General features: G+C 39.7%; 5 protein-coding genes, 1 long non-coding RNA gene and 1 pseudogene across 8 annotated transcripts; 6 read left to right on the top strand and 1 right to left on the bottom strand.

Moving 5' to 3' along the window:
• The first annotated feature begins 20,245 nt into the window (after nucleotides 1-20,245).
• LOC111166280 (ribonuclease P protein subunit p30 pseudogene) lies at nucleotides 20,246-21,111 on the top strand (annotated as a pseudogene).
• A 5,791-nt stretch (nucleotides 21,112-26,902) lies between these two features.
• Nucleotides 26,903-34,089, top strand: LOC111166492 (keratin, type I cytoskeletal 12-like). Its single transcript, XM_022558241.3, has 8 exons — nucleotides 26,903-27,478; nucleotides 27,860-27,942; nucleotides 28,902-29,058; nucleotides 30,008-30,169; nucleotides 30,271-30,396; nucleotides 30,537-30,757; nucleotides 31,414-31,484; nucleotides 31,960-34,089. Exons 1-8 carry the CDS (start codon nucleotides 26,942-26,944, stop codon nucleotides 32,055-32,057), a joined length of 1,455 nt encoding a protein of 484 aa, XP_022413949.1. The 5' UTR covers nucleotides 26,903-26,941; the 3' UTR covers nucleotides 32,058-34,089.
• Nucleotides 34,090-60,820: 26,731 nt separating this feature from the next.
• LOC149746758 (keratin, type I cytoskeletal 26-like) lies at nucleotides 60,821-63,355 on the top strand. Its single transcript, XM_089901245.1, has one exon. It carries the CDS (start codon nucleotides 61,859-61,861, stop codon nucleotides 62,420-62,422), a length of 564 nt encoding a protein of 187 aa, XP_089757371.1. The 5' UTR covers nucleotides 60,821-61,858; the 3' UTR covers nucleotides 62,423-63,355.
• Nucleotides 63,356-65,996: 2,641 nt separating this feature from the next.
• On the bottom strand, nucleotides 65,997-116,662 carry LOC149746757 (uncharacterized). The gene is made up of 3 exons (XR_016389004.1): nucleotides 115,762-116,662; nucleotides 99,004-103,150; nucleotides 65,997-67,818 (listed from the first exon to the last, which is right to left on the bottom strand). It is a non-coding gene; the product is annotated as an uncharacterized LOC149746757 (long non-coding RNA).
• LOC111166495 (keratin, type I cytoskeletal 24) lies at nucleotides 79,687-87,179 on the top strand. The gene is given in 12 exon segments (XM_089901258.1): nucleotides 79,687-83,098; nucleotides 83,100-83,236; nucleotides 83,239-83,369; nucleotides 84,175-84,257; nucleotides 84,633-84,789; nucleotides 85,053-85,208; nucleotides 85,404-85,535; nucleotides 86,073-86,290; nucleotides 86,497-86,545; nucleotides 86,548-86,626; nucleotides 86,825-86,847; nucleotides 86,849-87,179. Coding segments are annotated over 12 exon segments (1,530 nt in total). The 5' UTR covers nucleotides 79,687-82,814; the 3' UTR covers nucleotides 86,930-87,179.
• On the top strand, nucleotides 101,851-111,326 carry KRT222 (keratin 222). The gene is made up of 6 exons (XM_022558249.3): nucleotides 101,851-102,038; nucleotides 105,455-105,583; nucleotides 106,309-106,529; nucleotides 108,121-108,197; nucleotides 108,373-108,508; nucleotides 108,914-111,326. Exons 1-6 carry the CDS (start codon nucleotides 101,943-101,945, stop codon nucleotides 109,140-109,142), a joined length of 888 nt encoding a protein of 295 aa, XP_022413957.1. The 5' UTR covers nucleotides 101,851-101,942; the 3' UTR covers nucleotides 109,143-111,326.
• Nucleotides 115,522-137,612, top strand: SMARCE1 (SWI/SNF related BAF chromatin remodeling complex subunit E1). 3 transcript variants are annotated; one of them, XM_022558248.3, is made up of 11 exons: nucleotides 115,525-115,997; nucleotides 117,998-118,049; nucleotides 118,227-118,270; nucleotides 121,185-121,289; nucleotides 126,384-126,464; nucleotides 128,082-128,213; nucleotides 128,473-128,644; nucleotides 131,856-132,028; nucleotides 132,544-132,645; nucleotides 133,360-133,513; nucleotides 135,706-135,978. In XM_022558248.3, the coding sequence occupies exons 2-11, from the start codon at nucleotides 118,043-118,045 to the stop codon at nucleotides 135,912-135,914; spliced, it is 1,179 nt and encodes a 392-aa protein (XP_022413956.1). In that variant the 5' UTR covers nucleotides 115,525-115,997; nucleotides 117,998-118,042; the 3' UTR covers nucleotides 135,915-135,978. The 3 variants fall into 3 exon arrangements, with proteins under 3 accessions (XP_089757369.1, XP_022413956.1, XP_022413955.1); XM_022558247.3 differs by having other exon boundaries at nucleotides 115,527-115,997; nucleotides 133,303-133,513; XM_089901243.1 differs by lacking the exon at nucleotides 133,360-133,513 and having other exon boundaries at nucleotides 115,522-115,997; nucleotides 135,706-137,612.
• Nucleotides 137,613-144,179: the final 6,567 nt, after the last annotated feature.

Raw genomic sequence — 144,179 nt, 5'->3', positions numbered from 1 at the left:
GCAGAATCTAACACACCATTGTAAAGCAATTATACACCAATAAAGATGTTAAAAAATTATAATACAATATTCTTAAAGTATTAATTTTCTCTGTACCAATTAAGGTGATCAACTCATCCCAGCTTGCACAGGAAACCCCTCAGTCCCAGGCAAACTGGAGTGGTTGGTCACCCTATTGATAAAGAATTGCTCTTGTCTTAGTCCGTTCAGGCTGCTATAATAGAATACCACAGACTGAGTGGTTTATAAAAACAACAGAAATTTATTCCTCACAGTTCTGAAGGCTGAGATGTCCAAGACCAAGGCACCAGTACAGTTGCATTCTGGTGAAGACCTGCTTCCTGGTTCATAGCCTGTATCCTTGCATGATGGAAGGGGCTTGGGAACTCTGTGGGGTCTCTTTTGTAAGAGCATTAATCCCATTCATAAAGGCTCCACCCTCGTGACCTAAGCCCGTCCCAAAGACCTCACCTCCTACAACCATCACCTTTAAGGGTTAAGATTTCAACATATAAATTTTTCAGACAAGTAGAGAGAAATTAAACCATTTTCCTGAATAAAGAGACAACTGCATGAGTTTAGGCTCTAGGCTATATAGAATAACCTCTCTCCCACATCTAAATAAGTCCAAAAATATTTCAAAATACCCATTACAACCTGATTAGTGCCTGTAGGTTCAGGCGAGTTGCCAACTAAAGAAGTTTTCATTTGTATTTCGTTTTGACCCCCACACACCCAATCCACATAAAGGAGTTGGTAACAAATTCTATTGTTTCCATCACAGAAACACTTTAAGTAAATATTCCATTACCCAAAATCCAATTAAAGAAATACTTCGCTAATGCAGAGAGGTATCAAGTATTATTTTGGAATATTTATGTCAACATATTTTCCAATAGTACCATAATAACATGGTTGAATGGATAGATCCATTTAATATTTTTCAATCCAGTCAAATGCATGCCTTTACTAAAAGTTCATTTTTCCATTAATGCTCTTATACACCTACGCTATTAATGATGTGTGAAGTTGGAAACTAAACTTCATAAAAATTCATTATTAAGGAATGTAGCAGTTGTATATAGGTGGAAAGGTCATAAAGCTGAGAGGAGAGCAAGGACTTGAATTACAAGTTACAGTGGGAAAAGGTAGGTAAGCGAAAGGGATCCGAGAAAGTTACTTTAGCACAGGGGTTCTCAAACTTGGCCGCACCTCAGGATCATCTGGGGAGATTAAAAAATTCTGATCCCTAGGCTACATTATAGATCAATTAAATCAAGGTTTTTGAAGGTTAGAACCTAGGGATCCATATGTTTTAAAGATTCCCAAGTAATTACAACGTACAACTAACGTTGAGAACTTACTGCTTTAGCAGCTTCAGTTGAGCGCTTTTATATTTGTTTGCATGTTCCCCATATTATTAATTTTTTAATACTTCCATAAGAATTAATTCTTATTAATCCCATAAGAATTAACTAATGGAAAAATAAGACCTCTTTCATGTCACTCCCAAATGCTTGTGAACAGAGTTTCATTTTACAGAATTGTAGAGAGCTGCGTCCAGGAAGGACAGCTGAATAAAAACTTAAAAGAAAGATAGAGGCTTCCCTGGTGGTGCAGTGGTTGAGAGTCCGCCTGCCGATGCAGGGGACACGGGTTCGTGTCCCGGTCCGGGAAGATCCCACGTGCCGCGGAGCGGCTGGGCCCGTGAGCCATGGCCGCTGAGCCTGCGCGTCCGGAGCCTGTGCTCCGCAACGGGAGAGGCCAGAACAGTGAGAGGCCCGTGTACCACAAAAAAAAAAAAAAAAGATAAATACTAAAAAACATTTCACGAAATTTTGCAAACTTACTTCCACCTAAGTTTAGTGAGATATCTTTCAGGTGCCTAGTCAAATATTTTCCCAAAGCGTTAAGCTCCTATAATGAGTTTCTATGACAAAAAAATTGTCATGTTACTTTAGCCTCATTTCTTTTACCTCTTAGAATTTTTTCACAGCAAAGTAAAATATTAACATATGCAAATAAGAGGCTCCTTAGAGAAAACATCTCTAAGCCAAGTGACTAAAATATCAGAAACACCTAAGTAAATTTTTCCTTAATGACATATCAGATTGTTTTAGTATTTCCCAAATGCACATTTTATATTTCTCTAATAGTTAATTAGGCATCACGCATAAGTTCAAATCAAACAATAGTAGCATTAGAAGAAAACATAGCACGCAACTGATTGAATCCACTTGTTTAAGAGATGAGGGAGGTAAAGTCTAGAAAGGTTAGCCAAGCTCTCCTAGGACTCAGATCTCATTCCTGCCTACATACAGCACCTCTGACATGTGGAAACATCAGAACTGAAGAAAGCATCACATAATTTTTAAAATTCATAGCAAATGCATGCATTATTGAAAAGCCAAAATAATTTAAGGTATTAGCTCTTATGCTGGAAACTATTTGTCAAAATGCCAATAACTGCAAGAAAAAAGTAAGCCCAAGATAGGTATTAGAGGTTGCATTTTTTTGATTTCTTTACAGATAGTCTTAAATAAATTATTTAACAGAGACTACTTGTAGCATGGAGTTTTTTTAAGCTTATATTGTGTTATATGATATACCATACCATTTCTCTGGGAAAAAAATAACATAATTCCAAAATTACCTTTTATGGACAATAAGCAATCTTGTACTATAGTTACATATACACCTATCTAGTCTTTCACCCTAGAAAATGGATACTAAATAATGGTATTATTTTCTGAGTATGCAGTAGATATTGGTGGCCCCAATGAAACCATACCCTCTAGGACTCATGCCTTTCTGTAGTTTCTCCCATATTTACTTTGTCCTGGGCCATGTGACTTGATTTGGTCAATGGAACGTCAGCAAGCATGACAAAGCAGAGGTTTGCTAATGACTACACATCAAGCTTACCCTACTGGACTGCTCCCTCCAGGAAGCCAGCTACCACGGAAGAAGTCCATTTACCCTGAGACTACCAGGCTGTGAATAAGTCTAAGCTAGCCTCCTGAGAGGACAAATGAAGGAAAACTGAGGAACCAAACGAACAGCCATAACTGAAGCTCCAGATGTATAACTCACATCAAGCCTTTCCAGCTAGTTCCCAGCCATTCAAGCCAACCCAGCTGAGGGCCCAGATATCATGGAGCAGAGATAAGCCATTCCATTATTCTAAGTCTGAAATTCTGACCCACGGAATTATGAACAGATAAAATGGCTGTTGCCACTTACCCCAGTAAGTGTTGGGATAGCTTGTCGCGCAGCGGTGGATAAGCAAAGCAAAGTATTGATATTTAAAATAGAAGAGTCTATTATTTGCTCAGTGACGATAGCTGATTTAAAGCTAGTCCATTAGCATTCCACTCAACGTTCCACCAAGATTTTTAGTCATTTTAACATTGAAATGGATCTCTGCAAAAGTGCTGGTCCAATAACCATAGGTGAAGCACCAAAGCTTCCAAGAAAAAAAGCCAAGGTCTTCCCTCCTCAGAGATGGCAGAGAGTAAAGCCATTGCTCATGTATGTTCACAGCTCTCCTCTGTGTCTCTTCACAAATGGGGACCAAGTATAAGTCCAGCCCAGAGAAGAGGGTATCCCCTGCTCTTCACTAGAGCATGTTGGGATGCCCAAGTAAATTCTTCTCCTTCTTACCTTTAGGGTTTCTATTCTTTTTGACTCTCTGTTTACATTCCTCATTCCAGGGGCATTAACAACTTCTCTATAAATACTTATGCTTACAATAAGTATCGAACAGATCAAGAGTTTCACTGAAAGGTGATCTGTTTTCAGCGTAGGTAAGCAAAGTCCTCCTTCACCAAGAAACTATAAGGCCTGTACAGATCGAGATGATCATGATTATCGGGCAGTTATAATGTTTAAGTCTTTAAGTCATCAAGACCCTTGAATACTGTCCATTCATTCTAGGCATGTTTTTTCACAACACTGTACATTGAATACTATACTCTCATACGGCCTTTAATCAATAAATACTTGTAAGATTTTTGGTAGATAGATTGATAGATAGATAGATAGACAGATAGATAGATATAGACAGACACATATATACCTTGAAGTGTTTTGTCGGTTATTTGTGTACCATAACAACATTGGTTCTCTGACTTACTAGATGCCTGAGATCATTCCCGTGTGTGACTCATTCCCCATCTCATTTATTCTATTACAACAGCTACATGTCACCATATTTCTGGAGAGGATTAGAGGGTTTCTAAAATATATTTGCAGTGAGGTCAGGCATAAAGGAAAAGAAGAAAATGCCTCTGACATACTTCATGATCTGATGACCTAACCATACTTAGGAGTTTTCCTAAAGAATTTTGTGTATTTGTATTTGTGTGTGGTGTGTGTATGTATGTGTTAGTCATACCAGTACACGGATTGTCCTACTCACCAAAACTTGTCTTTGAAATTTAAATTAGGAGCCATCTAAAAAATTGAGTCATCTAATAAAAACTACTAATTGGTAAAGTATGCATACACAACACTCACGTATGTAACATACATACACACATATACTCAAAGAAATTTTAACAATAACAACTCTTCTTGACTGAGCTCTGCACCCATAATCTCATTTTACACTTATCACAACCCAGCAAGGTATTATTATCTTTATTTTAGAGTTGAGGAAACTGGGGCTCAAATGGAGTGAATTAATTGGTCATATAGCTAAAAAGGATGGAACCATCATTCATACCCAGTGTTCTTTCTACGGTGTCACACAAAGTCAAAAATGCTTGCTAAAGAGTTATGTAAAACAGAAACACAGGCAACATGTTTTGATGAACTCTTGCTGATGGTTTTTGTCTAAGGTGAGAGTCCAGGGATGAGAAATCTGAATGGGCATGGTACTAAAGTAATATACAGGAGTCAGAAATATACACCCAGGACTAGGGAGGGACAAAGTTTTATGACCATTACCCACACCTTGAAGCATCCAATCCTCTGTGCACAGAGGTGATCTCTTAACTCGCCTAAAACTCTACCACTCAACACCAGAGAGGAGCTTAGCAAGTTCCAAAACCAGAGGACCTCACCCCTTAGTCTGACCTTATACTCACCTCCTACTTTCGATCAAAAGTATCTCTCCCCGTACTTTCCGAAAACAAGAAAAGAAAGATGAAGAGAAGATGGGCCATAGTTACACAGAATATGTTCAAGAGTCATCGGTTGGAAATATTTTATCCAGAGTCTCATTGCAAGAACATATTGTGAAGATTTCCATTTATCATTTCCAACACTTTAGGAAGCAGTAGTTTGGGGGTCAACATCTAATCCAAAGTTATGTATATACACACACACACATATAACATATATATATATAAAACATACATATATAACAATGATGTATATAATATATATATAGCAGTGCTTCTCAAACCTTAATGTTCATACATATAACATGGGGATCTTGTTACAAATGCAGATTCTGGGTTTCCAGTGGGCCTGGGTTGAAAGCCCAAGATTCTGCATTTTTAACAAGCTCCCAGATGATGCTGAGTTTGCTGATTTATGGACCACACCTTAAGATGCAAGATTATAGACGTATACAATCCATTCGATATAGCCCCTAGACTGAAAGTCTTACCTATAAGCCATCTCAATAGATTTAACTTAGATTGAACTGGGTGAAAAATACAGCAGGAAAAATGACACCATTTAGAACCCCATTAGCACTGTCTTTCACAAAGCGGGTGAAGCTTGCGGGAGCACTGACTAAGTGAGGCCCTGAAAGAAGGTGTTTCTTGGTTCTGGTTAAGAGCGGAAAACAGAATAAAGTCTGGAAACTAAGGAGATCAATCATTTTGTCCCGAATTATTCCTGGCCTCATTGCATTAGCACAAGACCTGAAAAGTTCACCACTAACCAGACTCATTGGAGAGGATGCAAAATGCCTCGTCCAACATTGACTACTGCATTAGCGAACACAGCACGAAAAGTATGCCACTACTTACGTATGAATATCCACTTAAACAATTCTTCCTAAATTATCTTCAAGGACCATTTCTTTATTCAGACAACTAAACAATGTCTGAAGTTTTAAGGAAAACAACAATAACTGTGAAATTATGCCCTATTCCACACTAAGCTAACCCAGCTTGGCCTGGTTGCTTTTATTGTTACTGATATTATCTCTGTTTTCAAGAAATTCACATATGAGTTGGAATTAAGGACCAATCAAGAAGTATTGATGATGCTCCTAGTATATGTCTACTATGGAGTCAGTCACTATGAGGAAGACAAAACAAGGAAGTTCATGAAGTCAGAACTTCAGAGAAGGAAATTAAAATATACAAAACAGGGCTTCCCTGGTGGCGCAGTGGTTGAGAGTCCACCTGCCGATGCAGGGGACACGGGTTCGTGCCCCGGTCCGGGAAGATCCCACATGCCGCGGAGCGGCTGGGGCCGTGAGCCATGGCCACTGAGCCTGTGCGTCCGGAGCCTGTGCTCCGCAACGGGAGAGGCCACAACAGTGAGAGGCCCGCGTACTGCAAACAAACAAACAAAATACAAAACAGTCTCTGCCCCACTGCAATTCCTGCCACCCATAATCATGGTAGGTAGTCATGATAATTATTACCTTTGCTGGTGTCATGATAAGGAAATTAATTTGAGCTGAGAGACAAAAAAGAAGGCATGTCTCTTCAGTAAAGGTCTTTCCACCCTCTTGAAATTTTCTCCTACACTCAACAAAAACTTCATAAAGCCATCCCTGACCCTTCTGCCCAGTTCCACCAAGTCAAGTGCTAGAGCTGGCCTCACACCCTTCCCAAGCATCCAGGCATTACCACATGGACTTCCCCCATGAAGCCCCAGCCTGTTTTTCCAGAGGGTGGCAGTCATTACCTGAATGGCAGGTTTGCGATGCAAGCTGCCTTAATGTGGGGCTTTGTAGACATCACGCCTGGGTTGTCATTAGTGTCCTCCGAAAATTATAATCAGCTGGCAAACCAAATAAGGGCTTTCCAAGAAAACATTAACCCAAGTGTTTGGGGAAGCCATGGAAAATCTAAATTTATTTAACTTTTGGTTCTCAAAGGAAGGTCTAACATACACACAAAGACAAGAGTCACTTAAAAGTTTATGAACAACATTTGCTACAGTGCTAAGAGTTGGGAGAGGTAACGCACCTATGGATGGGCAGCTCTGGGGAAGGAGACAGCATCTTTAATCTTTCCTGCATGTACAAGGGGCTGGACCACTGGTAAGAGACCTTTTTGAAGGGACATGAGTGATTCCATTTCTCACCCTGTCCTTTCTTCTTACCTCGACAATGCTAGGTGGTTGGAAGGTTCTGGAAGAGGCCTCTCTACAGGAGACAAGGCATCACCTATCTTCCTCCTCTGCCCCCACCTCCCGTGTGGATGCCCCTGAGGCCATATGGCCCAAGGGAGGATGTGATAGCACTCAAGTCTCCTCTCTTCCACTCCAGCCACACTGTCCCTGGGCCAACCAGAGGTCAGAGTGACCAGGACCAGGTTCTGTGTCAGACCACACTAGTGCTGCCTTCAAATAGCAGGTGTCCAGAGTCGGTTCCCTCCCCCATCACGGGAAGCAGAAGGAAGAAAAAAGCCCAGGTCCACTAACTATTTGCACAGCAGGCACAGGGTTAAAACCACAGCCTGAGCCCCCTCTAGGGGCCCAGACGCTGGGAAGCTGGTGAGAGGGACACACAGACACCTGAAGTGGGGGAACAGTGGAGTCTGGGGCTGGGAGTTCAAGGCTTTGATACAGAAATACACTCTTCCAGGATCTTCCTGGTAGTGCTTGGAATCAGATCTGCCTCACTTCCCCCCCACCAGGAATGTGTAAGGGGGAGAATTCAGAGCCTTCTCCCATAACCCTTTAGAAATAAAACTTTCTATGCGGTCTCTGCTACGCTTAAAGGATCCAAATGATGTCTGGAAGGCACCCCTGTGCTTGTTTGAGTCCCAGAGCAGGGGAGGCTTGGGGCTCGAAGATATTTGCTTCCTGCTCTCCCCAGCACCAGCTTTGTTTCGGTGCCTCCAAGTAACCTCTGACATTTACATATTTACATAAAGTCATCTCAATATAAAAGCACCTCCAGAGGTTCTCCTTCTCTTGGTCACTTCTCATTTCCTGTCCTCTGTGGTCAGCTCCAGCTAAATGTTCCTTTGAGGGCAGGGACAGGAGCATGTAACCTTCTGTTTATCAGAAGCGGAGTGGGGGAGGGGAAGTTAGGAGGAACCAGAGAGGAATTAAAGCTGCAGGCAGCAACTGTGTTACCTCGATCTCCCCTAAACCCACTCAGGCTTGTAAGAGACAAAATCCATTTACAGAACAAGTACAAAAATGGGTTTGAGGCCAGGCAGCAGAAAAAAAAGTTCCAGTTCCCGCCTCTACAATTATCCATGCTCTAAGTGCTGGTTCCCTTTGCAAGACAACTTGTCAGAAAGTATTTCCATACTGGCATCTATGTCTTCAAGGCATCCAAGTAGCTTGTGTATCTTTTAACAGATCAAAAGGCAGAAAGAAAAATGTTCTTGGATCAACACCCAGAAAAATCTTAAACCAGATTTTCCTGGGATATTTCAGGCCAGTCAGTGCCTGTTGCTTCATACTGTGGCATCTTTCTTTTAACATATAGATTAAATGAGATGAATGAAAAGATTAAAAGGTCACAATTCCAGCAGCACTGGTTTCTAAACTGCTGTGTTATCTACTTAAAAACTTCCATGGACTTCTATCGTCCTCTCAGCTCTTTGGGGCCACTGCTTTGCTTACAGGGAAAACAGAAAGCCTGAGCTTTGCAAGCAGAGGGCAATGACGCTTGTCAGGAATGTCATAAGGGGGACCAGGCTTCGATTCCAAATAGGAATGGAACAAGATAGACATTCCGATTTGACTATTTTCTTGTTAACTATAAAAGAGTTTGAGTTTATAAGACACATAAAATAACAGATATGTAAGTAAGATATTAACTGGCTTTTTAATATATTAGATGTCTACAGGTCGGTCAAATTATAAATAAAGTTTCATTAGAACACAACCACGCCCACTCGCTTACATGCTGTCTGCAGCTTTGGGCAACAGCTACAAGAGAACTGAGTAGCTACAGCAGAGTCTCTCTGGCCCACAAATCCTAAAATAATTACCATTTAGCCTGTGCAAAAAAAAAAAAAGTGCCAACCCCATCTATAGGTATTACAGCAGGGGAAAATGAGTTGAAATTACAGCAGGAAAGGTCTGGCCCATCTATGCCAACCTCTCTGCCAGGAAAAGGGACAGACTATTAAAACTTTCCTACAGCTGAGAGGGCCTTTGACTCTTTGGCACACAACCAAACACAAAAGCGGCTAATTTAAAGAACACCTGGATAGTTTAGGCTGGTGTAATAATCTAAAAGACGGAAAAGAATCTGCTTTTCCTGTGGGTCATTCACGCTTATGGCAAAAAAATAAAAATAAGATAAAGGATATATTTTGCTTTTTACTTTTAAAGTTGTCTAGTTTGCCAAATGCTTTTCGAGATGACTGGCCAACTGTTGCTCACCGAGAAGTAATGCTGCTCTTTGCAAAGTGCCAATTGAACAGAGTAGGAAGGGTGGTAATGGTGACTCACAAACGGGTTTCCCTAGATGCACTGGAGTGCTTGCTTTAGCCGTGATGAGATATGAAGGGCAAGTGCTCCCCCTGCTGCCCAGAGAGGCAATTTAGGCCTGAACTCAATATTCTTTTTCCTGATCAGGGCTCTCCGGTTGAACTGAAATCAATATTCACACAGCCTCTTGAGGGAGTAAAAGAATACCAAACCTTCACAGTTCACGCCCAAGGCGCGGTAGCAACTTGAAATCTCAGTAATTTGTATGACTGGTACGGTAGCAAAGAAGGACCACCAAAATGGAATCACCAGGTTTTCACTTCTCTCCCGTAAGACTCTCTTCCCACTAAAAATAAAAATTAAACTGCAGCCTTCTACAACAGCTCATTGACACAAATTACCTTAACAATGAGCAAAAGAACTTATTTCCTCATTTGAAATAGAATACTGACCAAGGGTTTTGTTCAAAATAGGTCGAACCAAGGACTTCCCTGGTGGTCCAGTGGTTAAGACTCCGTGCTCCCAATGCAGGGGGCCCGGGTTCCATCCTTGGTCAGGGAACTAGATCCCACGTGTGGCAATTAAAAGATACCACATGCCCGCAACTAAACATCCCGCATGCTGCAAAGACCGGTCGCAGCCTAATTAATTAATTAAACAACAAGCAAAATAGGTCGAACCCTATGAAATTGCCGATATTACAGCCTGAATATAATGACTTCATTGACGATTGACAAAGATACACAGGACAGCCTAACGGCGTGGAGCTGGCAGGCTTCCCTTCTTGACGGGAGGCTGGGGATGCAGGACATAAACCTTCTGGCCTCACAATTTTCCCCAGGGCAGCCTCTGAATTCCTCTGACCAATGAAAGTAGAGGCTAGAATTTTAAAGTATTTTTGCTCATTTAGGCAACTCTGCTCCACGTGATACATAAACATTTTTTAATTAGGTTTTTTTTTTCTTTTTAATGCAAACATCCTAATAAAGGAGCTTCAAGGAAAAGGAGAGTTTTGACATCATGATCTCACATTGCCTCATTCTTTGTTTGCTAAGAGGTGAAGTAAAACCCCTATCGACTGTCACTGACTGCAGGGGGGCCATGCTATGGAAACCAGGGGTGGTTGAGGTTTGCAGAGATGCAGACAAGTGCCACAGACCAAGTATTACGAGGGCAGGGACTTCTAATTTGAAGTGGGAGAATCTGGGAAGCTAAAACATTTTAAAAGTCTGAATACTAAGCAAATTAACACGTAGACTTGTTAAGCCATCTGAGTTTTGCAATAAAATCAATGTGAATATGGATTTCATGACCACAATGTCCTAGATAATAAGTATTCCTGTGGGCTCCTTTTTCAGGAGTGTCAGTTACAAGAGTCACAAAAACCACAAGAGTTATAGGAAGACTTTGGAGTAAACTAACAATGAACGTAGAAAGGTAGGACAGCAACTCTGTCACGCAACAGTCTTAGAACTTAGCAGGACCTTGAAGGCAAATTCCAAGTAGACTTATTTGAACGATCAAGTCAGGAGAAAGTAGGGGTGCCCATATCCTGAGCCGGTCCAATGCTTTGATACATTCCTTAAAGTGTCCATGATGGCTTAAGGCAATGGTCCCCAGGTTAAAAACACAAAGAACCATGGCTTCTGAGTACTTGGATTTGAAGAAACTGTGGCCAAATGCCATCCTCCAGGACAGGAACACTGAACACAGTAAAAGCCTGAATATATCCTTAGCCTATAACATCAAGCCCCCAGGGGATTCCAAGGTGCATCTGAAGGAAGGGAACCACTGGGTCAAAGGGTTTCTCTTGAGTCTAATTATAATTCAATATAAGCTTGGGGATTTTTAACTACAAAAAGAGAAAAAAATCATTGTAAGAGCAAAGCAGAAAGCCAATCATCCAGCAGAGTGAGCGAGAGGTAAATAAATATGGTACTTCTTTCAAAGCCATAAAATGGGATCTTAAGACTTAAGAGCCCAAATGATTCATTTTATCTGCAATGATATTATATCCTGAAAGATAAAGAAACTTGGTCACAGTAACACGGAGAATAAAACCCTTCAAATCTTGACTCCTCGTCCTGTGTTCTTTCCCAGGACGAAGCTGACGTGAAATGATTCTTTCACGCTCATTTACCTACAGAAACATGCCATCAAATTCCTTGTGTAGTGAAAGGAACATAGTAAAATACATTTTAGTTGTCGGTAGACACCATAAAAACAGGAAGGATTTTTAAGAAAAATACAAAGAAATTTCTTCCTCTTTAAAACAGATAAATTGGACCCCTCATACTCATTCATGCACTTATTAACCATCAACCGTGTACTTGCTGTGTTAGACACTGTATCCAGACCTCACCTAAGATCCCTCCATAGCCCTGTACTGAAGTTTGGAATATTTTAGCCCCTTCTTAAGATAGCCCATTTCGTGGGACCCAATACTGGGTATTATTGTGCTGTGTTTCCTTATGTGGCTGTCAGTGTTCCACACTTGTGGTTGTAGGTGTACCCTTGTATTTACAGCAGATATGAAGGAGATAATATTTCCAGATGGGTTTTCCAGAGTCACTGCACTTTATAGGCTTACTCATTCAACACATTTGTTGGCAAAGTCCTCAAACTTCAAGGTTCAGAAATTTGACTTTATCAGTCTGGTTGATAGGAGTTAAGGGAATGGAGTCATATAAACCGCATTAACACGAGATCCTGTAACCAAGCAGGACCCTACGGGGCCTTCCTGGGACAGATTCCCCCATGTCTTCCACCTACCTCTTGTTTGTAGAAAAACGTTAGCCTCCTAGGCCTTTCCCAAGTTCCAGAGAATAAACTTAACCAGAGAGTGAGAAAAAACAGAAACAAAGGAAAGCAAGCAAGACAAAATAATACATTAGCCATTAAAGTCAAGGACCTTTAGTTCCTCCTCAGGGGCTATAGATAATATTCTGAGCCATATCCTTGATCTGTTTTGCAGACACCGAAACCCTCACCGGGTGGAAGAAGTTAACTCCATGTTGACCACAAAAAACAGATCCCAGACCGGTTGGAACCAGAAGGTTGATGATGTTGATTCCTGTGTACCTCACCACCAACCAGTCAGAAGAATGGCCATGGGCTGATCACTCACCCCACAACCCTCTCCCTCACCCTGTCTTTAAAAAGCTTTCCCTGAAAGCCATCAGGGAATTCGGGTCTTTTGAGCACTAGCTGCCTAGACTCCTTGCTTGGCGCCTGCACTTTCCTTCACCACAACCCAGTGTCAAAAGATTGGCTTTACTGCCCATGGGCAAACGGGCCCAAGTTTAGTTCAGTAACAATTCCTATGCATTTTCTATTTTTTCTTTTTTTTTAAAGAATTTTATTTATTTATTTTATACAGCAGGTTCTTTTTACTTATCCATTTATACTATCAGTGTATATATAGCAATCTCAATCTCCCAATTCATCACACACACACCCCACCCAGCCATGCTCCCCCCTTGGTGTCCATATGTTTGCACTCTACATCTGTGTCTCTATTTCTGCCCTGCAAACCGGTTCATCTGTACCATTTTTCTAGGTTCCACATATATGTGTTAATATATGATATTTGTTCTTCTCTTTCTGACTTACTTCACTCTGTATGACAGTCTCTAGATCCATCCACGTCTCTACACATGACCAATTTTGTTCTTTGTAATATTCCATTGTATATATGTACCACATCTTCTTTATCCATTCGTCTGTCAATGGGCATTTAGGTTGCTTCCATGACCTGGCTATTGTAAATAGTGCTGCAATGAACATTGTGGTACATGTCTCTTTTTGAATTATGGTTTTCTCAGGGTATATGCCCAGTAGTGGGATTGCTGGGTCATATGGTAATTCTATTTTTGGTTTTTTAAGGAACCTCCATACTGTTCTCCATAGTGGCTGTATCCATTTACATTTCCACCAACAGTGCAAGAGGGTTCCCTTTTCTCCACAGCCTCTCCAGCATTTATTGTTTGTACATTTCCTGATGATGCCCATTCTAACTGGTGTGAGGTGATACTTCATTGTAGTTTTGATTTGCATTTCTCTAATAATTAGTGATGTAGAGCAGCTTTTCATGTGCTTCTTGGCCACCTGTATGTCTTCTTTGGAGAAATGTCTATTTAGGTCTTCTGCCCATTTTTAGATTGGGTTGTTTGGATTTTTAATATGGAGCTGCATGAGGCTGATTATATATTTTGGAGATTAATCCTTTGTCCATTGATTCATTTGCAAATATTTTCTCCCATTCTGAGGGTTGTCTTTTCATCTTGTTTATGGTTTCCTTTGAGGTGCAAAAGCTTTTAAGTTTCATTAGGTCCCATTTGTTTATTTTTGTTTTTATTTCCATTACTCTAGGAGGTGGGTCAAAAAAGATCTTGCTGTGATATATGTCAAAGAGTGTTCTTCCTATGTTTTCCTCTAAGGGTTTTATAGTGTCCAGTCTTAAATCCATTTTGAGTTTATCTTTGTGTATGGTGTTAGGGAGTGTTCTAATTTCATTCTTTTACATATAGCTGTCCAGTTTTCCCAGCACCACTTATTGAAGCGGCTGTCTTTTCTCCATTGTATACCCTTTCCTCCTTTGTCATAGATTAGTTAACCACAGGTACATGGGTTTATCTCTGGGCTTTCTATCCTGTTCCATTAATATATATTTCTGTTTTTCTGCCAGTACCATATTGTCTTGATTGCTGTAGCTTTGTAGTATAGTCTGAATTCAGAGAGTCTGATTCCTCCAGCTCCATTTTATTCCCTCAAGACCACTTTGGCTATTCGGGTTCTTTTGTGTCTCCATAAAAATTTTAAGATTTTCTCTTCTAGTTCTGTAAAAAATGCCATTGGTAATTTGATGGGGATTGCATTGAATTTGTAGATTGCTTTGGGTAGTATAGTCATTTTCACAATGTTGATTCTTCCAATCCAAGAACATGGTATATCTCTCCATCTGTTTGTATCATCTTTAATTTCTTTCATCAGTGTCTTATAGTTTCTGCATACAGGTCTTCTGCCTCCTTAGGTAGGTTTATTTCTAGGTATTTTATTCTTTTTGTTGCAGTGGTAAATGAGAGTGTTACCTTAATTTCTCTTTCTGATTTTTCACCATTAGTGTATAGGAATACAAGAGATTTCTGTGCATTAATTTTGTATCCTGCAACTTTACCAGATTCATTGATTAGTTCTAGTAGTTTCCTGGTGGATATTTAGGATTCTCTATGTATAGTATCATGTCATCTGCAAACAGTGACAGTTTTACTTCTTCTTTCCCAATTTGTATTCCTTTTATTTCTTTTTCTTCTCTGATTGCCGTGGCTAGGACTTCCAAAACTATGTTGAATAATAGTGGCGAGAGTGGACATCCTTGTCTTTTTCCTGATCTTAGAGGAAATGCTTTCAGTTTTTCATCATTGAGAATGATGTTTGCTGTGGGTTTGTCATATATGGCCTTTATTACGTTGACGTAGGTTCCCTCTATGCCCACTTTCTGGAGACTTTTTATCATAAATAGGTGTTGAATTTTGTCAAAAGCTTTTTCTGCATCTATTGAGACGATCATATTGTTTTTATTCTTCAATTTGTTAATATGGTGTATCACATTGATTGATTTGCATATATTGAAGAATCCTTTCATTCCTGGGATAAATCCCACTTGATCATGATGCATGATCCTTTCAATGTGTTGTTAGATTCTGTTGCTAATATTTTGTTGAGGATTTTTGCATCTATATTCATCAGTGATATTGGTCTGTAATTTTCATTTTTTATAGTACATTTGTCTGATTTTGGTATCAGGGTGATGGTGGCCTCATAGAATGAGCTTGGGAGTGGTCCTTCCTCTGCAGTTTTTGGGAAGAGTTTGAGAAGGATCGGTGTTAGCTCTTCTCTAAATGTTTGATAGAATTCACCTGTGAAGCCATCTGGTCCTGGACTTTTGAGTTTTGGAAGATTTTAAATCACAGTTTCAATTTCATTACTTGTGATTGGTCTGTTCATATTTTCTATTTCTTCCTGGTTCAGGAAGTTGGAAAGTTATACCTTTCTAAGAATTTGTCCATGTCTTCCCGGTTGTCCACTTTATTGTCATAGAGTTGCTTGTAGTAGTCTCTTAGGATGCTTTGTATTTCTGAGGTGTCTGTTGTAACTTCTCCTTTTTCACTTCTAATTTTATTGATTTGAGTCCTCTCCCTCTTTTTCTCGATGAGTCTGGCTAATGGTTTATCAATTTTGTTTATCTTCTCAAAGAACCAGCTTTTAGTTTTATTGATCTTTGCTATTGTTTTCTTTGCTTCTATTTCATTTATTTCTGCTCTGATCTTCATGATTTCTTTCCTTCTACTAACTTTGGGTTTTGTTTGTTCTTCTTTCTCTAGTTCCTTTAGGTGTAAGGTTAGACTATTTATTTGAGATTTTTCTTGTTTCTTGAGGTAGGCTTGTATTGCTATAAACATCCCTCCTAAAACTGCTTTTGCTGCATCCCATAGGTTTTGGATCATCGTGTTTTTGTTGTCATTTGTCTCTGGGTATTTTTTGATTTCCTCTTTGATTTCTTCAGTGATCTCTTTGTTATTTAGTAACATATTCTTTAGCCTCCATGTGTTTGTGTTTTTTACATTTTTTCCCCTGTAATTGATACCTAGTCTCATAACATTGTGGTCAGAAAAGATGCTTGATACGATTTCAATTTTCTTAAATTTACTGAGGCTTGATTTGTGACCCAAGATGTGATTTATCCTGGACAATGTTCTGTGCACACTTGAGAAGAAGGTGTAATCTGCTGTTTTTGGATGGAATGTCCTATAAATATCAATTAAATCTATCTGCTCTGTTGTGTCATTTAAAGCTTGTGTTTCCTTATTAATTTTCTGTTTGGATGATCTGTCCATTGGTGTAAGTGAGGTGTTATAAAGTCCCCCACTATTATTGTGTTACTGTCTATTTCCTCTTTTATAGCTGTTAGCTGTTGCCTTATATATTGAGGTGCTTCTATGTTGGGTGCATATATATTTATAATTGTTATATCTTCTTCTTGGATTGATCCCTTGACCATTATGTAGTGTCCTTCCTTGTCTCTTGTAACATTCTTTATTTTAAAGTTTATTTTATCTGATATGAGTATTGCTACTCCAGCTTTCTTTTGATTTCCATTTGCATGGAAAATCTTTTTCCATTCCCTCACTTTCAGTCTGTATGTGTCCCTAGGTCTGAAGTGGGTCTCTTTTAGACAGCATATACATGGGTCTTGTTTTTGTATCCACTCAGCGAGGCTGTGTCTTTTGGTTGGAGCATTTAATCCATTCACGTTTAAGGTAATTATTGATATGTATGTTCCTATTACCATTTTCTTAATTGTTATGGGTTTGTTTTTGTACATCCTTTTCTTCTCTTGTGTTTCCCACTGAGAGAAGTTCTTTTAGCATTTGTTGTAGAGCTGGTTTGGTGGTGCTGAATTCTCTTAGCTTTTGCTTGTCTACAAAGCTTTTGATTTCTCCATCGAATCTGAACTTATTCATTTTCAGTGGAAGTGGTGTTGGTGTTGGTGCTTTCCCATTATCTGTTGCACCTTTGTCTCATGATCAATGTGCCAACAAAGTAAACTAGATATCAGAAAATTGTTTGGTGATCATGGAATAAAGGCAAAGGCTGTGAATAGCCTCGAAAGGCATTTTTCAAGGGAGTGTGAAAGTTGCTCCAGTACCAAGTACCACTCTGTTGTGATGAGAATACCATCTCTGCCAGATGGCATCTGTTGCACAATATACTGTCGTGCGTTCCATGCCCCACCTATTTTCCACTTTCGCCAGGTGCTTCCACGTACATCCACCTGCAAGCCCTAAGCTATCCTCTCTGCCTAGGCTGTGAATCCCCGAGGGGAGAAGAGGCTTACTCATATTTGTACCTGGATGACACTAAGTCTCGTAATTTCTAGTGACCAGAGGGGCAGATGGAAGGATAGATGGACTGGGTGGATGCATAAATGAAAAGAAATTCCAGTTGCTCAGGCTCTGCCTGGGTTTCCAGAGTCTAAGCTCCTGACCCCATTTGGGAGATGTTAAGGGTCTCACTCTGAATCATTACTAATTTGTTCTTTAGCTTTTATTTAATTTCTTTGCATTCAAAACTGGGTGTGTCTGTTACCACTGATACTACTTTCCTCCTCTCAAATAATGATTATAAAGAAAAATATACATTTGAAAAGGTAGTATATTATCTATTCTGTTAATTTAAAGTCAGTATTTATCAAGGGGGAGATGGTTGGGGGAGGGATGGAGTGGGAGGTTGGGGTTAGCAGATATAAGCTATTATATACAGAATGGATAAACAACAAGGTCCTACTGTATAGCACAGGGAACTATATTCAATATCCTATGATAAACCATAATGGAAAAGAATATTTAAAAAAATAATGTATAACTGAATCACTTTGCTGTACAGCAGAAATTAACACAACATTGTAAATCAAATATAATTCAATAAAAAAAAGAATTGGGAAAAAATAAAATCAGTATTTATAATGTGTAGTCTATAAATCTCTTTTTAACTCTATAGGGGATCACTCTACAAAGTTCAATGGCTTCCCATATTACACAAAGTAAAAGCCAGAGTCTTTGCAAGACAAAGCCGTCTGCACTGCATTGCCATTTACCTCTGACCTCCTTTCCTACCACTCTCCCTTCCATCCTTCAGCACCAGCTCTGGGTCACCCGCTGCTCCACCCACTCTCACACCTCTGGACCTTTGCCCTTGGAAGGTCCCTCACCCCATTCAACTATCACTTCCAGTGAAGCCAGTCCTAATTACTCTATACACAAATGCACCGTCCCCAACACCAACCCTAAATCCAGGCCCCTTCATTTGTCTCCATAGCATGGACCATCCTCTGACATGCTCTCTTCACCTCTGGCCCCCTCCTCTGAATTTAATTTCCATGAGGGTAGAAACTTAGGGGTTTTTTTTTCTGTTTTTTTGGGGGGGTGCTTACTGCTGTATCCCCAGTGCCTACAACAAGGTCTGGCACACACTTAAAGTATTTATAAATATTGTGAATAAATGAATGAATGAATGAGTGAGTGAATGAATGTGTAGAACATCAAATATCCTACAAGACTCATACTAAACAATAGCAGTCCCTGGTCTCCCCACTCCTGAATCTTCCTCTCCAAAATCATTTAACTATTTCTGGTATTAACCTGTACATTTCTAAAGAACATGCTTGTACTGCTACTTCTTGATTATGCAACTTAAGATATTAGAGACCCAGATTCCTATTGTGGAAGATGATACAGGATTCTTATACAACCCGAGACCCCCAGTCCCCACTTCTTCACCTTCCTAGTAGAAGTATATCACATTGTCTTATAATTTACTTATATGGCTCTTGTCTATATCCCTCTAGATGCAATGATACAATTGGATGTATCAATACAATTGATTGATACAATACAATCCCTCTAGATACAATTCTAGCTAGAATGAGGCTCCATAAACAGAAGTTTGTGTCTGTTTTGCTCGCTGAAGTATCCTTATGACCTAGAACAATGTCACACTCGTAGCAGGCACTGAATAAATATTTGTGGAATAAATGAATTAATTCTCAGCTTTACAGTATGTGACTTGCCCGCAAGTCACTCATTACTGCATTCTCAGGATGCACTGGCTGTCCCCCACGTCCCTTCAGGTTGCCTGGCTGGTTGGACACTGCACTGGCATGTGGCCACCACCAGATAACATCTAATAACTCCCTTTCATCCAGTTGTACTTGGGAATCTCTCCTCTATATCCTGAACTTTTCATTAACACTTACACCGACCGGTTTATAATTACTGACATTAATCAGCTTCTCCAACTAGGCTACAGCCTCCTTGGCATCACGGAGTGTCTTGGTCATCTCTGAGCCCCATTGTCTTTCACAGCATCAGACCTATTGTAATAGATTCTCAAGAAGTTCTGAATGAAGGACACACAGCCCTGCTTGCCACTTTGAAGCAAGAGAGAAACAACTTCCTGTCCCAGGGGAACCCTTATGACAAGACACTCTCACTATTTACAGAAATAAAGTGAGGATCAACTGATTTTCCTCTCACTGTACACTTCCCAGGGCTACCTAATGCCAGGTCATTTCATTCACTTCATTTTTCAACCATTTCGCTTCTTTCTATTCCTTTTTCCTGCTCAAGTCTCCATCAAAAATAAAAATAAAATTTGGGCTTCCCTGGTGGTGCAGTGGTTAAGAATCCACCTGCCAATGCAGGGGACACAGGTTCAAGCCCTGGTCCGGGAAGATCCCACGTGCCGCGGAGCAACTAAGTCCGTGTGCCGCAGCTACTGAGCCTGCGCTCTAGAACCCACGAGCCACAACTACTGAAGCCCGCATGTCTAGAGCCCATGCTCCACAACAAGAGAAACCACCACAATGAAAAGCTGGCACACTGCAACAAAGGGTAGCCCCCGCTCGCCACAACTAGAGAAAGCCCACACGCGGCAACAAGGACCCAATGCAGCCATAAATAAATAAATAAATAAAAGTTAAAAAATAAAAATAAATTTCAACTAAGAGTTAAATCAGTCAGAGTACCATGGCTTCTTTCAAAGTTAGAAATGTTGTCTTTATGAAATGTCTGATTCAACATTAAGCTCTGTAGGCATGGCGGCATTTGTGGATTTGGACCTGTGGGAGGGTTCCGACCTGAAGGCGCTGCACCGGCTCGTGGAGAATGCCGCTCGCCTGGGCTATTCAGTTGTTGCCATCAATCGTGTTGTTGAATTTAAGGAAAAGAAACAGGAAATTGAAAAACCAGTAGCTGTTTCTGAACTCTTTACAACTTTGCCAATTGTACAGGGAAGATCAAAACCAATTAAGATTTTAACTAGACTGACAATTATTGTTTCAGATCCATCTCACTGCAATGTTTTGAGAGCAACTTCTTCAAGAGTCCGGCTGTATGATATCGTTGCAGTTTTTTGAAGACAGAAAAACCTTTTCATACTGCTTGTACACATTTAGATGTGGATTTAGTCTGCATAACTGTAACAGAGAAGCTACCATTTTATTTCAAAAGACCCCCTATTAAAGTGGCAATTGAGTGAGGTGTGGGCTTTGAACTTGTCTATAGCCCCCCTGTCAAAGACTCCACAATGAGAAGATACACAGTTTCCAACGCCCTCAATTTGATGCAGGTCTGCAAAGGAAAGAATGTAATTATATCTAGTGCTGCTGAAAGGCCTTTAGAAATAAGAGGCCCATACGATGTGGCAAACTTACAGTTGCTGTTTGGGCTGTTGGAAAGTGACACCAAGGCTGCAGTGTCCACCAACTGCCAAGCGGTGCTTCTGCATGGAGGGAGAAACTAGAAAAACTGCTTTTGGAATTATTTTCACGGTGAAGAAATCTCGGACATCAGAAGTAGATGATGAAAAAAATAATAATAAATAAATAAAAGAAGTAGAGGATGATTCTCTTCCAGCCTGCAAGAAAGCCAAGTGTGAGGACTGAAACGAGTCCCCCTTCTCTGTCAACACTCCCTTCTGCCATCTGAGAATCCATCAGCCACAACAGAATTGGAACCTCCTTATGATTCACTATTTTCACTTGGAGCTAGATATCAGTAGTCTGTAAAAGCAGTCTTATATTTAAGCCATTAAAATAATAAAACCTGAGAGATTAAGATGGCGAAGTAGAAGGACGTGCTCTCACTCCCTCTTGCGAGAGCACCGGAATCACAACTAACTGCCGAGTAGTCATCGACAGGAAGACACTGGAACTCACCAAGGAGGATACCCCACATCCAGAGACAGAGGAGAAGCCACAGTGAGATGGCAGGAGGGGCACAATCACAATAGAATCAAATCTCATAACTGCCGGGTGGGTGACTCACAAACTGGAGAACGCTTATACCACAGAAGTCCACCCACTGGAGTGAAGGCTCTGAGCCCCACGTCAGGCTTCCCAACCCAGGGGTACAGCAATGGGAGGAGGAATTCCTAGAGAATCAAACTTTGAAGGCTAGTGGGATTTGACTGCAGGACTTCGACAGGACTGGGGGAAACAGAGACTCCACTCTTGGAGGGCACACACAAAGTAGTGTGTGCGTCGGGACCCAGCGGAAGGAGCAGTGACCCCATAGGACTGAACCAGGCCTACCTGCTGGTGTTGGAGGGTCTCCCGCAGAGGCGGGGGGTGGCTGTGTCTCACCAAGAGGACAAGGACACTGGCAGCAGAAATTCTGGGAAGTACTCCTTGGCGTGAGCCCTCCCAGAGTCTGCCATTAGCCCCACCAAAGAGCCCGGGTAGGCTCCAGTGTTGAGTCGCCTCAGGTCAAACAACCAACAGGGAGGGAACCCAGCCCCAACCATCAGCAGACAAGGGGGTTAAAGCTTTACTGAGCTCTGCTAACCAGAGCAAAAGCCAGCTCTACCCACCACCAGTCCCTCCCATCAGGAAACTTGCACAAGCCTCTTAGATAGCCTCATCCACCAGAGGGCAGACAGCAGAAGCAAGAAGAACTACAATCCTGCAGCCTGTGGAACAAAAAACCACATTGACAGAAAGATAGAAAAGACGAAAAGGCAGAGAGCTATGTACCAGATGAAGGAACAAGATAAAACCCCAGAAAAACAACTAAAGTGGAGATAGGCAACCTTCCAGAAAAAGAATTCAGAATAATGATAGTGAAGATGATCCAGGACCTTGGGAAAAGAATGGAGGCAAAGATAGAGAAGATGCAAATGTTTAACGAAGACCTAGAAGAATTAAATAACAAACAAACAGAGATGAACAATACAATAACTGAAATGAAAACTACACTAGAAGGAATCAATAGCAGAATAACTGAGGCAGAAGAACGGATAAGTGACCTGGAAGACAGAACGGTGGAATTCACTGCTGTGGAACAGAATAAAGAAAAAAGAATGAAAAGAAATGAAGACAGCCTAAGAGACCTCTGGGACAACATTAAACACAACAACATTTGCATTATAGGGGTCCCAGAAGGAGAAGAGAGAGAGAAAGGACCCGATAAAATGTTTGAAGAGATTATAGTCGAAAACTTCCCTAACATGGGAAAGTCCAGGAAGCACAGAGAGTCCCATACAGGATAAACCCAAGGAGAAACACGCCGAGAGACATAGTAATCAAATTGGCAAAAATTAAAGACAAAAATTCTTGAAAGCAACGAGGGGAAAATGACAAATAATATACAAGGGAACTCCCATAAGGTTAACAGCTGATTTCTCAGCAGAAACTCTATGAGCCAGAAAGGGGTGGCACAATATACTTAAAGAGATGAAAGGGAAGAACCTACAGCCAAGATTACTCTACCCGGGAAGGATCTCATTCAGTTTCGACGGAGAAATCAAAAGCTTTGCAGACAAGCAAAAGCTAAGAGAATTCAACACCAACAAAACCAGCTCTACAACAAATGCTAAAGGAACTTCTCTAAGTGGGAAACACAAGAGAAGAAAAGGATGTACAAAAAAAAACCCCATAACAATTAGAAAAATGGTAATAGGAACATACGTATCAATAATTACCTTAAATGGGAATGGATTAAATGCTCCAACCAAAAGACACAGGCTCACTGAATGGATACAAAAACAAGACTCATATATATGCTGTCTAAAAGAGACCCACTTCAGGGCTTCTCTGGTGGTGCAGTGGTTGAGAGTCCGCCTGCTGATGCAGGGGACACGGGTTCGTGCCCCGTTCCAGGAAGATCCCACATGCCACGGAGTGGCTGGGCCCGTGAGCCATGGCCGCTGAGCCTGCGTGTCCGGAGCCTGTGATCCGCAACGGGAGAGGCCACAACAGTGAGATGCCCGCATACAGCAAAAAAAAAAAAAAAGCACAGCATAAAAGTCAGTAACTCAATATTCTTTCATTCAGTCACAGGATCTTAAAATGTTATTCAAAGCAAAAAAGAAAGATATCATCTACCAAGCAATCAGTAAATTGCACAGAGTGGAAGGCTTTTTTGCCGCACCTGGCAGCTTGCAGGATCTTAGTTCCCCACCAGGGATTGAACCCGGCCCCAGCAGTGAAAGCACCTAGTCCTAATCACTGGACCGCCAGGGAATTCCAGTGAAAGGTCTGTCTTTAAGAGACAGAACTCAGGAGGAAAATCCTGCAAACAAAGACCAGGAAACTAACCAATCTGACATGAGAAGATGAGCACATGTTTTACTTAATAAAAATCTAGAGATTTACAAATGTCATATAAATAATAATCCGCATTTTGAATATGCTCTAAACTCTACAGAATTGGAAGATGTAATTCTTTTGAACAGTCACCCAAGTTGTAGTCGTATTCCTCTGTGCCTCAACTTACGTAACCATTTTGCCAACAAGCCCATTTTATACATTCCCACCTTCCTGTATTTTTACAGCTGTCAAAGGAATTTACTTTCACTTCTAAAAACTCTAAAATAGAGGCTTAATTATTTAGCTTAGCCTTCCCTCCCCCCACAAAAAGAAGCCACTGAAGAAGGAATATTTCTCTTTTCAACTTCTGAAGTTGCTCCCCATTCATAATTGGATTCAGAATAAATCTTGGTCAAAGCATACCAGTAAATTAGAGCAAAGTCATTTTCAAATGAAATGAATTTTAAATGACACATTCAAATGCATTAAGGATTAAGTCCTTTCAAGTGAAATAACCCTAAGTGTGCAAGAATGAAGTTTAGCCAAATACTAGGCTAAGACTCAGGATAAAAAATGAAGTAGACATAGCCCTTGCCTGAGAAGCTTACAGTCTAGGATAATATATACGTATAGAAATGCAAAGGTATAATGTGGAAACATAATGTATAGATATTGAACAAGATTATTTAAAATCTACATATAAGCATTAGAGTTGGCAAGTATACATTTCAGCACTAAATTGATTCCAAGTTCAAAAATTCAAGTTAATCATATTCCCGTATTATGTGATATCACGAAGTTACAATTCTGAATTTGGCACATTCCTTCTGACTCTGTAAGCAAGTAATAGTCTGTTTTCATTTCTAGGGCAATAAAATGGATTCACCCTGTCTCAGGGGGTTGCTACTTGTGAGTGACTAATAATTTACACCCATAATGTCAAGTTGCTGGGTGGGAAGCGCAAGTTTAACTAGTACTTCATAAGATCTCTGGAGATGTGGTTACATGTCAAAAAGTATAACTAAAAACACATTTGCCTGCAGGTTCCCAAGATTTCATTTGTGATGCCATTTCTGATAAACCATGAAGAGTAGATCACTGGGTCTCAGGCTGTACACTGAGAAATGAAATTCAAAGAGAAAGCTTTTTTGAAAAGGAAAGAGCTAAAATTCCTGGTTGATGTGCAGGGCAGAAACCCAGTCTGATGATTTGGGGGTCAGAGCGACCCTCTGTCCTTTTTGTTTTCACTGTGTTGTGTATAGAAGGCACTGCAGACCCAGATCCTGTCTTGGCCATCTCCTGGCTGTGTGGCCTTGAATAAGTCACTTAACATCCTCACCCTCCTCTGATTGCTCTTCTGTAAAATGGGATAAACTTTAAGAAGTTGCCACAAAGTTTAAAAATAATGTCTGTAGTTCAACTGCCCAATGTCTAGAACATATTAAGTACACAATAACTACTAATGACTCAAACAAGGACAAGATCAGAAAAAAACGCTTGTAACGCCGGTGACAGTTTAAAGGAATCCTTGGTAAAAATCTCCGTATAATGCTGGGGCCCCTGGCATTTCCACTTAACAAGTTTCCATTCTCTCAAGAAATGGAACAAATGGATGGATCATGGCCCCTCTCTTCAAGCTGAGTCTGCATTGGATTGCTGTTTCCTCTCTATATCTATTGTGAATGAGAATATGTAAATTCTGCAAATTTCTTGCTTAAAAACCCCTTTATTTAGACATCCCGCTTGCTTGCTCTTTGTGAAGTGTATAAGTTAGGAGAAAATATGTCCCTTGGCCTATCTCCCTTCTATGAAAAGGTAAAAGGAAGTTGTAGTTGGATTTCACTCTGAGTTCATTATTCCTGTTCCTAGGAAAGTGATAAAAAAAAAAAAAAAAAGGGTCACAAGATCCTCCCATTTGCCAGAACTGATACTCTAGAGGTCTGACATGGGCTTCAAGTGCAAACTCTCTGCCTTTGCCCCCAAATCACCAGTGGGCACAGCTGGCTCCAGCTGTTCACAGGACTATTCACAGAATTGAAGAACCTCACCTTCAGGGAGGCTGGAGTCAGAGCAGATAATATCTGGATATTTGGGGGTTAAGGGGTTGAGGATACGAGCACTGATACAATTTCCATAAACAAAAAGATCAATTGTTTTTTGATACACTAGCAAAGTTGGCGGTAGAGTAATGAACTACCAGACAAGGCTCCTGATTTCATGCAGTTTACCAGGAAGGTCAAACTTCATGTAAAGGAAGACCTGCTGGAAATACTATCATATTCTACTCAAAAATAGCATTTTTCAATATTTAAGAGGTCTTTTTCCGAATCAGAAAAAGAGAAACCGGGCTTCCCTGGTGGCGCAGTGGTTGGGAGTCCGCCTGCCGATGCAGGGGACACGGGTTCGTGCCCCGGTCCGGAAGGATCCCGCGTGCCGCGGAGCGGCTGGGCCCGTGAGCCATGGCCGCTGAGCCTGCGTGTCCGGAGCCTGCGCTCCGCAACGGGAGAGGCCACAACAGTGAGAGGCCCGCGTACCGCAAAAAAAAAAAGAAAGAAAGAAAAAAAAAGAAAAAGAGAAACCATGCAACAACCTAATGACAAGACTTCCAAATCTTTGAAAATTTAAATTCCAGTATCAATCTGGAAAATGTGTTTGTTCCCCACCTTCCACCAGTGTGTTTCACAACAGTTTCTGAAACGATATTCTGCCAGAAGATACACTACATCATGATCAGATGGTTTATATTGAGTTTTATAAAGGAAACAGGTAGGAAGTATGAGTGAACTTTAAGAAGCTTAAGACTTAGGAAGAAATATTCATTACTTCATCCATTCAGCAGTCACTCTTTGCTTTCCTACTGTGCATAAGACACTGGGCAGGGCTGAGAATACAAGCAATGGAATAATTTGGAGACGAAAAATTCCTTATGACAACCTATCTGTACTCCACCCAGATTTCTTCTTTCTATCACAAATATGTAATGGGAACAATTATTCAATTAGTTCTATACCAATGAATTGTCAGTGTGCATAAACCATTTTCTTGTTGAGCTGGCCAAAAAAGGTTGGGGGGAGGGGAGACATATTTTGAATGGAGAGAGTGAACTTTTCAACGGGAACACCCATTCGGTGACCTATAAAAGGTTAGCCTTCCTGTCTTGCTGACACTGTACCATCCCTGGCTGTGGGTCTCTCGAGAAGCACCATGTCACTCTCCGTGCACACCTCTGGGATGCCCCAGTGGCTGTCCTCCCAAAGTGGGACACTGGGCAGAGCCAGGGGCATTTCTGCCTCAAGCATTGGAAGCAGCTACGGGGGAAGTGCCTTTGGCTTTGGAGGCAGCTATGGGGGAGGCTTTTCAGCTGCTTCCATGTTTGCTTCTAGTTCCGGCTTTGGTGGTGGCTCTGGAAGTTCCTTTGCGGGAGGACTGGGCGCTGGTTATGGAGGAGCCAGGGGAGGTGGCTTTGGGAGCCTGGGGATTGGATTTGGGGGAAGCCCAGGAGGGGGCTCTCTAGGGATTCTCTCTGGCAACGATGGAGGCCTTCTTTCTGGATCAGAAAAGGAAACTATGCAAAATCTTAATGACAGATTGGCTTCCTACCTGGATAAGGTTCGAGCTCTAGAAGAGGCTAACGCTGACCTAGAAAACAAAATTCGAGAATGGTACGAAATACGAGGATCTGGAGACCCACCGAATGATTATAGTAAATATTATCTGTTGATTGAAGACCTCAGGAATAAGGTAACAAAATGGCTTTTTAGAGGGCCTTTGGGAATTATTTTTTACTTTTCTTTTTTGCTATTTCAATATTTTACAGTCATAAATCACCTAAAACTTAGATATCTTTCCATTCAACTGTATTTGGAATAATTTCTCATCTTAAGATATTTCGTTTCATTTTATCATTTACCATAAAGTGATTGTTTTTTACACTACCATTTCTGGGGGAAATGTATGTTTCTTAATTTTTAAATAATATTCTCTACACATACTTTCTTTTAAAAGTTAACTGCCTTAATAAAATAGCATTATAACATCACCTAAAATTTTCCTGTCAAAGATATATTTGCAAAACACTATCTTGTACGACCTCACTTTGTGTGTCTTCCCCTGTTTGGCCAGATCATTTCTGACAGCACCGCAAACGCCCAGCTGCTCTTGCAGATCGACAATGCGAGACTGGCTGCCGAAGACTTCAGAATGAAGTGAGTAGAATAAAAGAAAGACTAATGATGATTGACATGCCCCAGGATCTCTTCTTTTTCTCTATTTTCCTGCCTTCATTGATGGCAAATATTTCCAACCTTCTGCAGTTCACATGCTCCATACATTTAATGTTTTGGTAAATTCACATTGGGCATTCTATTAGAAAGTAACGAGATTCAAACACAATTCACATTACATGTCCTTAGTTATAAAGTACTTAAACCCAAGGCTATGGATTTTCATATTCGACATTTGTTATTGACTCATGTTGCGACATGATAATTCCACCAGTGTCCTAAACTCCAGTCTTCCGTGCATCAAAATGAATTAATAATGTTTTTGCCTGGGCGTTAAATGAAGTGACCTCTTTCCCGATGACACATACAACTAAAATATTAACCAGGCATTTATTTTTATATTGCCTCCTCCTTTCCCATACACCACCCTCAGACATAAGGAGAGAATACTAATGTCCTTTTGGCTCTGCAAAATTTCCTCACAGGATGTTGCAGTGGTGATGATCCTGAACCTTAGTACGAGTCACTAAAGAAGTATCACTGTTTTAAATTAAACCATGAATAAAGGTTAAGCAAGATGACTAATTATTATCTAATTTTCAACCGCTTTTAGGATTCCATCAGAAACTCCACCTAGAGAGGGGCTGCTACTTACTGTTCATAGCCAAGGCAGCCAGCCAGAGGGGAAGAGGTAGCCTGGGATGCGGTGCTACTGCGGTTCATCGCTGGTAGAAAAGTATCACTTCCTAATTTTTTCACTTCTCTCCCACTGAGTAGCAACCTGTCATTTAAAAAAAGGAAAAGAAAAAGTTAGAAAAGCAAAAACAGTCTCATGCATTACAATGCTGCTAAATTTATATGCAAAACAGCCCTGAAGATCGCAGGGGGCTTATTCAAATGGGTGTGTTGATTCCCTGGACTGTTTTGCACTTGGTTTTCAGATACGAAAATGAGCTGGCCCTGTGCCAGAACGTGGAGGCCGACATCAACGGCTTGCGCAAGGTGCTGGACGAGATGACCCTGGCCAGAGCCGACCTGGAGATGCAGATCGAGACCCTGAATGAGGAGCTGGCCTACCGGAAGAAGAATCACGAAGAGGTGAGCCAGAAAACACAGTTCTCTAAGCTGCTTTTTTCTACCAGACTCAAAAATTACAATTTCAAATTTATAAACCTGGAGTTAGAAGAGATATGCATGATACACTATCTCCCTGTTAAGATGACCATTTGTTTTGAAGTTGTGATGGTGGTTTCTGTTAAAGTTTAATACGTGAGAGGCACTTTTTGTCATTTTCATCATTTGGTAAGGACAATCAGAATTTTAATTGTCCTGATTTAGTGATTTCTTAAAATATAGTATTTTTATTCATTAGCTAGGGAAAAAATGTTAAAAGGCTGACTTTGCGCTATCTAGTGAAAAACATTCTGGAAGGGTTGAAGAATCAATCTTTTTGTCATAGAAAATAAAAGGAGATACTTATCAAGAAAAAGATATAGTATTTTTACAGTTCAAAAATAAAAGTCTACCAATAATACAGACTGTTATATATGTTAGAGAAACGAATTATACCCAGTGTAATACACACATGGAACTCTGATATACCACAATGTATATAAGTAATCATGCATGACCCTGGCACTAGACTCCCAAAGAGCTTTCCACTGTAAAGCAATGACTATGGTACACACAGTGGGCAAGCCCAGGGACCGTCTGCAGCCCTCCGTTTGGCAGCTGTAGTTGAAAACCCCGGGTACCTTTCCACCAGGCCTTCCCTTCTTGTAAAGGTTGTGGAGCCCCAAGAAGCGGGGCCAATTCATCCATCAGGCATGGTAGGCACAGCACCCGGGACCCGTGGTGAGTTTAGGGGCCCGTGAAAGTGTCTTAAGTTCTTTCAAAATCAGAATAAAAATACGAATTTTAGGTTAAAAATGTTTGAATATATTATATTGACAGGTTTGTCTTTATACCAACTATGTTTTGTGGAGGAAGAGGCCCACGAAAGTGACAATGGGCCCCTGCGCCCCTCTCTCTCACTCGCTGTCCCCAGGAGCTCCAAAGCTTCCGGGCCGGCGGCCCAGGTCAGGTCAGCGTAGAAATGGACGCTGCCCCCGGAGTGGACCTCACGAGCCTCCTTAACGACATGCGGGGGCAGTATGAAGCCATAGCCCAGCAGAATCGGGAGGATGCGGAAGCCTGGTTCATTGAAAAGGTACCACTAACAAAGACGAAAGGCGTTGATACACTTGCGTTAAAGGCCGGGGAGAGGCGCAGGGCTGGCTCACGTCCCCTCCCCCCTCTTTGCTGTGGCAGAGCGCCGAGCTCAGGAAGGAGATCAGCAGCAACACCGAGGAGCTTCAGTCCAGCAAGAGCGTGGTCACCGACCTGCGGCGCGTGCTTCAAACCCTGGAGATCGAGCTCCAGTCCCAGCTCGCCACGGTACGGCGCGCGCCAAAAGCCGCGGCTTCCTTTCGCCTTGCAAAGGAAACGTTGCATCCAAATTAGTAAGGCCATTGGCTGCCTTCCGCGTTTCGGTCCCCTCCATTGTTACGTCTGTGCCATTTCCCTCCCCCGTGCAGAAGAAATCCCTGGACGACTCGCTGGCCGAAACCGAGGGCGTCTACTGCAGCCAGCTGTCCCAGGTGCAGCAGCTCATCGGCAACGTGGAGGAGCAGCTGCGGCAAGTGCGCGGCGACGCCGAGCGCCAGAGCGCCGACTACCAGCTGTTGCTGAACATCAAGGCCCATCTGGAGCTGGAGATCGAGACCTACCGCCGCCTGCTGGACGGAGAAGCCCAAGGGTGAATAGATAACTGAGGCTGAAAATAACCTCAATGGCTGACGGCCCGTGGACACTGATGCAGTTTGGGGGCAATAGAAGTGGGAAGGGTTCTTTAGCTGACAGAAAATAGCACATCTAGTAAAGACATGCCTTAGATTTGTTAAATGCTCTACATTTTGCAAAGTGTTGTCACCCCTTATCTTCCCTGATAAACGTTAATAAAATGCTGGGATGAACAATGGCGTCGCAGACAGAGGCATCCTGCAAATGAGTATTAGAAAAATCCACCGTCCGAGTCCTGATGTTAATGCCCCGATGCTGAGAATGACATCAAATCACAGCCACGCAATCACCTCAGACCTACTGTAGCGAACTTTCCAAAAGTAGTAACAGCCTGGACTAGTGGGAAGAATTCAGGACTGTAAATCAGGAAACCCGATCTTCCATTAGTTGCCAGTTTGCTTCACTTTAAGAGCCCATTTTAGGCAGGGTTTGAAAGCAAAGGTACACTGCACCAGCCGATTACTCTCAGGGTGCATCATTCAATCATTCTTAATCAAGGAATGTATAATACTTTCTCCAGTTGGCCATTTTTTAAGCTCAAATAGCAAATTCCTTATTCCCTCTCATTCCAGAAAGCGTCATGTGATATCAGCTCCCTTGTTTTCTTTACAGTGACTGTTTGGATGAAAGTTCCTCTGTGACAGCCTCCAACTCTCAAGCGCCGTCAACTGATTCCTCCAAAGGTATGCAGATTCCCTAAGAAGCACTTGGAATAAGTCAGAATCACATCTGTTAATGACTAAAGCTGTAAGATCTCATTGAATATTGCAGTGTTATTACTAATTTAAACTTAAAGTATATTTGTATTCAGAGCAAAGAAAAAATATTTATGCATTCCTGCAGAAAAATGAGTAGTCTGTTCTGTGGTAAAACTTTTGGCAAGCTCAGGAAGGAAAAAAAAAATCTACAAAGTATTATGAGAATCATAAACACTTTTTAAATTTTAAGAAGAAAAATATTTTCATTTGTGCACAACACTGAATACATTTTATTAAATAAAATGCATTTCGTTTAGAATGCAAAAGTCACTTTTGAAAGTTTAAATTTGATGGACTGTATCAGTCAATACCTCATTTAGAAGCTTAAGTTAAACAACCAATTTTAGATGAGTATTTGAAACACTAACTTTTGCCCTCTTTGTTCCATTTTTATCTTTAGACCCTACCAGAGCCCGAAAAATCAAGACAATTGTGCAGGAAGTGGTGAATGGTGAGGTGGTCTCCTCCCAAGTTCAGGAAATTGAAGAAATAATATAAAATTTCACAAGATCTGCCCCATGATTGTTTCCTTAGGAACAAGACATTTACAAGTAGAAATTATTCCTTTTAGAGTAAGATGATACATTAGTTCAATTTCGATTTCTGTTTGTTTGATTTTCTTTGGATTCCCTATTCACTTTGAGCCCTTTTTGGCCTTCTGAAACAAAATTTAATTACAAATAATTGTGGAAATGTTGGTCTTTATAACAAATCAAAATTGCCTCACATCTTTCTGGACCTAGAGTAGTCTTAATAAACTTTCTTCTAGTGACCTGGAACATATTTTTAATCACCAGACTTTGATCAAGTAGCATGTTTTTAAAAAGTTAAACTTAATAAAAGATGAATGGTAATAATGTGAAGTGTGTACCTCCTTGACTCCAACAATGGTGTCAAGGGCGTAGAGAGAGGTTTGTGAAATACTAATTATTAGTATTAGATAAACACTGAGATAAAGATGTTGAAGTGGGAGATTAAGTTAAGAAGATTCTTTTAGAAGTTCTTTCCTTTTTACATCAGCCCATCAAGGTTACAAAAAAAAATTGTATTGTGCACTACACGGGATAACATTTGTCCTATTCTTTTTCTAGCACTTTCTTTCATTCAATCAAGAAACACTAATGAACTCCCATAGTGTGCCCAACTCAAGCCTCGAAGGTGAATAAAGATATGGTCCTTGCCTGGAGGAGTTCCCAATTGAGGGCAGAGATAGACATCTACTGGGAACAGTGATACAGTGAGATAGGGCGGATGGAAGTTCAAAGGACGCTTGGAGGAAGAAAAATTTGTGAGGAGGCAACCAAATGCTTCATACAGAAACCAACCAGGCAGAGAAGGGAGAAAGGGAACAGAGGAAGCACATAAGAAAGGACACAGGGGCGTAAACAAACACTGCTTTGATGGCCTTCCTCCTATTGGGCACCAGCAAGGCCCAGGGTGGGGTTTCTATTGGGGTGGGGTAGACCCACAAGTCAATAACAGATGTCATGTTCTGGGTTGGGGCAGAAGGTGGCCAAAGTCTAAGCCTGAGTAGACTGTGGTTCAATCTGGGTTGACAAATTCAAAACCCTAAAAGGAAAACGAAAGCAAGATTTAACAATTAAGAGCCTGATCTCTGAAGCCAGACTGGGTTCAAATTCTGACCCTAATACTTAAGAGCAAGTAACTCAACCTCTTGCCTGCTTCTGTTTCCTGATCTTTAAAGTGGGGTGAGTTTGTGAAGATTAAGTGAGGTAACATACATAAAACAGTAGGAACGGTCCCCGGCACTTAGAAGCACTCGATATTTGTGTCCTATTATTATTTACTGTGTGTAACCAAAATGTTATGGAGAAACCAGGGGAACTGATGAGCAAGGAGCGTCAAAGGAGCAGAAAGGAGAGGAGAGAGTCAGGCAAACCTGGAGGCATTCCAGCACTGGGTGCAAAAGCCAACAGAAGATTATTATGTCATTTTCAGCTGACCTGCTTCCGTATGCAGCTTTCTGAAGTCACACTTCTTTTTAAATTTGCTAGTGATCTCAGATGCTCCATTCATCTTACTTTATTACGCATGGCAATTCAGCTCTCTGTCTAGACCTCACCTTCCAGAACTGATGCTAGGAGAACCTTACCTTTCAGACCTAAAGAGATTATCAAGGTCTTTTCCTGCACAAGCTCCACAGCCCCCAGGTAATAAATGATGCCACTTCCTGGTACTCAAAAGTGGCTGCAAATAGTTACTGCTTTAAACTGCATCTGTTTTCCTTACAACTACATCTGAATTGTGTGAAACTCCAAGGAGAAAGGGATTTTGCACATGTATAAAGTCGGTGGTCATTTCTTAGCTATTATCCTAGTTTCTCAGCCTTCCCTTCTTTTGGGAATATTTTCTCTACTGGGCTCCCAAAGGCATCACCTCACTGGAAGCTTTTTCTCAGACTCTTCTTTGTGACTTCTAAATGTTGACTTAATCCTATTGTCTTCTCTCTCTACACTCGCTCCCTAGGCGGCCTCATCTAATCTCATGGCTTTAAAGTAACCATCTATGGATGGATGTTACCTAGACTCATTGTGGTGACCATTTCCCAATGTATACAAATATTAAATCATTACGTTGTATACCCAACACTATTAATATAATGGTATATGTCAATTATACCTCAATGAAATAAATAAAGTAACCACTCCTTGTGGTAACCTCCAAGATGGTCCAATGAGCCTCACCTCCTGGTACTCATGTCCCTGAGCATTGTTCCCTTCCACAAGGAGTAAAGCAGACCTACTGAAGGAGTGACAGTGTGTGAATTCCAAGGTTAGGTCACAAAAGCATTTCTGTCTGGCTTGGTCTCTTGGATTGCTCATTCTGGGGGAAATTGGCTGCCCTTAAGTTATACTGTGGGAGAAAAATGTATTTTAAAAAAATCAGTGATTTCACAAAACTTCCCACTGAAGAACCAATAGCTAGCATCTCCTGGAATAGCCAGCAAGTTAAAACTCACAATCCTATTCTAATAAAATCTTAGAATATTTTACAGTCTTCAGTTGGCAAAGGAAGCATTAGATTTCTTATTATTTAAGTTCTCTTTGCCCTACTCTCACTGCCAAGAAATGCAGTTAGCATAGAATCCTTATCATGAAAGTCTAGGCCTCATTCACTACACCACAAGCCCTAATTCAACACAGATGTAAAAGGTACTTTCAGACTCAGCAATTAATGAATTGCAGAAATGAGAGGTCTGTCTTAAAGGAAAATAACTCATAAGAAAAAACCCGGGTACAGGATCAGAAAACAAAGACAAGCATATCATCATGATTATTTTAAAATCTAAAATTTTATTAACTTAAATATGTTAACATTTATCTGCATTTACTGTGCGGGTAGGCTAGAGAAAGTTCTGGAAAATATTGTATATACTAAATTGTTAGAGTGGTTATCTCTTGGAAATTAATCAAGGTGTTTGAAGAATATTTTTTCTTTTGTACATTTTTTAAATGCTTAACAAACAGTATATGCAACTCTGACAATTAGAGGGAAAATGAATTTTAGTTATCCAGAACAAATGGGTTTGCAAGTAGGTCACAGTAAAAAGGGAACCATCTAGAGAACGATCACGCATTGCCAAAGCAGTCAAATCTTCAGGCTTTGTAAGAGTGCCACCTACTGGAATCTCAGGATATGAACCTTAAAAAAAATTAACCCTGCTTTTTAAGCCGCTTCGAGATACGCTGGATACTACAAAATGGGTTTGGGATTTGTTTGTTTGTTTGTTTGTTTTAAGAAAGAGAGAAAGAAAAGAGAAGAAAAAAGCAAACCTGTTTAAAAGTATCAACTTAATAAATTAACACTTTCTTATTTAAATAAGTGGTATTAGTTTCCAGAAAGTCCACCAGTAAAGAGGCAAGTCCTATAAGGCATAAAGTAAAAAAGAAAGCTAGTAGTTATTTACAGTGTAGAGAACCAGACAGCCAGTCTGAACTACCTAGCCTTTTAAAAATATACTCAAATATCAAATGAAAAAAATGTATTCATATACCTAAGTAAATGGCTTTTTAATGGGGTAGTAAATGTTTCTTAAATCTTGGTACTGGATCTAAGATTAAAATGTCATTGTTTAATATTAGTATCATAAACTCAATATCAAACTAAAAACCATTAGTTTCCTAATTAAATGCATCCTCTCCATCACTACAACTTTTTAATAAAAGCTATGGCTGCAACATTCAGCAACATATTTATAAAAGGATTTTTTTATGACCAGAATTCACAGTTGAAAAATAATCACCTGGTGAATGGATAAATTATGGTACATCCATACGATAGAATACAACCTACCCATAAATAAGGATGTACACAAAAACAACATGGATGAATTTCAAGGCCATTATGCTGAACAAAAGAAGCTAGACACAAAAGAATATATAGTGTATGATTCCATTTATAGGAAACTCTTGGGGGAAAAAAAATCTAATCCACAGTGACATAAAACAGATCAGTGGGGACTTCCCTGGTGGTCCAGTGGTTAAGAATCCGCCTTCTAATGAAGGGGACTGGGGTTCGATCCCTGGTGAGGAAGCTAAGATCCCACATGCCGGGAAGCAACTAAGCCTGCGAGCTCTGGAGCCCCTGTCCCATAACTAGAGAGAAGCCCGCCCACGCGCTCTGAAGCCAGTGCACCACAGCTAGAGAGAAGCCTGCAGGTCGCAATGAAAGATCTCGCATGCCACAACAAAGATCCACGTGCCACAACTAAGACCTGACCGGCCAAATTAAAAAATAAATTAAAAAAATAAAAAACAGATCAGTGGTGGTGGTCCAGTGGTAAAGGCCCCACACTTCCAATGCAGGGGGGAAGGTTTTGATCCCTGGTCCAGGAACTAAGATCTGCATGTCGCGTGGCCAAAAAAAAGAAAGAAAGAAAAAAAAAAACAGATCAGTGGTTGCCTGGTCTGAAATGGTTGGTGAAGTGGGGGTTAACCGGTTAACTAGGAAGTGTCACAAGAAAACATTTAAGATTAATGGAAATGTTCTGTATCTTGATTATGGTGATGGTATATCCATTAGTCAAAATTCTTCAAACTGTACAATTAAAACGAGTACCTTTTATTGCATGTAAATCATATTTCAAAGTTGATTTTTAAATAATAATAGTAATTTAATAGTCTGTCTTCATGACGATGCTGTGTTGAAAGCATGAAGAGGCCATGTAGGATAATCAATCGTGTGCTAGGGCAGGTTTGCACCTGCTCTTAAGTGCTGATTGATAAATATTCAGGAATTTGGGCTTCCCTGGTGGCGCAGTAGTTGAGAGTCCACCTGCCGATGCAGGGGACACGGGTTCGTGCCCCAGTCTGGGAGGATCCCACATGGCGCAGAGCGGCTGGGCCCGTGAGCCATGGCCGCTGAGCCTGTGCGTCCGGAGCCTGTGCTCCTCAACGGGAGAGGCCACAACAGTGACAGGCCCGCGTACCGCAAAAAAAAGAAAATTCAGGAATTTTCCAAGCTGGCTATTAAATCATTGGTAACTTGAAACTGGCCATGATGGGAATATCTACACTATGGGACTTGGGCTCTACTTATGTATTCCCCTAGAGAGCTGGTTTAAACCAGCACACGACGGAGCACAGTAGTTAAAAACACAGGTGCTGAGGCTGATGCCTGGGTTCGGGTTCCAGCTCTGCCATTTTCCACTGGTTTTATTTACCCCTCTGTTCTTCAGTTCTTTGGTCTGTAAAAACCAAGGCAATAATAGTACCATGATTTTTACGAGGATTCAGTGAGTTAATTCACATTTCACAGAATAAGCACTAACTAAATGGTAGCTGTTATTATTATAGAGAGACAAAACAAAGTTTCTCTACAACTAAAGAAATTAATTTGCAGATTTCCTCTCAGACCCCTAGACTTATTTATTCGTTTCCTTCTCTTCATGCAAACTCCCAAACAATTTCAATTTCAAAAAAGAAATGTGCAATTTTCTTTTTCCCCTGAAATATGTCTCCTTAGCTGACTGCTAAGAGGTCAAATTTTCTCACAGGACATATTGGTGTAATAATATTTATCCTCCCTACATCACAAGCTGTTGCGAGCTTCAAAAAGACCAATTTCTGTGAAAGAGCTTTGTAAGCTGAAATCATGTCAGAACTTTAAGATGCTAATGTTAACGCCACTGCTCAGACTGAAGGGGAGGGTTCTACAAGTAAACAGATGGCATCGAAAAGAGGTTGAGGAAAATCTTAGGGCTTCTGGGGATTATCATTCACAATTTTCAGGGGTTTTTTTTGCTTTAACATGCGTGGTATAACTGTTAGCAAAATCCTGAGTAAGTGCAATGCTTTACACACATGCATTAGGTTGCAAAATTCAGAGTAAATATTTAAACTCTATAGAATGCAAACGCAGGGCCACCAGGCCTTTTAGAAACCACTCTTGCACTCTGGTCTTCCTTCAAATTAAATTAACTGTGGATTTTTAGTTGCTAAAACATGCCATTGTTTATGTTTCACTATGCATATATTCTTAAAGAAATGCATTTTTTTTCAAAATCATGAAAGCAGACTTGTAAATAAAACAGTCCATGAAGAGGCAGTGGGGCCTAACAGATAGAAACCAGATGGTATTTCAGGCCTCATTCAGTGAGTTATTATTTTACTCAAAACAAGTTACCGAACTTGAGATGATTTACCTTCACAAAAAGACAATAACAATATCACATATAATCGCGTTAGCCCAGCATTTGGAAATTCTCATGAAAAATACCATAAACACAGGGCATTATGAACTTGGCTGGTCAGAATATATTCATTTTAGTTATCAGCTTGGAAGCCATTTCCTAAAACTATATATACATGAAGTTTCTGCTGAGGAAAGTGTATCCATTTTGAAATATTTCATTTATTTGAAAATATCCTGGGATTTTTAAAAATCACTTAAGCCTGCAGTTTCACACTTCAAATGAACATAGCTGCAAATACAACTTTTTTTAACCAGTTGAAGTGTAATTTTAATTTTTTTAAACAACGCCCAGTTTGTGTACTTATGGATACGTGTGGGGCATCCCATATTCACTTATTTGTGTATTCATTAATTCAACAAATATTTACTTAGCACCATTTATAGATAAGTCTTTACATAGTCCAGTGAAAATGACCACAGTTTTTATGAATTAAGGTAATGCATGATAAGGTTTCATACATTATTTTTCTTTGTTGCATTGGTGCAAATGGAATAAAGTCATCATCATTTTTAATTGGCAAAAGTGATATTGCTCCACACGTGGTATATGCTGATTATTTAACAGGTGTGAGAGGCTTAGTCAACTCCTTCTAGAAGATATGACACTTCCTCATTCATTTTCATGGGTTTGATAAGGTTTTTTTTTTTAAGATTTTTTGATGTGGACCATTTTTTAAATTGAATTTGTCACAGTACTGCTTCTGTTTTATGTTTTGTTCTTTTGGCCCCAAGGCATGTGGGATCTTAGCTCCCCAACCAGAGATCAAACCCGCACCCCCTGCATTGGAAGGCGAAGTCTTAACCACTGGACCTCCAGGGAAGTCCCTGGGTTTGATAAGTTTTAAAAGGAGCAATCCATACTCTTAAATATTTTGAGGGCATATTTTTAAAGTATGATCATCTTAAATATTTAGTTACATTTTATATTACATGTTTCATTAAGTAAAAGTAACTCCAAGGTGCTTTAAGATGTTTTCACTAAACACTCATTTTAAACAGCCTTATGTGCTGGTTCTGAATGACAGAGCAATTTTGATGTCAAACTTCCCTCTCTTACCTGATAAGTGACTGAATAGGTTGATAAAAAATAAGATAAATTTTCATCATTATTTTTTAAAAAAACAAACACATACAATCAGCATCTAATCAAAAGATAATCCTGGAGCAAAAACTGCAGAATTAGGTCCAGAATTTTATGTAATACAGAATTCACTGGACAGTGGTGTTAGAGATAAAGCAAAACAATGACATTTAGTTTTCCTGTCTCAGGAGGCAGAGGCTGAGGGTAAGGAAAAGTCCTCCAAGGGGTGATGTGAGGGTGGGAGAGTTTGATTCAATTCCCCACTGAAGCCTTCAGTGGAATCTCTCCCTCTCCTACATGACTTGGCAGATGTTTTTACAGCTTGTAGAGGTGGAAAGCGCAAGGAGACCCGCATGTTAACCAGCGGGAAGATGAGAATCGCTCTAGGGGAAGGTAGGTCTCAGCAGGGAGGAGAACCCAGTGAACATTTCGTCATTATTGGCATTATCTGTCATCTCCAGGATGCACAGCAAACAGAGGAGATGATTTCTGAGGAGTTAAAGGACAATATAATATTGTAATTCCCAGGATACCAAGCTAAAGCAGCAGGTTACACAATGATTTGTTGATTAGCTGCATTTTCCAACATATTGGCACCCTGAAAACTTAATCATATAAAACTACATCCCAAAAATGTGTAATGCACATTATAAAACACTTGCTGTATACACATATATCCAGACATCTTATATCATCATGATAACTTATCTCCGTTTAGGATGTTTTGGGTCATTTTAAGTTATCTTTGATTTGGTGAGAAAAATCACCAAATAAGAAAGCACTATTTCAACAGACTTATGCATCTCAAATTGAACTTTAGCTAAACAATCCAAGTAAAGTTATTCCACCATCAGTGCTCGTCTAAAAATCCTTCAAATGTAGCTTTTCAACTAGGTCAAGCTAGGTCTCCTAGATCCATCCATTTATTTATTCATTCATTCAACAAGTAAATATAGGGCATAGAAAACAGGTTGAGGAAAGCCTCGGGGCTCTTGGGGATTATCATTCATAATCTTAGGGGTTTTTTTCCTTTGACAAGCATAGTATAACTTATAGCAAAATCCTGAGTAAATGCAATGCTTTACACCCATGCAATAGATTGCAAAATTCAGAGTAAATATATAAAGCTTACAAAATGCAAACACACGGCCATCAATGCACAGAGGCTAAGCAGTTGCCATCACATGGGAGACATTAAGAGGATGCTCTGAATATATTTAATTTGAATCTATTAATTTTGGTTATTTTTTCAAATGTATGAGTCACATGGAAATGAATCTCACTGAACTCTCCTTAAATATTAATAAAGGAATTATGCTGTCAGGGACTAAAACACCATTAAGAAGTTGTTTGCATTTTACTGAGAAATTCATTGGATTCTATTAATATTTTCAGAAAACTTTTAAGATACTTGACCCTCAATGGAGACATGAATTTTTTATCTAAAATACATAACTCCTTTTTTAAAATAAAATAAACCAGCCCACACAACTCTGTGAATATACTAAAAACTACTGAATTGTACACTTTAAATGGGTGAGTTTTATGGTATGTGAATTATATCTCAATAAGGTTATTAAAGTTTAAAAAATATATATGCAACTCCTGACTTGGCAATTTCGCAAGACATACTGATACAAATCGTATTGCTCAGTACACTGTTGCTGATGACTCAGTAAAAAGTGATCTTCAGTTTCAATAAGCAGTCATTTAATACATGACTTTTTCTTAAGCAAATTAACCTGAGGACTTTTTCCCATCTACGTAAAGAGTACTAGGAGTTGTTTTCACAAAATAGAGTAACTTGATTTCTGTGAAGTCTTTATAAGGAAAAAAATGTGTCCGTTAATGTTTATTTGTAGAAGCAAATGTTTATTTGTAGAAGCAACCTCAGAATCCTCGTATTCATCATTAGAGTATGGTTTGTGCACAGGCAATCAACTAACTATGGATACAAAGCAGTTCTCTTGAACCAACTGATAGAAGACTGGCTCTCCATGAAAAAAAAAATTAAGTCTAAAATCTTAATACTCCTGGCAATCTAGACCAAAATAGAACTTGTTCCTCCTTATTTAACCAAGGTGTTCTATCTAAAATAGTCTTTTCTTTCAATCGAACTAATATTTATTGGGCATTACGGAAACAACAGTGAGCAAACATACACATATATGCAAATAAACTTACCTTGAGGTATAAAGAGACGTACCTATGAGAGAAAGTGCAGATGAGGGACCAGAGAAGGTTGGAAAAGGGAGAGAATACACAGGGCTGGGGCATGAGGACCAGGGCCACTCTTTTGGTGGAAGAAGCATTTGAGCAGAGCCTAGATGAGTGCATAAAATCTCCATGTGGGGTGTTAAGTGGAAGTGGGTAGGCAGAAACAGGAGCAAAGAGCAACTCCCCTGGGATGCTTCCCCACAAGACTAAGAGGCCTTCTTCTGAGAACCCTATGTTCTTTGACCATGGTGGTCCGAACTTTATTTTCAGATGAGTTGATGTGCCTCATTCCTCTGCAAAGGCTGGACCATGTATTTTTGGCCAACCAGAAATAAATTCCCAGCACTAATGCAGGGTCTGGCAGAATGTAGGTATGCCAAATACATGTTGGTTGAAGTGCTGCTTGGAAACATCACACTCGGTTTACACATTGTCAAAATGATTGAAAAACTCGTGGGAAAGTATTAGATAAAATCCAGTTAAAACTATTAATCAGGGCTTCCCTGGTGGCGCAGTGATTGAGAGTCCGCCTGCCGATGCAGGGGACACGGGTTCATGTCCCGGTCCGGGAAGATCCCACATGGCGCAGAGCGGCTGGGCCCGTGAGCCATGGCCGCTGAGCCTGCGCGTCCGGAGCCTGTGCTCCGCAACGGGAGAGGCCGCAACAGTGAGAGGCCCGCGTACCGCAAAAAAAACACACAACTATTAATCAAGCCCATCATTTGGCACAGTTTAAAATAAAAGCATATGTTGATTGAATATTTCATTGGCACCAGTTATGCTGTCATATCAGTATGGTCCTAGTTCATGAGTCTCTCGAAATTCTCTAAGCTGGAAATAATAACATAGTGTATTTTAATCACTATATAACAGCAAGTGAGGACACAGGAAAACAGAAAAAAGCAATACTGCAAAGTGCCCACTGATCGATCTTTATCAGGAAGAATGTCCTCCTCAGCACCCAACAATCCAGAAGAAAAAAGCATCTACTGTCAGGGGAAGTTGCTTAGAGGGAAATAAAGATCCAATGTGTATTATTCGATTTTGCAATAGTTCATGTTGTAATATACAAATGTAATTTTAATTGAAGGAGGAAGATAATTACAGCTTAGGAGCCAACTCGCTAATCAACACCACAATCAAAACTATCTGAGGGACAAGCCTTTGGTCCCACACCCAAGACAAGAGGGTGAACCCAAAAAGTGACTAAAACAAGTTTCTATTAAAATATGTTCAAGGCACCTGAGCCATTCTGAAAGCAAGCCCTGAAACCAAGAGAAGAGGAGAATTTTGTTACTAATGATTAGTTATTAAGTTTAAATAATTTCTATCGAATTAATAGGAAAACAAGAAATTCTGCACTGCATTATATCTCCAGAAGTAATATTATGCTGGAGGGTGATGCAGTGGAATAAAACACAGTTAGCATGCATTGCTTAAATGAGTAAATATATATATATATATATATATATATATATATATATATATTCCTTGAACTAATACTAGAGACAGAAAAAAAAGAGGCCAGATAAATCCTGCAAATTTGGAAGTGATCCAAGTTATGGCAACCTAGGTGATAACAGAAGTGTCATCTAAGGAACAACTGAATAAACTGGTGACCCTTTTGCTTAGAAAATAAAAGATTTAGAAGGACCAAGTATCCCTCTTCAAATATCTAAAAGACTCCAAAGCTAAGTTCCATGTGGCAAAATGCAAGCTATATTGTGTGGCAGATTTCAGTTCAATATAAAGACAAACTTTTTAGTAATTAGAGCAGCTCAAAAACTCAAAAGATGAACCATCCTTTAGGTCCTTTCCAGCTAACTTCTGTCATTTTGATGGCCAGAATCCCTAACAACCCATCTAAACTAGACAGGGCAGAGTTTTACCTCACAAGGATCCAGTCTAGGCCACCGGTTGTGACTTCCTGCATTAATGTCATTAAGAAAAGTCCTAGAGTCAGTCTAGGCTCAGCAGCACAGAGCGTCACTACCACGAATCCAGGACAGAAGAGGGGTAGCAAGCATGCTTTGTGCTTGTCATCTCTAATCTACACATTTCCTAAAACTATTTTATCATCAGTTGAGCCTATACGAGCTCTATATTCTTTACCAGCTAACTGTTGAAAGTAATGCTTACTGACAGTATTCCTAATGGAGGATATGGGAATACATGAGGCAGACAGAAGGCTGCCCACAAGACTGATTATCAAGAGGGTTTTTTAAAAATATAGATTAGAATGACTTTGAAAAACTTTCTACAGCCTAGAATCGGTCCCTCTCAGCCTTTCATGTCCAGACACTTGACTTTACCAGTATACCCAAAGGTGACCTGGCACTTGACGACAGACTGACAATGATTGTATTCATACAATACTAATGTATAGATTAGAATTCCAGTTTATTAGTTAACACTAAGGGACATTTCTTTCCAGATGTTCAAGATAAACATCAGAAAGGTGTTCTTTCCTGATCACTCACTTTCCTGCTAAAGGCTTACTTTGTAGGATGAATTAGGGATCATAAAGTTACTGCATACGCACAGATTCAAGCAGAGGTTTGAGGAACACTTCCCCCAGATCTTACTGAGGCTAGGTGAAACATCTTTGCCCCACACTAGGCAATTCCTCTCTAGTGGCTGCATTGTCCATGTGCCCAAATTTAGCATCTCTCTGCCTAAAATGAAGCCAAAGACACCTTCTCTGAATTCCCCTTTTGATATTCCCTGATGACCACACTCCTTACCCAGGTGTTGACTCCAGGAGATAGATTATATTTTGGTTTTATTAGTTCAGTTAGGAAGGCAACTATATTTTCCTTTTCTCCCAAGTTCATGGGGATACCTCAATGTCACATCCATTTATATTTATAGCTGTAGCCACCTCTTTCAAGTATCACAGGGCAGCCCCTGAGTTCATGGTACAAGGAAATGAAGTCTATTATTCTAAAAGTACAAGGGAGAATGACACACACCTTCCAACTCAATGCCCATTCACCACAATGACTCTTCTAAAAAATACAGAATTTTTTTCAGTCATTTTTTTAATGATACCACATATCTGTTCCTTATGAAAAGTTCCCTATGATAAAGGTTAAATTAGTCATCCAACAGGTGGTTTCCTACATCACTGAGGCTTCACTCTCTCTTGGATCACTATTATTTCTGATTACTCTTTCTTTCCAGGTATCTAACAGCTATCTCACTTCTTGGCTCCCTAAATTTTCTCCTTTTTTTTTTTGTTTGTTTGTTTCCCAGAAGCTCTAAGGAGCTCCAAAATTCTACTTGCTTCTGTTTCCAAGTGCATTCTACATCCAACAATCTTGTATTCACTCCACCCTTGCTTCCCTCTTCACCATCCTTTTGTCTTTCATGCCCATGCGGGATGCTGTAGCAAGACAAGACACAGATGGCGTCATTCCATCACCATCCTCTCCTTCCCTAGTGACAGATGGTTTGGCTTCTGGGCCTAAACTGTCCAGAAAATTCTTGCTTTCAGATCCTCAAGGATCTTGTGGCCAATATCATAGACATTTTTCTAGACCTCATTTTCCTTGATCTCTCTGCAGAAGTTGAAACTCAAGACCTGGAAGAACTTCTAGGAGGCTCTGTAGACTCCACCAGGTGAGTCACCCATGCTTCAATCCGTGCTGTGATTCCCTAAGGCTTTTCCAGCCTTCCAGATGACTCCTATTCACTCCCTTTACCAAGTACTTGCTTTTCCTCTGTGCTAAGCCTAATTCTGAGGGTTTCCTCAACTTCCAGTCTTAACCTTCTGCTCTTCTCTACATTAAAAATGCAGTTGTTCTCAAGACTTTGACTATCACCTCAATATTGATGATCCCTAAGCCTTAAGCTCTCTCCTAAATTCTTATATCAATTTCCTTTAAAGGAAATTAAAATTTTCCTTTAATCTGTGCAAATTCATGGCATGTTATATAATTCACAAACTATAAAGAATGAGAATCTGTATGTATTTTAGTTAGTAGCTTTGAGAGAACTCACTCCCCAGTACTTATACGGTCTTTCCAGAAGCCATAACAGCCATATTGAAAGCCCTCGTCCTACTTGACATCTCTGAACCATCGATATCTTTGATGTTGTTGACCACTCCATCTTCTTGAAATTCTCCTCTTCCTCTCCTTGGCTTTCTTGAAACTTCTGTCTCTTGGTTTTCTCTTCTTTTCTTTGTTACCTTTCAATCTCTTTTGTTTCTCCTTAAGTGTTACAGTTCCTCGAGGTTTTATTCTTGGTCCTCATCTCTACCCATTCTCCCTGGGAAATCTCATCCCATTCCACAGTTGCTCTTTGCCACTAAAACTTCCAAATCTACCCACAGTTTCTGAATCCCAGAACTCACATTGCAAATGCCTATGGAATATCTATACCTGGGTGTTGACAGGTGCTTCATCCCTAATCTTTGTTATCCTGGACTCATTATCTTTCCTACAAAACCTGCTCCTCCTTGGCTTTCCCGTATTAGTTAGTGGCACTCCCCACAGTCCAAAACTGGAAACCTCTTGTCATTTAAGGTTTCCTCCCTCTCCTTCATCAACCTGTAACTAGTCAATAGTCAAATGCCACCATTTCTATCTTCTAACTTCCCCTTCTTACCACCCCACTGCAACTTTCTTGAAGTTGTCATTGTTTCTTACACTCCCCACAGACCCTTGCAAATTCTCCTTTCTCATCTCCCTGCCTCCAGTTTCCCTCCAGTCCATACAGTACACTGCCAATAATGTTATCTTTCTAAAAATTAAGAGTATGTTCATCCGCTGGTTAGCAACCTTCAATGGTCCACCCCCTGACTATGGGACCAAGTCCAAATTCCTTAGAATGACATTAAAGATCCTTCCCCATCTGCCCCCAACCTATTTTTCCAGGCTTATCTCTTGGCACTCACTCATACAAATTTTATGCCCTAGCCAAACCAAACTTTTCACAGTTGTTCAAATATGTCATGCATGTTTACACCTCCTTTATATATGCTGGTCCCTCTGCCTAGAAAAATTTTTTCCCCACTCATTTTTTTAAGACACCATTCAAATGAATTTCCCTAAGTGCTCCAGAGGCTGGTTTCTCTTTTTGGGGTGCTTCATATGTTTTATATAAATCTGTATATATATTTATATAAATCTGTCATCCTATTTTGCAATTATTTTGGTATTATCCCCTACCCTCTGCCCCCAAGATATGGCTTCCTTTAGAGCAAAGACCACATCTTACCTATCTTTGCATCTTCAGGACCCATGTAAAATTTCTGGTATATAAAACATGGTCAATGCACAAAAGTGGGGAAATCGGAGCCAGGGCACTTCCCCTTCCTTCCAGGTGAGGAAAAAAGACCTACAGACAAAAACAAACAAAAAACCTTGTTACCCTCTTTCCTGATTCGGCTGATCTAATAGTCAAATTGTATTTATTGAAAGAATACAGAAAAGTCTTTTCTCCAAAATTTTCATCATCACACTGCCTGAAATTTCACTTAGATAAAAGGTACATTTTTAATGTAAATAGTTTTGGTGACTACTTCTCCACCCCTACCCACCTTTGTTGGTAAATAACACCTTAGACTGAATTAGACTAACCAGATAGTTATCTTCTTAACACCTGTTCCCACACAAGCTGAAAAGTTTCAGAAGGGAAGGAGAAGTTAGGGAAATGCAACCTATCAGGGGAGGACAAACTCAACTGGGATGCAGCTCTAGGGTACTGGGGAGCAACTTCAGAGCACAGGGTTACTAAGGGAGGTGGGAGAGGAAGAGGGCAGCAAAACAAAGGTCCAGATTCAATGATGGAAACTTCAGTAGGTTCTGCTTCTTCTATTCCTCCCCAGAGATGGGGAAACACCCTCTCTCACACTCAGCAAAAGCAGCCCCACTGCTGCACGCATGCTTGGCTCTTCAGGGGAAGAACTCACCTGCCATTGTTGCTTAACTCCTGCTGACTCTTGTAACCTAACTATTGCTCTCACCTACTGCCCTCATTACCCTGGCTTTCATTTAGTGAAAAGGCCAGGGACAGAGAGCTGAGCTGGTCTCTGTAGTCCCAAGACATAGGGTGTCATGGAGGACTAGATCTCCTCTTATTCTATTACCTGATCACACCTGAGATTTTCTTTCTTCCTACCTTAACTGCAGCAGTGAGCAGGCTTTCTGAGAGGAAGATTGGAAGAAAGAAGCCCAGAAAGCTTCCATAGAGTGAATACAACATGTATCCAGAAACCTGTGTCAATACCCCTTGAAGAAGCCAAAGCCAAGGGCTGTTCATGAGGATGCCTCACTCATATTAAATGTGTGACTTTTGTTGTGGTTTCGGAAAACTAGCCGTACAGAGCACCCAAGTTCTTCCAGACCTGTTCTCCTGGCCTCCTTTGATTCTAGAAGCCATTGATATTCTTCTAGTAAATTCCTTTGTTTAAGGCAGTCTGTTATGACTGCTCTGAGTAGCTACACTGTGAAGGCGACCTGGAGCATCCTGGAACAGTGGCTCGACTCCATCTCCACTCTCCCACCCGTTATACATACGTCCACTTTTACCTCCACACTGGTAAGTACCTGCTTACACCTAGCACGATGCTAAGTATCAAGAAAGAAACATGAATAATATGGGGTCTCTACCTTCAAAGAGCTTACACCTTGATAAGTATTTAGTAACCATGGCATTGCAATTATTCATTTTCCTATTAACTTCCTGGAGGACAAAAAGTTTATACAAGTCCTACCATACTGCAGAGTCTGAGCAGGGAACAGCTTACACACTGGAATTAGGGGAAATCTAAAAGGGTTTAATGAAAGGACTATTTGCAAAAGTGTGGGCATGAGGTAGGGAAACCACCGGGAGTAGCTTATGACCCCCACGTGCAGAGGGATGAAGGGAGGCGAGTTAGAAAGGGAAAGTTATATAAAGAGGGCCACCTTGAGAGGAGCTGTGCATTTTATGAAAGGCCACAGCCAACATGTAGGAGATGCCAGGAGAATAAACACCCCAAACTCATCCTCTTACCTCCCTCCAGTTTCCTGATTAGGTCCCCTCTGGGCAAAGATAATGAAGGACAGAGGGCAGCTACTCTCCTGGAGCAGAGAGCAGGATGGAGAAAGTTGGAAAGTGGATCTGGAGGTCAAATAGCTTTGTAGGGTCAGCACTCAATACTCACTTGCTGAGATTGGTTCAAGATGGTGGAGTAGAAGGACGTGCACTCACGCCCTCTTGCAAGAGCACCAGAATCACAACTAACTGCTGAACAACCCTTGACAGAAAGACACTGGAACTCACCAAAAAAGATATCCCACAACCAAAGGCAAAGGAGAATCCAAAATGAGACGGTAACTGCTGGTGAGTGACTCACAAACTGGAGAACACTTATACCACAGAAGTTCACCCAGTAGAGTGAAGATTCTGAGCCCCATGTCAGGTTTCCCAACCTGGGAATTGGGCAACGGGAGGAGGAATTCCTAGAGAATCAGACTTTGAAGGCTAGTGGGATTTGATTGCAGGACTTCGACAGGACTGGGGGAAACAGAGACTCCACTCTTGGAGGGCACACACAAGGCAGTGTGTGCACTGGGATCCAGGGGAAGGAGCAGTGAGCCCATAGGAGACTGAACCAGACCTACCTGCTGGTGTTGGAGGGTCTCCTGCAGAGGCGGGGAGCGGGGGTGGTGTGTGGCTCACTGTTGGGATGGGGACACTGGCAGTGGAAGTTCTGGGAAGTTCTTCTTGGAGTGAGCCCTCCTGGAGTCCGCCATTGACCCCACCAAACAGCCAGGTAGGCTGCAGTGCTGGGTCGCCTCAGGCCAAACAACCAATAGGGAGGGAACCCAGTCCCACCCATCAGCAGACAAGCAGATTAAAGTTTTACTGAGCTCTGCGCACCAGAGCAACAGTCAGCTCTACCCACCACCAGTCCCTCCCATCAGGAAGCTTGCACAAGCCTCTTAGATAGCCTCATCCACCAGAGGGCAGGCAGCAGAAGCAAAAAGAACTACAATCCTGCAGCCTGTGGAAGGAAAACCATATTCACAGAAAGATAGACAAAATGAAAAGGCAGAGGACTATGTACCAGATGAAGGAACAAGGTAAAATCCCAGAAAAACAACTAAATGAAGTGGAGATAGGCAACCTTTCAGAAAAAGAATTCAGAATAATGATAGTACAGATGATCCAGGACCTCAGAAAAAGAATGGAGGCAAAGATCAAGATGCAAGAAATGCTTAACAAAGACCTAGAAGAATTAAACAACAAACACCTAGAAGAATTAGAGAACAAACAAACAGAGATGAACAATACAATAACTGAAAAGAAAAATATGCTAGAAGAATCAATAGCAGAATGACTGAAGCAGAAGAACGGATAAGTGACCTGGAGGACAGAATGGTGGAATTCACTGCTGCGGGACAGAATAAGGAAAAAAGAATGAAAAGAAATGAAGACAGCCTAAGAGACCTCTGGGACAACATTAAATGCACCAACATTTGCATTAAAGGGGTTCCAGAGAGAAAGGACCCAAGAAAATATTTAAAGAGATTATAGTCGAAAACTTCCCTAACATGGGAAAGGAAATAGCCACCTAAGTCCAGGAAGCACAGAGAGTCCCAGGTAGGATAAACCCAAGGAGAAACATGCCAAAACACATAGTAATCAAACTGACAAAAATTAAAGACAAAGAAAAATTATTGAAAGCAAAAAGGGAAAAATGACAAATAACATACAAGGGAACTCCCATAAGGTTAACAGCTGATTTCTCAGCAGAAACTCTACAAGCCAGAAGGGAGTGGCATGACATATTTAAAGTGATGAAAGGGAAGAAATTACAACCAAGATTACTCTACCCAGCAAGGATCTCATTCAGATTTGATGGAGAAATCAAAAGCTTTACAGACAAGCAAAAGCTAAGAGAATTCAGCACCACCAAACCAGCTCTACAACAAATGCTAAAGGAACTTCTCTAAGTGGGAAACACAAGAGAAGAAAAGGATGTACAAAAAAACCCCATAACAATTAAGAAAATGGTAATAGGAACATACATATCGATAATTACCTTAAACATGAATGGATTAAATGCTCCAACCAAAAGACACAGGCTCACTGAATGGATACAAAAACAAGACCCATATATATGCTGTCTACAAGAGACCCACTTCAGACCTAGGGACACATACAGACTGAAAGTGAGGTAATGGAAAAAGGTATTCCATGCAAATGGAAATCAAAAGAAAGCTGGAGTAGCAATACTCATATCAGATAAAACAGACTTTAAAATAAAGAATGTTACAAGAGACAAGGAAGGACACTACATAATGATCAAGGGATCAATCCAAGAAGAAGATATAACAATTATAAATATATATGCACCCAACATAGGAACACCTCAATACATAAGGCAACTGCTAACAGCTATAAAAGAGGAAATCCACAGTAACACAATAATAGTGGGGGACTTTAACACCTCACTTACACCAATGGACAGATCATCCAGACAGAAAATTAATAAGGAAACACAAGCTTTATATGACACAATAGAGCAGATAGATTTAATCGATATTTATAGGACATTCCATTCAAAAACAGCAGATTACACTTTCTTCTCAAGTGCACACAGAACATTCTCCAGGATAGATCACATCTTGGGTCACAAACCAAGCCTTGGTAAATTTAAGAAAATTGAAATCATATTAAGCATGTTTTCCAACAACAACGCTATGAGATTAGAAATCAATTACAGGGAAAAAACACAAACACATGGAGGCTAAACAATACGTTACTAAATAACCAAGAGATCACTGAAGAAATCAAAGAGGAAATTAAAAAATACCTAGAGACAAATGACAACAAAAACACGATGATCCAAAACCTATGGGATGCAGCAAAAGCAGTTTTAAGAGGGATGTTTATAGCAATACAAGCCTACCTCAAGAAACAAGAAAAATCTCAAATAAACAATCTAACCTTACACCTATAGGAACTAGAGAAAGAAGAACAAACAAAACCCAAAGTTATCAGAAGGAAAGAAATCATAAAGATCAGAGCAGAAATAAATGAAACAGAAGCAAAGAAAACAATAGCAAAGATCAATAAAACTAAAAGGTGCTTCTTTGAGAAGATAAACAAAATTGATAAACCATTAGCCAGACTCATCAAGAAGAAGAGAGAGAGGACTCATATCAATAAATTAGAAATGAAAAAGGAGACGTTACAACAGACACCACAGAAATACAAAGCATCCTAAGAGACTACTACAAGCAACTCTATGCCAATAAAATGGACAACCTGGAAGAAATGGACAAATTCTTAGAAAAGCACAACCTTCCAAGACTGAACCAGGAAGAAATAGAAAATATGAACAGACCAATCACAAGTAATGAAATTGAAACTGTGATTAAAAATCTTCCAAGAAACAAAATTCCAGGGCCAGATGGCTTCACAGGTGAATTGTATCAAATATTTAGAGAAGAGCTAAAACCTGTCCTTCTCAAACTCTTCCAAAGAATTGCGGAGGAAGGAACACACCCCAACTCATTCTATGAGGCCACCATCACCCTGATACCAAAACCAGACAAAGATACTACAAAAAAAGAAAATTAAAGACCACTATCACTGATGAATATAGATGCAAAAATCCTCAACAAAATACTAGCAAACAGAATCCAACAACACATTAAAAGGATCATATAAAATGATCATGTAGGATTTATCCCAGGGATGCAAGGATTCTTCAATATATGCAAATCAATCAATGTGATACACCGTATTAACAAATTGAAGAGTAAAAACCATACAATCATCTCAATAGATGCAGAAAAAGCTTTTGACAAAATTCAACACCCATTTATGATAAAAGGTCTCTAGAAAGTGGGCATAGAGGGAACCTACCTCAAAATAATAAAAGCCATATATGACAAACCCACAGCAAACATCATTCTCAATGGTGAAAAACTGAAAGCATTTCCTCTAAGGTCAGGACAAGACAAGGATGTCCACTCTCGCCACTATTATTCAACATAATATTGGAAGCCCTAGCCACAGTAATCAGAGAAGAAAAAGAGATAAAAGGAATAAAAACTGGAAAAGAAGAAGTAAAACTGCCACTGTTTGCCGATGACATGATACTATACGTAGATAATCCTAAAGATGCCACCAAAAAACTACTAGAACTAATCAGTGAATTTGGTAAATGAGCAGGATACAAAATTAATGCACAGAAATCAGATGGCCGAGAAGCACATGAAAAGCTGCTCAACATCACTAATTATTGGAGGAATGCAAATCAAAACTACAATAAGGTATCACCTCACACCAGTTAGAATGGGCATCATCAGAACATCTACAAACAACAGATGCTGGAGAGGGTATGGAGAAAAGGGAACCTTCTTGCACTGTTGGTGGGAATATAAATTGATACAGCCACTATGGAGAACAGTATAGAGGTTCCTTAAAAAACTAAAAATAGAATAACCATGTGACCCAGCAATCCCACTTCTGGGCATATACCCTGAGAAAACCATAATTCAAAAAGACACATGCACCCCAATGTTCATTGCAGCACTATTTACAATAGCCAGGTCATGGAAGCAACCTAAATGCCCAGCGACAGACGAATGGATAAAGAAGATGTGGTACGTATATGCAATGGAATATTACTCAGCCATAAAAAGGAATGAAATTGGGTCATTTGTAGAGATGTGGACGGATCTAGAGACTGTCATACAGAGTCACGTAAGTCAGAAAGAGAAAAACAAATACCGTATATTAAGGCATACATGTGGAACCTAGAAAAATGTTACAGATGAACCTGTTTGCAGGGCAGAAATAGAGACAAAGATGTAGAGAACAAACGTATGGACACCAAGGGGGGAAAGTGGTGGAGGGGTGGTGGTGGTGGGATGAATTGGGAGATTGGGATTGACATATATACACTAATATGTATAAAATAGATAACTAATAAGAACCTGCTGTATAAAAAATAAATAGAATAAAATTCAAAAAAAATACCCATTTGCTGAATTAGATTATTATTACTATATGTCTGCAGACAATTTCTAGTTTCTCTTTTCTCATTTTATTGGTTCTCAAATTGCTATATTAGTGTTTTCATTGAGAGTTTTCGTGATACATGCAAGTTTAATTCTCTTCTTCCTCTCTGCTACAGAAACAGATATATGCTAAAGACAACTCTCCTGAATCTAAATTCCCAATAATCAGTGTCTACTCTTGAAACCCTGATGAAAGCTGAGACTATTCTGTCTTTCCATGCATTTTCACCCCCTCCATCCTGTGCACCTAAATGTAACAAAAGCATGGGCTCTCAGGGCCATGGAAAGCTGACATAGAAAAGGCAGAACAATCCCCATGATATGGGGATGGGGTGCAGTGGACTGAAGTGGAGATCCTAGCACAAGGAAACAGGGTAGTGTAGAGCTTCCACTTAGGTCATTTGGGAATCTTAAGTAGATTGGGAGATAAGACAGGAAAAAGAAGTGGCAGAGAGAGAGTCTGAAGAAGAGGAAACTTCCTGAAATTCAGAGCAGGCTCCAGGGACAGAAGTCTGAGAACTGGGCATGGAAGCAGGAAGAGATCTGTGTGTGGAATAAGCAATAAGAAAGTTCATGCCTTCTCTTCAGTCCACTCCCCCACATGCATTCAAAAAGAATGCTTAGCCTGAAAAGTTGCCCTTTTAAGTGGGCAACTGTGATTTCAACAGACTTCTGCCCAAAATAACCTCTCTTCTCCTCACCAATAACTGAAATTCCTATTACAAGGAACCATCTCTTTTTTCACAACTGAAGAAAAAGTTCAAAATGCAAATGCTAGGGTGCCTGGAACAACACACAGTGAATAAGGTTGTATTTCTGTTAATGTAAATGAACAATATCATATCTTTTCTTTAGACAGCAAAAAAAAAAAAAAGTTAAAACACAAGATAGCTCATGGCTTCAGATGAAAGGCAGAGAGAGATTTCGACGTAGAGAAGAAAAGAGCAATGAAAGAAGAGAGTAGAAATGTCAATGACAAACTTTAACAACTCCCCAATTTTGTCCAAGGGCAACTCTGGACAGTTTGGGATATGCATGAATATCTAGAATCAATGCATACTCAGATGTTGAGCTTAGAAGGAACTTTGATCAAGAAGCATACATGACAATTGTCAAAAATCAAGGGCCCATAATTGTCCCGTTAGAGTCCTTGGCACACACTTAGCATTCGATAAATATTTCTTGAGTGAATGTGTGGTATAATTAGGTATAATTGAGTTTCAGAGACCACTATGAGCTAAAGCAGGGGAGTAAGAGGGAAAACAAAGAGAGTGAACGAGCATTTATTGAGTGCCTACTATGTGCCAGGCACTATTACTTGTTTCTTATTCATTTTCCCAATATCTTTTGGAAGTTTCACAGATAAGGAAACTGAGACTCAGAGAAGATAACAAATACTTATCCAAGCTGGAAAACAGTAAGCCAGGACTCAAACACATCTGTTTAACTGAAAGTATATGCACTTCTCCACATGGACTCCCTGGAAAGGGAGTAGTAGTTGGCTTGAAAAGCTACATAGAAGAAGGCGGGGGTGGGGCAGGCGGAGTCAAGATGGGCGGCTAGGAGGATGCGGAATTCGCGTCTCTGCACAAGTAGGGCACCTACGAGGCACCAGTGGGGGACCACGAACACCTAAGGGGACACGGGGAACCCCCAGTGACCAGTAGGACATGGGGCGTGGGGGGGGCCGTAAGGGGGGAGGAGAAGTGGAGGCGGGATGGGACCGGTGCCCCTGAGGCCGGCTGGGGGAGGGGAAGGAATCCCACTCCCAAAGGGGGAAATTGGGGGACCATTGGGAGGGCAGTGGATCAAAAGGGAGCTTGACCAGGTTTCCCCCACCCACGTGGGCGCCCAGAAGCCTGCTGAGACCCCAGGCTTGATCCTGTGCTCACCTAGGCCTCCTCCAGCCGCGCAGGTCCTGAGGGAGTGGGAGGGAGGGAAGGGGGAGCAAAAGTAAAGGCCGGACCTACAGGACCGGCACTCCTGAGGGGTGGCTGGGGGAGGCGGGGAGTTCCTACACCCAGCGGGACCCACCCACGGTTAGGGGTCCTGCGGGGACAGGGGAGACCCTGGGGGAGACCCTTGGGGGGGCGGTGGGCACAGAGGAAAGGAAAGGAACACAGCCAGTGCTTTCCCTGTCCACTTAGGCACTGTTGGGCTCCCGGGCCTACTCCTCCGCCCTCAGAGCCTCCCTCCTACCGTGCAGAGCCCAAGCCCCGCCCCTACACCCCTACCCAGGGCCCCACCCCTACACTCGGGGACCCCCTCGGAGACCCCCTCCAACCGCACTGGGCCTAAACCCCACCCACACCCCCTCACCCAGAGCCTCACCTCCAAACTCCTGTAAGAAATACATTTGTGCTTTTCATTAAAGAAGGATTTTTGCATTGTTTGAGTTTTACTTTTCTACCTGACCTTAAGATAACTATATATACTGAAAGGACCCACACTGAATCTCAAGGCTCATTCTGGCCTGACTCACCAGTTTGATGCTGTGTATCCTTGAACAGTCCTTTTCTTCAGTTTCCTCATCTTTAAATAAGAGGAAGGAAACCTCTCTTCCTAATTCCCAGATTCATTGTAAGGTTCAAATAAGATCATATACAAGAAATCCCTTTGGAAGTTGTAAATCTTGATATAAATGTGAGGAAATTTTGTCTTTATATTCATTGTGCTCTGGACTTTGAAGAGATAAATGTTGAGGTTTCTTCTTTTTTTTTTTTTTTGCGGTACACGGGCCTCTCACCGCTGCGGCCTCTCCCATTGCGGAGCACAGGCTCCGGACGCGCAGGCTCCGCGGTCATGGCCCACCGGCCCAGCCGGTCCGCGGCATGTGGGAGGTTTCTTCTTAACAGGGGTGTAATAATTTCCAGCTGAGGGCCTGTGCGATGGAGACCGAAGTCACCCCCAAGAAACACCCATTTGCAGGTGAGCGCTGCCCCCTGGTGGAAATAGAAAGGTGGGGCAGGTGCGGTTAACCACGTGGGATCGCCCGGGGTGACGCCTCCTGGAAAGGAGAAACCACTTAAACTTACGCATTTAAAAAAAAAAATCTTCTTTCCTTTTTTGTCCTTTGGAAATATTTTCTTTACATATGCAGAATGTAGACCTGTTACACCAATTACCTGTCTAATTATTGTTATTTACGGTTAATGATCAAGAATTGAAGAGAGTCAGGTTTTTAAATGTATTTTAATATCCTAATTCTTTGATATTTCAATTTTAATAATTCAATAACTTGATTAAAAGATAATTTTACAATCCATACAGCATTTTAAAACTGTTGGGCTTCCCTGGTGGCACAGTGGTTGAGAGTCCGCCTGCCGATGCAGGGGACACGGGTTCGTGCCCCGGTCCGGGAAGATCCCCCATGCCGCGGAGCGGCTGGGCCCGTGAGCCATGGCCGCTGAGCCTGCGCGTCCGGAGCCTGTGCTCCGCAACGGGAGAGGCCACAACAGTGAGAGGCACGCGTACCACAAAAAAAAAAAAAGGCTATAGAGGACCAGGAAATCAGGTAAACAAAAGCTGTGTTGAGCGTTCAATGTTTATTTCTATATGTTTCAAGTGATGAGTTATTTCCTCTTTATGAATTTGATAAATTCTAACAATTCATATGTGTCATTTTACTTTTTTCTTTTTTTAATTGAAGTATAGTTGATTTCCAATGTTGTGTTAATTTCTGCTGTACAGCAGTGATTCCGTAATACACATATATACATTCTTTTTTTATATTCTTTTCCATTATGGGTTATCATAGGATATTGTATATAGTTCTCTGTGCTATACAATAGGACCTTGTTGTTTATCCATTCTGTATATAACAGCTGACATCTGCTAACCCCAACCTCCCAGTCCATCCCTCCCCCAACCCCCTCCCCCTTGGCGACCATGAGTCTGTTCTCCAAGTCCATGATTCTGTTTCTATTTCATAGGTAGATTCATTTGTGTCATCTTTTAGATTCCACATATAAGTGATATCATATAGTATTTGTCTTTCTCTTTCTGACTTACTTCACTTAGTATGATAAACTCTAGTTGCATCCATATTGCTGCAGTATACATGTCATTTTAGATTCATCTAAAGCCACCATGGTTAAAACAATTGTTGAAGAAATAGATCCTCGTGGCAAAGTTCTCTCATCTAGAGTTCATGCTATGGGAAAGAAGTCCACCAAAGTCAACAATGTGAAGAGTGAACAAAGGGTGGCTTCCTGAGCCCAAAAAGGATGCCCCTAAATCAAAATATCAAATTGAAACCAGGTTCCTAAATAAGAGCCTTCTTATTTTTCTGCTTTTCTTCCAATGAACTAAAACAAATTATTTTTAGAATAGTAACATCTCTTTGGCTTTCTCTATGGTGGTATTTCAATAAAAGTTCTTCCTGTTGCAGGTCATCCTCACTGGTTCTGGTCAATCTTTGCATTTTAAATATACCCCCCAACAGAAGCTGAATTTGTTTTTAATTTCTTCTCTTTAATGCAATGGTCTTCACAAATTAGGAGTAAGTTTAACAGGCAAAAACTAGTTGGTGTCTTTTTCACATCTTTGTCAAATTTTAAACCTTCCTTCCTTCCTTCCTTCAATAAATACTTGTTGAGCATACACTGCACACCAACAATAAAAGAGTTAATAAAATCCAATCACTGAGTGCAACATACTCATAGAAGTGGAAATAAGGAATTGAAGAATCAGAAATAAATGAAATAGAGACTAGAATGACAATAGAAAAGGTCAACAAAACTAAGAGTTGGTTTTTTGAAAAGATAAAATTGACAAATCTTTAACTAGACTAACCAAGAAAAAAGAGAGAGGACTCAAATAAATAAAGCTATAAATGAAAAAGGAGACATTACAATGGATGCCTGAAATACAAAGGATCATAAGAAAATACTAGAACATTTAATATGCCAACAAACTGGATAATCTACAAGAAACAAATAAATTCCTAGAAACATACAACTAACCTAGACTGAATCATGAAAAAATAGAAAATCTGAATAGACCAATAATGAATAAGGCGATTGAATTGGTAATTATAATCTCAGCAAAGAAAAGCCCAGGACCAGGTGGTTGGACCCCTATCGTACACTATACACAAAAATCAACTCAACCTGGATTAAAGACCTCAACATTAAGACCTGAAACTATAAAACTCAAAGAAAACAGGGGAAAGCTTCTTGACATTGGTCTTGGCAATGGTTTCTCAGATTTGGCACCAAAAGCAGCAGGCAAGGAAGCTAAACATATATCCAGGACTTTTTAACATAACTTCCAGGAAAAAAATCAAAATAATGAAAAATGAGCACTTACTACATGCTAGGCTCTGTTCTAAGCATCTTTTAATTCTCACAACAATGCTGTGAGGTAGGTACTATTATCTTCTTCTTTTTACAGATAAGAACACTGAGGCAGACAGTGGTTGAGTAATATGCCCAAGGTCACACAGCTACTAACTGGAGTTGCTGGAATCCGAATCCAGGCAGTCTGGCTCAGATTCTGTGTGCTTAACCACAACATAATACTATGCTGGTGAGAACCTCATGCTTCCACCTTCCAGCAAAAGAAAAAAGGAATTAAAAAAAAAACTATTAAATACATTCTAACTCCAATCAGTCTGAAATTAAGCAGTCATCAGAGTCTCCTTCCCAAACAAACCAGGGAAGCCAGTTTGTGAGAGGTATTAGCACACCAGAACCTGATTCTCAGAAAAAACTAAGAATCTAGTGACAAAACAAACCTCATTCATGTTCAAGAAATACACTTTTCTAAACTTGGCTAACAGAAATGTAGAATGTGAATTTTAAACAACAGCAAAAGACATCAAAGCTCATTGGAAACTAAACATTAATAAATTTATCAGGGGAAAAATTAGCATCCAATCATTAGAATAAGATAATGTAAGGAAAAACTTTATCCTAAGATAACCAGACATTAACACTGCATAACAAAGTTTGCAAGTCAGTTATTTCTGAGTACCTACAATGTGCATGTTATATAATGAATGTTCTAATACCCAACAGATTCTCAAGAGATGATAACGGTATGCAGCTGACTACATGTTTCTTATCATGAATAAAATAACCACTGTCGGGGAAGAAATATACAGACAGAAATGGCCTAGAGAATTTGTTAACTCTCTCCCCACTTCCAAAAAGGACCAAAGCACGCCAAATTTTTGTAGTAATTGTTTGGAGGAAATCTATGATGAAAAAAATTCAAGATATTTACCCTTATGAGTAAATAAATAACAATGTTTCATTGACATTAGCATCATACATTCCAGTCCTGCTTTGATATAGAAATGCTTTGTAATCCGTGTTGCCTCTTAACTTCACAGACAACTCATCTTCAGAATGGTTTTAATAATATATGCTTACCTTATTACACAAAAGATTATCAGTTAATTAGTATTTATAAAAGATCTAGAGATAAGTAGATTATGTCAATAACACTTTGCAGTCTCATGATACCTCTTATCCAAGAAACTCAAGACTTACCAACTATTACACTGACAACATACTCTGTTTTTCTTGTTTTATTAGTGGGAAACATGGGCAAAAAGATTAAAATTTTGACCAAGTCAAGTCACTACAAAACTCAGTAGCAATCTCTGAATAGAACCTGAATCGCTTATCACATATTGTTCTGAACAGGTACCAATGGTCCGAATTACAGTTTTACGTTAATTATCTTTAAATATTTTTGATCAAAAAATATGGATTTTTATGGGTTCCGGTACACCAAATATTCCGTATCATTTAGAGACAATAATGTTGGAGGTTTTTCAAAATATTTACTATCTACTACACTGAGAAATCTTATTCAGAAAAACTACTGTTTCGGGGATTCGCTGGTGGCGCAGTGGTTAAGAATCCACCTGCCAATGCAGGGGACACGGGTTCGAGCCCTGGTCCAGGAAGATCCCACATGCCACGGAGCAACTAAGCCCGCGTGCCACAACTACTGAAGCCTGCGGGCCTAGAGCCTGTGCTCTGCAACAGGAGAAGCCACTGCAATGAGAAGCCCACACGCCACAACAAAGAGTAGCCCCCCCCACTCGCTGCAACTAGAGAAAGACCGCCTACAGCAACGAAGACCCAACGCAGCCAAAAATCAATTAATTAATTAATTAAATTTAATAAAGAAAAACTACTGCTTCAAAATTATCTGAACCCATAATCTGTTAACCAATCAACTTGTACCATTGTAAGTGATGGAGAACTGACCGGGTCTGACATGTCCACTTTATTATAATAATTTAAATAGTTAACATTTACAAAATGTTTGTGCCCTTCAGACTGTGTTATAGTCATTAATTATTGGAACTGCTCAACATTTATTTGAGACTATTCAACATTATTTTCATTTGCCCAACAGGGAAAAAGAAGCACAACCAGACGGGATAACTTCCCATGGGCATCAAAGCAAAAGAAGGAAGAGTCTGCTTACCAATGACAACTAATCTTCATTCTAGAGTTTGATAATTATTGGTTTTCTAGGTAGTGATGAAAATACCCCTCTTTTTCATATATTTTACTCCCTCCTCACCAATATGAAGCTCACTTCTCAAAATAATTCATAATGTTTTAAATACATACATTTAAACTAAAAAACATTAAACAATATCTTTGAGGTAGAAAAATGAACAATTTAGAGACTCAGAAGTTAGTTGAATCGACATTCTGTTCCTGGACTAAACCAAGGAATCTCAATACAAATAATTTTCTGTCACTGCCACACACTCATTAATTTTAGTTAAATTGATTAGCAAAATTCTGCAGGACTTTTATTATTTGTTTTCTATTTTAAAAATCAATTAGAGAACTCCCACTACCAAAGGATCACTATATATTGAGAGTGTCCGATTTTAATAAGAAAGAAAACACTCAATAATGCATGAAGATGGAATAAAGATACTCCATAAGTATTTTCAGGACAAAAGCAGTAGAAATTGTCCATTTGAATTATGAATGCTTTGCTATATAAGAGGGAAAAAAAACCTAAAATCTATTCCAGAGGTCAAAAAGGTGTACATTTACTCATAAATAATTTTGACGTTTGAAACTATGATTTGGTATTACTCCACCAGGCACATTTTTCATACAGAAAGATATCCTTGGGGCAGCTTTCCACCTACAGACTGGACACTATTAAAAATCACCCAATTATGAAAAACAACAGTTAGCATGCGGGTAATATTTTATGACAGATTGGCGTAGTTAAGGCTGAAATAACCTATTGAATCCTATAAAAGGCCAATGGAGCTAACTTTCCATGGATGTTGTATTTTGGCTTTGCTCCTCTCTGAGAAAGGGTCGTTTGGCTGTGCTGTCACCATGTCTTTTCGACTTTCTAGTGGATCCAGGAGGCTCTGCTCGCAAGCTGGCACTGGTCAGCTGTCTGGTGGAAGAACAGGCTTCGGGGCTGGAAATGTGTGCAGTGGTCCAGGAGCAGGAAGCAGCCATTCTTGTCCTCTTGGGAGCATTTCTTCTGGAGGAGGTTTCTCTCATGGTGGTGGAGGGTTGGGAAGTGGCATCTGTGCTGGTTTTCTTGAAAATGAGCCTGGCCTCCTCTCTGGGAATGAAAAGGTGACCATGCAGAACCTCAGTGACCGCCTGGCATGCTACCTGGGCCATGTGTGTGCCCTGGAGGAGGCCAACGCCGACCTCGAGCAGAAGATCAAGGGCTGGTATGAGATACATGGGCCTGGTTCTGGCCAGGGACTTGCTCATGACTATAGTAGATATTTCTCAGTCATTGAAGATCTTAAAAGGTGGGTAAGAAAGATGGATACTTTTACTACAGACTTTGGGTGTGCATAACCTAAAAAAAGACATAATAGAAAATGTGCTTAGCAACTTCATGTGGCGTAGAATTTGCTCACTCTACATTCCCAGTGCTTAGCACACTGCCTGGCAATAAAAATTTGTAGAATTAATTAATGAAAAAGAAATTGTTTCCAAATAGATATAATTGCTTTGTTGATCTTATATTTAGCTCATACTTTTTGATCAAGAGTAATAAAAGTGTCTGTGATTGGAATCTTACACTTTGGCTCTTAAGCTCTGCAGAAAATCCAGATTTCTTTAATGTAGGAAAAAATGATACTAAAATAGATGCTTGATGGGTTAAGAAGGTAAGAATCACACTGAAATCTGGAGTCTCCCTTGACTTTGGGGACTTAACATTTCACACCATCTACCCTGTTTAGATTATTCCTGTGACCACCTGTAATGCCAGCATTGTTCTACAAAATGACAATGCCAAACTGACCACTGATGACTTCAGGCTGAGTAGGTAGACATAAAGTAATTAATTATAATAAATGTAAAAATACTATGGAGTAAAGAACACAACTTTTGCTTTAAAAACCAACGTGTTTTTATAAAGTCAGACTAGATCACTACATTAAATTAAATTAAATATGCCTTGAAAAAAAGGTATCATAAATTTTAAACAGTATTTTTCTTCAACGGTTAAGCACACTGGATGCCAAAACTCAGCTCTGAAGAAACAACTCCTCCAAAATAGTATTCATAAATCAGTAGGTATTCCAAAGTGTTTCATGACTTTGCTGTCACCCATAAGCTTCAGGAGTGTGTACTGAACATCGATATCTTCCAGTATATGAAATGTCTGAAAAAGTTGTGCTTTCGACCTGCCAACTATTGTAATTCTCAAGCACTTTAACAACCTCACAGGTATGAAAATGAGCTTACTCTGAGCCAGAGCATTGAGACTGACATCAACGGTCTTCACAGAGTTATGGGTGAGCTGACCCTTTGTACGAGCAACCTGCAGATGCAGGGCGAAGCGCTCAATGAGGAATTGACATACTTCCAAAAAAGTCACGAGGAGGTAAGGAACCCTGCAGCGTGCCTCCCTATGGTATCTGATTTCCTTCCTCAAGTCCATTGTGTGGATCTCAATCAAAAGTCTACCTTGAGGGCTTCCCTGGTGGCGCAGTGGTTGAGAATCTGCCTGCTAATGCAGGGGACAGGGGTTTGAGCCCTGGTCTGGGAGGATCCCACATGCCGCGGAGCAACTAGGCCCGTGAGCCACAACTACTGAGCCTGCGCGTCTGGAGCCTGTGCTCCGCAACAAGAGGGGCCGCGACAGTGAGAGGACGGCGCACCGCAATGAAGAGTGGCCCCCACTCTCTGCAACTAGAGAAAGCCCTCGCACAGAAACGAAGACCCAAGACAGCCCAAAATAAATAAATAAATAAATAAATAAAATTTCCTGACCGTCGCTCATAAGCATTTACTTACACTCTAATACTTAGGCTGAAGGGTTGAAAACCACAAAAGTGTTGTAGAAATGCAAGCATGAATAGCAGAAGAGATTAGACAAGAAAATGATTTCTTATTTAAAGAGGCAAAAAGTCTTGAATCTGATGAGTCATTAGAACAAACTTGAAAAATGACACGATGCCAATTAGGGATAGTGGTGCAGGCGTAAGTATAGGTTTCCATGGTGATAAACACTCCTACAGTTAAGGCAGTGTCATGATGTAATGACTGGGATCTACAACAGCAGGCTTTTCCCAGGTGAAAAACATACCATCTGGAACCTCAGTTAGCAGAATACAGGATAAACAAGCTGCTGATTCGAAAATCAAAATCCATAGAGATTTGGTCCAGCCAGAGATTACAGCGAACATTCAGTAATTGAAGAATTAATGAGTCAAGCAAGAAACCTATACTCCTCAACCTCTTTCCTATAGGTAATAGTTTTGTGGGATTTTTAAAATAAAACCTAATGCATCGCAACATATACATAATCTTGCCTTCTATTTTTTAGGTAACTGCTGCTAGTGATCAAAATTTGGGAGCTATTTTTAAATGGTCAGTGACATAGTGGTTATTGATTACCTCAACTTGTCATTAAAAACAAAAGCAGTCTTCTGTTCAAAAGGGGGTTGTATTCCAAGAGTTGTTTATAAACTTTTCTATGTAACAAACATATTTCACACTTACCATATGTCACGTATTATTCATGGTCCTTTACGAATATAATTTGTTTAATCCTTATGACAACTCTATGAAGTAGGAACTAATGTCTTCACTTTACAGATGAAGAAACACCAAGGCACACAGATGTTAAGTAATTTTCTCAACATCACACAGCTGATAAGTAGCGATAATAACTGGGGAGGTGGAAGTGCAAAAATGTGGCTCCAGGATTCTTTAGGCTCCATGACATGCTGACCTTTGGGAACTTGAATATACTTTCTTAGAAACAATGTTATAAATAGCTATAAAATTCCACACTAGCTTATTTTAACCACATGTAGCTGACCTGAAATTCTGCAGATCTGTTGATGTACTATCCCTGGTTCCCAGAACAGTATCAATCAGAGTAAGTGCTCGATAAATATTTGTTGAATTTAATATAGAAAGGACATACCACTAATGACATTGGCACTCTAGAATGACTTGGAGCGCCCAACAGCAGGAACATAGGTGCTCTCCTCTCCAGCATTGCCCACGTTGGCCCCGACAGCTTTATGGTGGAAAGGAATTTGGACTAATGGGCCTTATGGAGGTGGCCAAGTCTTTGGCAGCAGATGACAGATGGGGTCTTGGTTTTAGCAGCAGGGCAGCCGCTCAAAACTTCAGCAGCAACACTAGAGAGAGAATCTGGTTTCTACCGCTGGGTAGAAGGATATAATAGAAGTCTGTGACAGAAGGTGGTGTGAGGTACGTAGTGGGATGGCAAGGTGAGCTGAAAGGACCATGCTACACGGAAACTGGGTCTCTAACTAGGGCAGCTGTTTGTAAGCAAGGGAAGATGATAAATAAGCCATCAGCAACCAAGAGTCTACAACTAGGTCAACTATGGAGACAGTAAATAATCTCTATTGTTTCTTAGTAAAAAAAAGAAAAAAAAAGTGAATTATTTTTCTGACACTTTCTCAACATTGTGAAAGTTACATAAGAGAAGACTTGCTGTGATCATATAAAACACAACAAAAATTATTCACAAGTTCTTTGAGATTAGGGACTGTGACTTGTCAGTTTTATTCCCAAGATCTAGCAGAGTATTTTTTGCAAGATGTTTAATTAATAATTGATAAAAATTGACTTATTACTGGTATATAAAATATAAGCTAATAATAGAATGATAAATGATAAAATAAAATAATAAATAATAGAATGATAAATTATAGAATTATAAATAGAAATTAGGTAATAGAATAAACAAACAGAATAATTGATAAATAAATATAACAAATTGAATAATAAATAAGAGACTAATAAGCAAATACAATCATAAGTGAATAGAGTAATAGGTGAATGGTAAATGAATGAAGCAATAGCACCAACTATTATATTATATATATATAATATATTATAATATATATATTATATATTATGATATATATATTATATATATTCTGATTATATTAATCAGAAACAATGCAATGAATTTGAAATAATCATATTACCTTGTTATACAATATGTAATGTGAGCAATTAAGAAAGCAGTTATTAAACTTATCCTTTCCCCAAAATAACTTATTCTGAAGCTATCAAAATTCCCAAATCTAATTTTGAAAATCTTATGGCACAGCAGGAAGACAGGACTCCAGTTTATTCAGACAGACATTTTGCTCCCACTTCCTTTTGGAACACAACATCAAAATCTACAAAGCAATGTGATGGGGAATATTCTTTACCTTATGAATAAATAAGCAGATTAAAATGCAGGTGCCTTGGGGCTTTACTTAAGCAATACCACTAACTACTTTTAAATCTTCACTCATCATTCTGGGTCTTAATTTTTTAATTTTAAAAGAAATAAATTGGTCTAAATTATTATGCATTCTTCATCCCTTTCTAAGTGCTAGAGAATTATTCAAAACTTGCCTAAAGTCTTCGGACTAGAGAGCAGAAAGTGCGTATAATTTAATAGAAAACACTTTAGAAATATTCTTATTTGAACCAAATTTTAACCACTTTCCCAAAGCATTGGTATGAAAATAAGCTTTATCTACAGAACAGAATGGAGGTCAATTGCCCAGTTGATGTTTTCAAAACTTTGACGAGTGCTGATCTATAAATGAATATGAAAACCAAATTGAAGAAAAAGACATCACAAAAGAGCATCATGCCTCAATGCCTTTCTACCTCACTTTCAAAACAGTCATTTTCTTCTAGGTTCATTTTAACAAAAAGAATCAGAGAAAATAGAAGTACAGTTTTTTTCTCTGTTTTAACTTAGTTTAAAAGCCTTTTAAACCTTAATAGAATATGGTAAAAATCCATCCCAACGCAAAGGGGCATCCAAGCATCTAGCCAGTCAGGCAACTACAGATTTGGGCTGTGCAATTTAAATCCTCTGCCAGCTGCAGTTTGGCGCCACCTGCTGGCAGCTGTCTTCTATGTCTAAAACCAGGAGAGAATTCAGGGACCAGCTGACTCCCAAGAAAGCAGCAGTTCCAGGAATCCGCAGCCTGTTTAGCTGGCCTGACTCATCCTCAACTTCCCCATTCCTGAAACTCCCCTTCCCTAACCACCACCCCCTAGCCCTGCCTGTCCACCAGCCATATAGCCCTTCCTCACCCCAGAAAATTACAAGCTTTAGCCCACCTTCTTGGGGGCTGGATGCAGAATGAGCACCAACACCCAATCACTTTATGTCTAAATTTTTCAGCAATGCCACATGGTACCAGGGGTTTCCACGGTACTTATATATGGCTGTTCAAGGACTGATGTCCCCAGCATATAAATTCATGAACAGATCTATGGGTACATGATACACATAAGTACTTCATGAAGTATGAATGGCCAACAAACATTAAAAAGTGCCCAACGCCCAGCATCTCTAGTAATCAAAGAAAGGCATCAAAACAGGTCCAGTTTGTTTAATGATAATATTCATTTTAGCAAGGGTGTAGACAAAAGGCACTAATACATTGCTGGATGGAATGTATCAATAAATTAACAAAAACTTCATGAGAACAACTCAGCAACAGGTATCAAAAGCCTTTAAGAAAAGAATATACCAGCAACTCCATTTCTAGGAATTTATTCTTAAATAATCAGTTATTTATTATATGTCCATTCCTCCTAGCAGTGTTTATCATAGTGAAAAATTAAGCATAATAAAATATCCAACAATGAAGAATCAACAGACTGTTAGAAAACACCCATCAAAGCCCATCAGAGGAGTCTCATGCAGCCATTAGGAATGTTCAGCTTCATGTATTGACCTGAAAAGATGTCAGTCATCAATTGAGAAATGAAAAGTAGAGTTTCAAGACAATAAATACAGTGTCATCTACTTGTACAAGAAAAATAATTGTATGCAAATTATATACATGCTTATTAAAAATTTGAAACAATATACATATAAATGTTAACAGTGACTATTCATGGGTAGTGGAAATATGAGTGATGTTTATTCCAGCTACATGTTTATATACATTTTCTAATTTTTCTGAAATAAATATGTACTACTGGTAAAATTTTTATATCTTCAACGAAAAACCATATGTATATTTAAATGTTTTTTCAATGTTCCTTTTTTTCATTTTTAAGAAAAAAACTAAAAGAGTAGCCAAGCGGTAAGAAATGTGGTAGAAACTTTTAAGAACAATTAAGAAAGAAGAAGTGCATGGGTAAGAGAAGCTGGTAAATTAGGAATTTGTGAGTGGGGCAAGAAAAGCATTCTAGAAGAAGCAGGGTTTGAACTGTGGTAAAATGTGGATACATGGAAAGAAGAGAACAGGGCATGGTTTGGGTCCTTGGCTCCAGGACTAATCACGTCAAAGGGCTTCTAGAAATACCCAGTCACCTACCGTGAAGAGGTGACGGGTTAGTACATAAACATCATCCATTTGCCCTTTTTAGAAATACTTGTGTCCACTCTGCACCCAGAAGGGCAATGGTAGCCCCTGGACTTGCTGTTGACGCCACTGGGGAAGGATGCTAGGCTTACCAGGTACCCTTCAACCAAGGATTCCCAGACACCTGGTTTCTCTGTCTCCCTCCAGGGCACAGGCATCGAAGAAGAACAGCTGCTTGCTGGGAACTGTTTCTCACTCATCTAGTCATCAGAGCTGAATATTGTTCCTTTTCTCCCTTCCTGAAAAGCTCTGGCTTCTGAGCCAGCATTCCCATGGGTTCCCTCCACAAAACAGTAACCATACAGGCTGGCCCCCTGGGTCCTAAGCCCACAGCCAACCCTCCCAAGCCTGGCCCAGATCTACAGCCTCTCTATTCAGACTTGTCCTGTGAGCCCTTCCCATCCGAGGCCACAGATCTGCAACGGTTTCTCAACAGCTCTGTTCTCTGGGGGTCAGCCTTGTGCCCCGGGGCCAGTGCAGGTAGACTGTCTACCTGAGCCTTACCCAGTCTCTGTGCCTGGGATGAGCCTTGGTGGGATGGGTCTGATGAGCACGGAGATCACTCATGGGCAAATAACAGTTTGGCTAAGTACTAGAAAGATCTCCAAAGTGTGTTCCATTAACTTGTACATGGAATTCTTTTATAATTATTTTAACCTTTCCTGAACCCATGGTTATGTCTCCTTTCCCATTTCTAATCTTTCTAATTTTTTTTCTAATCTTATACATTTTGAATCTCTCTCTCTTTTCCTTAACCAGGGTCACAAAGAGGTCATCTATTTTAATGGTCTCTTTAAAGAACCGGTTTTTGAGCGTCTGTATGTATTCGTTACTTTCTATCTCAATGATGTCAGCTCTTATTTTTATTAATTTATTTTTCATCCATTTGATCTTGTTGTTCTTTAAAAAATTTGTAGTAAGTTTCTTCATTATTAGTCTCTCTTTAATAATGCAGCCATGTGAGGCTATACATTTTCCTCTATAATTTCAGCTATAACCCAAAAGTCCAGGTACAAAGTTTTCTTCTTTTCATTACTTTCAAGTTGGTTTGTAACATCAGCTTTGATTTCCTTTGGTCCAAGAGTTATTTAGGAGAATGTATCTGCATTTACAAATTAAGGTTGTTCGGGTTGTCTTTTTATTATTGAATTCTTATTGTGTCAAATAAAAACGATTAAGGAGGACTTTCGTTAGAAAGACTCTTGCAATGGGGAGATTGCTGTGATCTCAGAAATCTGCAAGTGTGTCAAAATCATACAGAAAAAGGGTTTTCTTTTTTTTTTTTTGTGGTACGCGGGCCTTTCACCGCTGTGGCCTCTCCCATTGCAGAGCACAGGCTCCGGATGCGCAGGCTCAGCGGCCATGGCTCACGGGCCCAGCTGCTCCGCGGCATGTGGGATTTTCCCGGACCGGGGCACGAACCCGTGTCCCCTGCATCGGCAGGCGGACTCTCAACCACTGTGCCACCAGGGAAGCCCAAGGGGTTTTCTTTTATAGAGTAAAAGAGGAGGCAGGCAGAGATAAGCAGAATCTTTGGAGAGGAAGCAGGGCAAGCTAGGAGGAATGACCACTGAGGTCTGACAGGAAGAGGGTCTCTCTGTGGTCAGATGATTCCCAGGAGAAGTTGATAAGGGGGCATGTCCCACCTTTTGTGTGTGTGTGTGTGCTCGCTGAAGCCTGAGGGCAAGCAGATCAAGGGCCTGCGCAAAAGAGAGAAGCCGGACCAAACAAGGTCAAGACAAAGCAGAGAGTAAGAAACAGGCTACTGTGAGTACTTAGTCAATTGTAACTCCGATTGGAAGGTTGCCTTGGAAGAATTCCTCGGCAAGCCCCCCTTCCTCAGTCAGCTATCTTTATCAGGTTTCCTCTCGGAATGGACATGTACAGGCCAGTTAAGGAGGACCTGTAACTGCTAACCTCTAATTTGGCACGATTTCTACCAAATATAAGCATCAGTCTACCCAGTTCTTAAGTACAAGTGCTGAACTTCTGCAGCTTACGGGCTAGTAAAGGAAATCCCTCCTGACTGTAATATAAAACACTTCGTAAATCTGACCAGAAAGTGATGCACTTAGTAACCGAATTGCTACATATTAGAGCTCGAAGGGAACCTGAGAATTATAGAGTCCGATATAATAGTTTTCCAGATCAGGAGACTGTGACCTCATCTAGAGACACCCAAGATGTTGGAATTTGAGAACAATATTTATAAAGTGTCATAGTCCTGATGGCTGAGGACAGAGGACATGAACAGGTGAAGGTTTCCCCTGAGCCTATGAGATAAAATACCATCCCATTCCTTCCTATAAAATTATTCTTTTACCACTGGGACTCCTTGACCAAAAGTTTGTAGCCTCTCTGTGATCAGAAGGTCAGATCTGAGGGGTCAACCTCAGAGAGACAGAGGGGAGAATGCCCAGAGGATTGACTTAGCAATGGCAGGAGCCACGGGAGGCTGGGTCTTGCCGCTCACATTACCATCTGGGTTATAGATGTCTGTGCGTTCTCTGAATAGAAGCTATTGTCTACCTGGTATGAAGAAAGGTCCAAAAGGACCTCTCAAGCAAAAAATAAGTCCCTGTGCTTACTTCAATCTGTCTTAACTCTCCAACCCTACAAAGTCACTTGCCCATTCTCTTAACTCTCCATAAACTGGCTAAATGATCTTCAGGAAAATTTAAAAACTGAGCTGCATAAAGGGATTCTAGAGCATTCGAGCACGACAAGCACAAAGCTAAGTCATTTTCTCTTAGAACAAAATTTGGCAAAATGGTGCCAAACAGATGCAGGTGGGGAAGAGGAAGGCTTCAAACAGACACGCTTAACGGAAGCTATTAAGGGAAGATTGGAAAAGGTGACAGGGAACAAATTCAGGAAGGGAGAGGAAGGCGTGAAGGAAGAGAAACAGTCACAGCATGGGTGGATTTCTGCTCTATTTTTGTAGGTGTTTGTAACTTCTTTGGTGTCTGACAAGAACACTGGGTTGAAATCGATTTAGGGATGGTGCCAGATCCAGCTGGAGTGTCCTTTCAGGATACTTATTGTTGCAATTTTTGTTTCTTCCAAGTAGTTGAGCCTAGGGGCGCTCACAGTGGCCACCACCAGGACACTGACCTAAACAACGATTCCCTACAGGGGAGGCCCCGGCTCATTCTGGCAGGTCCTTCCCTGCCCTTTCCCCAAACAACACCTCCCCCCACCAACACACACACACACGCACACACACACACACACACACACACCCTGAATTACAAACCCAGAAGGTGGAGAAATAAAGACTTAGGAGGCAGAACACATGGTAAAGGACAAAAGTGATCAAATTGCTCGTGAAGCAAGTCAAGCCGTGCTGTTTTTCATCCTTTCATTCAGTGAATATTTATTATCTCTCTACAATATGTGGCATATTACAAAGAGGCTGTGCACACATCAGCTGGGAGCTTTTCCCTTTTCCGTACTGTCTGCCACAAAAATTTCTGCCTACACTCCACAAATACACTGTGCCCGCCTCCTTCCCTTAGCTATTCTGATCTTGTGTTTTTATTTGAAAGACTCATAACAGAATATTTTCTGGAGTGAACAGAAGGCAGAAGCCCTGAGTTCATTCTATTCTTAACTTGAAAGACTCATCAGGGGCAACATGCCATACCTTTCGTTATTTGGTTTTCCTCCTAATCTAAAAACATGCAGTTTATTCCTCTGTAATCTTTTAAAATGCAAATCTATCTCACCAAAAACAATGCTGTTGGTTACTATTTGCAAATCATTCTGCACTTATAAAAATCATGTTCTACAGTGAAGTGTAGTTTATATGATTCTTTACAGGTAAAAATAAATGAATAAATAAACCGCTAATCACAAAGTATTCAAACCTACATGTAACTGAAGGCAGAGCATTGAACTGGGAGCCTGGACATCTGAGGTTCAGTCCACTGCTTCTAAACGATTATGTATTCAACAACCACTGGATGCCAGGCACTGAAGCCAGCATTTCTGAACATTCTGTTTCACTGGAGCCTCACCAGATTCTTGAAGCTTTCATTTTACAGATGAAAGAAATGCCGAGAACTCATTTGTGATCTTTGGCAAATCATTATTTCAAATAGAGTGCGTATTAAATTCGGGGATGTCTCGGAACAATGGAGACTAATGTTTATACAAGAATTGCTAACACTTCAGGCAAGAAGAAAACTTTATTTACGTATGTGATTAAGATTCTTTAATCCACAAAATGCCAACATTCTAGACAGTTTGCAAATCACTCAAGATTAGTCTGTTGGATTGATTCACCATTTAAAAGAAAAGGCACATAGATACAGAAAGCATAAAAATGCATTTAAGGAAATACAAATGGAAGGAACTCCTATGGATTTATGTCTACATTTATTTACACACTGCCTCATTAGGCAAAGAATTTGAGGCAGTAATGGCTATTTTATTCATTAAATACCCTTCCCAGCGGTCATCTCCAAAGTATAGACTAAAAGAATAATGTCAGAGAAGTATCTCAGAATAACTTAATTTTTAAGCTGAATTTTAAATACCAATAAGACATAGATACCAGCATTAAACATTGTATTAAGAAGAAAGCTAAAAAATAGGAAACAAGACAGAATATCTGACATCACAAGCTTCCTCAGTTGTGACCCAAATGTCCAAATATCCCAAAACATAAGGTATATAAAGCTTGCAAACTGAAACTGCCACAACTCAGAAGACAACTAAAGAAAAATTCCACAAACCTCAGACAAAATTCAGAGGCCAAAGATACTGCTAAATTTTGTCTTTTCTCATTCTTTCCACCTAAAGCTCTTTCCACCTAAAGCTCTTTCTACCCAGGATCTCAAATTTCTAAGTTTCATCAAATTTTTCACTTAGTTATTCCTTTCTTTAAACCTTTTAGCCAAATGCCAACCTTTTTGAAAGTGGAAAGATTACATTTCATGATTTTAAGAGGGAGGAGAAGAAAGATGTTTTTCCTCCCATCTCTAATATTTGCATATAATTTAGCCATTAGTGTTTAGACTTCTTTGGTTTCATAGCTTTGGGGAGGGGTGAGGCAAGATGACCAACATACTGTAATGGGTGGCGCATTTTTTAACCTACCTTAGTAGGATATGAGAATTACTCCCAGCTTAACGATTTCAAGCTTGGGAAACACCTTGTACCCCTCGAAGCAGTGGCACGCTAAATGTAAGAACAGTCACACACCACTACTGCAAAAACAATGTGGTAGAACCTAAAAGCTAAGAACTTAAAGTTACACAGTAAAAGGAATGATCACTATTTCATAAGGTGTCCCCATCAAAGGCAGTCTAAGGAAAATTAAAAGAAGGCAGAGCACTGGATAACAAATGATTGAATATAAAGATTCAAGCAAGCACATAGTTTAACAAGCTTGCCAAGATAAGCAAGAAAGTTGTAAATAAACAAAAGTCAGCGACTTGAGCCTAAAGCTCAGAAGGCCAAGAAATATTTTTGGAAGCATCTATACTTTAAAAACAAAACAAAACAAAACAAAAACACTTTTTTAAAATTGTGGTTAAATGCACATAACATAAAATTTACCATCCTGGGACTTCCCTGCTGGTGCAGTGGTTAAAAATCTGCCTGCCAATGCAGGAGACATGGGTTCAAGCCCTGGACCAGGAAGATCTCACATGCCGTGGAGCAACTAAGCCCGTGCACCACAACTACTGAGACTGTGCTCTAGAGCCTGCGAGCCACAACTGCTGAACCCACGTGCCACGACTACTGAAGCCTGCACACCTAGAGCCCGTGCTCCGCAACAACAGAAGCCACCGCAATGAGAAGACCGCGCACCACAACAAAGAGTAGCCACCGCTCGCCGCAACTAGAGAAAGCCTGCGCGCCGCCACGAAGACCCAGCACAGCCAAAATCAAATTAATTAATTAATTTAAAAAAATTTACCATCCTAATTATTTTTCAGTGTACAGTTCAGGAGTGTTAGGTACATTGACATTGTTATGTGACCAATCTCCAGAACTACTTGCATCTTGCAAAATAAAACTCTGTACCCACCGAACAACTCATTTCCTCTCCCCCCAGCCCATGGCAACCACCATTCTATTTTCTGTCTCTGAATTTGACTACAGCAGGTACCTCATATAAATAGAATCATACAGTATTTGTCTTTAAAAAAAGAAAAAAAAAACACTTTCAAAACAGAGAAACTACTAGCAGAGGCAAATGGAAATAATCTAAAGAACAAAGGGACAGAAAAACAGGAAGCAGAAAGTGAAAGACAGGGGAGGATTCTAGATTTCAGTATCTATAAAATATGACCCCAATCATAACATTAGTTATCGGAAGTGGATCCAGATCCTCTTTTCTAAATACCTTTTAAACAAAAATAGAAAAAAACCTGAGCAGAGAGTAGACGGGAGACTCCAGATTTTGGTATCCGCAAAATCACTCCAGGCCTAACACTGGTTCTCAGAAGTGATTCACATAGGGTCTTAGTTGCTCCGCAGCATGTGGGATCTTCATGGACCAGGGATCTTTGCGGACCAGTGATCGAACCCATGTCCCCTACGTTGGCAGGCAGATTCTTAACCACTGCACTACCAGGGAAGTCCGCTTTATCAGGTTTTTATATTAATGTTATACTAGCTACATGACATGAGTTGGGGAGTTTTTCCTTTTTAAAAAAATTTGGGATACTTTAAATCACATTAGAATCAGCTCTCAAAGATGGTGGTGTGGGAAGACATGGAGTTTGAGTCTCCACACAACTAGGGCACCTGCCGGACACTGGTGGGGGACCCCGATGCCCAAGGAGAGGGGAAGAACCCCCAAGATAACTGGTAGGACGTGGGGGGACTGAAGGGGGAGGAGAAGTGGAGGGTGGACAGGACCAGTGCCCCTGAGGGGTGGCTGAGAGGGGTTAGGGGTTCCCACGCCTGGAGGGACCCTCAGGGGCTCAGATTAGGAGGGAGCGTGCGCAGTGTTTCCCCTGCCCAATCGGCAAGGGAAATCTGCCCTGCTCTCCGGCTGGGTCCTACACCCTCAGAGGTCCCCTCTGGTCTGGGTTGGTCCTGGGGGCATAGGAGGGAGGCCGGGGAGATCAGGAGAGGCGGGTGGGAGGGGCCCTACAGGACCAGAGGAGCAGGAGAGGAACAAGGGCGTTTCCCCCTGCCCACTTGAGCCCAGGAAGCCTGCTGGGCTCCAAGGTGAGTCTCCCACCCTCTGAAACTACAGATGGGAGGCACGCCTGGGCCCCTTCTGTTCTGTTGTGCCTAAGCCTCAACTCCCACACCCCACAGGGCCTTTTCCAGCCCCGTGGGTCCTAAGCATAGGCCCCACCCACCGCCCGAACCTCACCCCTGCTTAGGCCCCGCCCTCCACAGCCAAGGCCTTTTCCACCTTTTTGTTTTTCTCCTCTTATTTACTATTGTGGTTCTGTTTTACCTTCTGGTTGTTGTCTCATCTATATTTTTATTTTTATTTTTTTCTAACATATCTGTTAGTTTCCTAGTCTCATTTTATTTTTTACTTTGTTATTGTTCTTTCTTCCTTTTTTTTTTTTTTTTTTTTTTTTGTCACCCCGGGCAGCTTGTGGGATCTTGGTCACGAACCGGGGGTCAGGCCAAAGCTCCTGCGGTGGGAGCTCTGAGTCTGAACCACTGGACTAACAGAGAACCTCAGACCCCAGGTAATATTTATCGTAGTGAGGGTTCCCGGAGGTCCTCATCTCAGCACCAAGACCCAGCTCTACCCAACAGCCTACAAACTCCAGTGTTGGAAGCCTCAGGTCAAACAACCATTAAGACAGGAACATAATCCCACTCATAAAAAAAAGGAAAAGAAAAATGAGATGGCAAAAAGATGTCACAGATGAAGGAGCAAGGTAGAAACCTGTGAGACCAAATAAATGAAGAGGAAATAGGCAATCTACCCGAAAAAAGCATTCAGAGTAATGATAGTAAAAATGACCCAAATCTTGGAAATAGAATAGAGGCACGGATTGAGAAAATACAAGAAATGTTTAACAAAGATCTAGAAGAACTAAAGAATAAACAAACAGACATGAACAACACAATAACTGAAATGAAAAATACACTAGAAGGAATCAGTAGCACAATAACTGAGGCAGAAGAACGAATAAGTGAGCTGGAAGACAAAATGGTGGAAATAACTGCCGAGGAGCAGCATAAAGAAAAAAGGATGATAAGAATTGAAGACAATCTCAGAGACCTCCAGGGCAACACTAAATGCACCACCATTCAAACTATAGAGGGTCCCAGAAAAAGAAGGGAAAAAGAAAGGGTCTGAGAAAATATTTGAAGAGATTATAGTGGAAAACTTCCCTAACATGGGAAAGGAAATAGTCTCCCAAGTCCAGGAAGCAAAGAGAGTCCCATACAGGATAAACCCTAGGAGAAACACACCAAGACACATATTAATCAAATTAACAAAAATTAAAATCAACGAAACAATATTAAAAGCAGCAAGGGAAAAACAGAAAATAACATACAAAGGAATCCCCATAAGGTTATCAGCTGATTTTTTAGCAGAAGCTCTGCAGGCCAGAAGGGAGTGGTAGGATATATTTAAAGGGATGAAGGAGAAAAACCTACAACCAAGATTACTCTACCCAGCAAGGATCTCATTCAGATTCAATGGAGAAGTCAAAAGCTTTTCAGACAAGCAAAAGCTAAGAGAAGTCAGCACGACCAAACCAGCTTTACAACAAATGCTAAAGAAACTTCTCTAGGTGGGAGACACAAGAGAAGAAAAAGATCCACAAAAACAAACCCAAACAAAGTGAGAGAGTGGCATGGACATATATACACTACCAAATGTAAAATAGATAGCTAGTGGGAAGCTGCCACGTAGCACAGGGAGATCAGCTCGGTGCTTAGTGACCACCTAGAGGGGTGGGATAGGGAGGGTGGGAGGGAGACACAAGAGGGAAGAGATATGGGAACGTATGTATATGTATAGCCGATTCACTTTGTTATACAGCAGAAACTAACACACCATTGTAAAGCAATTATACTCCAGTAAAGATGTTACAAAAGAAAACCCAAAACAATTAAGAAAATGGTAATAGGAACATACATATCAATAATAACCTTGAATGTAAATGGATTAAATGCCCCAACCAAAAGACACAGACTGGCTGAATGGATACAAAAGCAAGACCCATATATATGCTGTTACCAAGAGACCCACTTCAGACCTAGAGAGACATACAGACTGAAAGCGAAGGGATGGAAAAAGATATTCCATGGAAATCAAAAGAAAGCTGGAGTAGCAATACTCATATCAGATAAAATAGACTTTAAAATAATGACTGTTACAAGAGATAAGGAAGGACACTACATAATGATCAAGGGATCAATCCAAGAAGAAGATATAACAATTATAAACGTTTATGGACCCAACATAGGAGCACCTCAACACATAAGGCAAATGCTAACAACCATAAAGGGGAAATCGACAGTAACACAACAATAGTAGAGGACTTTAACACCCCACTTACACCAATGGGCAGATCATCCAAACAGAAAATAAATAAGGAAACACAAGCTCTAGATGACACAATAGACCAGATAGATTTAATTGATATTTATAGAACATTCCACCCAAAAGTGGCAGAATACACTTTCTTCTCAAGTGCACACAGAACATTCTCCAGCATAGATCACATCTTGGGTCACAAATCAAGCCTCAGAAAATTTAAGAAAATTGAAATCATATCAAGCATCTTTTTTGACCACAACACTATGAGATTGGAAATCAATTACAGGAAAAAAACTGTAAAACCCACAAATACATGGAGGCTAAACAGTGCACTGCTAAGAGATCACTGAAGAAATCAAAGAGGAAATTTAAAAATACATAAAAACAAATGACAATGAAAACACAATGACCCAAAAGCAGTTCTAAGAGGGAAGTTTATAGCAATGCAATCTCACCTCAAGAAACAAGAAAAATCTCAAATAAACAATCTAACCCTACACCTAAAGCAGCTAGAGAAAGAAGAACAAAGAAAACCCAAAGTCAGTACAAGGAAAGAAATCATAAAGATCAGAGAAGAAATAAATGAAATACAAACAAAGAAAACAATAGCAAAGATCAATAAAACTAAAAGCTGGTTCTTTGAGAAGATAAACAAAATTGATAAACCCTTAGCCAGACTCATCAAGAAAAAAAGGGAGAGGATGCAAATCAATAAAATTAGAAATGAAAAGGGAGAAATCATAACTGACTCTGCAGAAATACAAAGGATTATAAAAGACTACTACAAACAACTATATCCCAATAAAATGGACAACCACGAAGAAATGGACAAGTTCTTGGAAAGGTGCAGTTTTCCAAGACTAAACCAGGAAGAATTAGAAAATATAAACAGACCTATCACAAGTAATGAAATTGAAACTGTAATTTAAAATCTTTCAAAAACGAAAGCCCAGGACCAGATGGCTTCACAGGTGAATTCTATCAAACATTTAGAGAAGAGCTAACACCTATCCTTCTCAAACTCTTCCAAAAAATTGCAGAGGGAGGAACACTCCCAAATTCATTCTACGAGGCCACCATCACCCTGACACCAAAACCAGACAAAAATATCACAAAAAAAGAAAATTATAGACCAATATCACTGATGAACATAGATGCAAAAACCCTGAACAAAATACTAGCAAACAGAATCCAACAACATGTTGAAAGGATATACACCATGATCAAGTGGGATTTATCCCAGGGATGCAAGGATTCTTCAGTATATGCAAAACAATCAATGTGATACACCAAATTAACAAATTGAGGAATAAAAACCATATGATCATCTCAGTAGATGCAGAAAAAGCTTTTGACAAAATTCAACACCATTTATGATAAAAAAAACTCTCCAGAAAATGGGCATAGAGGGAACCTACCTCAACATAATAAAAGGCCACATATGACAAATCCACAGCAAACATCATACTCAATGGTGAAAAACTGAAAGCATTTCCACTAAGATCAGGAACAAGACAAGGATGTCCACTCTCGCCACTCTTATTCAACATAGTTTTGGAAGTCCTAGCCATGGCAATCAGAGAAGAAAAAGAAATAAAAGGAATACAGATTGGAAAAGAAGTAAAACTGTCACTGTTTTCAGATGACGTGATACTATACATAGAAAATCCTAAAGATGCCACCAGAAAACTACTAGAACTAATCAATGAATTTGGTAAGGTTTCAGGATACAAAATTAATTCACAGAAATCTCTGGCATTCCTATACACTAACAATGAAAAATCAGAAAGAGAAATTAAGGAAACAAGCCCATTTACCATGCAACAAAAAGAATAAAATACCTAGGAATAAACCTACCTAAGGAGGCAAAAGACCTGTACTCAGAAAACTATAAAACACTGATGAAAGAAATCAAAAATGACATAAACAGATGGAGAAATATACCATGTTCTTGGATTGGAAGAATCAATATTGTGAAAATGACTATACTACCCAAAGCAATCTACAGATTCCATGCAATCACTATCAAACTATCAATGGCATTCTTCACAGGATTCAAACAAAAAATTTTAAATTCGTATAGAAACACAACAGAACTTGAATAGCCAAAGCAATCCTGAGAAAGAAAAACGGAGCTGGAGGAATCAGGCTCCCTGACTTCAAACTATACTACAAAGCTACAGTAATCAAGACAGTATGATACTGGCACAAAAACAGAAATCTAGGTCAATGGTACAGAATAGAAAGCCCAGAGATAAACCCACACACATATGGTCACCTTATCTTTGATAAAGAAGGCAAGAATATACAATGGAGAAAAGACAGCCTCTTCAGTAAGTGGTGCTCGGAAAACTGGACAGCTACATGTAAAAGAATGAAATTAGAACACTCCCTAACACCATACACAAAAATAAACTCCAAATGGATTAAAGACCTAAATGTAAGGCCAGGCACTATAAAACTCTTAGAGGAAAACATAGGAAAAACACTCTGACATAATCCACAACAAGATCCTTTTTGACCCACCTCCTAGAATAATGGAAATAAAAACAAAAATAAACAAGTGGGATCTAATGAAACTTAAAAGCTTTTGCACAGCAAAGGAAACCTTAAGCAAAATGAAAAGACAGCCCTCAGAATGGGAGAAAATAGTTGCAAGCGAAGCAACTGACAAAGGATTAATCTCTAAAATATACAAACAGCTCACGCAGCTCAGTATCAAAGAAACAAACAATTCAATTAAAAAGTGGGCGGAAGACCTAAATAGACATGTCACCAAAGAAGACATACAGATGGCCAGGAGGCACATGAGAAGATGCTCAACATCACTAATTATTAGCAAAATGCAAATCAAAAGTACAATGAGGTATATCACCTTACACCTGTCAGAACGGCCATTATCAAAAAGTCTAGAAACAATAAAGGCTGGAAAGGGTGTGGTGAAAAGGGAACGCTCCTGCACTGTTGGTGAGAATGTAAATTGATACAACCACTATGGAGAACAGTATGAAGTTTCCTTAAAATACTAAAAATAGAACTACCATATGACCCAGTGATCCCACTACTGGGCATATACCCTGAGAAAACCATGATTCAAAAACAGACGTGTATCACAATGTTCATTGCAGCTCTGTTTACAGTAGCCAGGAAATGGAGCCAACCTAAATGCCCGTCGACAGATGAATGGATAAAGAAGATGTGGCACACATATACAATGGAATATTACTCAGCCATAAAAAGAAATGAAACTGAGTTATTTGTAGTGAGGTGGTTGGATGTAAAGTCTGTCATACAGAGTGAAGTAAGTCAGAAAGAGAAAAACAAATACCATATGCTAACACATATATATGGAATCTAAAAAAAAGAGAAAAAATGGTACTGATGACCTAGGGGCAGGGCAGGAATAAAGACATAGACATAGAGAATGGACTTGAGGACAAAGGGTGGGAGGGGGAAGCTGGGGCATCGACATATATACAATGGAATATTACTCAGCCATAAAAAGAAACGAAATTGAGTTATTTGTAGTGAGATGATTGGATGTAAAGTCTGTCATACAGAGTGAAGTAAGTCAGAAAGAGAAAAGCAAATACCATATGCTAACACGTATATATGGAATCTAAAAAGAAAAAAAAAAGGTACTGATGAACCTAGGGGCAGGGCAGGAATAAAGACATAGACATAGAGAATGGACTTGAGGACAGGGGGTGGGGGCGGGGGAAGCTGGGGCAAAGTGAGAGTAGCATCGACATATGTACACTGCTGAATGTAAAATAGCTAGCTAGTGGGAAGCAGCAGCATAGCACAGGGAGATCAGCTCGGTGCTTTGTGACCACCTAGAGGGGTGGGATAGGGAGGGTGGGAGGGAGGCTCAAGAGGGAGGGGATATGGGGATATATGTATGCATGTGGCTGATTCACTTTGTTGTACAACAGAAACTAACACAGCAGTGTGAAGCAATTATACTCCAATAAAGATCTATTTTTAAAAAGTGATTCATATAAAAATTTTTTTAATAAAATAAAAAATAAAATAAATTTAGGGCATTCCCTGGCCGTCCAGTGGTTAGGACCCTGTGCTTCCACTGCTGGGGGCACGGGTTCAATCCCTGGTCAGGGAACTAAGATCCCATATGCCCTGTGGCACAGCCAAAAAAATAATAATAAATAAATTTTAAAAGAAGTGACTCAGTTCCCCTTCTCCAGTTATCAAAGAAATCAACATTATCTCTTCGTTTCTTAGGATTTGATTCTAAAGAAGGAAATTGGTATCATTATATCAGAGTCAAATCCAATCAGAAAGAAAAGCATCTTTGTAGCACAATCATCTAAAATCACAAACATCAACAACCTTAGAAATACGCTGATTGAAGTAATCACAGAGAAGGACAATTAAGTAAATCTGAAACAAATGCTGATGCTAAAGCTCATTTCAACTTTAAGAGAACAATATGAACAGAAAGTCACAAGTTTGACGGGAAATTTCCATTCTGGTCCTAGTAAGTATTTTAATTACATCTGTTAATCTGGGGATGTGCTCTGCAAGTGGGAAATCATGAAGCAAATTTAACAGAATTGCTCTTTCAGAAAAGAATTATCACTCATCAAAACCTCTGAAAGATTAAAACTATAATTCTGAAAAATAGTTTTTTTTGCTTTGCTCCACCTTTTTTATTCTTTTTTTCTTGATATAGTAAATGCCCTGAGGCTCTGACCCAGCTTCAGAAAAAAAGCCAGTAGAGTGAATTCGGGAGGAAAAAAATATATATCCAATTGAGGATGAGCAAAAGGGTAAGAGGAATTAAGAACTGACATGGAAAAGGAACACCCTAAAAGTATGTATATAAGGGCCAAAAAGGCAGCTTGCAAATAGGATGTTCCCGATCTCCTCTCCTCACCTGGACAAACCAGTCCTTTGCAGGAACAGCATGTCTTGCTCATCTCGCGTGTCCTCCTCCAGGGCTGGTGGCAGCAGCGGAAGCAGATGCAGTCTGGGGGGAGGCTCTGCCCGGGGATTCGGAGGAGGGGCCGGCAGCCGTGGCCTGAATGGGGGCTCCAGCAGGGGCTTTGGAGGGAGTTTTGGTAGCTGCTCAATAGGGGGCGGTTTGGGAGGAGCTTCAGGCTCTGGGATTGGCTTTGGTGGAGGGGCTGGATTCGGCGGGGGGTGCTAGCGGAGGCTTCTACAGCTATGGTGGTGGTATGGGTGGTGGTGTTGGCCATGGGGGGCTTTTCTCTGGAGGTGAAAAGCAAACCATGCAGAACCTCAGTGACTGGCTGGCCAGTTACCTAGACAAAGTCCCCTGGAGGAGGCTGATCTGGAGAACAAAATCAAGGAGTGGTATGACAAATTTGGGCCAGGGTCTGGAGTTGGTGGAGCTGGAAGAGATTACAGCAAATACTATCCAATCATTGAAGATCTTAGGAATCAGGTGAGACACTAGCCATGTCTGAATTTCTATTACTTCTGTAGCTTTCCCATTTAATCAGATCATGGACCATGATGGTGAATTTAAATCAAGGAATTATTTGAAAACATATCTGTTTTGTTGTATATGTAAAATGGGACTTGGTGTGCTTTAACTATGACAGTATTGTATACACGACATCCATTAATGTGTATACACATTAATTTTGTTTGCATCTTACATTTGAGTATTTCTACATAAGAGTAAAATTTATACAATGCCAGGTAGCTGATTAACATAAGAGTGATGGCTATGAGTTGACACAAGCTTCATCTAATTATTTCGTGATTAATTCTGGCAGGTTGATGTATTTTAGTGTCTTGCTAGATTTAAATCGTCTTACAACTATTTTTCTTCCTAGAAAGTCTGGTGCAAATATTGTATGAGAATGTGGTGGAATCTAAAATGTTTAACCATGGTTGTATGGGAAGTATATTTTTAAAGACTTTTTTGGAAGTGGAATTCATGTTTCACACTGTTTCTGAAAGAGCCCGTAGAACAACTGATCTTCCAAAGCACCAGAAATATTCAGAGGATTGTGTTCTGTAAAGCAACGTTCCATGCCCATTCCAATAACTGTGCAAGTTGTTAATTTTTGCAGAAAGATGTCTAAATACATTAGGATTATCAATGCAGTGTCATTACTAAGCACATTTTCAAAGCAATTCACCTTTAAAAGCTAACTCAGGAGACATCTACTCTCACAGGTGGGCATGTAGACACAGGTAAAAAGCATCCATGATTTATTCACTATTATTGTCTTTTCTAGATCCTTACTGCCACTATTGAAAATGCTGGGATTGTTCTGCAAATTGACAATGCCAGACTGACTGCTGATGACTTCAGACTGAAGTAAGAAAAATGAAGACTTGAAAACAAACGTCCTAAGGGAAATAAAATTCAATCCCTTGGCTTAGTTTACTCTAAATTTTAAAGAAACCTTTTAGGGGATCAAGACCTGAATTCACAAACATCCCAAGGGTACATTTCAAAAACCATCATTCTACCAACAAGAAAAGAAAGGCAGCTTCAGGATGAAATTTTTGTTATCAAAAATATTGGCCATCAATAGAATTAATGTAAGGCTCAGATTTTTCTTTACAAGGGAAAAACCCCTAAGAGAAAACTTAGCCTTCAATGATCAGATTGCTCAGGGGAGAAAATATTTTCTTGAATATGGAAGGATGGACTGTACTCTTTGAAATGGGCTGTACTGTACCCTTCCAGATACAAGAACGAGCTGCATCTCCGGCAGACCGTGGAAGCTGACATCAATGGCCTGCAGAAAGTGCTGGATGACCTGACCGTGACTCGCTCTGACTTGGAGATGCAGATTGAGAGCCTCACAGAGGAGCTGGCCTACCTGAAGAAGAACCACCAGGAGGTAGGAACACGGTCCACGATTAAATGACTGGCCTACAGAGTTTCCCCCACATCCATTCTACGACAGTAAATTCCATCTGGATGGATTTCCAACTTCTATAACCGGGGGAGAAAAGTAATGATGAGAAAATTATATGTGAATTTGTTGGGTTCTTTTTTTCCCCTTCAGTGTGCTAGTTTCAACCTTTTGTTGGCTTAAGCACATTTTAGGAAGTCATTGCTTTTCAGTTTTCATCACTCTGGTCTATTTTCCCTTCATGCTAGGAAATGAAGAGTATGCAACGAAGCTCCGGAGGGGATGTGACCGTAGAACTGAACCCAGGGACGGACCTGACTAAGTTACTGAATGACGTGAGGGCACAGTATGAGGACCTGGCTGAGCAGAACCACTGCGAGGCTGAAGAGCAGTTCAACGAGCAGGTAGATCATCACCCTGAGCCTCCGAGCCCTGCCCGCAGCCACATACACACACACACACACACACACACGCGCACACACACACACACACACACACACACACACACACGCGCCACTTCCGCTCATCTCATCAGCCTCATCTCATCAGCCTCAACTCAACATCAGTCTGCAACGAGACTGCGTTTTATTTGTATTTAGAGCGCATCTCTGCAAGCACAGATCTCTACCGATGCTGATGCCAGGCCAGCCAGTTCCACCAAGAATGAGATCACAGAACTGAAACGCACTCTGCAAGCCCTGGAAATTGAGCTGCAGTCCCAACTGGCCATGGTTTGTGCTTTTCAAAACTCTCCAGTGGAGCAATTCGGTTTTCTTTGCCAAGATGTTCCACTTGGCACATAATAAATGCAGGATTAGGGAGGACTGTATTGTGGCTGTTGAAAGCATGAGACATTCCAGTTAAAAGTAATATATCTATTTCCATAAAAGATTTCGTTTTAAAAAAGTAATGGCAACAAAAATTAAGGAAGCAATGATAGAGCAATAGAGCTTGTAACTCATGGAAAGTGCCTTTCTCCTAGTATCTTATAAAATGTATTTTTTTAATCATCCAATGATTTATTTTCATCATGAAATTTTTATTTGCTTTTTCCCTTAGAAAAGCTCCCTGGAGAGATCAGCTCAGTGCTTTGTGACTGCCTGGAGGGGTGGGATAGGGAGGGTGGGAGGGCGACGCAAGAGGGAAGAGATATGGGGACATATATGTATGTATAACTGATTCACTTTGTTATAAAGCAGAAACTAACACACCACTGTAAAGCAATTATACTCCAATAAAGATGTTAAAAAAAGAAAAGGAAAGAAAAGAAAAGCTCCCTGGAAGGAACCTTGGCTGACACGGAGGCTGGCTACATGGCACAGCTGTCACAAATTCAAATGCAGATCAGCGGCCTGGAGGAGCAGATCTGCCAGATCTGGGGTGAGACTGAACGCCAGAACACAGAGTATGAGCAGCTGCTGGACATCAAGACCTGCCTGGAGTTGGAGATTGATCCCTACCACTGCCTGCTTGATGGAGAAGGAGGGCAAATGAAAGTCAGGAACATGCTAAACGCAGACCTTGGTGTATTTACATTATGAAACCAAAAAGGGGCTTGGGGACCAGACTTGTATTTATAAAGTAAAAGAGTCCAATCAAATGACAGCTGCCTTCATGGGAAAGAGCCCTCTGCATGGAGGGTTTCTCCTGCCTTTGCAAACGGCAAAGGAAAACAATTCTTTTTTTCTCCAGTGGTTCTGGTTTTGGAGGATCTGATTTTAGAAACTCGGGATCAGAAACACGGGGTCCAGAAACACCGGATCCAGGGATTCATCCATGTCTAGTGACTCAAGATCTGGAAGCTGTTCTGTCCAAGGAAGAGGTAGATATTTTTTTCACGTTCCTGGTAATTTTATAATTGAAACGTAAAGGCACGCATTGCTTGTCATATAAAAAGTGTATACTAGCGTTCACGTCATCTTACCCAGACAGAACATACTCAGTGAACGCATTTGGATTTCTCTTGATGTATGTTTCTGTGACAGTTTCCAGACTGACATTGTGATTCTTTGATTTTCAGATCCAAGCTAGACTAGAGTGACTAAAGACCATCGTAGAGGCGGTGGTGGATGGCAAAGTTGTCTCATCTCAAGTCAGCAACCTTTCTGAGGTGAAGCTTAAATAGGCAATTTCCAGATCAACAAGAGTGTCCTTCAGAGAAAACAATCTAAAAGACACGAATGAAGAAGTTGCATCAATCTAGCCATCTTTCCGGCTAACTTCGGGAAAAAGTTTCCATACAGAAATAGATGACTAACAAATTTTTCTGCATCTTTTTCTTTTCTTATTAGAATTCTCTTGAAAAAGTTGAAATGACAGCTTTGCTGTAATTGTTTCTATGCTTCAATAAATTTACTTTTGCAAGTCAACTAAATTATTTCTGAATATTTTTAAAGAAATGCAATATTTTACCCAGAAATGAAGCTCTAGATTATGATCTAGCTGCATTATCGTTACAAATAATAATGTACACATTATTCATTATTTACATAGTGTCTTCCTCATGAGAATGAAAATTATAGCCATTTTGTATGTGGGAAATTTTTTTTTTTTTGTGGTACGTGGGCCTCTCACTGTTGTGGCCTCTGCCGTTGCGGAGCACAGGCTCCAGACGTGCAGGCTCAGCGGCCATGGCTCACGAGCCCAGCCGCTCCTCGGCATGTGGGATCTTCCCGGACCAGGGCACGAACCCGTGTCCCCTGCATTGGCAGACGGACCCTCAACCACTGCGCCACCAGGGAAGCCCCTGTATGTGGGAAATTTTAACATCACATTAGAACTCAGTGATAGCTGAAATTAGACCTCAGTGTCCCTAAAACAGCCAACAGCTTAGCCCACAAAAAAGGATGAGATTGAATAATCATTCTATAATTAATTAATGTCTAGTTTCTTTATGTCCATCACTGAACTGACTATTTCATGAGATAAAAAGAAACATAAGGGACTTCCCTGGTGGTCCAGCAGGTAAGACTCTGCTCTCCCAGTGCAGGGAGCCCAGGTTTGATCCCTGGTCAGGGAACTAGATCCCACATGCTGCAACTGAGACCCAGTGCAGCCAAAATTAATTAATTGGTTAATTTTAAAAAAAGAAACATAAGATATACCTCCTACTTCAAGAAGCTTACATTTTAGATGGAGAGGAAAGCTAAAAACACAAAGAAGATAGCAGACAATACAGGATGTTAACAGTGAAGGGCTTGATTCCACAGTATCTACCAGAAGTGCCGCAGGAATCTGACAGTGCATGTTTGCAGAGCTTTTAGGAGACTGGTCAAAATAAAAGTCTTGGGAAAGAAGATGGGATATGTAATATGGTGCCAGATTTCCGAAAACCTTGAAAGTCCCAAAGGGAATAGATGCTCAGATATTTGCTCCCTTGTGAAATCTAGCCACACCTCTAACCAAAACTTGTCACTTAGCCAAGCTGGTGTTTCCTATTCCCACTCTCCATTGCTGAAGTCTTTTACCCCATGGGTGGTCCACAGAGCTCTGTCTTGTCTTGCTTGGGAAACGAAGCCTGTTAAAGTAGGGTAGGGGGTGGTATAGGTCAGTCTCAGGAAGAAACAGGCAAAGGACAAAGCCAGGCTGGGTAAGGACTTTCCACTCAAGGAATTTAATATGACCAGACCACAAATTAGATCATCAATCCCACAAGCCAGTCCTTAAGAAAAGGACATGGGACTTGGCATAAAAACCCAAATTAAAAATTACAAAAGAGTAAACCTGAATGTAATTCATGTAAATTGTACCTTCCAATATAAAATCAATAAGAGCTGCATGAGAGTACCAAACCTTAATAATAAAAACAACCAAATAATGTAGTTTGTTTTCCTCTAGGCACACTGAATAAAACATAAAAAATGAATCTGTAGGCACTCTGTAACCACAGAATGAAGTTGATAGCTAAGCATCAACCACTATTCAGAGGAAAAGAGCAACACTGTCTTAAGTCAAACATATGTTTCCCATCAAAGCATTACAGCAAATTAAACCTTGGATGTTTCTCCTCTACTGAAAAGTTAAGAAATATGAACTCGCTGATTCAGCCTGGATTAAAGACAGAAGGACAGACATGGAAACCAGCTGTATGTGGCCTCCCATCGCAGTCACATCGGGAAAGCCTCTCTCCATGAGTCTTCCCACGTCCAGTCTTCTAGTCCTGTACCACCTGGGACCTATGTTTACGGCTAGTATTAGCCTCATGTCAGGGCAAAAGTATATGGCTACTCTGAAAATTATCTTGAGATGAAATCCTCATTCTGGGTTTCCTTGGCATGTGTTGAGATGCTGTATTTGTACTAAATGATTGTTGACAGATATGGAAAGGGCCAGATCACAGGTGCCAGCGTACTGAGATGCAGTAGACTGTGCGGTAAAAGGAGCTCATTCGATTTTAAAAACTGAAATGATTGAACCATTTTGGATTGTGAAATTTATTTAGAGTGCTGAATAAAATGTTAAGGACAGGGTGTTCACACCTTATTATCCGCCCTAAAATTATTTTAAAACCACACAACAGGCATAGGCTTTATTTTGAAACCCTAAAGTTCAGCTCTCCAGTCGACTTTTAAGTAAGAGGAATGTGTTTCTTTTTTCTGAGTTGGACTTATGGATAAGAAGGAAGAGCCAATGCCAACCTGCATACAGACGTTCATTGTTGACCTTTGATCCAGAGATTCATAAGGTTCTTCTTGTCTTTCTGACCTCAAAGGACAATGGACAAGAACAGTGAGGATGCTGGAGGTGGCGTCCATCCTCACAGAGATTAGAAACAAGAGACAAGGGACTTCCCTTGTGGCTCAGTGGTTAAGAACCTGCTTACCAATGCGGGGGACACGGGTTCGATCCCCAGTCCGGGAAGATCCCACATGCCGCTGAGCAGCTAAGCCCGTGTGCCACAACTACTGAGCCTGCCCTCTAGAGCCCACGAGCCACAACTACTGAGCCCACATGCCACAACTACTGAAGCCCACGCCCCTAGAGCCCGTGCTCTGCAACAAGAGAAGCCACCGCAATGAGAAGCCGGCGCACCGCAATGAAGAGTATCCCCCGGGCTTCCCTGGTGGCGCAGTGGTTGAGAGTCCGCCTGCCGATGCAGGGGACACGGGTTCGTGCCCCGGTCCGGGAAGATCCCACATGCCGCAGAGCGGCTGGGCCCGTGAGCCATGGCCGCTGAGCCTGCGCATCCGGAGCCTGTACTCCGCAACGGGAGAGGCCACAACAGTGAGAGGCCTGCGTACCGCAAAAAAAAAAAAAAATCCTTAAAGTGATTCTATCAGAGATGAAGCATCCACTTTATCAGCTCTAAAAGGAGTTACTAATTGATACCTCTCAATACCCTCCTGGAGGCATTGGGTTTTGCAGGGTTGAAGCCTTTCATGTCACACTTTGCCCAAAAATCAAGTCTATGGCAATTAGTCTCTGGTCAAGGGAAAAGAAGACTTGTAGGGGAGAAATGTGGTTTAGGTGGCTTCTGGCGAGCTTTTTCCCACCAACTTCGGGAGTGCCAACTTGGGAGCAGGTGAGGGAAGAATAGGAAAAGAAATCTAAATGACAGTTTCCCTGGACCAGGTGGCGCTCTGGAGCAGGCAAACAGTATACTTGAATATAAAATCAAAGCATCGTATAAGAAATTTTGGACCTGGAGCTAATGGTCAAGAAGCAAAACAGAACTACAAGAAATATTACAGGATAATTGGGGAACTTCAAAACAAGGTAAGAAACCTTGCTCTGCTGGATGAAAGAACTACACTAAAAATGACAAAATATTAAAAGATTAGGAACATCTTACACATATACCTGTACTTTTCTCAATTTAACCAGATTAAGGAATTCAACAAGCAACAAAATATACCTCTTAGCAATATTAGTTTTTTTTCTAATTAGCTCACTTTTATATAGTTGATTTTATGGAAAGAGTTGTAGAAATGTCTCCAAAATACTTAAATGAAATTAGACTAAGTAAATTGCCTACAGTTATTTTATTCTCAAAAGAAGAGATAAATGCTATAAAGAAATATTTAAGCAATTATTTAATGTATTTGTCATTAAGGCATCATATACATCTAAAATTTCATTGAAGACCCTGAAATTGTCATCGCTAAATACCAGTGCACAGAAGTTACAAATGTGAGTGTAACAAACACAACTTTTTTGTGTCCTGCTTTCCCAGATATCAGATGCAACCATTAACGACACCAGCTTCATGCTGCAGACTGACAATATAAAACTAGTAGCCGACAGCTTCAGACAAAGTAAGACATGGTTACCTTCAATGGCACAATGGAAGACATAAGCCAAGGAGAGAAACACTACATGAAGTCATGCTTATTTGTATACTGGAGTCACAAGTTATGAAAAGAGTATCTTTCTTTTTAGAAATAAATGAAATCCTAAAAATGAAAAAAATATTTTAGCTGAATACACTGTAGAAGGCCGTTATTTACAAGAATGTTTTGTGTTCAAATGATCACTACCTAATTTATGTTTCATAATTAAGAATTATTTCATTTATGTAAAGTTGAAAAACATGTACTGTACCATTATGAAACGATGTATGGTTTAGTAATGCAAACAAAAAAGGTTAAACTAAAAAGAGCAGCAAATAAAATATAAGCACAAAATTCAGGGGCAGGAAGAGGGCATGCAAGTGACTCAATTGTACTGGTAATGACAACGTTTCAGTTCTGAGTGTGGTTCATGGGTATTTGCTGCATTGTTTTTCTCAATACGTTGTACACAGTTTATAATTATTACCATGCATCTATTCAATAATGCTTTTAGTTTCAATAAAGTAAAAAGGCTTGAATTTTGAAGGAAGGATTTGAATAGGCAGACATGAAGCCAATATGAATGAAGGAAAAGTGATAGGACTGACCATGATTTACATGGAACTATGACGTTGAATCTGGCAGAATAAAGAATTCACCTTTGGAGAATGACAGGGATAAGATTAGATACATGGAATAGGGTCAAACCATGGAGGGTCTTAGCTTCTCTGAGGAGTAGAAACTAATGTTAAGTTCCACAGAGAACTCTTGGAAGCCTTAGGCTTAGGAGTAACCTATCAAGGGTTGATTAAGGAAATTAACACGACCTCTGCACACAAGATGGATTGGAGTGGTGGGGATAGAGACTAGAGACAAAGTGAGTAGCTTACTGTAGCAACTCAAGGATAAATTGAAATTTTTCTGGATTGAGATAATCCTGGGAGAAATAAAGAATCTGGAGACAGGATTTGGTCAATTACTAGACTTCAAAGAGCTAAGACAGGGTAAACAAAAATTTTTCAATTTTAAAGCAGAATAAAAATTGGAAAGTTGGGAGGGAAAGCAGAATTAGGAGAAAAGATAATAGAGCAAGTTGTACGTATATTGAGTTTGATGTAACAATGGAATACCCAACTGGAAATATCCAATAGACAACCAGAGATACAATGGACAATTGCCTACAAGTTTCACTAAGGTAACTATGCAGAGGATGAAAAACACAGTAGTCTTAATTGGTATGTAAAATTTATTATACACAGCCAAAATCCTAACCAACTGGTAAACAGTTGGACTTTTAGAGTACACTTTAAAAATGACTTTACAACTAATACAACTCTAGAAATTCAGAACTAAATATATTTTGAGGTATGAATTATCTCAAGAAGCACAACAGAGAGGTCCTTTCCAGAAGTGAGTCACACACAAAAATACACAAATTCAGAACGGAATCATGCAGAGTCTGTCTTGGAGGTACTCAACTCAACTCAAAAGACAGTTATTGATTGTTTAGAATAGGCAAGTACAGTAATAAGGTAATATAGCTGAACTATCAAAGGTATCATATAGCATCATACAGTTGAAAAAAGATCAAAGTTAATCCTAAAAGGTTAAGATTTAGGATTCTCAAAGAGAACTGAAAATGTTTCCCTAACTCTCAATCAGTGATGACTTCTGTGAAAATCTCTTTCAAGGTAAGAGTCACTGGTTTTCTAACCACTTGGAGAAGTTTCAAAGATAATGATTTTTGAGGGTAACTGAGCTTGTGGTACCTGTGGTACCACATATCACCCAATTTCACTTCTGGAGTCAGAAATCATAGATGGTGTGAGCCGCTGGGGAGATGAGCCATTTGACAAAAGTGATTATGAAGGAGTTGAAGCTTAATGGATTAGTATAATGATTTTTTCTGAAGACAACGGTGTGGAGATATTTGGAAAAGGTGCAGCAGAACATGGAATCACTAAATGGCAACTATTCTTGCCCTACCGACAGCTTTGTTTTCATATAGGCTGGACTAAATTTCAGAAAGTGTTATTAATTTCCCAATGTGATCATTTGTATTTTAAGCCAAAAGACATCTTAAAATATATTAAAACTTCTTTTTTTTTTTACTGAATGCACCAGTGGTGGAAGAAGCAGAAGAGGAATAAAAGTCAAATTGAGACGCCAAAAAAAATGAGAAGGAAATTTTTAAACGTTCACAAATTTCAGAACATTTTATACCGCAAATAGAATTGCAGACTACAGCCTTCAAGAACTCGACAACTGTGTTAAGCGCAAAATCAGAAAATGAATCTTGCACACTTTAACCTTAATACCAGATTCTTTCAAAGATAGCTCAGAAGTTATTGTTAACTACACAAAGTTATAGTTAAAAGTAAAAAGGTAGCATAGCTAAACCTTCAACGGTATCATATAGGATCATACAGTTGAAAAAAGAGTGGGTTCTGTTTTACTCAATCTTTGAGATTAATATTGAGAATTTGTCAAAGAGAATAGAAAATGCTTTCCTAATTCTCAAACAGTGCTGACTTCAATGAACAGCTCTTTCAAGACATGAGTAGCTAGTCTTGTGGCTGCTTGGAGAGGTTTCAAAGATAATGATTTTTCAAGGTTAAAATCTACAGACTCCAGCATTTCCTCCAAATGCTCAAAATTGTTCACGAAGGTAGAAGTATTACATTCATGTAAAATGATATGATCTACAGGTGTAATTAAGTTGCATTACACAAAAATTGCCAGTATGCTGTATTAGTGTCTTTAATCTGAACACAGCCCCACGCGCAAGAGGAAAAGATTATCATTCAATCCTAAATGTACAGCAGTAATCCCTAAGAGAGCAACTCCTCTCATGGTTATACAATAAGAAAGTCAAAACAAACCAGAGCTTTGCCATGAACATTCCAGAACTCAAAACATACTTTTAAGAGAAGTTTGACAATAGCCACTCATTTTCAAGACAAGATATAACATCAATAAAAGATAATCTACTCTGGTATTCATTCGTTTGTTCAAAAGCAAGCGTTAAGTCTAAGGGGTTAGTAGGAAACCCCACTAAATTAGTGGGAGTTGGGGCAGTTTCCAAAGAAACAAGACATGCGCTCTTTGCCCTTGAGAAGTTCACAATCTAGTTAAGGAGAAAACAATTACCAAGCATTTTGAATCTCACTTAAAGGTTGTGAACAAATAAAAATTTTTAAATCTCTATATATTTTAAATGCCATTTATTTAATAGCCAAAGTCAGAGTCTACCTCCTCCAAACCTGTGGGGAAATATCATTTTTTTAATAACAGTACAGCTAAAATTTCTTTTGTAAAATGTCTTTTTATAAAGAGCCTAAATGTACCACTTCTGAGATTCCTGTTTTTATATATAAAGCTTACTTAGAAAGGGATCCACGTGTAAATACCAGCTGCCATACTACCAGCTATACACATTGCGTCCTTCAAAGCTATACAACAGTGCTGAGCAGCTGAGGGTGCTGGGATACTCAGAGACTGACTGGAAAGTTGAAAGCAAGGGAAGAAGAGAAGGACGGGGAGACAAAAACAAATGCATCTGGTAGCAGCTGTCAGGGAGCAGAGTCCAGCCCAGAAGAAGTTAGAGGACTCTGCAATGGCAGCAGAAAACTAGGGAGGTGATAAACACCATGGGGAAGTAAGAAGGCAGAAGGAGACACAGGTTGTGGAGAGTTTGCTTCTAGAATAGACATGTTCATCTAGCCAGTTTGTGCAGTGGGAGAGCTTTTAAACCTGAAAATAGAACTCAGTAATTCAAGCCATTATGTGAAGACCAATAAGCAAAAATAATATCCAAAGATATATGAACTTGGGTTACAAATAAGTACTATGTCATACATTTGAATGTGATCCACACTGTTCTTTTCCCAGTGCCCACACAATCTGTCCTGGGGAAGCTACTGGAGAAAACAAAAGAGGAAAACTAAAGCTGAGTCCTGCATTCAAGGCATTTGAAACACATACATGCTCAATTCTGAGGACCAGACAATCGCTACTATAACAGTTGTGTATCCAGCATGTATCCAGACCTAGGAAGCAACCAGCACTAACGTCAGAGAAGTTTCACACAGAGACACAGCTTGCTTAGCTAAGATGAATGTTCAAAGCCAAGCAGGGGAATTTCTGTAAACTCTTGTGTCCCCCACCATCAGCCACCCTCTGATTTTTCTACTTCCCACCAATCCCTCTTTACTGCTACTCTTTACCAGAAAACACTTTACATGAAGACCACACCACCTGTGATAAGGGTTCAAAGTCTAGCATATAATGTCTACCCATATGTGCTAGAATGTTCCCTCCAAAAAACAAAATGTTTTTTTTAACCGATTCTGGATATTTCATACAGACAGAAGCATGCAAGATGTGTCCTTTTGTGTCTGGCTTCTTTCACGTAGTGTGATGTTTTCAAGGTTCATGCATGTTGTAGCATGTATCAGTACTTCATCCCTTATTATGGCTGAATAATATTCCAGTGTATGGATATACCAAAATTTGTTTGTTCATTCACCTGTTGATGGAAACTTGTGTTATTTCCACATTTGGAGTATTATGATTAGTGCTGCTACCCATAAAGACACAAAGCAAATTGATGGTTACATAGGCTGGGGGATCAGATGAATGACAAGTGGCTGCTTAATGAATATGGGTTTCTTTTGAGGTGATGAAAATGGTTTGGAACTAGATAGATGTGTTGGTTACCTAACCTTGTGAATGTACTAAATGAACTGTACATCTTTTAATGGTTAATTTTATGTTATGTGAATTTCACCTCAATTAATTTTTTTTAATTGCAAGGCAAAGCCTCCATTGCCACCTGCCTAAAATAGGGTTCTAAGTGTGGGCTAAACTACAAATAGGAAATGTTAGATATTTTTAAATAGATTGCCTATAACATGTAGGCTATCCTTCATAGCCAAGATCAGAGACTGCTTACTCCGTTAAACTTGTTGGGGAAATATAATTAAAAACAAAATCTTCTCATCCAGAAAACCTCTCCACAAAAGTATTAGAGAAAGAAAACATTTTGCTATTGAATAAGCATTAAACCAGAATGTGTTGAACATAAAATTCAATCCACTGAGACCACAGACAGAAGGAAATCTTAACCTTTTATAGCCAAGCAGGTAAAACCCATTACATCCCTGTTCTCAAGACAAATGATAACCAGTCCTCAAGTAAGAGGGCTTGACATCATTTGTCACATAGTTCATCTGGTAATTGGGGCAACTTTGCCTGGTGATTGGGGCTACCATCTGTGTTCACTAATGGCTTCATATAAAAGAAAAGTACACTTCTTGTAACAGGAGGTAGTTCTGGAGAGAGCCTCCTACCTTCCCACAAGAACTGGGAGACAGGGGTGCTATATTCCTCGGATGTTCACATTCCAAAATACGTTCCAGGTCCTTGAGAAAGAGATTCCTGGGTCATAAACCTGGCCAAAGGCTTGTTTAGGTTTGAAAAGGGTTCACTTACATTTCAAAGAGACAGAGAAAGAATTTACAAGGTTTCTAAAGTAATTGCTCTAAGAAAAGAGAGGTGGGGGGGCCGGGGGGGGTGTTCTTCCCTTATTTTCGGTAAAGAGAATTAAGCCTCTTATTTTTCATTTGTATTTGCCCTTATAAGCCTTCTCTGATCTCCTCAGCAAAAAATAATTACTCCCTCCTCAGAGATGCCTTTCTGTGGCACTTCCCACTTTCTATCTTGAATTGAAGCAGTTTCAACAGGATCAGTATCTGTTTCCTTTCTGCACCCCTCCTGGTGCCCAGCACACTGCCCAGAGCTAACACTCAGAAAAGGCCCTGGACGACAGGAGAGAGCCTTGTGGCGATGGAAATGTCCTGTATCTTGACTGCATCAGTGTCGATATCCTGGTTGTCATTTTGTCCCTTTGTTCATGAGATGTTACTATTGGAGGTGCTCAGTAAAGGGCACGTGGGATTTCTCTGTCCTCTTCCTTACAGTTGAATCTACAATTACCTCAAAAGTTTCATTTAAAATTTTAAATGTCCTTGAATGAATGAACACATGTGAATTATGAACTGTTAAGTAATAGTTACAGAGTACTATCAAGAGAAATACAGGCTAGGCTGAACAGAAGAAAACTCACAGCTGCATTCAGGGGAAGAGTTGAGCAGAATTAAGCGATGCCTTTAGGAAACTATGGGGACTATCAACCAGGATGCTAAAAACTGCTGTGCAGGGCAGGAAGCTATGAGAATGGACTAGGTAAAAAAAAAAAAAAAAAAAAATTAACGAAATTAAAATGTTTAGCAACATGGGTGGACCTAGAGATTATCATACTAAGTGAAGTGAGTCAGAGAGAAAACGACAAATACCATATGCTAGCACTTATATGTGGAATCTAAAATATGACATAAATGAACTTAGCTACAAAACAGAAACAGACTCACAGACATAGAGAACAGACATGTGGTTGCCAAGGCGGTGAGGTGGGGGAGGGATGGATTGGAAGTTTGGGATTAGCAGAGGCAAACTCTTATATACAGAATGGATAAACAGCAAGGTCCTACTGTATAGCACAGGGAACTCTATTCAATATTCTGTGATAAATCATAATGGAAAAGAATATGAAAAAGAATGTATATATATGTATAACTGAATCAGTTTGCTGTACAGCAGAAATTAACACAACATTGTAAATCAACTATATTTCAATAAAATAAATTTTTAAAAATGTTTAAAGAGAGACAAAAAGATAAAATCCAAGAAAGAATGAATGCAAGTAAAAGGGATTAAATTGTCTAGAATAAACTAAGATAAGGGGAAATTAACTAAGACTAGACTCTCCAGGACACTTACCAGAAGACAGCAGGGCCAATGTCATCAGGTAGAGGAAGGAGGTTTAGAAAAATCAGTATTTCAATGGCAGGAAGGGAAGCTAAGGGAACACCTGTCAAATTGGTGAAGAAGATGTACTTGGGACCCAACAAAGATCTCTCTTTCAGGGACCAGAAAAGAAAGGCCAATATTGTGGCTCAAGTGGGACCAGTGAATGGGTGCACAGTTTTAGCCTAAGAACTACAACTTCAAAGGTTGGGACCTCCAGATGAAAAAGGGGTAGAGAAAAGAAAATTGAACTATTCCTGGATAGTTTTGTTTAGTGCTTATGGTCTGCAATGATAACAATATAACATGCATTGTATTTGTAAAACACTGAGACTGTTTATAGTTGGTATCCTAAACTGGCCTCACTCTCTAGTAATGGTCATTTTTGGAGCATGAAACAATCCATGTGTTGGGCTGCAATGAACAAGGTAGGAAGGGGAGTGCTGTGGAAAATGCCAGAGAAAATAGGACCCAAAAGCCAAATCTTTGGTTAGAGAAGTAGCCCTGGGTTTTACTCTTGAGTTTCAACAGCAAAGAATGAATTCAGTATCTGCCAAGAACACACTGGTGTGTGTACCATGCCTTGATTAATCACCCGACACGAAATGCATGTGCAGGACATATGGAAATGCGTGTCAGCTTCGCTCACGCACCTTGAAACATGCTGGAAAATGCTGACAAACACGTTCCAACACAGATCTGTCTAATTATATTCTTAATTGATACATGAAACACAAGATTAAACCAGATCGTGTGCAGGCATGTTCCTGTGAGAAAAATCAGCAATATAACAAAAAGAGGACAAACTAGCAAAGTAAAGTCCTGTCACTTACAACAATTTTTTTAAAGTACAGAAAAATACATCTTTATTTGCTGATGAATTATGCACCTATAATCCTATTAAATGGCGTGACTGATTTAAAAAGAAATTCACAATATTTAAGCTGCTAAAGAAATTACACTTAATAAGCAAAATAATACCCGGGCTCTATGAGATTATCCCCTAAATTAAAAGATCAGTTAGACTGATATGTCTGTCTAAAGAAAAGAGATTTGTACTTACAAATGCCTGGAGGAGAAATCCACTTGATAGAAACTTGTGTCACCATCAGTTCTATCTGGTACACTTTTTTTTTTTGGCTGCGTTGGATCCTCGTTGCTGCGAGAGGGCTTTCTCTAGTTGCGGCGAGCGGGGGCTACTCTTCGTTGAGGAGCCCCAGCTTCTCTGCGGGGACATCTCTTGTTGCGGAGCACAAGCTCTAGGCGCGCAGGCTTCAGTAGTTGTGTCTCGTGGGTTGCTCTGCTGCATGTAGGATCTTTCCGTACCAGGGCTCTAACCTGTGTCGCCTGCATTGGCAGGAGGATTCTTAACCACTGCGCCACCAGAGAAGTCCCTCTGGTACGCTTCTTAGAATAAAACCTGATCACAACATTTATGTGTAAGACAGGCAAAACACTAAATGGACTAAGATTCGGGACCCTCGTATACAACAAAATTAGGTACTTGAATGGGTGCCCAAGTGCATTACATTACAAGTACATACAGGGACTTCCCCCACTAGCCCCATGGTTACTGAGCACTTTAAACATGGCTCATCCAAATTGAGATGGGCATAAAAATACACACTGGATTTCAAAGACAGTATCAAAAATAAAGGATGTAAAATATCTTATTAATAATTTATATTGGGGCTTACCAGGTGGCACAGTGGTTGAGCGTCCGCCTGCCGATGCAGGGGACACGGGTTCGTGCCCCGGTCCGGGAAGGTCCCACATGCCGCGGAGCGGCTGGGCCCGTGAGCCATGTCCGCTGAGCCTGCGCGTCCGGAGCCTGTGCTCCGCAACGGGAGAGGCCACAACAGTGAGAGGCCCGCGTACCGCAAAAATAAATAAATAAATTAATAATAATAATTTATATTGAGGGAATTCCCTAGCAGTCCAGTGGTTAGGACTCAGCATTTTCACTGTTGGGACCCGGGTTCAATCCCTGGTGGGGTAACTAAGATCCTGCAAGCTGTGCGGCGTGGCCAGAAAAAAAGACAAATTTATATTGATGACATGATATATCTCAGATATATAAAATATATTAAAATTCATTTCACTTGTTTCTATCTTTTGATATGACAACTAGAAAGTTTAAATTACATATGTGGTTTGCATTTGTGGCTTGCATTCCATTTCTATCGAAAGCACTGCTACAGGGTAGAAATACCCGAGAGGCTAGTTTCAGATGCAGATTGCCAGGCCTGCCCTCCAGGGAATCTAGTTCAGCTCTCTGGATTTTAGGCAGGGAACAGCAGGAGCTACAAAAAGCAACAAGAGTTTAATTCTTTCCTGATTCTCCTCCCACTATCAATGCCTGATTCTCTTCCTATTTCTCAGTTGCAATTACCAAAAAAAGAGAATCAGTTTGTCCTAAATAATCATAAGTGATGCTCTTCAGTCAGAGCTTTTGGGTCAGGCTACCTCATAGGTCTCTGACCTACAGATAGTTTATCCTTAGGTCAAGTGTCTAGCCCAGGCCAATCCACTGTGACCAGTGGGGAGGGTGGAGGAGGCATGGGTCAAATGAAACAGAGTACAAGAATGACCTGGAAACTCGCCTCTCAGCAGGGGCTCTGGTCAGCCAGCTTTCTTTGGAGACGACTGTGGGAATGCCCAGCACAGATTGGACTGGCCAGTAGTGAGTTAATTCAGAAATTAAAAGAGCGTGATGCACATTCAAAGGCCCTGTGAGCACTAGAGCCAAAGATTGATTATTTCCTGAACTACACTCCAGATACACTTTCAGCCAAGCCACTCTACAAATAACAACAGTGATAGATCTAATCTCAAAAATATTTTGAGTCATATCTAACAACCAGCTTGCCAGGCTAAACAAGGAATTTAGGTGGGGAGAGACATAATGCAGGGGCAGATGGGACAATATTTGGAATACAGCCAAGGAGTCAAAGTTCCAGTCCCAAGGATGCCATAACATCACCATACGTCCTTGGGAAACATGCCCTAACCCCTCCTGCCTCAGGCTTGTCATCTTTACAGGTTACAAAATGACAGGGATTGTGACTACTGAATGGAATGACAGTCGTAAAGGTGCTTTTTAAAGTTAGAAGAGCTGCACAAATGTTATATTTACAAGTAGGAGCTATCATTAACTCTGTTTACTCATGAAGGGGTAACCCCACAATACATCTTACCTCAATGAACACATCCTGCTCAGGGACCATCTGATCGTATTTCTTCAACCTTATTAAAACGTTGGAAATGTTAACTGTCAGCTCTCACACTCTCTTAGCACTTACTTCCAGCCATAGCTTCATCTGTAATGTACCTTCAGGAATTCACCACAATATATCGAAGCCTGCGGTCAGACCAGCAGCCCACCATGAGCCACGCAGCATGTATTTAAGAGAAATACTGTCATTCAGTCCTGCGGCTGACGACAACTGTCAGCTGAATCTGATGGTAGCTTTTTCCAATAACTGTCAGAATATTCAAGGTTTACAACATATTCTAATGCCCTCCCACAGCATTTCTGTGTAAATTATCCAAATGGTGAGGAAAGCCATAAAAGGAAAGCTTAGTTACCATGTTTTGAGCCCAGATTTATTTCCACGCAATATCTTGGGAAAACAAAATACAATTTTCTTTATGTTATGCCCCATTTCCTTTCCACAAGCTAAATTAACTTCCCCCCCCAAATGTGCTCAGTTTTAGAGAACCAATTCAAGAATACTGAGACCGTTTTCATTTTTCTGTTACTTTACAGAGAGCCTGACACTTCTGCTAGATCAACAACAATAGGAGAAAAGGGTTTATCAAATATTTGCATAATTGATTAGAAACCCGGGATATCCGTGGCTTCCGGGGAAAAAAAGGAGCTCTGTGTCTTTAAGGCTCCATGGAGCTGTCTCTGCGCGCGATGCAGACAGTGCAGGTTCTGCGGCAGAGACTCATCCTATCGATAAGGTTCTGATAGCCAAGGTGGAGGATGGGAAAAGAATGGAGCTGTCCCAGCTACTCAATGAGATCAGGGCAAACTATGAAAAGCTCCTCACCAGAAATCAGATAGAGACCGTGCTCTCAACAAGGATCCAGGTAATGATTTCATACAGACAGGCATCTTCCAGGATAAGGAGACAATCCATGTCTATCCAATTCCTGTCTCGGCCTCTCTGAGGTACAGTATTTCCTTTTCAATGCAGCATATACTGGGGAAGGAATTTAGGTTTTACTGCAAAGTGACTGGGACTACAGGGGGAAAGGCTGTGATTATTCCTGTTAAATAACCATTAAATGAATGTTGATTGATACATTTGATTTTTATATAAATCATGAGGTTACTATCATTAACAAAACATGGAATCAACATACAGTAAAATGGTGCACTCTAATCTCTTTTGGACATCCTACAGGAAGGAACATTTCAGATACCCTTCGAAGCTATTATGGAGTTATTTATAGAGATAATATAAATAACATCTTTAAAATGACAAGCTTTATAGTAAGATTTATTAGCTTCCACACTTTGCAAGATAAAACTAAGTAAAATATTTCTAAAAGGTTTCTATCATTTTTTAATGAGTTCAATTTTATACCAGATTGTTATAAATAGAAATCATCTGAGTATGTGAACATGGCATTCAGAAACAATGATATAAATTGGGACAATCAAAATTGCCAAATCGAAAATGACTTTCTACTTCAATTACAGGTTTTTGCTTTTGTACTAAAAGATGAGAAATGTTTATTTCTAATACTAAGCATGCAATATTTAAGTATTTTTTAAAAAGAGAGTCAAGTTAAATAAGAGCTAAATCCTAATTTCATAGACTTACTTTGTCTTAAAGTGACAATCACCTTTAGTAATAAATTAAGTTCTCATCTCTAAACAAATGAATAAACAACTCTTTTAGAAACAAAGATTCAGAAATTCAGGGATTTTTTTTTTTTCAGTTTACCTATCATATCTGAGTACAAGTTCTATTCCAAGCACCCAAACACAGCAAAGAGTTTACTTAAGAACATACCCAAAAGGGAAAAAATATTGCTGGGAAATCATAGGACATTACTGCATGCAATTCATTTTTAGTAACAACATACATTTAACTTCTGGGTAACATTTTCAGTCTTCATAAAGAATTATCAGCATCGTAGATGAAGCAAATTCACTGGGATATTTGATTTAAGTGTTGGAATAGTTCACTCACCTTTTACAAAGAGAAGAAAACAATTAACAGATGACAATTTCTAAAAATTATAAGCCAAATAAACATTTTATTTTGCAATAATAGAAATACAAGTTATTTAGTTTACAAGTCATTATGCTGAAATGAATAAAGTGAAAAAGCAAGACTACAGTAAGTTTTGTTTCATCTTCTTAACATAAAACTACTTTACGGGATTTTTTTTCAAAGAATTTAGAAAATCAACGGGAATAAATTCAAGGAAGCCTGATTACTTACTTATTACAAAATAAACATAAGCTAATTTAGTTATTTACTGCTGTATAACAAACCACTCCAGAACTTGGCGGATTAAAACAATTGTATTGCCTTTCACGATGCTGTGGCTTGACTGGGTTCAGTGGGGGTTATTCTTCTGTTGCACATGACATTGGCTAGGACTTCAGTCATCTTGGGGCAAAACTAGGTTGGGACATCCAAGGTGGCTCACTCCTGTGTCTGGCACCTTGGCAGGGCATTTCTGGAAGGCTGGCTCAGCTGAGACAACTGGGCCTGTTTCTCTCCATCTGGCCTCTCTACATGACCTCTGCAACAGGGTAACCAGATCTCTTACATGTTGGCCCAGAGCTCCCAAAATCATAGGAGTGGAAGTCATCAGGGCTTCCTAAGGCTTAGGCCTAGAACTGGCACTTCAGCTATATTCTACTGGCTAAAACAAGACACAGGTTATCCCAGATTCAGTGTGGAAGAGGACCAAACAAGGACATGAATTTGGGGAGGTGTGATTCATTGGGAGCCATCTTCGGAATCTAGCTACCACACAAGCCTAGCTGCCAGCTCCTCACTCAACATCCAAGAGACCAGCATTTTTATGCTCTTCTATTTCCAAAATTCTTGTCATCCTCTTTTGTAGTTGCTCTGATATGTGTTGCTGCTTGGCTTTGCCAACTTAACACTAAGAATAAGTGATACAACAAACCAAAAGAAATGAATGAATTCTGTTGTCTAATACCTCATGCTAAACTTTATTGACTTTCATTTAATCCAATATTTCCTTTTAAAAAGAGTCTATTGGGCTTCCCTGGTGGCGCAGTGGTTGAGAGTCCACCTGCTGATGCAGGGGACGCAGGTTCGTGCCCCGGTCCAGGAAGTGCAGTAGGAGCAATGTATGGAATTGATTGCAGTATTTTGAAGCAAAAATTAGAACTTCTTAACGTATTTATAAAAATGCATTTTAAAATGTAAAAAATTTAATTTGGTGGTACAATAGATTTTTATTTATTTATTTTCTGTACGCGGGCCTCTCACTGTTGTGGCCTCTCCCGTTGCGGAGCACAGGCTCCGGACAAGCAGGCTCAGCGGCCATGGCTCACGGGCCCAGCCGCTTTGTGGCATGTGGGATCTTCCCAGACCGGGGCAGGAACCCGAGTCCCCTGCATCGGCAGGCGGACTCTCAACCACTGTGCACCCTAACATTGCCTTCTAAAAAAGGTAAATCAACAATGGGTTCTCGTAATACAGAAGTCTATTATAGAATCTCTAATGCCTATGATAACTTAACTCTCTAAATGTTTCATAATACACTTTCTAGCAGTATTGTAAATTATCCTGTAAATTATTGTAAAGTATCCTGTCCATATACCCAGTCCTAGAAATGATCAATTTAGGATATATAGCTGTTTATCTGCTTTTATGAAGCAGCCTACAAGAAAATATGGGGGGTGGGGGTGGGCAGTAGCTAATTTTCTATCTTTCTTCCTTAATGATACCATAAACAATAGAAAGTTAAGAATCAGAGGTCTCAGGACTTCCCTGGCAGTCCAGTGGTTAAGACTTCGCCTTCCAATTCACGGGGTGCGGGTTCAATGCCTGGTTGGGGAGCTAAGATCTCACATGCCTTGCGGCCAAAAAACCAAAACATAAAACAGAAGCAATATTAACAAATTCAATAAAGACTTTAAAAAAATGGTCTACATTAAAAAATTAAATAAAATAAAAAAGAATCAGAGGTCTCAAACTTAGGTCCTGCAAACTTACTTCTCATTAAATGTATTTTTCTACATTTCATAGACTGTCATGGTAGGAAAAGAATTTTGAGATTTATTTTACATCCTAGAGAACTGAGGCTGAGACTGCAATTGACTCGCTCATGAATTTAATTAATTAGTAACTGAGCACCAAGCAGAACACGCACTGGTCATTTAAAAATTTAAAGAAAAAACGATTTGATTCCTGTACTATTTTTCTATAACTGCTTTTAAATGTCTCACTTTCAAGAGTGCTTTTGTTGTTGTTGTGTTGTTATTGTTGTTGTTGGATTTCTTCTAGTTAGAGGAAGATCTAAGCAAAAAAATGGACAAAGATGAAGAGGCTTTAAAGGCGGCTCAAGCAGAACTCAAGGAAGCCCGACGCCAGTGGCATCACCTGCAAGTGGAAATTGAATCTCTCCATGCTGTGGTGAGAATCATCTCAAAAGCAACTGGCCCATTGAATCCCCAGATGTTATCTGATTAAGAGAGGGAAAGGAATAATGTCCATTACTGGCCAGTGAGGAACTGAAAATCAGATCACTGAATTCCATCCATGGACCTAGTTCAACTACCGCCCTGCCTCCATCATGGCAATAACTATTATCAATTCACTCAAGGTTTATTCACACCTTTAAAAATGAAATAACCCTCGCTTATCATCCTGGGGTTCTCTAATGGTTAGAGTGGGGGAATAGAGCCTTTGTCATTATCCAAAGTCGTAACAGTGGGGAGTCTTATCCATACCACTGAGAATTCTAATAGAAAAATATTTAAACACTTTCTGAAAATGCCTTTTATAAGCCGTCTGCTCTGGCTTTGATATTTAATATTCTATATTTTTCAATATTTAAGAAATCAAATAAATTAGGGTGATAATAAACTAATCACACTGCAGATTTTTTTTTTGGCCATAAGAATTATCACAGGATTCCTTTGAAATAGTAAGCTCTCTAGCTGTAAATAGAAAATACAACTTTTTAAAATTTGGGTCATACCTAAAGCTGTAAGGAAACACCTCTTGCATAAGGGCTGTACAATTATTGCAACCTTTTTAAGAAAGAAGAGAACTCAATAGAACAAAGACATTGCAAATCAGATTTCAGAAACACAGTTAGTTTCCCTGATTCACTGATGAAGATCTGTACAAAACAGGAAAGGGGCCTTGAAAACTCCCTACACGCCAGTGAACAACATTACCAGATGCAGCTGCAAGACCTAGAGACAGTGATTGAAGGACTAGAAAAAGAGCTACAGGAAGTAAGGCGCGGCATCGAAAAGCAGCTTCAAGAGCATGAGATGCTCCTCAACACGAAGATGAGGCTAGAACAAGAAATCGCAACTTATCGCCGCCTCCTGGAAAAGGAAGAAATCAGGTACCTAATTCCATACAGTGAATGAGCAGAAATACAGAGCCACTTATGTCACTGAGATAGAGAAATTAAATCTAAAACCCATCATCACCAAGGCATGCTCACGGAGTTCCTACCACAAAACAGGATTAGTACTCACTGCAAAAAATATGTGGGAGAACTATTTCCAGCCTCCCAAAATTATGAACAGACTAGCCAAAGTCAGGGACATTAGCTACAACAAAGAGCACAGCAAGCCTAGAACAAAATGTAAACAATTCTCTATCGCTACAAAAATGACCTTCCTTAACTTTCTCACTTTCCTTGCCATTCACCCCTTTTAGAATTAGTTAGTGCCTTCTATGGACCACCCACAAAGAAAGTTTGAAAAATTCACACATTACCACATTCCCCCTCCCACAAGGGCCCACTCCCAACACACATCAAACACCAAAATAATAATAACCATTATTATAACCATAATAATAATAATAATGTTATTATTATTATTATAGTACAACCACGGAAAGCAATGTTGTTCTGAGTACATGATTTGAAAGATTTCCAGATATCCTGGTAACGAAAGGTATCAAAAGAGGAATTCTTATTATTTCACATAATTTCATAATCTGCAATCACTTATAAGGTCATATGGCTTTGAGCACAGCACAATGTACAATTTTCCATGTTCCCATAAAAAGAAAACCTTTATGCCTGCTTACTTCAGAATTCTGAGTCCTCTATAAAACTGGATGAAACTACTTTCACCTATAATAAATCTCGACATTTACTAAATCTTTGAAAAACATAAATTGAATTAAAAATATTCCACTTACTAGCTAAGTGATGCTGGGAAAGTTACTGAATCTTTCTGTTCCTCAGTTTTCTCATCTATAAAATGGGAATAATATTGCCTACCTCAAGATTGCTGAGGATTAAATGAATTGTTTGTTAAGTGCTTAAAACAGTGCTATGTAAATATATATATAGCTACATACATATAATTTATGCATTATGAAATAAAATGGTTGTAAATTTTATTTAATGCCTAATCATTCAAGATGTTGATAAAGTGGTCTTTAACATTCCTTTAATACAATTTTAAAAATTGTATCATGCTATATTTAAGATACACAGGTATCTTAAATTTATTTAAGATAAATATACAAAGCATCAAGAAAAATATAATGAACTCCCATGTTTAAGAAGTGAAACATTTACAATGTTATTGAAGTCCCCCCCAATCCCCGCCCACAGCACCTAAACCACACCCCCACCAATCTCATTCTCTTCCCTCAGTCTAACCTGGCTCCTGGATCTGATGCTTATGTCTCATTAGTCTCATTATATATCCCTAAGCAAAATGTGAAATTGTTTTGCATGTTTTTTAACCTTGATAAAATTAGCTACAATGTATCTTTCTCTCCCCACTCAATGTTATACTTGGGAGATTGTTCCCTACAGATAGAGTATACCCTTAGTTCACTAATTTTCACTGCTAAGTAGTATTTCCTTTGTATGACTATACTACAATTTATCCATTCTCTTATTTGTGAGCATTTGTTTCAATTACACGCTAATACAATGTTGCTCCTATAATTCTTTCCAATTTCAGATATTATGGTTGCATCCAAGGTGGGAAAAAAGAACAAAAACCTACCACAAGTAGAGTTGGTTTTGTTTTACCTTCAGGTGAGTTTCTGATATAAGTTAACTAACTTAAAAAGTGAAGTGCCTGTTTATAGGGATTATAAATACTCTAAAGTAGCAAAAACAAGCAATATTTGAATAAAGTTTGACATACAAATTGACTGTGAATAGTACTTCAACATTGTAATTTAATATTTCATAAATAATATTTTCACAGCCATTATAAATGAAATATCTTTTTCAACAAAAGTCCCACAGAAGTATGAGAACGAAAAAGTGGAAACAGTGACCAAACAAGCAATATTAAATGGAAATGTCGTGAAAGAAAGCACTGAAGCTCATGGCACTATTCAGTAAGTAAAAAATTTTGACCAACAGTGAACATATGCCCAAAAAATTAACTTCAATTGAGTAATCTCAGCAATCTTTGAACGTTTCCAAACATAATTTTATATATTGTGATTTTTAACCTGACATGATAAATATACATAAACAAAAACTCAGATGAAGTACTACATTCTTAATTGACCATTTTTCCAAAAATATAACTAAAACATGAGAATTCCATAGAATCAGTTAGACATTTTATTCATATGATTTTTAAAGAATATAAATAATAAATGCCACAATGTAAATTATAAATTATAATTTAAAATGTAAATATAAATTACATTTCTTGATTTATTTTTCATATACAATACATGTTTTTTACTATAGCCATACTTCTTCATATAGAAAGATTTATTTTATCATTTCAGGACAGAGAAAGTGGATGAAGTTATTAAAGAATGGGAAGGTTCCTTCTTTAAAGATAACCCTCGATTAAGGAAAAAATCTGTTTCTCTTCGATTTGATCTTCATTTAGCAGCCACTGATGAAGGGTGTTTACAGACTAAGCAGGATAATCTACCAGATATAGAAGTCAGGCTTATCATGAGAAGATCATGCAGTATCCCCTCTATCAAACCTCCATCAGCAGCTAATTAATCCAAAGACAGTATTTGACTTGATGTGAAAATGACATTAGATTGGACCAAGGTAGGCCTGCTGACCACCTTCTGTCCCAAAATGTAAGTTACTAAGTGTGTATGTTATGACCAATGTATGACTCTTCAGAAAAAAAAAAAGGGGGGGGCGACAAAATGTCTCTGAATCTAATTATAGCTGTATTTTTTGGACAGAGGGAGCGTAAACTCAGAAATTTAGTACAGTTTCTATTTTATTTATTCTCCAAATAGTCTTCTTTTTCCCTTGAAATTTTTATCAGAGACTGTAAGCATTAAGATGGTTTAGTTAAGCCTTTGAAATTTCACTCAGTGTCTGAACATTCTAAGGAAAATGGAATAGTCTGTTTAAATATGACTGTATTATGTTAAGAACCACACTGAGTTATTCATCATTATTCCATGACTGGTTATATCGAAAAAGATTTTTCTACTTAAAAAAAGAAAGCAATTATAAATGAACCTTTAAAGAGGACTATTCACTTAACCAAATGTTTCCCTTTTGAGATAATAATTTGCACAGGTAGAAAAATAGAAGTTATTTTCTGTAAGATCTTTTGAGCAAACTATAGAACACACCCCAGGGCTAATTTGATGATTAGATTAATCTTCATCTGAAAGTTTTTTGTAATCATTACCTGATTTCCAGAGAGTTAACTTTATTCTAAGAACTTTAAAGTTTGCGTCCTCCCCCACAAAAAAATCAGAAGTCCAGCTGCACAAAAAGAACATGAAAGCTAGTTACTCCAATTACTAGAACAGTTAATCCAACCTCTCACCATCCCCACTTTTCCATCTGTAAAGTTAAATGTGATTAATTTGAGTCTCTGATGCAAGCATTAAAGATACTCTATCAAGTATTATAAATATTTCTTGCGAACATTTATGTGAATTAAGATAACAGTATTGTTCAAACATTTATGTGAATTAAGATAACAGTGTTGTTATCTAAGCTAAGAGTATTTACAGGATTTATGTTTTTAAATTGTTCAAACTCTAATAAATATGGATAGAAAATATATTTGTGAATAAGTCAAGTATTGTTGCAAAGTTTTTTAAACAACCTAATTTGTTTAATACAGGTATATTTAAAGACCTTAAATAATAAATACCTGTTTTAAAACATTAGAAATTTATAGGCTATCAATTTTTTTCTAAGCAGAAAAAAACATTGAGTACAACTCACCATACTTTTTTCCCAGCTAAAGTATCATCTAAGGGCTACAGCTGTTAGCATATTAATACAGCCTTTACAACTCTCCCTCTCTCTTTCTCTCTTCTTTCTTTCAACCAAAAAAAAAAAAAGTATATTTTAACCAGAAGAAAATTATGTTAAATAATCTTTAACATAATACAGGGAATCACATTTAAATTTTCTTTTGATTACATCATATTTCTTTTAGCCTGGCTTATTCTGTTTAGTGAAAGGGATGATTTTGTTTTGTCAAGGATACAACAGCATGTTAAGTGCTTATTCTTGCATAAGCATCTGACCTAAAATACATCCTACACATAAAAATGTTTTCATTCAATATTAGTTAAATGCTACTAACTTTATTAAAGCTTTGGAAATGCAATCGTATAAGCTATTGTACTAAAGTTACTGTCCTAAGTAACAGTATCATAAATAAAGAAATATATCTAGTGTAATCTATACGCAGTGTCGAAAACTTAGTACTGGGCATCATGAATGTAACTGCTTGTTATAGTAATTCCACTACGCAGCTATTGTGTGTATTACGTGTACATTTTAAAATACAGGACTTGAATTTATAACAGAGTTTTATTTGCTTTGGGGCATTTTAAATTGGGATATGAATTTACCAAAGTAAATGATACCACTACAATAAAAAAAAAAGTTGAAACATGAACTACAAACCTGCAATGTTTCTGAGTTTGATACATTGTTTTAATTGTTCCAATATTGTTAGCTCAATTGGGGGATGAAGAAAACTGTAACCAAGGTGCACAAAAGCACAATTTTTATACTTTTTTTAACAACAGAAAAATTAAGAAGAGTATATTCTAATAAATGGTATATTCTAATTAAAAATAAAAATAATCCCATGATCCTGGGAAAAGTATAACAGGAGCCACCATTTGCAGAGTGCTCACTCTACTCCTGGCCTTGTACTCAGCCTCTTCGTACACAATCTCTAATTCTTACAACAATCCCACAGATGAATATTATCCTCACTTGATGGATGAATAGAAATGAATATTCTTCAATCTCTCTGAAATGGTTCAAATGCACCCTTCCATAACAAAATACAAAAGTAAATAATAATTCCAGTTACCAACAATTGCAGGATATCAGCCCTGGGACTGTCAGTAATGACCCATGTAACCAGGAAGGAATCACTTAAATTCCCTAGGCCTCAATTTTCACACCCGAAAATTAAGAGAAAGATGGTGGTTGATCAGAACTCCTACGCTGCCTACCTCACAGAAATGTTTGAAATAATATACATGTGAAAATATTTGGCAAAGCACTACTCAAATATACAGTACTATTTGGATGAAAATGGTCACTGGGAGAGAAGAATTTGTGAGGACAATTATAGATGACGATGAGTAAGTAATAGTTCAAACACAACAGGTAAAGAGAATTTTTTAAATTCTTCAATTAATGTCAGAAGAGTTATTCTTTCCCAGTGAGTTATCCAATTTGACCTGTTCTACCATGATAGTTTAAAGTACAAAATGTTCTCCAAAGTAAAAAAAAAAAAAAAAAAAAGTTTAAAATAATTTGAAAGTTTCCAATGGAATCATGTTATGGTACATGGGCCAAAATATAAACTTCAGTTAAATAATATGTATACACACATTACTCAAATTAGCAACACATGAAATGAAAGGAAAGTCTGTGCACAGGGTAGAATTTAGTTCTACATTTATAAGTTATGGCCATCATGTACACATAGATTGCCAACATTCATGGGCGTACTACAAAGAAACATTTTGAAATAAGGTGTATGTGCAAACCAGTACAAGCCTTTTCCAGTTTCCCTCACCCATTTAGACCCTAGACCAGGATTGGCAAACTTTGTAAAAGCCCACATAGCAATTATTTTAGGTTTTTCGCGCCATACAATCCCTGTAGCAACTATACAACTCTGCCCTTATAGCTGAAAGCAGCCGCTACATAAATAATATGTAAATAAGTGGGCATGGCTGTGTCCTAATAAAACTACAAAAACAGAAGGCAGCCCAGTCCTGGCCTGCACCTGCAGTTTGCTGTCACCTGCCCTGGACCCTCAAATCAGGCCTGTGGATGACAGACCATACCCCAGGTTCTCCAGGACCATTCTGTTTTCAAACACTTTCATCCTTTTCCACACCATGTGTCAAAGTTCATGTCCCAAATCCCCAGGTATTTTGAAGGTAATGCAGAAGGCTGTAAAAACAAACCATACTTTGTCGAAGTCTACAAAACCTCGTGAATCACTCAGACCTGGAAATCTTCCGGGCTTCAATATTTCACAACAATTTCTAGTGATAGCAACTGAATAGCCATAACTTCTGCCTTCACAGAAACAGCTGAGAAAACTAGCTTATTTCACCATTTTTCCTAGAGCCAGAATTTTTTTTTAATATCCAGACTTTATAAGCTATTTGGCTCAGACAGAGTTCTGTTCTCCCTTTCCCTATTTTAAGGGGGAAAAAATCCATTGAAAAAAGCTTCATTAGAACAAACTACAGACAAATTGCATGGTTCAGTGTTTGGTTCAAAACCTTTTTTGAGTCACAGAACTCTTTGGAAATCTGTTAAACTCCAAACCCTCTATCTGGGGGTTAAAAAAAAAAAGCATCTAAAAATTGTGTACAATTTTAAAGCGTTATATAGGAATAAACCTCCTAGAAGCAATTCGCACAGACAACTAGGTGTCCAAGGACTATGGGTTTTTCCTTGCTCTCTCCCATTTTCTCCTCTTTCTTCCTTCCCACTCATGGTTCTCATTCTACCCCTAATTGTCTCCCTCCCAGCTTCTTCCCACACTACTATAGAAAGAAATCAAAGAGACCTGGGCTTCACTCCCAGCTTAATCACTTACTAGTTTTGACTTCCCTGCTTGGAGCGGGGAAAGAAGTATCTCAAGGAAATATGAGCAGTGTCAGAGAGGAAAGCAGGCCAAGTTCCTGAATCTTGCTGCCAGAAAGAAAACTAAACTACTTGGTCCTAAGACTATCACTGTGGTCTACCATAAGGCGCCTGCAAGGGCTCCCAATGACTTCACAGTTACATGTAGCTGAACAGTCATGTTAATGATGCATACCACGTTTTCCAGGAATAATCACCATTCCAAAAGTCTGACCTGCAGTTCCCATAAATATCCCTGTCCATGCAAGATCATATGTGCTGATGGTTGCTTGGGGAAAAATCAACAGCAACTCAGTGTAAGTTGAATCCACTCTTCAGTCTTAATCTCTAGGGCTTTCTCTCTTTTATCTTCCCTATATTCCTCCTTTCTTAATTCTGCAAATCTCTGGAGCACAGAAGGAGCCAAAGGGAAGAAAATGAGATAGCCATTCATTTATTCACTCCACAAATAAGAGCACCTGAATGGGCACTGCTCCAGATGTCGAAAGCCCCCCCGCTCAAAGAGCTTTCATCCTGATGGGAAGAAAAAGACAACAAAATAAGCACATAACAAATAGAGGATGTTAGGTGGTGATAAATACTGTAGAAAAAAACAAAGCACAAACCATGAATGGAGGTTGGGGAATGAGATGCAGTTTTAAATAGGTCAGGAGAAACCTACTGAGAAGGTGCCGACATCTGAGTAAAGACCAGGAGGTGAGAAAGTGTATCAATGTCACTACTCCTCCGAGATCCCCTCCTTTCCTTTTCCACCATTTTTGTGCCACTCTGTTCACACTACAGTGTGCTTTGTTCCTAACACCCGGCACCTGCAGCTTTTCTGCAGAAGACTGCCTAGAGATGACACAACCCAGCACCTGCCCCGCACTTGCCCAGACCCCCACCATGAAAGCCAGAGAAAGAAGGTACTGGGCTTCCCTGCTGAGGCATTTGTGTATCTTACATTAATCTGTATCTCTGATGCATGTGTGTATATATATATATATATATATATATATATACATGCCTTTTTTTTTTTTTTTTTTTGCTCCTCTACGTGGCTTGCAGGATCTTAGTTCCCCGACCAGGGATGAACCCGGGCCCACTGCAGTGGAAGCACGGAGTCCTAACCACTGGACCGCCAGGGAATTCCCTGATGCTTATATATTTTTAAAAAGCAATTTCGTATACATTATCTCAAGCACCACTCAGGCCCCCCATTATCCTTTGATGACCTCCTTTTTAGTCTTTCCCTTTAACACGCTCTTCAACTTCACTAATCATGAGTATAAAAATATTGGAGGTGGGTTGCCAACAAATATTGGACAGTGGGTTCAGCTGGACAGCTTTGCTGACTTCTAGAGATGCCCTAGCCCCTGCTGGCACACCCAGGATGATGGCTAATGGCAGCCGGAGAATTCAATCAGTCACCCTAAATGTCAACACTGTTTTCAAGTAATTTCAGATCCTTCTCGCTCCACAGTGTCCCACATCGGTCAGGTGTTTATATATCCAAGGAGAAGCTACTATCTAGTAAACCAACGTAGTCTTGATTCAGTGGAAAGAGCCCTGGACTAGACCAGAACCTGCCTCAATACACATTTATTGAGCATCTAACAACGGGTCAAGCCCTTACTGGGCACGGGCGATACGAAGATGACCAATGCAGATGACTGAACCTTTGCTTTCGTGGCTCTCATATTGCATTGAAAATGACAAACAGTCCGATATCAGGTAAAGACCATAATAAAGTTATCAAAGAATCTTGGGGGTTCAGAGGAAGGATTAAGGGGGGGGGGGAAGTTCCAGGTGGGCATCACAAACAATTTGAGCTGGGTCCGGAAGGACAGATGAGTTTAAGCTGAAAAATGAAGGACAGTCGTTCCCGGTGGAGAGAACCGAGTGAGCCAAGGCGCGCTGGGACAGAGACCCTTGTCCGACGTTGCAAGAGCACACAACCTGGGGCAAGGAGATTAACATCTCCGGCCCTTGGCTCAGAAACCTGTGGCAGTTACCCTAGCCTCGCGCTTGGGAAAACTGGAAAGGTCCGTGCTGCTTTCGCCAAGGCTCCTGCCCGGCCGCTAAGGCAGGAAGCCCTGGGAGGCGCGCGGGAGGGCAGAAACTGCGAACCGCGCGCTCCGCGCCTGCATCCTCGGCTTACTGAAGTACACACTCCAGGTCCCAGGGAAAGAGTAAAGAAAAAGACCGGAAGGAAAGAAAGAAAAAAAACACCCTCGGAGGCGGGGACGTGCTCGGCCTGAGTCCGGCCGGAGTGACGCGCGGGCCTCGCGGCCACAGTGGTTCCGGGGCTAGCTGCCGGCGCGCTTCCCGCTGCCTTCCGGCCCCGCGCGGGGAAGCTGAGGCCGCGCTCCCACCTCCCCTAGGCGCAGCCTCGCACCTCCCGCCGCGTCACCCGTCGCTACTCCCGCTCCTCAACGGCTGCGGGGTTTGGGCCTACCCAGCGGTCGGGCCACCTCCGCCCTCTCCGCCGTGACGAATCGGCGCCCGGCTGGCAACTTACCCAAATTCGGGGAGTTTTGAGAAACGTATGGGGTCTGAAAAAATCCTTGATTGTACTAAGCACCACCGCGTCCCCACTAGAAGACTTATTTTTCTTAAGAGAGTCGGTTGGAGCCTTGAAAGGAATTAAGAAGAGTGTTGAAAGTGCGAGCGCGGAAGCTCCGGACGCGAGGGGCGGGGCGTGCGCGGGACAAAGGGAAGCGAGGCCGGAGCTGCGGGCGTTTTTTCTGCCCGCGGGTGAGTGTTTCCGACTGGGCTCGACTGGGTCGGGAGGGTGGCGAGGCGTGGGGTCCCGGCTTTGCCCGACCCCGAGTCCCCGGGGGTTGCTGGGGTTCAGGCTTGGCCGCGGCGCCAGAGCCGGGGGCCAGTTGCGGCCTCTCTGAGGCCTAGCGGAGCGAGGGTGCCATCTGGGGCTCCTCCGGGGCGGCCAGATGTGCCCCTTCCACTAACCCCGCGGAATTGGTCAGAGCACCTCTGCATACTCCTCTTTAGTAGAGTCGCTGGGAAAGTGCATCCTTCACACAAACCTAAAGGAAACGATCTCAGAGGAAGCCCTCGGGGCAAGCCAAGCCCGTGGTCCTCACCCCCGGAAAGGTGGTTTCCCCTCGGTTCAGGCAGCGACCTGAGGACTCGTGGTGTGGCTTAGAGGGAAGAGCGAAAGCTCGGAAACAGTTTGACCTGGGTTTGAAACCCAACTCTGGCACTTCCTGGCTATGTGTCTTTAGACGAGTTACTTACACTCGCCGAGACTCCCTTTTTTCTCTGTAAAATGGGAATAGCAGTACACATCTCGTTGGTAGTTGTGACTGTTAAACCAGATGGTGTAAGTAGTAAGCCTGTCCCGTGTAAGGTAGTCAACAGATACTTCAGGATTTTATGCCAGGCGCCGGGCATGCATCCGATGGTGGACAAATGCACAAGGTCACTCTTGGAATTTATAGTATAGCAGAGGAGATCAGTAATTTTAAAGTATTAACAATAAAGTGTGACGTATCAGGGAGCTCGTGGCAGTAATTGTCAGGGCTCCCCCCAGCAAGGCCTAGTGGATGTTGACAGCCTACCTGAACTTGAGCAGCAAGGAAATCTGCACCAGACTCTGTTTTCTTGCCTGTTCCTTAAGGAGAGAGGGAGAGACCCAGGTTGGGCCATTGAGAAAATAAATGATTTCGTTCTGCACCAGGCCTCTTATTCATAATGCTCCAGGAATTCCCTTAAAATGCAAAACAGAAGCAAAAAACATCATGTTTGTTTCGCATAATGTTGGATGAAAGTACTCCAGTAGTCATATAAGTTATTTGCCTTATTTCTAAAAATGAATGTTTGTCTCTTTGTACACACAATGTGTGATGTATATTGAGGTAAGGAACAAGCTCACCTGTGTATGGTCATGTGGTGAGCTAGTAATACTAGGACAAAAGTTAGTAAGAATTGAGCTAGAAAAAAAGAAGAGTTAGGTACAGGGACTACAATAATAAATTAAATGGTCCCTGTTTCTAAGCAGCACATAATATACCCACATTAACAGGTATAATACGATAGCATAGATCTGTGTAAATTGGATAGGAGTACAGATGAGGAAGGAATTAATTCCGCACAGGTAATTTGTCAAGAAAGCTCCATTGAGGAGATATATTTTGAAATGGGCTGAGAAGGGTAATAAGAGTTTTTCAGGTAGACTCTCAAAATTTATTCCCAGCAGTTATAAAGCTGTTTACCACTATAAGAGAATGTAAAGTTCATTGTCACACCAGTTACCTTTTGCACTGCCTCCGGGAATAAAATGGTGCTCCATTTTAGTAGAAGTTGTTATCCTAAAAGGAAGGCAGAGCTGCGGCTGATCAGGGAGCTGTCGGTATCTGGTAGGCCTTGTTGAGGTAGGCCCTGACAATACATCACATTCTACTGTCACTGTATTTTTATCAGTCTGATTAAATGTTTACATGGCATCAGCAAAACGTTTTCCACACAAGAGGTGGCTCAGTATCAAAAACAAAAAAACCTGCAAGTACATGACTAATTTTACTTTTTAATATCCCCAGTAATTTGTTATAGTCATTTAATTCTGATCAACCAAATGACCTAAAGAACTAGTAAAATATTAAAAAGGCTGGATTACTAGAAGACAATGTAATTTTACTAAGAAATACCAATTAAATTACCCTATCCTTTAGGAAAACATTCTCTTATGCTTGCTGAGTTTTGATTATTTTTCTTTATTTTTCTTTTTTTTATTTTAGTGTCTCAGATTCATTCTTAAGGAACTGAGAACTTAATCTTCCAAAATGTCAAGTAAGTTTCATTTTTTATATTTATCAATCTATATTAATAAGAGACTAATGCCCTAGCAAATGGGAATTCCAAAATACTCTCATTTTTTTTTTCTTCAAAACAGGACCATTGGTAGTTTTGTTGCATAGTATTATATCTCAGTTGTTTACAAGAAGTTATTTATTTTCTTTCAAACAGAAAGACCATCTTATGCCCCACCTCCCACCCCAGCTCCTGCAACAGTAAGTTTTAATTTTCTTGTTAATGTAATAGCCAAGTCTGGCCTTGATACAAAAACCCAGATGTCTTCCAGTGACAGTCACTCAGTCATCACAGCAACAGGATGAAAAATTCAGCTAAAAAAACAGCACTTCCTACTAAATAAAATAACTCTGCATCTTACCTTGAACCACCCCCAACATTTAAAGAAACATACTACTGAAATGCCAACCTCCTATGCTCAGTTCTTTTTTTAATTGGGAATAAGTGACAAGTTTAACATTTCTTTCTTGTTAATCTCTGAAAGTTAATATGAAATGAATGCTCGTTCTGGCATTTATTATTTTTAAGCCTGACCTTCAACTGGTTACATTTTTCTGTCCTTGTCTGTATATAATTTTCATGTTAAATCAAACAATAAAGCTTCCAGTTCTATAATAGCTTATTGTAAATCTTTATTTTCATGCTGTTCAAGTAAGGATTTCATTATCTATGGGTCAGATCCTGCCCTTTCACTTTACTCCATAAGTAATGTTTTATTGGACTGAGAATTGATATGTTTCAAAGTGCCTAAATGATAGTCGTGGACTAATTTTTTTCACCCAGCAAGCTCTGGCCCAGCTTGGTCAGCATGTAAAATAATTGTCCAGTCCACAAAACAGTTTTAACAGTAACCATTCAGGCCTTGCTGAAATGGATTTCTTGTTGTTTTTTTATTTAAAAACAAAAACAAAACACTTACCATTGACCATATCCTACAAAAGAAGTTCTTTAAAGCTGTTAGCCCTCCTTCCATACTCCCTACCCCTAAATTTCTGGCTAGTTTACTAATTAGGTCCTTGTGTAATTTTGTTTTCTCCACTAGATAAACTAGTTTTATTTACTAACTCTCAGATGTATGTTTTAGTTATGTTTATCAACAATTTATTTTTCCGTAGTAAGATGCTTTTAAAAAAGAGATACTGTATCACATCTTCTCGGCTCAATTTATATAACATACAGTTTCTAAAGTTACTTCTGGTCGATCTTAAAGTCCTGTGTTTGGTTTGTTTCTTTTCTTAAATCAAAGAACATTTCTTGTGACCATCTCCTTGGCACTCTGCTAATGGCTATACAGGTGGAGTTGAACAATTGAGATTCCTGACCTCAAAGAGCTAACCATGTACTTCATTTTTGGAAACGGTATAATTGTAATATTTCAGTTTCGATTTTTTTTTTAGTTCCCTTATTTTCTTACATTACTGCCTCATAATGTTGAATAGTGATGATCATTGCTTATGCAACTTTGAAGGTGTCATTTTGACGCAAATACTGCCTCTGACAGCATATAATATCTTGAAAACAGACTTGATTTTTTGAGATAATAAAAATAGCTCAGAAACTAACCCTATGACTTCTTAAATGTAGAAAGGGATATTTTTACCTTTCTTTAGTCATACTTCTGTACCATTATAATTTCACATTTACACATAAACTACAGAAGACTAGGGGTTAGGACATCCAACAGAATGGATATTAAATGAGTTATCCTCCTTTCTTTTTTTTCCATTTCTTCTGCCACCACCATCACCAGCTCCACCCACCACTACCACCCAAATGTACCACTCCAAGTAATATAAACTTCTTTTGTGCCTTTGATACTTCATCTGTGTTTTGCCTACTTATGTATGCTTGATCTGCGTCTTCTATAACTACATAGACTAGAAATTGATCAGTAGTTTTCTTCTAAAGAATATCAAATGTATTATCTGCTTGACTGTCTTTCTTTTGGACACTAAGGATATATGCAGTGGCATGTTTTAGAAAATTGTGTTTATAATAGCTACAGTTTAGTTGGGATGTGTTAAGTTTATTATACAATTCAGCATTGGTATTGTCAATTGCATGTTAAAATGAAATTACTGTCACTTGTTTTGATTGAGGTTCATTAGGTAAAATACCTTACTTTTGGTCTCTCTTTGCTACATCCTTTTTATGCATCATACCTTGATTCTCACGAACATTGGATGTCATTTTATTAATCACGAAGGGCACTGCTATATAAGAGCCCATTTGTGATCACATCAACACATAATTTACAAAAGCCAAGAATTCTGTTGCTCCAACGAGCAGTTGTGGTTTGAAAGAGCTAGGGCTGTCAGGAAACTAGATGAGAAAAGAAAGTTCAAGTCTGTCTACTAGAAAAGTAGTTCACATTAAAACTAAATGCAGAAATTGTTCATGATTGACCTGTGGAAGATGGATCAAAGAAGAGATGGAAGAGAAAGCCTATAAAAGAATGGGTTAAAAAGATCAGACAGTACCCCCAGAAATCCGTGCATTTCTTACAAGTCTTTGTTTTGAAATCATGTATGTGACATCCATTGAATCCCACATATGTTCTTTTCTATTGACAACTTCTGACTTCCTGATTTGAATCTCTTCTCATTTCTCACACTATATAAAATGATTTAAAGCTGTCTTTGAAAGTGATTCATTTCTTGTTTTTGTTTTTGGTAGATAATACATTGGCGGCATTCACATGACTGTCAGATAAATCATGTTTTGTTTTGCATGTAAAGTGTTCTCAGACTCCTAGCTTATCACATTTCAAGCTTTCCTATCTCGGACATATATCGCTAAGTTGTTATTTCATACTATTGACCATAAAGTAACCCTGAATGTTTGAGACACTTCAGTGCATTGCTTATCCCGAAAAACAAGCACACATATTCACACGAACACGAACACCACTGGCCCCTGCAAAGAGACAGAAAGAGAGGGGGAAAAAAAAAAAAACTGGTTTTCACTGAAAGAAAAAGAACAGTTACAACACATCATTGCTTGTTTAAAATCAGGTTGCTTTTGCATGCCATATGCAGATCATTTTTCATTTCTGTGTTTTCCTCGTTTGAGCTCATTTCTCATTCGTGTTTTTGTCTCATTTGTTTCCATCAGCAAATGCCCAGCACACCAGGGTTTGTGGGATACAATCCATACAGTCATCTCGCCTACAACAACTACAGGCTGGGAGGGAACCCGGGCACCAACAGCCGGGTCACGGTAGGAGAATCAACTATTACAGCATCCAGCAAACAACTGGAATTGACCAGAAATGCCTTCAGAGTTAGGTCCTTTGAATCATCAGCACAGCCATTTAAAAAAAAAAAAATTTAACCTGGCTTTTAGACTATTTAAAATATTCATTGTACAATCTTACACTGAAAAATGAAAAAATATAGTGAGATCTGGATATGTATATAGAAGAAAAGAATTTATTCTGTTTGGTGGTTGGTAGAGATAAAGCCTTGGGCACTTAATGCTAATACTATATGTAGACAAACCTAGAATTTCTTATGGTTAAGATGCCCTTTTTGAGATGAAGAGTATCTTTCATTTAAGGTAATTGGCATTAGGCTCAAGACCTTAGTTTCTTAATAAAGGCTGGGCTTACAGGCCTAGCTGCCCTACCAGTTTGAACTGCTGCACATAATTATTTGTCTTTTGGATTTAACAGTTGACCTAACTGAGATTCATTTCTCTCTAAAAAGATTTTAATGTCACTTCAACGAATTGCAGAACAAAAGTTGAATGAAATTAATTTGAATTATCAGACTGTAGATATCTACAGCTAGAAGTGTGTTTATAATCCATAGGATAAAGGATATAATTTCTGAAACTTAGGATGTTTCACTTAAATGATCAGCCTAAGATACCAAAATTGGATGATGTAATTCAGGCTTTCTGTTTTATTTTATTTATTTATTTGTATTTATTTATTTTTTTAAAGAAAGAATTGGAGAATTCTATTCAAGCCAAATTGAGGATTATAACCTGGGAAGAACATGTCAGAAAGCTCTGAGAATTGTTCCTCCCGTTGGAAGACGTTTTATTTTACAGTCATCTTAAAGTCCATTTAAGGAAGTTTAGGTACCAAAGAAACAACTGTAAAAATGTTTTACCAAAAATAAATAATAAATCCAAAAGCCAAATACCTACATACATTGGAATGTGGTATTGGTGAGAATTTATACAACCCAGAATGGCTGTAAACTTAATACCTGGTTTTTGTTTGCTGTATTCATAAGTAATTCGATTATTGTGACTTCAAAAAAGCCCTCTCACCCTGTAGTCAGGCTAGAGCAGAAAGCTTGTACCTATCAAACTGTTTGTCTATCTTGGTAAGCATATTGCTTAGCTTGATAGGTTTCGTTTGTCTAAATTTTTCATTGTTTCTGCATAATTTGTACCTCATAAGCATATCAAGTTTTATGTGCCATGCATATTTCATGGTATCTGAAAAGAATTCTGACAAAGTGTGTGTATGTATGCATTTCACAATGCATACAGTTTTTATGTGCATCGGTACTTGTTTTTCCCTGGCCTGAATGTGTTTCACAAGTGTAACGGGTCACAAAGTTATCAAATGGTAAAGAATATTTTAATTTAAACGAGTAGTAGAATTGATTTTGGACCATTCATGTTAATACAGAAAATTATTCATGGGCAGTAAACAAAAGAATGATTACATTTTAATAGCTCTATACAGTCAGCTCTTGATTATCTATGTTAATGGAAAAGAAATGGTGGTAACTGTAATATTAGAATCATTTGTATTTCAGTTTCTGTAAGCATTTTGTTCTTAACTTGGATGTATCTGCGGGATTCTTTGTTAACAAAGTGAGATCATTCAATGGAGACTTACTAGGAATAGGAAAGTGCAGTTGCAGTCTTGGGGCCTCAGCAAGTTATCTGTTTCTCCCCATTCTTTCTTTCAGGTGTTAGAACCCAGTATTTGGGGGTAGGCACTAGCTTCAGGGTAGATTAGTATAGGAGGGCTGTTGAGCATGGAAACATTGATCTTCTGGTTCTTTATGGTTGTTTTCTTTGTATTATTTGTTCTCTCAACACCAGAATGAAGTGTAATCAAAGTGCTCTGTAGACTTAACTTGAAGAGCCTAGAAAACGTGGAGGCTTTTAGCCTGTGCTAATCCCAGCCCCTTCAACTTCTAGTGACCTCTCAGGTCATTGAATCATTCTCTATGAAAATTAGTTATGCCTAAAGTTTTATACTACTATATATGTATAATTTAAGCTCTGTTAGGACTCAGTAGATCTGATTTTGACCTTTATAAAAGTGTTACTTTAAGATGACCTCACCTATGTGTTTTTTTGGGGGGTGGGGGGCTCCTCTTTGGTATTACTGCCTGCAAATCGCCTTAAGTCATCGATTTGAAGGAATGATTCGGTGACACCCTGTGAATAGCTTCTTGTAGCGTCCACAGAACATCGGGTTTTCCCGATGACTCCAGTACACTCGAATGGTTTTCAGACAATAAGCATTTTATATATAGCATGTTGAAACCTTTTGGTTTCAACATATGGTAGCTATGAGATGGAATTCACTTCTGGTCAGTTCTTCATCAGATGATGGTTAACATTCTCAAGTACAGGTGTGAAGACAGATCAAGACCAAATGTTAAAAGTAGCTCATTTCTGTGCTTTAATGGAAATTCCATCCCAGAAGAAAACCTTAGATAAGATCCTACCAGAGAAACAGCTGAAAAATGGGAAGAAACAACAAAAATCTCTGAGTAGCCAGAATTTCACAAAATCATGGGCTTTATTCATAGGAGGTTCCCAGGACCTTACTCTATTGTAAGCACAGTTTTAACAAGCATAATTAGTTGTTTTCTCCAAACTCATTGCCCGTTGGAAAGAGGGACAGTTGCTGCTAGAGGTACGTTTCCTGATAGCAGCAAGGAAAGAAACCACTAAAAAAGGAGACATTCCCTCCAAAAGCATAACCACCAGGCCATTTAATAAAGGGTCCAGCAGGTTTCATACCTCAAACTAGAAGATTATAGCAAAGCAGTGATTATAATTGTGTTCAGTGCAGACTGCTTCTTTTTTGTTTTTTAAAGAATAATGTTTGAGAAATTGTAGAAAGATATCTGTTTGAGATGGTTAATAAATTAGGGGTGTTTAGTGATATAAACCTTTAATATCCTGAAAACCAGCTAGAATTTAACTATGTTGTTATGGTTTTGGGTTTGGTTTTGTTTTCCTTGTATTTGCAAATTGGTCAGTGTAATGAAAATACCACCTCAACATGTTCCTTTGGGAGAAAAGAAGAGAAATAAGCAAATTCATTGTTATAAAATACAGTTCTTTGAAAAATATCGAAGAGCAAATATTACTGTAATTTGTTTTTAAAGTGTTTTAATTTCACATATTAAAGCATAAACATTTTAGAATTCTTTTTTAAAAAATTGGTAACAGAGGTCTACCAACTTCGATTATTGGCACAATTCCAACTTTATTTGTAACCCACTTCATGGAATTCTGAAGGTTTGTGTTGGATATAAATTGGAAGTGCTTTCTAATAACTTTATGAAGAATCAGACTTTTATGTGTTACTTGCTCTGAATTCATGACATAGGGTTAGCTTTGTAGAAATCCCCCCCCTCCCCCAGAGAACTCCTACAGCCCTGAGACAGATCTCCTAGTGGCTGTTCATACCACCACTGTTGACAGTTTCCATCCCCCATGGCTCACTTCACCCCGTTGCCCACTGCTGGCTAAAAACAGAGTCTATCTACATGAGCATCAGCATGAGGTGTGCTAAGAATACGTGGGAGGCGTGGAAAGAAGGGAAATACTGCTTCAGAGGAGAAATACGTTCTGATAAGTTCATGTGTGAAGAAGCAGAGAGGAAGCAGAGTTAATGGACAAGTATGGAGGGAGGGAGGGAGACGCTCCTCACAGGAAGAAGAAGCATTGTTGGAAAGTGGTGGAAGCAGGTACCAACACACTATTCCCGGAGCCCTAAGGTTGACTGGGGTCTCAGCCCAGAATGGAGGGGCTTCCCTCCGGTTTTACCACAACAGCAACTACAGGGCAAGGGAACAAAATGGCACCTTAGTTTTCTTGCAAGAATTTGCTGATTCCTGTCTTTTGGTCATTAGAGTGAAGCCAGCTCTTCTTCCCCCGAGCCTGGGAAGGAGGATCAGTATCAGGAGTCTCCCAGAAATTTGGGAGAAACAAATGTGATTCAGCCATGATTTGATTCTGGGTCCTTGATCAAATGCAGCCATGCGTGTAGAGATGAGAGTAGGTTCAGCAGCAGCGCTCGCTCGTTGGAGATGTGTGGGGTGCCCACTGGGAGCTCTCTGATATCTTGCCTAGATTTAGCTTTTAGAAAGAGCTGATCTCTCCTCTTTCTTTCCCTTTTTTCTGTCTCTCACCCACTTTCTTCTTTACCTTTTTAAAAACTATTTTTCAGTCTCCTCGCCTCCTTTTCTTCTGTTTTCCTTTCCCTTTCTTTCTGTGTCTTCCCCACAAAACCAGCATCTTTTAAAAATTAAATGGAGTTTCTTGATATAAGGTCTCAAAAGTAACTTAATCAGGCCCTGTTTCTGCCATTTCTCTCTTCCTGGTAAACTTGTTCACTCCTCCACTGTGATTAGGAATAAAAAAAGGCATGACTTCAGTTCACACTTCCTGATCTCCTTTATAAAACAAGACACTAGATATGGGCATAGAACCTTCAGAAAAGTAAAATCTCTAGTCACAATAAAGGAGCTAAGAAGGGTTTTTCCGTTTTCCATTTTTGAACCTAGGAAATAGGGTTTGCGGTGGTGGCGGTTGTTCGTGTGGAGGTGTGTTCCTGAAATGGTGCAGATAGTAAATAGTCCCCTGTAGGCAGTATGAGGTGTGGTAAGTGCTGAACGGGTTCAGCTTCCGGTGAGGTAATCAAGTGTTGACTGTATGTGTAATGGTAAATTAAGTCAAATAAAAGGGTGCCAGGTAATGTCCTAAACGTGGGACATCTGATATATAACCATATATTTTCGATGTATGAATTATTGTATAATATTTTATTTGTTCTTACAGCCAGGTTGTGAAAGCAGTGGCAATAAACTGCTAAGTAATGTATTAAAAAATTATGTGCCTAAAGTCATTTTCTTTATTTTCTTCTGATGTGAACATTTCTGAATTTGCAGTGATAGCTATTTTCAGTGGAGAAAATATAAGAATCTTGTATCCATGGACGAGTAGAAGAAAGGCGCATTAGCATTTTTTAAGGGACTCTCTTTTCAGTTTGCTGGTGAACTTCTTGCAGTTGAGTAATGAATGTATTTAACTCTTTCCTAGGCATCCTCTGGTATTACGATTCCAAAACCCCCAAAGCCACCAGATAAGCCGCTGATGCCCTACATGCGGTACAGCAGAAAGGTAGGTGCTCAGGGGCCAGAAGGGAGTGAGGGCTGCCGTCTTTGCTCTTGGCTTTATGTCAGGTTTCAGATTGGCTTAGCCAGCTTTTTTGTGCATAGTCAGAGGAAAAGATACAGAATTGCAGTTTTTAAAGAAATTAGTTCTGATTTCCAAATTCCAGAACTAAAATCCAACAAGAACATGATTAAAATAAACAGTTAAAATACTTAAAGCAAAGTTATGTAGCCAGTGTTACTTATGTAGTCTTTTGGAGAATATTTAATGACATAAAAAAAATGTTTAGTGAAAAAAGGAATGCAAGACTACATGTACTAGTATCTTATTTTTATAAAAATAATAGCAAATACATGCTGGTTTGAATTTTAAAAAGCCTAGAAGACAATGGTTATCTCTAAACAATAAGCTTATGGTAATTTTTATTTTCTTCATACTTCCTTGAATTTTTCCTCTTTTTTTTTTTTTTTGGTGATGAACCTCCACTACTCTTTTTGTTTTTGTTTTTTTTAACATCTTTATTGGAGTATAATTGCTTTACAGTGTTGTGTTAGTTTCTGCTGTATAACAAAGTGAATCAGCTATATGCATACATATATCCCCATATCCCCTCCCTCTTGCGTCTCCCTCTCCCCCCCATCCCACCCCTCTAGGTGGTCACAAAGCATCAAGCTGATCTCCCTGTGCTATGCGGCTGCTTCCCACTAGCTATCTGTTTTACATTTGGTAGTATACATATTCAGTGCTACTCTCTCACTTCATCCCAGCTTACCCTTACCCTTCCCCATTCCTCAAGTCCATTCTCTATGTGTGCATCTTTATTCCTCTCCTGCCCCTAGGTTCATGAGAACCTTTTTTTTTAAGATTCCATATATATGTGTTAGCATAAGGTATTTGTTTTTCTCCTTCTGACTTACATCACTCTGTATGACAGACTCTAGGTCCATCCACCTCACTACAAATAACTCAGTTCCGTTTCTTTTTATGGCTGAGTAATATTCCATTGTATATATGTGCCACATCTTCTTTATCCATTCATCTGTTGATGCACACTTAGGTTGCTTCCATGTCCTGGCTGTTGTAAATAGAGCTGCAGTGAACATTGTGGGACATGACTCTTTGAATTATGGTTTTCTCAGGGTATATGCCCAGTAGTGGGATTGCTGGGTCGTATGGTATGAACCTCCATTACTCTTAAAATAGCAAGTATAACTGATATCTTTATTAAAGACAAGAGCATTTATTGATTTTCACCACTATTTAGAAATTTTAAAATTTTTGGTCAGAATTATTATACATATATTTGACAATATGGTGTATTGTATTATGCAGAGTAACCACATTCCTTCTAAACTCTTGTGAATTTTTAGAAAGACATAAGACTATGTTTTTGAGTTAGCTCATCATAAGTGTCTGCAGTGATTGGAGATATCTGAGACCTGCCTTAAAGTAACCTGACAGAGGACTCGATAATCACTGCAGCAGGCTGAAGAGAACATGGGGATTTGACACTATTGCCTCTGCCTTTGTGGATGATTGAAGGTTTCTGTATTAAAAAGTATTTTTAAAGGTCTTTATTTTTAGGCATCAATACTGAAATCTCAACTGTTTGTCCTTTTCAAGGTCTGGGACCAAGTAAAGGCTTCCAACCCTGACCTAAAGTTGTGGGAGATTGGCAAGATTATTGGTGGCATGTGGCGAGATCTCACTGATGAAGAAAAACAAGAATATTTAAACGAATACGAAGCAGAAAAGGTAGAATGGGACTGTAGGGATGGGTACAATAGAAAATTCGTGAACACTTGCCTTATTATTTATAAAAGAAACATAAGATCTAATCAGACAACTGAGTCATTGTCTGCCTGGGTCAAGTCACTTAATTTCTCTAAGACTTCAGATCCCTTGTCTGTAAAAAGATCATTATCATGTCTTTTGATATTCAGATGAGGTAATATAAGTATTCATTGTAACCTACAAAATGTCAATTCTAAAACTGAAAACATTTGACTTTCAGATAGAGTACAATGAATCTATGAAGGCCTATCATAATTCCCCCGCGTACCTTGCTTACATAAATGCAAAAAGTCGTGCAGAAGCTGCTTTAGAGGAAGAAAGTCGACAGAGACAGTCTCGCATGGAGAAAGGAGAACCTTACATGAGCATTCAGCCTGCTGAAGATCCAGATGGTAAAAAAAAAAAAAAAAAAAGTGGGGCTTTGTTTATGCTTTCTCTGAGAGTTAAAATATGAGAAATCTCTTAAGTTTTATTTCCTATTCTAAATGGAAACAAAGCATAATTTAAGTGCCATTTCAATATTTGGAATAATTATTTTGATTAATATTTGTATGTGAACTTCCCAAAGATAAAGAAACACCCTTTTTAGTGTAGAAGATAGCAAAAACTACCTGTCGTTTATCAAAACCTTTGTACTCAGAATGCATGGAGGGTTTTTTAGTTACAATCAGAATTTTACCTCAACTGCTTTTAAAAAGTTAAATGCCTTCAAGTTATATTTACTTTCTTATTGGTTCCCTAAATTGGCTGAGTTAAAGGCTCTTAATGGAGAAAGTTAATGAGTGGGAAGAGGCATTATGAACTTTCTTTTCTAGTTAATTCAGAAATCCAGCTAGAATTTATAAATACAACTCATGATGACACTTAGGAGGGTGCGCACCTACAAACTTTATACACACACACGCCACCGCACACAGAGCAGAGCTTCCTAGTTGGCATTCCACGAAGAGTTTGCAGGTATGCTTTTGTACCTCTGGTTGGTTCTCTGTAGCCATGCAGGGTCTGAAGCTGCAAGGAGCCTCAGAGCTAGCCACCTCCAGCTGTGAGTATACTCATCCACATAGCAAGCATGCTATACAAATATTTTCTTCGTGTACTGCTGTGATGTGGTAAAGGTCGGAAGCTCTAGCTACAAGCAACAAAAGCATCTAGAAAATAATTTAAGATCCCATTTTAAAGAAGTAGTAGTAACAAAGAAAAGGCTTGTAAGACCTTAAAGAAGAGACCTTTAATAAAGGAAGCAATAATACCACCTAAAGACATGAATAAACTGATATACTTAAAAGGAGAGAAAAACAAAAATGAGTTTTTAAAAGAAAGGACTGGGGTATTGACAAATATTCTCATAAATACAAAATATAATAACTATAGAAAGCAGAATAGGGAATAGAAACAATATAGCATGTTAAGCAGAGTCATCAGTGCTCAAGACACAGTAGTGTAAGCAAACTTGAGTTGCTCAAATTGGATAATTAGTGCAAGAAAATATACAGAACTAAAACAAATAGAAGATCCAGTCTACAAATAATTGGAAGGATGGGGGTCAGTAATAATCGGAAACAAAGGCTAGCAACATAGAAGACGTAAGTAGAAATCAGTTGACGTTTTCACAGGTGGAAGGTAACAGCAGGAACACTGAGAAGGACTGAAAGAGCTTCACTTAGGAACAGTCTTCAAAGAGAGTCCTTTTCTCTGTTTCTCAGACTTCTGCCCATTATGTTTTTTAAGTTTAAAATAGGATATTAGAGCTGCTAATAAGAAAGGATGGTAATAGTTAAGATACCAGGATAAGAATGACTTTAGACCTTGGACCTTATCCCTCAGAACTGAGTAGAAAGAGGGAGACTTGGGAGGTGGAAATGTACATAAAACCAAGAGAAAGGCAGCACATCCACGAGTACAACAGCTGCTCACTTTAACAAAGAAGACCTACAAGGCCTACAAAACATACGTAGTTATCCACACAAGACAGTGAAGTCTTTTTTAACTGACATTTTAGAAAGAGAATATTCATGAGATAAAGTAAATACCTGTGAATTAGAAAACATAAACCTACCCCCCCCCAAGAAAGAAAAAAAATCAGACATCTGAAGGGCAAAGAAAGACAGGCCCAGATTTTTAAGACTTTATTTCCCCTACCAGTCCAGTGGTCAACACTGGGGACATATACATGAAAGAAGAAAAAGAAAGGTAACCTAGATGGATAACCTAGCACAAATGTATATAGTCTTAAGTGTAAATATGAAAAACTCTCCCTTAAGAAGTGAAAAGAGGACTTCCCTGGTGGCACAGTGGTTGAGAGTCTGCCTGCTAATGCAGGGGACACGGGTTCGAGCCCTGGTCTGGGAGGATCCCACATGCCACGGAGCGGCTGGGACCGCGAGCCACAGCTACTGAGCCTGCGCGTCTGGAGCCTGTGCTCCGCAACAAGAGAGGCCGCAATAGTGAGAGGCCCGTGCACCATGATGAAGAATGGCCCCTGCTTGCCACAACTAGAGAAAGCCCTCGCACAGAAACGAAGACTCGGCACAGCAAAAATAAATAAATAAATAAACTCCTACCCCCAACATCTTCTTTTAAAAAAAAAAGAAGTAAAAAGGTCACCGTTTTTTTTAATGGTATCTTTTATTCCAGTAATTTTAATTTCAGACGTGTATATCCTAAAGAAATTACTTGAAACAAAAAGCAATTTGCACAACAGTTCGTAGCGGTGGTGTTTCTGGTAATAAGAGTTTTAGGAACTACTTAAGCACCCAAATTAAGGGATGTGCTAAACTGACATAGCAGCACAATTTGAGCCTTTGTAGCAGTTTCCTAAACTGTGGTCCCCCACCTCTGGCGGCACACTAAGATGGTTAGGTGGTTCAGAGAGGAACTTTTGTTTTAATGTGTATTGCTTAAGAGGAAGCTCTTTTTTTTTTTTAAGTTGATTTAAATAAAAATATTAAGTAAATAATAGCACAGGTTGTTAGCAGATACGTCAAAAACTGGTAGTGATAGAGCAAAGGTAATAGCTATTAAGAATAAGCTTGTAAACCAGATCCATACTATATGCATATGCACTTGAGTGGATGAAAACAGCATATAATATACCTTCATACACTGACAACAGATGTAGATGTGTGTAAATTGATAAAAATTAAAAGTGAAATTTAGAATTAAACGTTTTTAAGGCTTTAGTGGTATTTTAATCTTATATATATGCCCATCTGGGAAACTGAATATTGCCAGAGATAATGTTTTCTCTGCAGTGGGCATTTTCCTTACTTTAAAGTGCTACAGTGACAAAGACACCACCCAGTTCCTGTGTATCATCAGTTGTAAAAGCCTTAAATTACTACCCCAAAAGTGAGACATTTGGCAAAATCTGTTTTGCTGTCAGTGCAGCCTTCATGTTGATTTCCAGGCCAGAGACACATGGTTGTATTTCATTTGCGTTTCAGCCACATCTTCCCAGATGCACATCATAACTTAAAGATTTATTTTAGATTTTGTTAGACCTGTGAGGGCCGTGGCTCCTTGGCGACTAAGTGTTAACGCTGTTGCACTCTCCTGATGATGGTAGTTGGTGACCTAATTTCCAGATCCTTTTGTTTATTCCAGATTATGATGATGGCTTTTCAATGAAGCATACAGCTACCGCCCGTTTCCAGAGAAATCACCGCCTCATCAGTGAAATCCTTAGTGAGAGTGTGGTGCCAGACGTTCGGTCTGTTGTCACAACAGCTAGAATGCAGGTCCTCAAACGACAGGTCCAGTCCTTAATGGTTCATCAGGTAGAGTCACAAAACATTTTATTATGCCCCAGGTGCCAGGTGACCTGATCCTATACCATGCATCAGTGTGCCTGTTAAATATTTGTGTTCAGTCTGACCTGTTCCTGATTCAGGGAAGAGGCTGGAGGGAGTAGACCTTTCCCAGAGATTTAATAAGTTTGTCATTAAAACTGTAACGTAGAGCCTTTTGACAGAAAGCATATCCGTTAAGAATTTTGAGACATCCTGTCAGCTCTTACTGATGTACTAAATATTTTTTTTCCAAAAAACCGCTGAGGCCTGAAGCAGCATTCTCCAGCACGTACTTATTAAGCAGTCATTCCCTCTGTGCCGCATTTCACATTTTAAAAATCTTAGCTAGATACATTATGTAATAAATAAACTAAAAATTCAAAACATTTATTACACTATGAGAATGTGTGGACCATTAAAAAAAATGAGACATTTTCTGTGTTTGACATTTGCTTTAGAGAAAATAATTCAGTAGTAACAAAACCTGATCTTATGTTTTACAGCGAAAACTAGAAGCTGAACTTCTTCAAATAGAGGAGCGACACCAAGAAAAGAAGAGGAAATTCCTGGAAAGCACAGATTCATTTAACAATGAACTTAAAAGGGTATAAATTTAATGTGTTAACTATACTTTTTTCACTGTGTCTGTTACTTTTTTTTTTCCTCTTTCTTTTTTCCAAAATAGTGTTTTCATGGAACGTTGTTCACTTTGAAACAGGGTTAACTTTGCTATAACTGGCAAGGTCTTTGCTTTATGAAATAATTTCCATTTTCTGGTAGAGTTGCAATAGGTTTGAAATATCATATAGTACACACATACGTACTAGGCCTTAGACCCTAGAACCCTCTGAGGTTTTAATTTAAACTCTCATGCAGTTGTGAATTATTTTCATTTCGTTGCAGTTTATTCATCAGATGTCTCCATTAGCTGTAGTTTACAGTTTGCACTTTGTATGAAAACAAGTAAATCTAGTGTTTGGCCGCCTGAAATATAAAATGGAAGCTTTGAGTATAATCCAGAACTTTCAGCATTGTCTCACCAGCTGTTCTGTAATACTTGATGTTATGTGGCGTGCTAGGGCAACTTTCCTGTAGACACAAGACCTTCAGAGGGGACGTGGAACCATGTTTTTTTCTGCCATATATATGTATATAGTTCTTAGCCAAGAAAACCCACTTTTAAAACAATTTCTGTGGTTCAGAGATTGTAAGAAAAGAACATTACTAAGAGAGTTTTTTGGGTTCTGTTTTCTGACTGCTAGTTGTGTGGTTTGAAAGTAGAAGTGGATATGGAAAAAATTGCTGCTGAAATTGCACAGGCCGAGGAACAGGCTCGCAAAAGGCAGGAGGAAAGGGAGAAAGAGGCAGCAGAGCAAGCTGAGCGCAGCCAGAGCAGTATTGTTCCTGAGGAGGAGCCAGCAGCTAATAAGACCGAAGAAAAGAAGGAAGACGAGAGCATTCCGATGGAGACAGGTAACCTTTCAGTTGATACTGAAGTAAATGTCGAGGGTTTTTACAGCTGTCTTTAGTTCTGCTTTTCCTTTCTCAGTGCTTTTCAGAAGTCACTCTGTTGACCTTGCCTCTTGAATTATTCTCCATATACTACCCATTTCTTTCAAAATCTTAATCTCTTATAGTAGAGTCCACTAAAAATGTTGGTATTGGTACAAAACAGCAGTGGTGTGTTGTCTTTAGTCTTGCTGTGTGAGGTCTTGGTTGTTTGCCCAGATTGAGTCATGTCATTTCCTGGGAATATAAAGTATAATGGTTTAATGGTTAAGGATACTGGCCCGGGAGTCAGACAGATCTGGGTCTAATACTGCTTCACCGTTTGCTAGCGCTGTGACTTTGGGTAAGTTATTTAATTTCAGTTTCCTCATTTGCAAGTATTCTAGCACCTGCCTCTGAGAGTGAGTTCCCAAGGATAAATGTACATAAAATCATCATTGCTGCACTTGACATGATACTGGCACTCAGTATTTTAACGTTTATTGCTAAAATTGTTTAAACAAGATGTGGTCATTGCTCTTAAGATCAGTGTCGTCTCTGGTGTCCTAGAACGGAGTTAGGCAAATAAAACCTGCAGGCCAAATCCTGCCTGCCACCTGCTTTTGTAAATAAAGTTTTGTTGGAACCGTTTATTTACGTATTGTCTGTGGCTGCTTTGGGGCTACAACAGTATAGTTGAGTAGTTGCAACTGAGGCTGCCTGACCCACAAAACCTGAAATATTTACTATCTAGCCTTTATAGAAAGCATTTGTTGACCCCATCCTGGAACAATTCATACTTCTGTTCTACTGATTTTCCTGATTAAAAGCATTCCTCAAGGCAAACAGTAACACAGCTTACACGAAGTACTGATTAAATCGATTATTGCTTAAAATTTTGAGATCACTCTACTTTCTGGCACTGTTTTGACCCTGCGCAGTGCACTGTGTAATAAACAGAACTGAGCTGAAAGTATGGGAAACACAATCAAAGGCTCCCTGGACCATCATTACAAGAAGTGAGAGGGACCATAGTCATACTTGGTGCTCAACCGACAACTTCTGATTTGACATCTGGAAAACATTAAGTAGAATATAGTATCTTTACCAGATATTTCTACAGAATGATTCAGCAGATTAACATTTCAGATAGTCAGATTTTAAGTTTTATTATCTGAACCTTTCTCTGTTTTGTGTGAACATGTTTTTTACCTTAACAGATTTGGAGCGTGAACACATTTTGTGGTTAAAACAAGAGCTTGAGAATTAGAGCATGGTTCTTTGGCTCATTTTGCAGCTAGAATACTCAGACTTGCCTCTGTTTTGTCCTCTATAAATAGAGCATGCCTAGGTCTTTACTCAGATTCCATCCTTCTAGCTGGAGAAAAAGAACTGACGAAGATTGTTCTGAAGACTATTAGCGCAATAACAGAAAACAGCCCAGCGTGACTCGTAACAAAGTACTTTAAATATCAGCCTTATACCATTTCCATACCTGCTTTCTCACTCATTAAATCCAAGCGCTTCACAACAGCACTGTCCAGTAGAAATGAAATATAAGTCACTGTGTAATTATAAATTTTCTACTACTGACATTTTTTTAATGAAATCTTTTTTTTTTTTTTTTTTTTTTTTTTTGCGGTACGCGGGCCTCTCACTGTCGTGGCCTCTCCCGTTGCGGAGCACAGGCTCCGGACGCGCAGGCTCAGCAGCCATGGCTCACGGGCCCAGCCGCTCCGCGGCATGTGGGATCTTCCCGGACCGGGGCACGAACCCGTGTCCCCTGCATCGGCAGGCGGACTCTCAACCACTGCGCCACCAGGGAAGCCCAATGAAATCTTTTAAGTGAAATTAATTTTAATAAGTCTTCAAAATCCGGTGTGTATTTTTAGACTTAGAGCACATCAAAATTTGGAAGCTAAATTTTCAGCAGAAATACTTGATCTGTAATTAGATTTCAAAATTTACAGTTAAAAAGTAGATTGTTTCCAAATCCCAAATTGTTCTAAACATGCTAAAAGTTCTTTCCTCGGTCACACTTGCTCATATCAAGTGCTTAGTAGCCATATGTGGTGAGTGGCTGCCTTATCGTCGGATGCTGCAGCTCTGGACTGTCAGCGTAATTAGAAGAGGGAATTTCTGTATTGGAACTAACAGTGACAAATGTGTGATTACAGAGGAGACACACCTTGAAGAAACGACGGAAAGCCAACAGAACGGTGAAGAAGGCACGTCTACTCCTGAGGACAAGGAGAGCGGGCAGGAGGGGGTGGACAGTCTGGCAGAGGAAGGGACCAGTGATAGTAACACTGGCTCAGAGAGCAACAGTGCAACTGTGGAGGAAGCACCGACAGATCCCGTACCAGAAGACGGGAAAAAAGAATAAATGTTGCCTTGTTTTATGTGTTCTAAATACTTTTTTAAATGAAAAAATGTTTTTCGAGTTTTAATGGTGTTATGTGGTCTGTGTATTAATTTTTTTCTTGTCCATATCATACCACCAAAGGCTTTTGGACCATTTAGCATCATGAGCTGAATGGCACAGTCACCTTTCTTAAGCGGGAAGATGGTTCTTTTCTTTGGATCTTGTTTCTAGCCCTCAACTGTTGAAAGCCTCAGAATTTAAATTAATTGAGAAAATGCCCACCTCTTTTAGAGAATTATCCTTCAATGCTGCAGAATCTACTCTTACAAATGCCTTCCTACAGCTCACTTGGGTGCTTACCAAAGCCATAGCTTTAAACCTTCCCAGTGCCCATCAACAGCTTCCTGAAGGGCCCCTTTCCTGTTTACTTCCACAGAGAGTAGCTTCTTGAAAACATAGTTGTGTGAGTTCACTTACCCTTTTTTTATTTTGAATCAATGTCAGATACCAAGAGTTGTGTTAAGGTGTTTTGTGTACCTACAGCCAACACTTGGATTGTATTGATCCAGAAATAGTCTTCATAGTTATTGGCTTATGAAATAGTCATTAAAGTGAACATGACACATATACATTTATCTATACTGCCTTTTGTTATAATTAATATTGGATATGTTCTGGTGAATTCATCCCTGTCGTACAGTGGGGGAAAATTACTCTTTTACCAAGTTTTCCAAAGACAGAATAGATCACAAAGCTGAAGGAATTGAATATTCTTGCAATGGAGGAAGTAACTTCAAAATGATTAGCCCATTCTAGAAGAAAAACAGCTGGGAATTAAGTTCATCCACTGGAAATTGTTTTACAATAATCAAAACATTTAAAACCTCAAGGCTCAGGATCCCATAGATCAGAGCCTACCTACCTTTTTGATAAACTCTTAGTAAAGTCTTAGAGACCAGAAGCAAGATAGTTTGTGACACATATGCATTCCAAAAACTAGAATAGATTTTTACTGAATAGTGGTATAACTGGTGGTATATGTTTCTTAAAGGTCCAAATGTAATAAAAAAAATGGAAAAAAGAGTCTCAGTGTTTTTAATGCACTAAATATGTTTATGCAACACAAGCTTGTAACTTCATTATTATAATGTAGTGACAGTAGGGAGTGGCCTCTCACAGCTGTTATGAATTTGCCTCTTGAGATAAGGCCCCGTCTCACCCAACTATGTGAATTGCTGTAAGTAGTAAGTTCATATGTACAAGACACTTGTGAAAATTAGTTTCCTCATATTATAGTCATGTCACATACGGTCTTTGACTCCAAAAGTAAAGTGATAAGTTTCTACATACACATATGAGAAACTTTTTTTACATTGAAAAAAAATATATGGCCAAGTGAATAAAGGTGAGCCCTGTGCTTACATGTAGATAACTTCTCGATATGGACAAAACTTAATTTATAGCGAATTCACTGCTACTGAGCTCACGGCACGCAGTGACTGTGACTCCACTCCGTTGGGCCTCCTGAGAGAGGAGGAAAGGAGACAAAATTGGGTGGAAACACCCATTGGTACCTGTTTTTCTTAAAAACACATGGAATGTTTCTTTCTGAATGAAAAACTAATTTATCAGTTCTGGGTGTAGGGCGTCATAGGGCTAAGAACTTCAGCCAGCTCATCCCCAACAAACTGGATATCCTTTTTGGTACCTTGTCAAAACTGGGTAGAGCAGTTGTTAATATGGGTGGAAAACAGTACCAGATCAAGATGTCACGTTATTACCCTGGTACTGAAGTCTCTTAAGAGGATGGAAGTGGTTCTTTTGCTGAGCTGGAGATGGCACAGGGAAAACAAGTATATCTAGACCAAGCCTGCCCATACGATGCTACATCAACGGATCGAAACTTAAGATGGGATTTGGCAGCTTTTAACTCAGGGCGGGAAAATTGAATTAAAATACCTTCTTGTCAGAGTGATAACATAGAAACCACCAATGTTTGAGTTGTTCCCTAGTGTCTTTGAGAATGTGGCATATAGTCAAGGTCTTTGTTTTCCATATCCCCTGTAGGCACTGGGCATGTCACTTAAACTCTCTGAGCCTGTTTCAACCGTAAAATAGATTGAACTACGTTCAGTCCCGTTACTTCACATAGCCATGATTTTTAATGCATTTGTTTTGAGTATGAATGCGTAAAGTTTGAGGGCTTTCATTTTTATTAATTTTTAACAACAAATGGAAGAGAGGGGAATCCCTGACAGTCCCCCAGTTTTCTTACAGAATTTTCAAGTGTCACATCTTTCCCCATTTGTCAACAAGCATGTCTTTTATGTGGCTCTCCTGCAGTACATGAAAATTTTGTATTTGTAAAGCAGAGCTTTCAGGAAAAGTTAGAGCAAGCTCATTCTAACATGAGAGTATGAACGTCCTATGGAAAAGATATAATGCTCGATTCACTATATTTGAAAGAGAATCCGGAGTTTAAATCCCTCCAAATTTTTAGTTTTGATGCTTCCCACTTGAAACGAGTTTGGGGTTTTAAACAATTGGTGCTGACAGTGTGAAACTCCTGTTGCCTGCAGTTAAATTGAAGCTGTGTTTTCTCACGTGAACAGGCAATGAAGCTGGGATTATACTGCGTTAAATCCTCACTTCAGAAATCACTGCCCTCCAACCCCCAAGCACTACCACACACGGTCTCCCCGCCTGGTTTCAACAAGGGCAGGAGTTTATCTGGCTGTTTTTCACTGCTAGGCAAACCTTGCTGGAAGAGCAACAACTGCCTTCTTAATGATTTGCACATTAGAGGGCTTAGCGTCTTTACAAATGAAACATCCACTGGGCAATATCGAGCTGAAAGGAACGCGGAGCCTTTTTAGAAGAAATCATACTGCATTATCATCTGGCTTGTGGTGATAATGTTTCTTTGATCAATATGGTAGGGGAAATTCTAGGTTTAGTCGAAAATGTCTACAAGTCTTAGTAATCATAGAACTGTTTCTACACATCTTAGTAGTAGGTTAGCTCTATGAAATTGCCTATGTAAGTTTTTTATCTACAAGATGACAATTTCACCTGGTTCAACCTAATAATTCTGCATTTTATTATAGTCCAAGTTATAAGCTCTTAGTAGCAGTTTTCTGAGTGTGAAATGATGGAACTTTGGACTTTGCAGATTGGTCGATACACTTCTCTAAAAATTACTGATTATTGTTAAACAAAACCCTGATTAACATGCAAATCTTAAACTATCAAATATTTAACAGCCTGATTTTTAAAATATATCCCAGTAAACAGTTAAGATAGCTGGCTCATGTTCACATGTTTTCCCATTTAGCACCAAAAATATATAATTGTTTTGCATGTATTCAAGAGTGTTATATGGGGGGGTGGGAGGGAAGTTCCCAAAAGATTTGATTGCTTTTTTTTTTTTTTTGCGGTACGCGGGCCTCTCACTGTTGTGGCCTCTCCCGTTGCGGAGCATAGGCTCCGGACGCGCAGGCTCAGCGGCCATGGCTCACAGGCCCAGCCGCTCCGCGGCATGTGGGATCCTCCCGGACTGGGGCACGAACCCGTGTCCCCTGCATCGGCAGGCGGACCCTCAACCACTGCGCCACCAGGGAAGCCCTGATTGCTTTTTACATAGAACTGAGACCGTAACTGCAGATAATGACCCCCTATAATGAGCCATTTGAAAGGCAGGAAAGGCCACCTCAGAGTCCTTGACATTCAGAAGTGGCAAGGACCTTGGGTCAGCCACCTCATGTACCCATCAGCCCTTGGATAAGAGCATTTCCTTCCCCATATTCCCTAGGGTTGTCACCTAAAATTAACACCTCTAGTCTTGGGGAGCCCATCCTCTCTTAAGACAGCTCACTCCTAGAATTAACGAAAAGTATTTCCTCTCATTCAGCTAAAATCTGTCTTTCCGTGATCTCACCCTTCTGGTTCTGCTTCTACACCTTGAAGTCAAATAGAATAAATATAATCCTCTTCCAAATGAAAGACCTCTGAATATTTCTCTTTTTTTCTCCCTAAATAACTGAATAAGCATATGATCCTATGGATTTCTTAAGATAGTTGAGTCTAGATGACTTATGACATTTTTTCCCTGAGTCTTTTCAAATGATTAGCAACACTTCTGTGGACAGCTGTGTTTGAGAGGTAGCAATGGTTTCAATGAATACTGAAGCAAAGAGAAAATAAATCTGCAAAAAAAAAAGAAAGAAAAAATGAAGTGAATGCATGTGATAACACTGTTTTAGGCATCTATTCATGTTGATAGGTTGATTTCTTTTTTCTTATTTCCCTTTTTGGTTTTTTTAAATTTATTTTTTATTGAAGTATAGTTGATTTAGTGTTAGTAAATATCGTGTTAGTTTCAGGTGGACAACTCAGCGATTCAGTTATACGAAAATACCTCTGAGTATTTCAAGACAGCTGCCCCTTGAGATCCTGCCATAGAACACAATTTCTCTCTTCCAGTGTCTCTCTTGATAGACTGGGGGTAAAGGACTACCCCTTTCCTACTCTTGAGGTCTAGACCACCGGAAAGTATGAATGTTTTCTCTAACAGGGTGAAATCCCAGTTCCTCCAGAACGTGCTGCACTTAATCAAGGCACACAGCATCTCTAGACCTCAGAATCCACCTAACTATGACAAGGAAGGTGGTTCTGTGATGATCTCATGGTCTTATCCAGTATGAAAGTTTTATAACTGTGTGATATATGCAAACCCTATAAAATGAGTGTTAATATTTTCATATGTAGCAAAATGGGGAGCAGGCAGATTCGGTTCATCACACAGCACTTCTCAAGGCGCAGTCATTTGCATACCACCGCCACAATTTTTACCATTTCTGGGTACCACCTGTACTATGATTACTTAACAGCTTTCTTTGAATCAACTTACTTATTCTACTTCAATAATTTACTTTAAAAGGAAACTTTACATCAGCATAAATGCAAAATCATTGTCTTTTGTCGTAAAAACATATTTAAACATAGATATTTTACCAGTTACGTTTATTCTTAAATACATAGTATTTTAAAGAACATTATTTAAAAGGTCTGCACACCATCTAAAATCAGCTGAAGGACCCCACATAGTAGTCTGGATAAAGCTCTTGGGGTAGACTGCACTAAAGGGAAGCTGTATTTCCCTTATATTCCCTGGAGTGTCAGGAACTTGGTCTTCTTAGAAACTATCCCTGGGTCAACAGCAGCTTATAACTCAAGAGCAAATTAGTGAAAGTCAATCCCATGATCACCTAATAATAATAAAAGCCAACATTTGTTGAGCACTTACTATATATGCCCATGTGGTTTTCATACTTTTGTATGAAAGTATGAAACTTTCTAACCCCTGAAGTCAATATGAGAGTCGATCATTTTACCAGTGAAATCTATATTTACAGTCTTGGGCTCAATCAACTCCTACAAATATTTTTTTCTTGGAGAACAAAACTAGCCTCAGGCTGTAGACCAAGGTAGTAAATGATATGGAAATTGAAGATTTGTCCTAAGGATTTCATCACTGTGGATCAATAATGCAAAAGACTCAAGACAAAAGAATATACTTCAAGATCAGTATTCTTATAATGGGAGATGTACATGTAAAAATTATTCCCACTTGAATCCTCACCCCCTTTTCCTCCAGAACTCTCCATACCACCAAAATGAAAAAACACAGACACAGATTTAAAACAAATGAGTTATAAACTTTTCCATGATACGAGTTATTGTACTGTATACGGAACTGCCCTCACATCTGATAGGATGTGTTATGTTTGCATTTTACCCCTGTTGTGGTTTCCTGTCAATCTGTGAGCCTTGGGGAACCTTCTAGAAGACCTCCCTGGTTGACTGTCAGAATTTCAGCAAGTACCAACCTCAGATGGCTGTTATGCAGAGTTCCTGACTCTTTGAGCTTTGCTTGCCTCTTCCAGTGTGGGTGCTTTGGCTGGGTCTTCCTCCTCAAAAAAAAACACTCCACATTTCCTGGGATATTAGCTTTAAAATCAAATGTCAATCACAGTCCAGGTGGACATTTCTGAAATTAATGGGGATTAGAATATCCCCAGGGAGGCTGCTGGGCCCCACCCATGCCTACTGAGTTAAAGTCTACCAGGGTGGAGCCTAGGAATCTAGCACATCAAAGTTTTGAGAACCAGCAATTTGGTTTAATCCCCTCATTTTCCAAAAGGGGAAACTGAGGCCCAAGAGAAGTGAATGACTTACCTAAGATCCAACTGTCTCAGAGGCAGGACAAGAATTGTTCTTCGCAGCTTTTTCTGGGAGAGCAGAGCCTCAAGAGAGCCAAAAACCCATTCCAGCCCAGTTGGACTGGATTTTGCCAAGAGTTTGACATCTTCACCGTGTGGTACTTTTTCATGTTTCCCATTATGCCAGTTTACTTAGACCTCAAGTGGCTGCACCATTAGTTGTCTTATCATTGCCAGTGTCATCAGAAATCCCAAACCAGTTGTAACCAGTACCCAGGAACCTAGAGTTTGATATGCTCTTCAAAAGCAAAACTTGTAAAATCCAACCTAGCCAGACTCCTAAAATCCATCCTATAAAGGATGAAATTAGCCATGGCAGAGAGGCAGTGGGGCGGGGTGGCTTAGAACACAAGCCTTAGGGCAGTTCTGGGTTCAAGTATTTTGCCCGACGCCTGGTACATAGTAAACACTCAATAAAAGTTAGCTGGTGTTCTGTTGATGATGATGATGACGATGATAATTCAAGATAGAGTACCTGGGACTCCCCTGGTGGCGCAGTGGTTAAGAATCCGCGTGCCAATGCAGGGAACACGGGTTCCATCCCTCGTCCGGGAAGATCCCACATGCTGCAGAGCCACTAAGCCCTTGTGCCACAACTACTGAAGCCCGTGTGCCTAGAGACCGTGCTCCACAACAAGAGAAGCCACCGCAATGAGAAGCCCGCGCAGCGCGACAAAGAGTGGCCCCCACTCGCGGCAACTAGAGAAAGCCCATGCACAGCAATGAAGACCCAATGCAGCCAAAAATAAATTAATTAATTGATTAAAAAAAAAAGAGTACCTGAGCAAACTTGGAAACACCCAAACCCATTTGATGAGTGTGTCTAAATACAAAGAAAGTCATAACTTAATTGACTGCAATATGATTCTAGCTGAGCAATATTGGGTTAACAGACTAGGCAGTCAGCTTGGAGTTAAGAAAAAAGGAGCCACTCAAATTGCTGAACACCTACCAGGTGCCAGGCTCAGAGCTGGGTGCCTCAGGCACATCATCTTGTTTATCCCTGACAGCAGTCTAATGAGGGATACTAGGATATACTACTTTATCAGCCTAATTTTAAAGATGGAGAAACTGAGGTTCAGAGAAGTTAAATAACTTGTCCAAGGTCACACAATTAATTTATGGTGGAGACAGGATTCCCACCCAGATCTGTCTGACTCCGCTACTATGGGTAATAGATAAAATTCCACCCGTGAAATACAAACTCAAATAACTGCCCACTGGCCTCCTCCCTTCTGTAACTCTTTAAAAGCACCTAACTCCTCCAGTTCTTCAAATGATGTTTTAAGAAGGAGAAAGGATTAGAAGCAAATAACTTCTCTTTGTAGAACAGTATAGACCAGTATCCTAGAGTCATTTCCCAGATATTTGTGTAGAGGGAAACATCCACACGAATGACATTCCAAGTCATAAACAGCAGCTCTGTGTGTTTAAATCATTTTGTTGGTATTTTCAGCCAGGCCCTCCTTGCAAAACAGTTCTTACAGCATAACTAATGAAACATAATCATCACCCAAAGTATGTAGCTTAACAGCAAAGGGGGAGCAAGTGAGAGAACTGGTAAAGTATCCCACCATGATGGTATCTATCCTAAATACCCTGCGATCCAGTTGTATCCAACACATCAGCAATAGGCGTTATGCACAGAAGCAGGGGGCTGATGAGAACGAGGCACTGGGAAACCTGTGCTTATCAGAAGAGGTGATGTGAGTTGGCTGCAGCCAGGCTACGTCCCAAAGTAGGATCTGTACAGGTCTCCCCTTGCACTACAATTGTAGCAAGGTGTTTTTTTGTTTGTTTTTTTTTACTATGGCCACTCACTTTGAAAGTAAACTTTATGATTTCCCACTTAATCTCCCAGGGTAGGTCTATAAACCAGGGGAAGGTGAATAGTTGATAGACACGCTTGAAAGGAAGCCAGTTCTGCTGTGACTGAAGGTGTTCTAGGTTAATGCAACCGGGGTGTCCTGCCATCAGGGCCATCAGTGCTGGAACACACTGGGTA

Source organism: Delphinapterus leucas, chromosome 19, assembly GCF_059928025.1.
Source record: "Delphinapterus leucas isolate spDelLeu-1000000601 "Yukka" chromosome 19, BTC_Dleu_Yukka2, whole genome shotgun sequence".
Classification (NCBI taxonomy): Eukaryota; Metazoa; Chordata; class Mammalia; order Artiodactyla; family Monodontidae; genus Delphinapterus; species Delphinapterus leucas.
Note: the sequence above shows the minus strand (reverse complement) of the source record. Positions and strands in the feature narration are given on the sequence as shown.

Bases quoted from the DNA above. Each gene is read 5' to 3' on its own strand.
- LOC149746758 (XM_089901245.1), top strand. From the start codon at position 61,859: ATGGAGCTAACTTTCCATGGATGTTGTATTTTGGCTTTGCTCCTCTCT.
- LOC111166492 (XM_022558241.3), top strand. From the start codon at position 26,942: ATGTCACTCTCCGTGCACACCTCTGGGATGCCCCAGTGGCTGTCCTCC. The intron at 30,170-30,270 runs GTACCACTAACA...TTGCTGTGGCAG, and splicing joins AAGCCTGGTTCATTGAAAAG to AGCGCCGAGCTCAGGAAGGA. The intron at 30,397-30,536 runs GTACGGCGCGCG...TCCCCCGTGCAG, and splicing joins TCCAGTCCCAGCTCGCCACG to AAGAAATCCCTGGACGACTC.
- KRT222 (XM_022558249.3), top strand. From the start codon at position 101,943: ATGGAGCTGTCCCAGCTACTCAATGAGATCAGGGCAAACTATGAAAAG. The intron at 106,530-108,120 runs GTACCTAATTCC...TTCCAATTTCAG, and splicing joins CTGGAAAAGGAAGAAATCAG to ATATTATGGTTGCATCCAAG. The intron at 108,198-108,372 runs GTGAGTTTCTGA...ATATTTTCACAG, and splicing joins TGGTTTTGTTTTACCTTCAG to CCATTATAAATGAAATATCT.
- SMARCE1 (XM_022558247.3), top strand. The intron at 128,214-128,472 runs GTAGAATGGGAC...TTTGACTTTCAG, and splicing joins ACGAATACGAAGCAGAAAAG to ATAGAGTACAATGAATCTAT. The intron at 128,645-131,855 runs GTAAAAAAAAAA...TGTTTATTCCAG, and splicing joins GCCTGCTGAAGATCCAGATG to ATTATGATGATGGCTTTTCA.